The 108,968-nt window shown below is 55.2% G+C and overlaps 4 protein-coding genes and 1 long non-coding RNA gene across 5 annotated transcripts; 1 reads left to right on the top strand and 4 right to left on the bottom strand.

Moving 5' to 3' along the window:
- Positions 1-8,605: 8,605 nt before the first annotated feature.
- LOC116941757 (uncharacterized) lies at positions 8,606-37,061 on the top strand. The gene is made up of 2 exons (XR_004402718.2): positions 8,606-9,111; positions 34,939-37,061. It is a non-coding gene; the product is annotated as an uncharacterized LOC116941757 (long non-coding RNA).
- Positions 16,254-32,401, bottom strand: LOC116941745 (retinol dehydrogenase 10-A-like). Its single transcript, XM_032953120.2, has 5 exons — positions 31,632-32,401; positions 25,068-25,166; positions 21,886-22,031; positions 21,438-21,572; positions 16,254-19,789 (listed from the first exon to the last, which is right to left on the bottom strand). Exons 1-5 carry the CDS (start codon positions 32,085-32,087, stop codon positions 19,621-19,623), a joined length of 1,005 nt encoding a protein of 334 aa, XP_032809011.1. The 5' UTR covers positions 32,088-32,401; the 3' UTR covers positions 16,254-19,620.
- An 8,684-nt stretch (positions 37,062-45,745) lies between the features above and the next one.
- LOC116941743 (phospholipase ABHD3-like) lies at positions 45,746-66,627 on the bottom strand. Its single transcript, XM_032953119.2, has 9 exons — positions 66,316-66,627; positions 60,034-60,194; positions 59,281-59,463; positions 58,507-58,552; positions 57,624-57,736; positions 56,783-56,956; positions 56,003-56,051; positions 55,022-55,187; positions 45,746-54,233 (listed from the first exon to the last, which is right to left on the bottom strand). Exons 1-9 carry the CDS (start codon positions 66,511-66,513, stop codon positions 53,953-53,955), a joined length of 1,371 nt encoding a protein of 456 aa, XP_032809010.1. The 5' UTR covers positions 66,514-66,627; the 3' UTR covers positions 45,746-53,952.
- A 1,248-nt stretch (positions 66,628-67,875) lies between these two features.
- LOC116941749 (L-gulonolactone oxidase-like) lies at positions 67,876-83,232 on the bottom strand. Its single transcript, XM_076066488.1, is given in 15 exon segments — positions 67,876-68,923; positions 69,076-69,166; positions 69,496-69,660; positions 69,975-70,124; positions 71,985-72,047; positions 72,049-72,059; positions 72,853-72,960; positions 73,717-73,815; positions 73,817-73,903; positions 74,916-75,006; positions 75,649-75,731; positions 77,011-77,154; positions 78,567-78,662; positions 79,290-79,352; positions 82,897-83,232. Coding segments are annotated over 15 exon segments (1,449 nt in total). The 5' UTR covers positions 82,906-83,232; the 3' UTR covers positions 67,876-68,734.
- A 592-nt stretch (positions 83,233-83,824) lies between these two features.
- On the bottom strand, positions 83,825-105,910 carry SLC45A4 (solute carrier family 45 member 4). The gene is made up of 9 exons (XM_032953103.2): positions 105,796-105,910; positions 95,161-95,970; positions 91,566-91,754; positions 90,804-90,983; positions 88,025-89,042; positions 87,399-87,624; positions 86,365-86,464; positions 85,814-86,025; positions 83,825-85,437 (listed from the first exon to the last, which is right to left on the bottom strand). Exons 2-9 carry the CDS (start codon positions 95,612-95,614, stop codon positions 84,985-84,987), a joined length of 2,832 nt encoding a protein of 943 aa, XP_032808994.2. The 5' UTR covers positions 95,615-95,970; positions 105,796-105,910; the 3' UTR covers positions 83,825-84,984.
- Positions 105,911-108,968: the final 3,058 nt, after the last annotated feature.

Genomic DNA, 108,968 nt, shown 5'->3' with positions numbered 1-108,968 from the left:
TAGGGGGGTCCACGTTTCGCAAGCGTAGAGAAGGGAGGGAATGACCGTGGCCGAGAAGACCTGAAGCTTAGTGCGGAGCGACAGACCAGGTAGCTTCCACACAGCGTTACGCAACCGATGAAAAGATATTGCCGCTCGACTGATTCGGAGTGAGACCTCTCACACACACATCTTCACACACATCTTCACACACATCTTCACACACATCTTCACACACATCTTCACACACATCTTCACACACATCTTCACACACACACACCTTCACACACACACACCTTCACACACACACCTTCACACACACACCTTCACACACACACACCTTCACACACACACCTTCACACACACACCTTCACACTCACACACACTCACACACAAAGATAAAGATCCCCCGTATAGCCTTAACAGACTGTAGGGGCAAATGCTGTTAGCAAGCACCTATGAAGGCCGGAACGGTACACTCACACACACACTCACACACACCTTCACATACACACTCACACACACCTTCACACACTCACACACACCTTCACACACACACTCACACACACCTTCACACACACACTCACACACACCTTCACACACACACTCACACACACCTTCACACACACACTCACACACACCTTCACACACACACTCACACACACCTTCACACACACACTCACACACACCTTCACACACACACTCACACACACCTTCACACACACACTCACACACACACTCACACACACACTCACACACACACTCACACACACACTCACACACACACTCACACACACACTCACACACACACTCACACACACACTCACACACACACTCACACACACACTCACACACACACTCACACACACACTCACACACACACTCACACACACACTCACACACACACTCACACACACACTCACACACACCTTCACACACACACACTCACACACACCTTCACACACACACACTCACACACACCTTCACACACACACACTCACACACACCTTCACACACACACACCTTCACACACACACTCACACACACCTTCACACACACACTCATACACACCTTCACACTCACACACACCTTCACACTCACACACACCTTCACACTCACACACACCTTCACACTCACACACACCTTCACACTCACACACACCTTCACACACACCTTCACACACACACACACCTTCACACACTCACACACCTTCACACACTCACACACACCTTCACGGCCGGCACGGCACACGAAGGGGTGGGTGGCCAACACCACGCCCGGCCGCCTTTGTCTCCCTAGTGACGATGTTTACACACCGCACCAGGTACTCATTTGAGGCTGAGTCGACCTAGGGGAGGCCCTGGACCGGTTCAGATAATCGTCACTGGTGGTGTTGGCCCTGAGCGGGAATCGAACCCGGGTCGCCAGGTTCGTAGCGCAGCGCGCTAACCACTACACCAGCGCTCCCTAACATGCATACACACACACGCGCACACGCGCGCGCGCATGCGCGCGCACACACACGCGCACACACACGGACACGCACACACCTGTCTGTGCGTTTGTTCTGTAACCGCAGCTGCTTCTGTTGCTGGAGTTGCATCAGCTGCTGCTGCCGTTGTTGCTGTAGATACGGGTCCTGATGCTGTTCTTGCTGCTGCTGATGGTTCTGCTGACGGTGCTGAAGCTACTGCTGTTGCAGGGGCTGGTGCTGTTGCTACTACAGTTGCTGTGGCTGGTTCTGGTGAGGCTTCTGCTGATGGTGCTGACGCTGCTACCGGCGCTGCTGCTGCTGCAGTGACTGCTGCTGCTTCTGGATGTGCTGGTGCTGATGCTGTGCAGGTGCTGCTGTTGCAGGTGCTCCTGTTGCTGATCCTGTTACTGCTGGTGCTGCTGTTGATGCTGATCCTGGTGCTGCTGCTGCTGATGTTGATGATGTTGATGCTGCTGGTGCTGCTGGTGCTGCTGGTGCTGCTGCTGATGTTGATGCTGCTGATGTTGATGATGTTGATGCTGCTGGTGCTGCTGGTGCTGCTGCTGATGCTGCTGCTGCTGCTGCTGATGTTGATGATGTTGATGCTGCTGGTGCTGCTGCTGCTGCGGCTGCTCTGGCTCGCCGTGCAGCGCCAGCTGCAGCGCCGCGATGTGGTCGATCACGCGCCGCAGGAGCTCCGCCTCGCTCAGCAGCTGCTCCCGCGAGATGCCGGGGAGCAGCTGCCGCAGCCTGCTGTAGCAGCAGCCCACGCTGCTCAGCTGGGACAGAGGCAGCACGGGGCTCTCCTCATCGGGGGTCTCGGGGGCCTCCTCATCGGGGATCAAAGGGTTCCCTGCCGGACCCAGCGCCTCCCCAGCCGCTCGCATCGTTGCTTCCCCCGCAATGCCCGTCCCGCCGTGTTCCACCAACCCCTGGCTGGAGCGATGAAGAGAGGAGATACGGGGGAGAGAGTGGAACGCGCGTGTCTCTCTGTCTCGTGTCTCGTCCCGGTGTCTCCTCTCTCTCTTTCTCCTCTCTCTCTGTCTCGGTGTCTCCTCTCTCGGTGTCTCCTCTCTCTCTGTGTCTCCTCTCTCTGTGTATCTGTGTCTCCTCTCTCTCTCTGTCTCGGTGTCTCCTCTCTCGGTGTCTCTCTGTGTCTCTCTGTGTCTCCACTGTCTCGGTGTCTCCTCTCTCGGTGTCTCTTCTCTCTGTCTCCTCTCTCTCTGTCTCCTCTCTCTGTGTCTCTCTGTCTCCTCTCTCTGTGTCTCTCTGTCTCCTCTCTCTGTGTCTCTCTGTCTCCTCTCTCGGTGTCTCTCTGTCTCTGTCTCCTCTCTTGGTGTCTCCTCTCTCTGTCTCCAGGAGACTGACCGCCTCTGAGGGATGGAGCTTTTACAATGAGGGGGAGGGGGCTGACCGTGGGGGGCCAGGGACCCCCCCTCCCCCCGCCACCAGCTGTGGGTGGTGACGTCACGAGAAGGTGGGGGGAAGGAGGCGGCGGGGGTAGGGAGGAAGTACCGAGGGTGCGTGTGTTAGGAGTGGTGGCGCAGTGGTTAGCGCACTGCGCTACGAACCCCGGTGAGCCGAGTTCGATTCTCGACTCACGGCCAAAATTATAAAACAAATATCTGAACGAACCGGTCTTAATTGGACCCACGTCCCTAGGTTGACTCAGCCTTAAAATTAGCACCTGGTGCGGTGTAAAAAAAAACATGAGCACTGGGAAGACAAAAGCGGCCGTGCGTGGTTCTGACCACACCACGCACCCCCTCTTGCACCCTTCTGACATGAAGAGATGCTCCACGAACAACACTCGCGTGTGTAGGCTACAAGGGTGGGGGGGGGGGTACAACCCCCCATCTTAAGAGCGTGAGAGGGGTGAGTGGGCGAGACGCGTGGGTGAGCCAGCGTCCACCCAGGCAGGGTGGGTGGTGACCTCGTTAACCCCGCACGGTGCAGACCCCCCCGAAGGTCAGCCGGGACTGAAGGGGGGGGGGCGAGCCCCCCACCCTGCTGATTACAATCACAAACAGCAATGTTCTGCAACGGTTGGGGACAGATCATTCAAACGCAGATAAGCAGATCTCTTCCATTCCCACAGCTGTCCCTCCGCATACAAAGTAAGAATATTTATTTTATTTACACATCCCATCAGCCGACATTCTGGGAGTCGCATCGTGTCAGCAGTTGGCTCAACACAAGCCGAGAGAACTCTGGACCGGTTTCCACATTCAGAGTCTGACCAGCAGTCGGGCTATTATTTAAATCAATGGTGAACAGGCCGATATTCAGAATCAGAATCTTTATTTAGACCAGAGAAGGAATCCCCTGAGCTCTGGAGGTGTTTTCCACAGATGTCCAGTAGGGGCGGGTCAGCAAGTTACACCAACAACAACAACATACAATACAAACACACGAGAGGAAGTGCAACATCGAGAAAAGGTAAGCAATTCACTAAAAATAAATGAGTATAATCAGTATACATTGCGTCAGTACGTAGAGTCGATTTCTACACCGCTACACTAAATGTAAACTTGGGGGAGGCAGCAACACAACAAAAAGAGTCCCAGGCCACAGTAAGATAGCAACGCAGCAGTCCCTGGGCAGGGCAGGACCCCCCACCACCACCTCGCCGTCTCTCTTTGCCAGATTTCGTGATATTGTATTCACGCTGGAGGAATCCGATGAGCTACAAAGCTCTTCTTCACAGATGCTCAGTATGGGCGCGGAGTCAGAACGTTACCACAACAATGCAAACAACGCGATAGGAGTGCAAAGTGTAAGAAAGGTAAACAAATTACTTTAATAAATAGATACAAATAAAACTAAACAATGTGTTTAATCGTAGCAGGTAAAGCCAAAAGTTATTTAGCTTATTTTTGTGGGTCCTGATTCGACACGAAACCCAGCACGGTGATACAGAGCACAGAATAAGCACTCGCGTCGTGGTGGAGGACGCAATAAGATAATTAATAAGGAGAGAATATGCCTCCTTGACCGCCACGTGTGGCTATAACACGTGGTTGACATGAATGACCGAAACGAATGACTGACATGTCTGACTGACACGTGTGACTGATATGATTAATATGTGACAGATACGACTGACTTGACATGTCTGACTAATGTGTGACCGACATGACTGACAAAGACTGACAGCACAGAACCCTAAAAAACCAAGACGTGTCTGAGACGCTCACGTGACCCGGCGCTGCGTCACCTCACGTGCTGCTGTGTGACCCGTGCTGCTGTGTGACCCGTGCTGCTGCTGTTGTGTGACTACTGCTGCTGCGTGACCCGTGCTGCTGTGACCCGTGCTGCTGTGTGACCCGTGCTGCTGCTGCGTGACCCGTGCTGCTGTGTGACCCGTGCTGCTGCGTGACCCGTGCTGCTGCTGTCTGACCCGTGCTGCTGTGTGACCCGTGCTGCTGCTGTTGTGTGACCCGTGCTACTGTGTGACCCATGCTGCTGCGTGACCCGTGCTACTGCTGCTGTTGTGTGACCCGTGCTGCTGTTGTGTGACCCGTGCTGCTGCTGCTGTCTGACCCGTGCTACTGCTGTGTGACCCGTGCTGCTGTTGTGTGACCCGTGCTGCTGCTGCTGTGTGACCCGTGCTGCTGCTGTGTGACCCGTGCTGCGGTTGTGTGACCCGTGCTGCTGCTGTGTGACCCGTGCTACTGCTGCTGTGTGACCCGTGCTGCTGCTGATGTCTGACCCGTACTGCTGTTGTTGCTGTGTGACCCGTGCTACTGCTGTGTAACCCGTGCTGCTGCTGCTGCTGCTGTGTGACCCGTGCTGCTGCTGCTGCTGTGTGACCCGTGCTGTTTGCTTGCACTCCGAGGCGTGGCTCCAACAGCGACGCTCGTCAATGACCTCTCCCGCGACAGCGAGACGCAGGCGCAGTACCGCCTCGTGTCCGAGCGCGGGCCCGCACGTGCCAAGGATGGGCACGTGTACACACACACACAACAACTACAGCCGTCTTCCACGGCGCTTGTGCCAGGCTGAGTGCACGTTAAGGCCACGTGAAGCGTCGAAACGCCCCGCTGGCAGGAGGTGACGGGGCAGACCCAGCAAGTGCCATGGGACGACTGACTGAGACGAGTGGCCGATGCGCCACCTGTGCCCCCTACTTGGCCAAATCGCGTTTTAGCCGCCCGGCGCTCCGCTCGTTGTTGTGAGCGTCGCTCCTCTGCCCTCCGTTGTTGCCGGAGGGTGACTGCCTCCATCTGCCAAGTGGCGTCCTTCACGCGTACGCACTCACATACACACAACAAAGATCCCCCGTATAGCCTTAAGAGACTGTAGGAACGGTACACGTTCCTACACGAGGGGGTGGGTGGCCAGCACCACGTCAGACCGCCTTTGTCTCCCCAGTGGCGATGTTTACTACACACCGCACCAGGTACTCATTTGAGGCTGAGTCGGCCGACGGGAGGCCCAGGACCGGCTCAGACAGTCGTCACCGGTGTTGGCCGTGAGCGGGGGTTCGTAGTGCAGCACGCTAATGGCTACATTACCGCTCCCCACACACACAGTGGCACACTCACACACACAATGACACACACAGTGGCACACACACAACAACAACCGCCATTCGCCACTAAGTGGCGGTGACGTCACCACGACGCTTGTGCCAGGCGATGTGCACCTTGAGGCCACGTGAAGTGTCGAACGCCTGCTGGCAGGTCACAGGGCAGACCCAGGTGCCACGGGTCGACTGAGATGAGTGGCTGATGTACGACCTGTGCCCCCTACTGTGCCAACCTGCTGTGCTTTAGCCACCCGGCGCTCCGCTCGTTGTTGTGAGCGTCGCTCCTCCACCCTCCGTTGTTGTTGGGGGGCGACTGCCTCCAACTGCCCAGTAGCATCCTTCACGAGCCTCCTCCACAGAGGCCGATCTTGACACCGCTGATACCAGTCATCGGCAAGTCCACTCAGCTCCACGTCCTCCTGTACCACATCACTCCATCTCTTCTCTAGCCCGTGCCGTGCCCGTTTAGCCCCCTCAATCCGGCCGAACAAAAGCTGTTTCGGCATGCGTTGGCTGGGCATGCGTGCTACATGACCCAGCCAACGCAGCCTTGCCTGCCGGAGTAGCTCACCGATGGGACTTTGTCCAGATCTTTCGAGGATTTGTGAGCTCCTCACACAATCCAGCCTGGTTAAACCCAGGATGGATCGTAGGCAGGCCAGCCTAAATGTTTCTAACCGGCGAAGATGTTCCATTCGGGGGGTCCACGTTTCGCAAGCATAGAGAAGGGAGGGAATGACCGTGGCCGAGAAGACCTGAAGCTTAGTGCGGAGCGACAGACCAGGTAGCTTCCACACAGCGTTACGCAACCGATGAAAAGATATTGCCGCTCGACTGATTCGGAGTGAGACCTCTGCTGTTAAACTGGAGCCGGTCATAAGCACACTGCCCAGGTATGGGAAACTCTCCACTCTCTCCACAACTGCCCCATCACCGATTGGGAGTTGTGGGGGTGGAGTGTCCGATGGTACAAAATACCCAGGCAGGTGCTAAGTTTTGGTGGGGCTGATGGTAAGGCCCCATCTCTTAGTGGCACGCTCCAGTCTCAGCAGCAGCGCCTTCTACTCCTCCTCTGAGTGAGCAGCAATTACCAGGTCATCGGCATACATACAGTGGCACACACACAGTGACACACACAGTGACACACACGCAGTGGCACAAACACACACAGTGACACAGTGGCACACACACACACACAGTGGCACACACATACAGTGACACAAACAGTGGCACACACACAGTGACACACACAGTGGCACACACACACAGTGACACACAGTGACACACACGCAGTGGCACAAACACACACAGTGACACAGTGGCACACACACAGTGGCACACACATACAGTGACACAAACACAGTGGCACACACACAGTGACACACACAGTGGCACACACACACAGTGACACACAGTGACACACACGCAGTGGCACAAACACACACAGTGACACAGTGGCACACACACAGTGGCACACACATACAGTGACACAAACACAGTGGCACACACACAGTGACACACACAGTGGCACACACACACAGTGACACAAAGTGTCACACAGTGAGACAAACACAGTGGCACACACACAGTGACACAAACACACAATGGCACACACAGTGGCACACACACACAGTGACACAAACACACACAGTGACACACACAGTGACACAAACACACAGTGGCACACACACAGTGGCACACACACAGTGACACACAGTGGCACACACACACAGTGACACACAGTGACACACACGCAGTGGCACAAACACACACAGTGACACAGTGGCACACACACAGTGGCACACACATACAGTGACACAAACACAGTGGCACACACAGTGGCACACACACACAGTGACACACACAGTGGCACACACACACAGTGACACAAACAGTGGCACACACACAGTGAGACAAACACAGTGGCACACACACAGTGACACAAACACAATGGCACACACAGTGGCACACACACACAGTGACACAAACACACACAGTGAGACACAGTGACACACACACAGTGACACACAGTGACACACACACAGTGACACAAACACACAGTGGCACACAAACACACAGTGGCACACACACACAATGGCACACACAGTGGTACACACACAGTGACACAAACACACGACACAGTGACACACACACACAATGGCACACACAGTGGCACACACACACAGTGACACAAACACACACAGTGAGACACAGTGACACACACACAGTGACACACAGTGACACACACACAGTGACACAAACACACAGTGGCACGCACACACACACAGTGACACAAACACACAGTGACACACACACACAGTGACACACACACAGTGACACAAACACACACAGTGAGACACAGTGACACACACACAGTGACACAAACACACAGTGGCACACACACAGGCGCGTCCACTCCTCCGCACACAATCGCCACCGCTGTCATTGTTGCCAACTTGTCACGGCGTCACTAACCCAGCGACGACTCCGAGTTGGGTTCCCCGCTCAGGGCCAGCCCGGCGAGACGGGGGAACGTCGCCACTGGGGGGGAGACAAAGGCGGCCGGGCGTGGTGCCGGCCACCCACCCCCTCGTGTGCCGTGCCGGCCTTCGTAGGCCCCTACAGCCTGTCAAGGCTTACACCACGGGGCGTCTTTGTCGTTTCCTATCAAATTGCTCGGCGAACTATTTGAGGCCCCGTGTCGTTCCATGCCGTCAATTGGAGGTCCGTGCGTGGTGCTGGCCACCCACCCGCCCCCGGTGTGCCACGCACAGCGCCGGCCCACGAAGGCGCTGCTCGCTCACAGCAACTTGCCCCCACACTCTGGCGAGGCTACACGGTGGGTGGGGGCCCTTTGTCTTTGTGTGCGCGCCGAGTCGTTCGCGGTGGAGCTGCCTCGGGGCGACGGCCGCGGGGAGGCCGCGGGGAGCGGCGTCGTCCAGGGGAGGCAGCAGCAGCAGGAGGCCGGCGTCGCTGGCTCTGCAGGGCCCGGGCCGGCCTGCAGGGCCCGGGCCGGCCTTCGTCGCCACCCCAACAACGACGCCGCCGGTGAGAGGAAGCCGTGGCCATGGCACACTGGCGCAACTCCACGTTCCCGTGGCAGCGCCCTGCCCGAGGCCCGGCTAAGGTGAAGGCGCAGCACTGTGATTTGTCGCTCTGCTGCTGCTGGTGGAGAGACCTCCACCAGAGGGAGCTCTTCACTCAAGTCTGTGTGTGTGTCTGTGTGTGTGTGTTTGTGTCTGTGTGTGTCTGTGTGTGTGTGTCTGTGTGTGTGTGTCTGTGTGTGTGTGTCTGTGTGTGTGTGTCCTGGCAAGGATTATTCAGCATCGCCTTGCCAGGCACGTTGAGGAGAGGCTTGCGGAACCCCAATGCGGTTTCAGGATAGGGCGGTCCTGCACAGATGCCATATTTTCTGTCCGTCTGCTACAGCAGAGGTGTAGGGAATTCCAACAAGACCTACATCTCTGCTTTATTGACCTGGTCAAGGCCTATGATACCATCAGTAGGCCTGGGCTCTGAGTTATTCTTCGTGCTTTTGGAGTCCCTGACCCCCTGCTCACGATCATTAAGGACCTTCATGATGGTGAGCGGGCCCGGGTAAAACTACGTGGCCGGGAGTCAGAGCCATTCCCTGTACACCTTGGGGTGCGACAGGGATGTCCTCTGGCTCCCACATTATTTAACATCTATTTTGACCACGTAGTTCGTGAAGCCTTCAATAGCTGTACTGGGGGAATCTCCATATGGTACAGATATAATGGGAGGCTGATCGATGCTCGGGTGCGGTCAAGGGATGACTCCCTATTGCTCAACCACGTTATGTATGCCGATGATTTGGTAATAGCTGCTCAGTCAGAGGAGGAGTTGGAGACGCTGCTGCTGAGACTGGAGCGTGCTACTAAGAGGTGGGGCCTTACCATCAGCCCCACCAAAACTAAGCACCTGCCTGGGTATTTTGTAGCATCGGACACTCCACCCCCACAACTCCCAATCGGTGATGGGGCAGTTGTGGAGAGAGTGGAGAGTTTCCCATACCTGGGCAGTGTGCTTATGACTGGCTCCAGTTTAACGGCAGAGGTCTCACTCCGAATCAGTCGAGCGGCAATATCTTTTATCGGTTGCGTAACGCTGTGTGGAAGCTACCTGGTCTGTCGCTCCGCACTAAGCTTCAGGTCTTCTCGGCCACGGTCATTCCCTCCCTTCTCTACGCTTGCGAAACGTGGACCCCCCTAATGGAACATCTTCGCCGGTTAGAAACATTTAGGCTGGCCTGCCTACGATCCATCCTGGGTTTAACCAGATTGGATTGTGTGAGGAGCTCACAAATCCTTGAAAGATCTGGGCAAGGTCCCATCGGTGAGCTCCTCCGGCAGGCAAGGCTGCGTTGGCTGGGTCATGTAGCCCGCATGCCGAAACAGCTTTTGTTTGGCCGGATTGAGGGGGCTAAGCGGGCGCAGCACGGGCTAGAGAAGAGATGGAGTGATGTGGTACAGGAGGACGTGGAGCTGAGTGGACTTGCCGATGACTGGTACCAGCGGTGTCAAGATCGGCCTCTGTGGAGGAGGCTCGTGAAGGATGCTACTGGGCAGTTGGAGGTAGTCGCCCTCCAACAACAACGGAGGGCGGAGGAGCGACGCTCAGAACAACGAGCGGAGCGCCGGGTGGCTAAAGCACAGCAGGTTGGCACAGTAGGGGGCACAGGTGGTGCATCAGCCAGTCATCTCAGTCAGTCGACCCGTGGCACCTGGGTCTGCCCCGTGACCTCCTGCCAACGGGCGTTCGACACTTCACGTGGCGTCAGGGTGCACATAGCCTGGCACAAGCGTCGTGGTGACGTCACCGCCACTTAGTGGCGAATGGCGGTTGTTGTTGTTGTGTGTCTGTGGGTACGTGTGTCTGTGTGTGTGTGTCTGTGTGTGTGTCTGTGTGTGTGAGTCTCTGGGTACGTGTGTGTGTGGGTCTATGGGTCTCTCTATGTGAGCCTGGGTCTCTGTCTGAGTCTATGGGATCTCTGTGTCTATGGGTCTCTGTGTGTGTCTATGGGTCTCTGTGTGTGTCTATGGGTCTCTCTGTCTGTCCATGGGTCTCTGTGTGTCTATGGGTCTCTGTGTCTATGGGTCTCTCTGTGTCTCTGGGTCTCTGTGTGTGTCTCTGGGTCTCTGTGTGTGTCTATGGGTCTCTCTGTGTCTCTGGGTCTCTGTGTCTCTATGTGAGCCTGGGTCTCTGTGTGTGTCTATGGGACTCTCTGTCTGTGTCTATGGGTCTCTATGTGAGCCTGGGTCTCTGTGTGTGTCTATGGGTTTCTCTGTCTGTGTCTATGGGTCTCTATGTGAGCCTGGGTCTCTGTGTGTGTCTATGGGTCTCTGTGTGTGTCTATGGGTCTCTGTGTGTGTCTATGGGTTTCTCTGTGTCTCTGTGTGTGTCTCTCTGTGTCTCTGGGTCTCTGTGTGTGTCTATGGGTCTCTCTGTGTCTCTGGGTCTCTGTGTGTGTCTATGGGTCTCTGTGTCTGTCTCTGGGTCTCTGTGTGTGTCTCTGGGTCTCTGTGTGTGTCTATGGGTCTCTGTGTGTGTCTATGGGTCTCTCTGTCTCTGGGTCTCTGTGTGTGTCTATGGGTCTCTCTGTGTCTCTGTGTGTGTCTCTCTGTGTCTCTGGGTCTCTGTGTGTGTCTATGGGTCTCTGTGTGTGTCTCTGGGTCTCTGTGTGTGTCTATGGGTCTCTCTGTCTTTGGGTCTCTCTGTGTGTCTATGGGTCTCTGTGTCTGTCTCTGAGTCTCTGTGTGTGTCTATGGGTCTCTGTGTGTGTCTCTGGGTCTCTGTGTGTGTCTATGGGTTTCTCTGTGTCTCTGTGTGTCTCTCTGTGTCTCTGGGTCTCTGTGTGTGTCTATGGGTCTCTCTGTGTCTCTGGGTCTCTGTGTGTGTCTATGGGTCTCTGTGTCTGTCTCTGGGTCTCTGTGTGTGTCTATGGGTCTTTGTGTGTGTCTATGGGTCTCTCTGTGTCTCTGGGTCTCTGTGTGTGTCTATGGGTCTCTCTGTGTCTCTGGGTCTCTGTGTGTGTCTATGGGTCTCTCTATCTCTGGGTCTCTGTGTGTGTCTATGGGTCTCTCTGTGTCTCTGGGTCTTTGTGTTTGTCTATGGGTCTCTGTGTGTGTCTCTCGGTCTTTGTGTGTGTCTATGGGTCTCTCTGTGTGAGTCTCTGTGTCTCTGTGTGTGTCTATGGGTCTCTGTGTGTGTCTCTGGGTCTCTGTGTGTGTCTATGGATCTCTCTGTGTCTCGGGGTCTCTGTCTGAGTCTGTGGATCTCTCTGTGTGTGTATATGGGCCATTCTGTGTGTGTATGGGTCTCTGTGTGTGTCTATGGGTCTCTCTGTGTGTGTATGGGTCTCTCTGTGTCTCTGGGTCTCTGTGTCTGTCTCTGGGTCTCTGTGTGTGTCTATGGGTCTTTGTGTGTGTCTATGGGTCTCTCTGTGTCTCTGGGTCTCTGTGTGTGTCTATGGGTCTCTCTGTGTCTCTGGGTCTCTGTGTGTGTCTATGGGTCTCTCTATCTCTGGGTCTCTGTGTGTGTCTATGGGTCTCTCTGTGTCTCTGGGTCTTTGTGTTTGTCTATGGGTCTCTCTGTATGTGTCTCTGGGTCTCTGTGTGTGTCTATGGGTCTCTCTGTGTGAGTCTCTGTGTCTCTGTGTGTGTCTATGGGTCTCTGTGTGTGTCTCTGGGTCTCTGTGTGTGTCTATGGATCTCTCTGTGTCTCGGGGTCTCTGTCTGAGTCTGTGGATCTCTCTGTGTGTGTATATGGGCCATTCTGTGTGTGTATGGGTCTCTGTGTGTGTGTATGGGTCTCTCTGTGTGTGTATGGGTCTCTCTGTGTCTCTGGGTCTCTGTGTGTGTCTATGGGTCTCTCTGTGTCTCTGGGTCTCTGTGTGTGTCTATGGGTCTCTCTGTGTCTCTGGGTCTCTGTGTGTGTCTATGGGTCTCTCTGTGTCTCTGGGTCTCTGTGTGTGTCTATGGGTCTCTCTGTGTGTGTCTCTGGGTCTTTGTGTGTGTCTATGGGTCTCTCTGTGTGTGTCTCTGGGTCTTTGTGTGAGTCTATGGGTCTCTCTGTATGTGTCTCTGGGTCTCTGTGTGTGTCTATGGATCTCTCTGTGTCTCTGGGTCTCTGTCTGAGTCTGTGGATCTCTCTGTGTGTGTCTATGGGTCATTCTGTGTGTGTATGGGTCTCTGTGTGTGTCTATGGGTCTCTCTGTGTGTGTATGGGTCTCTGTGTGTTTCTGGGTCTCTGTGGGTGTCTATGGGTCTCTCTGTGTGTGTCTATGGGTCTCTGTGTGTGTCTATGGGTCTCTCTGTGTGTGTCTATGGGTGTCTGTTTGTGTCTATGGGTCTCTCTGTGTCTATGGGTCTTTGTGAGAGTCTATGGGTCTCTCTGTGTGTGTCTCTGGGTCTTTGAGTGAGTCTATGGGTCTCTCTGTGTGTGTCTCTGGGTCTTTGTGTGAGTCAATGGATCTCTCTTTATGTGTCTCTGGGTCTCTCTGTCTATGAGTCTCTCGTCTGCCCTGGTGGAGGTGATGCTGCTGCTGCTCTTGAAAGTGTCACGTGACCCTGGCTATGCACTGTGGGGGAGGTCGCGTGGGAATAGTGGGGGGGGGGGGCTGTTAGGGGGCCGGGGGGGGCAAAGCCGAGGACCCAGGAGGCCAGGACGAGCGTCGCGGGGTTTGTGGGATTCGTTTGGAGTCCGAGCCAGCGGTGGTCACGTTGTCTCTCCAGAGACACAGGGGTCAGGCCGCACATCGACTGCGGGCGGCAACCTCGCGAGCCGACGCGATTGTTCCCCTGGGCGAGACGCGGCTGTCTTACTTGGAGACGAGCATCTTGAAGGAACATTTCAACTTGGGGCCAAATAAACTCGTCCAAGGTGCCCCCCCCCTCACCCTCGTCCCACCCGCGGTAGCGCGTGGCAAACGCACGCGGGAAGGAATGCTGGGCACATGATCGCCGCACGTCGGCGTGGATGTCGTGGTCATTGCTGCTGTTGCTGCTGTTTGTTGTTGTTGTTTTATCGCGGGCGCTCGCTGCGTGCGGACCAGAAAATGTGAAAGAAGAAAAGTTAAAACGTGAAAGAAAAACAAAAAATCTCGCGACGTTTCTGCCGTCTGGGCCCAGGGCGCAACGCGGGCGGCCCGCCACGGGGGCACCAGCGCCTCGCACCAACAACCACCGTCGTGGGTTCGATTCCCGACTGGGGCGCCTTAGCCGCTTGCCGTTTGTGTGTCCCGCCTGTTGTTCAGAGTGTGAGGAAACGAGGGTGCGCGCGCGCGTCTCTGCGTGGGGAGCGGTGGTGCAGCGGTTAGCGCGCTGCGCTACGAATTTTGTTTATCTACCTAGCCACGTGACTTTACCGAAAGAACCAAAGAGTATGGATTCCTGCAGTCACGAAAGCTTCAAATCATTCTCTGTGTCTTTTGGTGAAGTCACATAGATAGGTTTCAAAGAAAATAACAAAAAAACCACGACGTTTTGATCGCAACACAAGCGTGCGTCATCAGGAAGAGGGGATTAGCTTCTAAAGGTAAACTGTTGTTAAAGGTTTGAAATGGGCGTAGACCAAATGTCAGCAGCCAATGAGAGTGTCAGTGGTGGGCAGCGACCGCGACGGTGGTGGGTTTCCCACCAATCAGAGGGCTGCCAGGTAAAAAATTGCATGTTAATGTGAGATTAGCGTGTTAATGCGAGAGATTAGCATGTTAATGTGAAAGATTAGCATGTCGATGTGAGGTATTAGCATGTTAATGTGAGAGGTTAGCATGTTAATGTGAGGGATTAGCATATTAATGTGAAAGATTAGCATGTTAATGTGAGGTATTAGCATGTTAATGTGAGAGGTTAGCATGTTAATGTGAGGGATAGGCATTTTAATGTGAAAGATCAGCATGTTAATGTGAGAGATTAGCATGTTAATGTGAGAGATCAGCATGTAAATGTGAGAGATTAGCATGTCAATGTGAGAGATCAGCATGTAAATGTGAGAGATTAGCATGTTTATGTGAGAGATTTGCATGATAACGAGAGATATTAGCATGTTGATGTGAATGATTAGCATGCAAATGTGAGAGATTAGAAGGCAAATGTGAGAGATTAGCATGTTACTGTGAGAGATTGGCATGTAAATGCGAGAGATTAGCATGTTACTGTGAGAGATTAGCATGTTACTGTGAGAGATTAGCATGTTACTGTGAGATGAGCATGATCCTGAGAGAGATCAGCATGTCAATGTGAGAGATGAGCATGTTAATGTGAGAGATTAGCATGTTAATGTGAGAGATGAGCATATTAGTGAGAGATTAGCATGTTAATGTGAGAGATTAGTATGTTAATGTGAGATATTAGCATGTTAATGTGGGAGATTAGCATGTTAATGGAAGATCTTAAAGCATAAAAAACCTCGAGCTTGGTGAGCGAGGTGGCTGTGTTAGGGTGAAAAATGTAACCTGTTATTGTAAAATCAGAGAGCCGAAAATAACAACTAACATCGGAAGGTGGTAAGATGGGAACATCACAGCCAGTTATAACGTCTTTCCAATGATTGCTCAGTTTGTACCCATCTTCTCGATTGAAATTGTGTCTGTGTATATATATGGATGGCTTCATGAACGAATCTTTGTTGATAGCCAGTGGGTTTGCAAAGTGCCTTCGTCTTAGAGAAATAATTTTCTTGTGAGCCCACCGCATTAAAATAATGATCAGCCACGGCAGAGGTATTTGTCCGACCGTGTTTCAGATCTGCCTCATGTTCACGAACACGGTCCGAGACGTGTCGCTTGGTTTCCTCAATTTAACTGCTGCCGCAGACAAAGCTTAGATTGTAGACGCCGGGGTATTGCATGCCAGGGATCACATCCTTCACAGATGGGATCAGATCACGAATTTTACGTGCTGTGTAAATTTGAACCTGGATCTTGTGTTTGCACATGATTTTGGAGATCTTTTTGGTGACCCCTGCTATATATGGCAAGGTGATGGTTTTGGTTGATTCCTCAGATGGTTCTTTGGTTGGGGTGATAGCTTTACGGATTGTGTAGTCTGAATTTCCATTCATCTTAAGAACCTGGTATACGTGTTCCAGTTTACTGCCTAGGTGATGATGGTCGGAAATACATGGAGCTCTATGGTGTAGAGTTTTGATGAGGGAATTCTTCTGGGAAGGATGGTGGCATCCAAGAATGGTAGCTTTGCCATCCTTTTCCACCTCCATAGTGAATATGATGGATGTACACAAAACCCATTCACGTAATACAGCATATATATTTTTTATTCAGAGAGCCACGCTACTGAGTCACAGGACTCACTGCCAGGAGGGTCCTGCCGCTGCTCCATTGAGGCGTTTGTTTGTAAGATGTTGTCAGCCGATTACCGACGAGTCGTGATTATTAATCACGTGGGGAGGAGGAAACCGGAGCACGCGGAGACAACCTACACTCTATCCCAACCTCCATAGATGAACACGGATGGAGATTAGTACACTTGCTGTACTGCCTTCTCCTGGCGAGCCAGGGTACGGCTCCTCCACGACACCTCCATCCAAGGGAAGGGAGTTTCGAAACAATCTTTAAGTGATTCACTAAAACCCTCGCTACTGCTGCTGCTGTCCCCACACGGCGCTGGGTCACATTAGGGTACACGTGGATCAGGTGTGGCGATCACGGGGGGGAGTGGGGGTGGAGGGGGGGCTGCGGTGGGGGAAGGGGAGGGGTGCAGGGGTGGTTGGAGGAGGAGGGGGGAGGGGTATGGGGTGGAGGAGGGGCAGGGGGTGGAGAGGGGGAGGGGCCAAAATGTTTTGAGCATCCACTAGGTAGTCTGAACATACATGAGTTTATTCGTAGTAATACTGAAGGGGTGTATCTGGTTCTCAAAGGCTTCTATCAGTGAAACTCCTCAGAAGGCAGTGTAACACGTAGTCGTCAGACAAGGCGTGTTTAATCTTTAACTCTCTCGTCAGCCCCCCCCCCCCATCAAGGTGCGTGCGAAGCACAGTCTCCAACTCCTCTCCGTCTCTCTCCCGGCCGCTCTACGTACGCGTCCTGAACAAGGGCCATCGCTCGAAACGTCACCTTTCACATCCTTCACCGTACAAGGCTACAAAGACAAAGATTCCCCCATATAGCCTCAACATTATGTTGGGGCAAGTGCTGTTCGCGAGTAGCACCTGCGAAGGCCGACACGGCACACGAGGGGGTGGGTGGCCAGCACCACGCCCGGCCGCCTTTGTCTCTCGAGTGGCGATGTTAACTACACACCGCACCAGCTACTCATTTGTCACAGACATACAGACACACACACAGACATACAGACACACATATACAGACACACACATACACAGACACAAACACACAGACACATACACAACCGCCATTCGCCACTAAGTGGCGGTGACGTCACCACGACGCTTGTGCCAGGCTATGTGCACCCTGAGGCCACGTGAAGTGTCGAACGCCCGCTGGCAGGAGGTCACGGGGCAGACCCAGGTGCCACGGGTCGACTGACTGAGATGACTGGCTGATGCACCACCTGTGCCCCTTACTGTGCCAACCTGCTGTGCTTTAGCCACCCGGCGCTCCGCTCGTTGTTGTGAGCGTCGCTCCTCCGCCCTCCGTTGTTGTTGGAGGGCGACTACCTCCAACTGCCCAGTAGCGTCCTTCATGAGCCTTCTCCACAGAGGCCGATCTTGACACCGCTGGTACCAGTTATCGGCAAGCCCACTCAGCTCCACATCCTCCTGTACCACATCACTCCATCTCTTCTCTAGCCCGTGCCGCGCCCGCTTAGCCCCCTCAATCCGGCCAAACAAAAGCTGTTTCGGCATGCGGTGGCTGGGCATGCCGGCTACATGACCCAGCCAACGCAGCCTTGCCTGCCGGAGGAGCTCACCGATGGGACCGTGCCCAGATCTTTCAAAGATTTGTGAACTCACACAATCCAGCCTGGTTAAACCCAGGATGGATCGTAGGCAGGCCAGCCTAAATGTTTCTAACCGGCGAAGATGTTCCATTAGGGGGGTCCACGTTTCGCAAGCGTAGAGAAGGGAGGGAATGACCGTGGCCGAGAAGACCTGAAGCTTAGTGCGGAGCGACAGACCAGGTAGCTTCCACACAGCGTTACGCAACCGATGAAAAGATATTGCCGCTCGACTGATTCGGAGTGAGACCTCTGCTGTTAAACTGGAGCCGGTCATAAGCACACTGCCCAAGTATGGGAAACTCTCCACAACTGCCCCATCACCGATTGGGAGTTGGGGGGGTGGAGACACAAACACACAGACAACAACAACCACCATTCGCCACTAAGTGGCGGTGACGTCACCACGACGCTTGTGCCAGGCTATGTGCACCCTGAGGCCACGTGAAGTGTCGAACGCCCGCTGGCAGGAGGTCACGGGGCAGACCCAGGTGCCACGGGTCGACTGACTGAGATGACTGGCTGATGCACCACCTGTGGCCCCTACTGTGCAAACCTGCTGTGCTTTAGCCACCCGGCGCTCCGCTCGTTGTTGTGAGCGTCGCTCCTCCGCCCTCCGTTGTTGTTGGAGGGCGACTACCTCCAACTGCCCAGTAGCGTCCGTCACGAGCCTCCTCCACAGTGGCCGATCTTGACACCGCTGGTACCAGTCATCGGCAAGTCCACTCAGCTCCACGTCCTCCTGTACCACACCACTCCATCTCTTCTCTAGCCTGTGCCGCGCCCGCTTAGCCCCCTCAATCCAGCCGAACAAAAGCTGTTTCGGCATGCGGTGGCTGGGCATGCGGGCTACATGACCCAGCCATCGCAGCCTTCTCCGCCGGAGGAGCTCACCGATGGGACCTTGCCCAGATCTTTTAAGGATTTGTGAGCTCCTCACACAATCCAGTCCTGGTTAAACCCAGGATGGATCGTAGGCAGGCCAGCCTAAATGTTTCTAACCGGCGAAGATGTTCCATTAGGGCGGTCCACGTTTCGCAACCGTAGAGAAGGGAGGGAATGACCGTGGCCGAGAAGACCTGAAATTTAGTGCGGAGCGACAGACCAGGTAGCTTCCACACAGCGTTACGCAACCGATGAAAAGATATTGCCGCTCGACTGATTCGGAGTGAGACCTCTGCTGTTAAACTGGAGCCGGTCATAAGCACACTGCCCAGGTATGGGAAACTCTCCACTCTCTCCACAACTGCCCCATCACCGATTGGGAGTTGTGGGGGTGGAGTGTCCGATGGTACAATTAATTCCCACTAAACCACGAGTTAAACACAGACGCACAGACACACACACGGACACACACACAGACACGCACACAGACACACACACAGACACACGGACACACACAGACATACACACAGACACACACACAGACACACGGACACACAGACACGCACACAGACGCACAGACACACACACACGTGCGGCGTCATTGGCGCGACGCGCTGGAGCTCGCTTGGCGTCAGTAAGACGCAGCGACTGAACCTGGCACTGGGGAGGGAGGCAGGAGGGTCTGGCCCAGCCTGGCAGGTGTGTTAGTGTTGGAGCTAGAGCTGTCCTCGCTCTCCGATTCGCCGTCACTCTCTAACGGCGACGGCGTTGTACAGCGCGCACGATCTCTTCACAGACGCGGTGGGGGGGGGTCACTTCTGCTCGCTCGCTGGCGCGAGATTTGCTCCGCCACCACCGGCGCTGTCGTTATCGCTTCTCTGGCTGCTCTGCAGCTGTTTCTGCGCCTCGAGGAAGGGGTACATGCAGCGGTCGGCGCCCAGGAAGTGGTAGAGCGACGAGAGGGCTTCCGAGGGCAGGAAGCTGGCGCGATGGTGCGTGGCGGGAGGGAGGGGGGCAGCGTAGTTATATTCTTCGTGGTCCACGGTTCGTGCTATCGGCATCATCGTGGTCACCGTCATCACGGCTACCCTCATCATGGTCATCATCATCGTGGTCATCAATATGGTCAGCATCATCATGGTCATCATCATCATGGTCAGCATCATGGCTATTATTATCATGTCATCATCTGGGTCATCATCGTGGTCATCATCTGGGCCATCATCGTGGTCATCATCATGGTCAGCATCATGGTCAGCATCATGATCATGGTCATCATCATCATGGTCATCATCATGGTCAGCATCGTGGTCATCATCATCATGGTCATCATCATCATGATCACCTCATTCCTGCTGACATCATCCTGACTGTGATAGATAAGTGGACAACGCGCCTGCTGCTGCTCATCTCCGTCTCTCCACACGAAGCTACAACAGCGTTCTCTACACAACCCATCGCCCCCACGTGTCTCTACACAACCCATAGGCCCCACACTTCTCTACACAACCCATCGGCCCCACGTGTCTCTACACAACCCATCGCCCCCACGTGTCTCTACACAACCCATCGCCCCCACGTGTCTCTACACAACCCATCGGCCCCACGTGTCTCTACACAACCCACAGGCCCCACGTGTCTCTACACAACCCATAGGCCCCACGCTTCTCTAGACAACCCATCGGCCCCACGCTTCTCTACACAACCCATAGGCCCCACGTGTCTCTACACAACCCATAGGCCCCACACTTCTCTACACAACCCATCGGCCCCACGTGTCTCTACACAACCCATCGCCCCCACGTTTCTCTACACAACCCATAGGCCCCACGTGTCTCTACACAACCCATAGGCCCCACGTGTCTCTACACAACCCACAGGCCCCACACTTCTCTACACAACCCAGCAGCCCCACGTGTCTCTACAATACCCATAGGCCCCACGTGTCTCTACACAACCCATAGGCCCCACACTTCTCTACACAACCGATAGGCCCCACGTGTCTCTACACAACCCATCGGCCCCACGCTTCTCTACACAACCCATAGGCCCCACGTTTCTCTACACAACCCATCGGCCCCACGGCCGTCTGGGAGTCTTTACCGTCAGCAGTATTGGTTCAGGACAAGCAAAGCTCTGGAGCGGTTTTGACATGCATTGCTTGCTTGAGTCAATGCTGGTGAACTGCCAAATGTTCATCAGCAAGAACCCGCTCTGTTGCATGTGGGTCCTAATGGACGACTAGCGTTACCATGGTGATCGCCATGATTGCGATCGGAATAAACTGTGTGTGCGGGGGGGGGGTGTTAAAGGTAACAAATGTTGCATTGGAGGCATGAAGTGGAGGTTACAAAGGGGTGGAGGGATGGTGGGATGGGTGTTGGGATCGTGGAGGGATGTACGGGTTAGGGATGGGAGGATGCGTTGTCTCGAAAAGATGAGCTGGGTGGAGGATGAGGACGGTGATGGAGGATGGGGAGGAGGGTGGAGGATGAGGTTGGTAGAGGATGGGGAGGGTGGAGGAGGAGGGTGGAGGATGACGTTAGTAGAGGATGGGGAGGAGGGTGGAGGATGAGGAGGGTGGAGGGTGAGTAGGAGGAGGGTGAGGAGGAGGGTGGAGGTGGCCCACCTCTTGAGGAACACCACGAGGTACATGAGACGAGGGATACACACGAGGGGCTGGTCCGTGAGGATGGCGCGCACCGCCTCGCTCACGCAGCGCTCCGGCCGCAGCGGCGGCAGCAGCAGAGACTCGATCTCACGGCTGAGTCGCACGGAGACACCGTGGGGACACGGGGAGACACGGGGGCACGGGGAGGCACACGGGGACACTGTGGGCATGGGGACGCGGGGACACCATGGGCCACAACCGCCTCTACCTGGACACCTCCTCCCTCTATTCAATCACCTCCACCTGGAGTCAAAAACCTCCTCCTGCCCGTAGCGCCGCACCCCACTCGCTCCTCGCCCCCCTCCCCCCCGCATTTGTGTGACCAGGTGGGCCCCAAGTGGGCCCCAAGTGGGTCCCAAGTGGGTCCCAAGTGGGCCCCACAGTGGCCGCTGCGTTGGCCCCTCACCGGATGTGACAGCCCCTGAACATGCCCGTGTCCACCAGGTATGGGCACACCAGCGTGGTCTTCACGCCGCCCTTGCCCATCGCCTTGATCTCGTGCGCCAGAGACTCGTGGAAGCCGACTGCCCCGAACTTACTGGCGCAGTAGTCCTGTTGGGAGCGGGCGGGACGCGTCAGTGCAACATCACGTGGTATCACGTCTTCATCATTGCCATCGCCATCATCACGATCATCATCACGATCATCATGATCATCATCACGGTCATGCTAACGCAAGACGCGTGCGCGTTCATTCGTGTTGATTCTGTGTAGGCGAGGTTGAGTACTCAAGAGGCCAGGATAGGGGGTTGCCATTGGCAAGAGCGACCTGGTTTCATTTAATAAGATTTTGTTTTGAAGTCGGTAAAAAAACACCTCAATATTTGAAGAGGCGCAATGCCACTGTGGTGAATACGAGACGGTGGGGTCACCAATAAGCGACGTCACGAAGCAGCAGTCCTTAAAGAGCCGCAGGTTGGCAACCCCCGATATAGTGGGTGAGTGAGTGGGTGAGTGGGTGAGTGGCTGAGTGAGTGGGTAAGTGAGTGAGTGGGTGAGTGAGTGAGTGAGTGGGTGAGTGAGTGGGTGAGTGGCTCAGTGAGTGGGTGAGTGAGTGAGTGGCTGAGTGAGTGGGTGAGTGAGTGGCTGAGTGAGTGGGTGAGTGAGTGAGTGGGTGAGTGAGTGGGTGAGTGAGTGAGTAGGTGAGTGAGTGAGTGGGTGGGTGAGTGAGTGGCTGAGTGAGTGGGTGAGTGAGTGAGGGGTGAGTGAGTGAGTGGGTAGGTGGGTGAGTGAGTGGGTGAGTGGGTGAGTGAGTGGGTGAGTGAATGAGTGAGTGAATGAGTGGGTGAGTGAGTGCGTGAGTGAGTGAGTGCGTGAGTGGGTGAGTGAGTGGGTGAGTGAGTGGGTGAGTGAGTGGGTGAGTGCGTGAATGAGTGGGTGAGTGGGTGAGTGAGTGAGTGGGTGAGTGAGTGGGTGAGTGAGTGAGTGGGTGGGTGAGTGAGTGAGTGAGTGGGTGGGTGAGTGGGTGGGTGAGTGGGTGAGTGAGTGAGTGAGTGGGTGAGTGAATGAGTGGGTGAGTGAGTGAGTGGGTGAGTGAGTGGGTGAGTGAGTGTGTGAGTGAATGAGTGGGTGAGTCAGTGGGTGAGTGGGTGAGTGAGTGGGTGAGTGGGTGAGTGAATGAGTGAGTGAATGGGTGAGTGAGTGAGTGAGTGCGTGAGTGAGTGAGTGGGTGAGTGAGTGAGTGAGTGCGTGAGTGAGTGGGTGAGTGGGTGAGTGAGTGGGTGAGTGAGTGGGTGAGTGCGTGAATGAGTGGGTGAGTGGGTGAGTGAGTGGGTGGGTGAGTGAGTGAGTGGGTGGGTGAGTGGGTGGGTGGGTGGGTGAGTGGGTGGGTGAGTGGGTGAGTGAGTGGGTGAGTGAGTGAGTGGGTGAGTGAGTGTGTGAGTGAATGAGTGAGTGGGTGAGTGAGTGAGTGAGTGGGTGAGTGAGTGGGTGGGTGGGTGAGTGAGTGAGTGGGTGAGTGGGTGAGTGAGTGGGTGAGTGAGTGAGTGGGTGAATAGGTGAGTGAATGAATGAGTGAATGGGTGAGTGAGTGCGTGAGTGAATGAGTGAGTGAGTGCGTGAGTGAGTGAGTGGGTGAGTGAGTGGGTGAGTGCGTGAATGAGTGGGTGAGTGGGTGAGTGAGTGAGTGGGTGAGTGAGTGGGTGAGTGAGTGGGTGGGTGAGTGAGTGAGTGAGTGGGTGGGTGGGTGGGTGAGTGAGTGAGTGGGTGAGTGAGTGAGTGGGTAGGTGGGTGAGTGAGTGGGTGAGTGGGTGAGTGAGTGGGTGAGTGAATGAATGAGTGAGTGAATGGGTGAGTGAGTGAGTTAGTGCGTGAGTGAGTGAGTGAGTGGGTGAGTGAGTGAGTGAGTGCGTGAGTGAGTGGGTGAGTGAGTGGGTGAGTGAGTGGGTGAGTGAGTGGGTGAGTGAGTGGGTGAGTGCGTGAATGAGTGGGTGAGTGGGTGAGTGAGTGGGTGGGTGAGTGAGTGAGTGGGTGGGTGGGTGAGTGGGTGGGTGGGTGAGTGGGTGGGTGAGTGGGTGAGTGAGTGGGTGAGTGAGTGAGTGAGTGGGTGAGTGAGTGTGTGAGTGAATGAGTGAGTGGGTGAGTGAGTGAGTGGGTGAGTGAGTGGGTGGGTGGGTGGGTGAGTGAGTGAGTGGGTGAGTGGGTGAGTGAGTGGGTGAGTGAGTGAGTGGGTGAATAGGTGAGTGAATGAGTGAGTGAATGGGTGAGTGAGTGCGTGAGTGAATGAGTGAGTGAGTGCGTGAGTGAGTGAGTGGGTGAGTGAGTGGGTGAGTGCGTGAATGAGTGGGTGAGTGGGTGAGTGGGTGAGTGAGTGAGTGGGTGAGTGAGTGGGTGAGTGAGTGGGTGGGTGAGTGAGTGGGTGGGTGGGTGGGTGAGTGGGTGGGTGGGTGGGTGAGTGGGTGAGTGAGTGGGTGAGTGAATGAGTGGGTGAGTGAATGAGTGGGTGAGTGAGTGTGTGAGTGAATGAGTGAGTGGGTGAGTCAGTGAGTGAGTGGGTGAGTGGGTGAGTGAGTGGGTGAGTGAATGAGTGAATGAGTGGGTGAGTGAGTGCATGAGTGAGTGAGTGGGTGAGTGAGTGAGTGGGTGAGTGGGTGAGTGGGTGAGTGAGTGAGTGAGTGGGTGAATGAGTGGGTGTATGAGTACGTGGGTGAGTGGGTGGGTGAGTAGGTGGGTGGGTGGGTGAGTGGGTGGGTGAGTGGGTGAGTGAGTGGGTGAGTGAGTGAGTGGGTGAGTGAGTGTGTGAGTGAATGAGTGAGTGAATGAGTGAGTGGGTGAGTGAGTGGGTGAGTGAGTGGGTGAGTGAGTGGGTGAGCGAGTGAGAAATGTTTAACCCGGTGAAAACTCAAGAGACCAGGATAGTCTCACCAATAGCTTCCATTGGCCTATACGGTAGATCTTTGTCTTTAATGAGTGTGGGGAGCGGTGGCGCAGTGCTTAGTGCGGTGTTGACCACACAACGCCCCCTCGTGCGCCGTGGCGGCCTTCCACAGGTGCCGCTACTTCTCCTGACAAACAGCACTTGCCCCAATGGCCTGCCGAGGCTATACGGGGGTGGGGGGGACCTTTGTCTGTGTGAGTGAGCTCGCTTGCCTCCACCCCCGCGGTGCTGAAGAGGCCCAGGGCGCTGGCGATGGTCACGATGTGTCCATGGTTCTTCTCCACCATGTCCGGCAGGAAGGCCTTGACCGTCTGAGGTCAACCGGTCAGAGAGAGCGAGAGAGGTCATTAGGTCAAGGAGAGGGGTAATTGTGTGATAGCGAGGTCATTCGGTCAAGGAGAGGGGTCATTTGTGTGAGAGCGAGCGAGGTCATTCGGTCACGGAGAGGGACAATCGTGAGAGAGGTCATTCGGTCAATGATAGGGGTCGTTGGGTGAGAGCGGGCGAGGTCATTCGGTCAAGGAGAGGGGTGATTGTGAGATAGGTCATTCGGTTAAGGAGAGGGTTCATTGTGAGAGAGGTAATTCGGTCAAGGAGAGGGGTGATTGCGAGAGAGGTAATTCGGTCAAGGAGAGGGTTCGTTGTGAGAGAAGTCATTCGGTCAAGGAGAGGGGTGATTGCGAGATGTCATTCGGTCAAGGAGAGGGTTTATTGCGAGATAGGTCATTCGGTCAAGGAGAGGGGTCATTTGTGAGAGAGGTCATTCGGTCAACGATAGGGGTCATTGTGAGAGAGAGCGAGGAGTTCACAGAGCCGCGTGATTTCGGGATCTTGCATCGTCGTCTCAACAGCCCCTCGCGGTCACGTGAGCGGTACCAATTCACTCTCTCGCGCGCGCACGCACGCACACTTAATTGGGCGACGAGGTGGAGGTAGTGGGGGTGGGTGGTGGGATGGCGGTGGGGGTGGTGGGGTGGTGGTGGGGTGGCGGTGGGGGTGGTGGGCCAATTAGCGAGCACCACGAGTTGGGGGATAAGCCGGACCCCGTCGATCCGAGTCACGATGCGGGCTGATCCCCGTCACGAGGCCGCGCTCAGGAGGAGGATTAGCGCCTCGCCTCCTCCACAACTTTGACTAAGAGCAACACAGCCCTCGTCGTGTTCCTTGCTAGTTGGAGTGTGTCCTTGATTCAACCCAGGAAGGCATCGCCGAGAAGTCTCACGAGTCCTTATCAGGAGGGTCCGGCTACGCTGGGATGATTGGCCATGGATTTTGTGATGAGTGGTGGGTTTTTGTGTGAGTTTGTACGACTGTGTGGGTCTATGGGTCTCTGTATGACTGTGTGGGTCTGTGGGTCTCTGTAAGACTGTGTGGGTCTGTGGGTCTCTGTGTGTCTGTAAGACTGTGTGGGTCTGTGGGTCTCTGTGTGAGTCTGTAAGACTGTGTGGGTCTGTGGGTCTCTATGTGAGTCTGTAAGACTGTGTGGGTCTCTATGTGGGTCTCTGTGTGAGTCTGTAAGACTGTGTGGGTCTGTGGGTCTCTATGTGAGTCTGTAAGACTGTGTGGGTCTGTGGGTCTCGATGTGGGTCTGTGGGTCTCTGTGTGAGTCTGTAAGACTGTGTGGGTGTGTGGGTCTCTATGTGAGTCTGTAAGACTATGTGGGTCTGTGGGTCTCTGTGTGAGTCGGTAAGACTATGTGGGTCTGTGGGTCTCTGTGTGAGTCTGTGGGTCTCTGTGTGAGTCTGTAAGACTGTGTGGGTCTGTGGGTCTCTGTGCGAGTCTGTAAGACTGTGTGGGTCTGTGGGTCTCTGTGCGAGTCTGTAAGACTGTGTGGGTCTGTGGGTCTCTGTGTGAGTCTGTAAGACTGTGTGAGTCTGTGGGTCTCTGTGTGAGTCTGTAAGACTGGGTGGGTCTGTGGGTCTCTGTGTGAGTCTGTAAGACTGGGTGGGTCTGTGGGTCTCTGTGTGAGTCTGTGGATCTCTGTGTGAGTCTGTGGATCTCTGTGTGAGTCTGTGGGTCTCTGTGTGGGTCTGTGGGTCTCTATGTGAGTCTGTAAGACTGTGTGGGTCTGTGGGTCTCTATGTGGGTCTGTGGGTCTCTGTGTGAGTCTGTAAGACTGTGTGGGTCTGTGGGTCTCTATGTGAGTCTGTAAGACTGTGTGGGTCTGTGGGTCTCTGTGAGTCTGTAAGGCTGTGTGGGTCTGTGGGTCTCTATGTGAGTCTGTAAGACTGTGTGGGTCTGTGGGTCTTGATGTGGGTCTGTGGGTCTCTGTGTGAGTCTGTAAGTCTGTGTGGGTCTGTGGGTCTCTATGTGAGTCCGTAAGACTGTGTGGGTCTGTGGGTCTCTATGTGAGTCTGTAAGACTATGTGGGTCTGTGGGTCTCTGTGTGAGTCGGTAAGACTGTGTGGGTCTGTGGGTCTCTATGTGAGTCTGTGGGTCTCTGTGTGAGTCTGTAAGACTGTGTGGGTCTGTGGGTCTCTGTGCGAGTCTGTAAGACTGTGTGGGTCTGTGGGTCTCTGTGCGAGTCTGTAAGACTGTGTGGGTCTGTGGGTCTCTGTGTGAGTCTGTAAGACTGTGTGAGTCTGTGGGTCTCTGTGTGAGTCTGTAAGACTGGGTGGGTCTGTGGGTCTCTGTGTGAGTCTGTAAGACTGGGTGGGTCTGTGGGTCTCTGTGTGAATCTGTGGATCTCTGTGTGAGTCTGTGGATCTCTGTGTGAGTCTGTGGGTCTCTGTGTGGGTCTGTGGGTCTCTATGTGAGTCTGTAAGACTGTGTGGGTCTGTGGGTCTCTATGTGAGTCTGTAAGACTGTGTGAGTCTGTGGGTCTCTGTGTGAGTCTGTAAGACTGGGTGGGTCTGTGGGTCTCTGTGTGAGTCTGTAAGACTGTGTGGGTCTGTGGGTCTCTGTGTGAGTCTGTAGACTGTGTGGGTCTGTGGGTCTCTGTGTGAGTCTGTAAGACTGTGTGGGTCTGTGGGTCTCTGCGTGAGTCTGTGGGTCTCTGTGTGGGTCTGTGGGTCTCTATGTGAGTCTGTGGGTCTCTGTGTGAGTCTGTAAGACTGTGGGTCTGTGGGTCTCTGTGTGAGTCTGTGGGCCTCTGTGTGAGTCTGTAAGACTGTGTGGGTCTGTGGGTCTCTATGTGAGTCTGTGGGTCTCTGTGTGAGTCTGTAAGACTGTGTGGGTCTGTGGGTCTCTGTGTGAGTCTGTGGGTCTCTGTGTGGGTCTGTGGGTCTCTATGTGAGTCTATAAGACTGTGTGGGTCTGTGGGTCTCTATGTGAGTCTGTGGGTCTCTGTGTGAGTCTGTAAGACTGTGTGGGTCTGTGGGTCTCTGTGTGAGTCTGTGGGTCTCTGTGTGGGTCTGTGGGTCTCTTCGTGAGTCTGTAAGACTGTGTGGGTCTGTGGGTCTCTATGTGAGTCTGTGGGTCTCTGTGTGAGTCTGTAAGACTGTGTGGGTCTGTGGGTCTCTGTGTGGGTCTGTAAGATTGTGTGGGTCTGTGGGTCCATGTGTGAGTCTGTAGACTGTGTGGGACTGTGGGTCTCTATGTGAGTGTGTAAGACTGTGTGGGTCTGTGGGTCTCTGTGAGTCTGTAAGGCTGTGTGGGTCTGTGGGTCTCTATGTGAGTCTGTAAGACTGTGTGGGTCTGTGGGTCTCGATGTGGGTCTGTGGGTCTCTGTGTGAGTCTGTAAGACTGTATGCGTCTGTGGGTCTCTATGTGAGTCTGTAAGACTGTGTGGGTCTGTGGGTCTCTATGTGAGTCTGTAAGACTATTTGGGTCTGTGGGTCTCTGTGTGAGTCGGTAAGACTGTGTGGGTCTGTGGGTCTCTATGTGAGTCTGTGGGTCTCTGTGTGAGTCTGTAAGACTGTGTGGGTCTGTGGGTCTCTGTGCGAGTCTGTAAGACTGTGTGGGTCTGTGGGTCTCTGTGCGAGTCTGTAAGACTGTGTGGGTCTGTGGGTCTCTGTGTGAGTCTGTAAGACTGTGTGAGTCTGTGGGTCTCTGTGTGAGTCTGTAAGACTGGGTGGGTCTGTGGGTCTCTGTGTGAGTCTGTAAGACTGGGTGGGTCTGTGGGTCTCTGTGTGAATCTGTGGATCTCTGTGTGAGTCTGTGGAGCTCTGTGTGAGTCTGTGGGTCTCTGTGTGGGTCTGTGGGTCTCTATGTGAGTCTGTAAGACTGTGTGGGTCTGTGGGTCTCTATGTGAGTCTGTAAGACTGTGTGAGTCTGTGGGTCTCTGTGTGAGTCTGTAAGACTGGGTGGGTCTGTGGGTCTCTGTGTGAGTCTGTAAGACTGTGTGGGTCTGTGGGTCTCTGTGTGAGTCTGTAGACTGTGTGGGTCTGTGGGTCTCTGTGTGAGTCTGTAAGACTGTGTGGGTCTGTGGGTCTCTGCGTGAGTCTGTGGGTCTCTGTGTGGGTCTGTGGGTCTCTATGTGAGTCTGTGGGTCTCTGTGTGAGTCTGTAAGACTGTGGGTCTGTGGGTCTCTGTGTGAGTCTGTGGGCCTCTGTGTGAGTCTGTAAGACTGTGTGGGTCTGTGGGTCTCTATGTGAGTCTGTGGGTCTTTGTGTGAGTCTGTAAGACTGTGTGGGTCTGTGGGTCTCTGTGTGAGTCTGTGGGTCTCTGTGTGGGTCTGTGGGTCTCTATGTGAGTCTATAAGACTGTGTGGGTCTCTATGTGAGTCTGTGGGTCTCTGTGTGAGTCTGTAAGACTGTGTGGGTCTGTGGGTCTCTGTGTGAGTCTGTGGGTCTCTGTGTGGGTCTGTGGGTCTCTTCGTGAGTCTGTAAGACTGTGTGGGTCTGTGGGTATCTATGTGAGTCTGTGGGTCTCTGTGTGAGTCTGTAAGACTGTGTGGGTCTGTGGGTCTCTGTGTGGGTCTGTAAGATTGTGTGGGTCTGTGGGTCCATGTGTGAGTCTGTAGACTGTGTGGGTCTGTGGGTCTCTATGTGAGTCTGTAAGACTGTGTGGGTCTGTGGGTCTCTGTGTGAGTCTGTGGGTCTCTGTGTGGGTCTGTGGGACTCTATGTGAGTCTGTAAGACTGTGTGTGTCTGTGGGTCTCTATGAGTCTGTAAGACTGGGTGGGTCTGTGGGTCTCTGTGCGAGTCTGTAAGACTGTGTGGGTCTGTGGATCTCTATGCGAGTCTGTAAGACTGTGTGGGTCTGTGGGTCTCTATGTGAATCTGTGGGTCTCTGTGTGAGTCTGTAAGACTGTGTGGGTCTGTGGGTCTCTGTGTGAGTCTGTGGGCCTCTGTGTGAGTCTGTAAGTCTGTGTGGGTCTGTGGGTCTCTGTGTGAGTCTGTGGGTCTCTGTGTGGGTCTGTGGGTCTCTATGTGAGTCTGTAAGACTGTGTGGGTCTGTGGGTCTCTGTGTGGGTCTGTAAGATTGTGTGGGTCTGTGGGTCCATGTGTGAGTCTGTAGACTGTGTGGGTCTGTGGGTCTCTGTGAGTCTGTAAGGCTGTGTGGGTCTGTGGGTCTCTGTGTGAGTCTGTGGGTCTCTGTGTGGGTCTGTGGGACTCTATGTGAGTCTGTAAGACTGTGTGGGTCTCTATGTGAGTCTGTGGGTCTCTGTGTGAGTCTGTAAGACTGTGTGGGTCTCTGTGTGAGTCTGTGGGTCTCTGTGGGTCTCTGTGTGAGTCTGTAAGACTATGCGAGTCTGTGGGTCTCTGAGTGAGTCTGTAAGACTGTGTGGGTCTGTGGGTCTCTATGAGTCTGTAAGACTGGGTGGGTCTGTGGGTCTCTGTGCGAGTCTGTTAGACTGTGTGGGTATATGGGTTTCTGTGTGAGTCTGTAAGACTGTGTGAGTCTGTGGGTCTCTGTGTGAGTCGATCGGTCTCTGTTCCATGGTCAGTGTCAGCGTGTCACTACGAGTGTGCCAGTGAATGTGCCTCTGTCGGTGTGTGCATGGCATTGCCACAGTGTGCCACTACGTGCGTGTCACTGTGAGTGTGTCACTGTGAGTGTGTCACTGCCCACCATGTGTCACTACGAGTGTGCCAGTGAGCACGTGCCACTGGCACGCACACTCTCTCTCTCACACGCACACTCTCTCTCTCACACACGCACACTCTCTCTCACACACACGCACACTCTCTCTCACACACACGCACAGTCCCTCACACACACAGTCTCTCACACACACACGCACACCCTCTCTCTCTCTCACACACGCACAGTCTCTCACACACACGCACACTCTCACACACACGCACACTCTCTCTCACACACACGCACAGTCTCTCTCACACACACGCACACTCTCTTTCACACACACGTACACTCTCTCTCACACACACGCACAGTCTCTCACACACAGTAGCTCACACACACACGCACACTCTCTCTCTCACACACACGCACAGTCTCTCTCACACACACGCACACTCTCTCTCTCTCACACACACGCACACTCTCTCTCTCACACACGCACAGTCTCTCACACACACGCACACTTTCTCTCACACACACACGCACAGTCTCTCACACACACACGCACACTCTCTCCCTCACACACACGCATAGTCTCTCTCACACACACGCACACTCTCTCTCTCTCTCACACACACTTTCACAGTCTCTCACACACACACGCACACTCTCTCACACACACACACACTTTCACAGTCTCTCTCACACGCACGCACAGTCTCTCACACACACAGTCTCTCACACACATACGCACACTCTCTCACACACACACGCACAGTCTCTCTCACACACACACCCACACTCTCTCTCTCTCACACACACACGCGCACGGACCCATCGTCCTCCACGCGCCATGCACCCCCACGCACCCAGAAGTGCGCGGTGCAGTTCACGGACAGAGTCCTCTCGATGAGGCGGTCGGGGCAGTCGAGGAGCGGTCTCCCCGACACCACCCCGGCGTTGTTGATGAGCATTGTCGGGTGTCGGCCCATCTCGCGCCGCACGCTCTCGGCCACGCGGTACACCTCGGCACTGCGGCTCACGTCGCACGTGAACGCCACGGCGCGGGCGCCCAGCGACTCGCGAAGCTCGCGCGCCGTCGCCTCAACCGCGGCGCCGTCGAGGTCCCAGAGGGCCACGCAGGCCCCCCGCGAGGCGAGCTCGCGCGCGAAGAGGCGTCCCAGGCCCCCCGCGGCGCCCGTGATAACGCAGAGGTCCTGCGCCACGCTCTTGGGACGAGGGCGCACGACCCAACGCGAGCCCGCGGCCAGGAGGGCGCGCAGCACGCGGCCCACGGTCAACACGAGGTCCAGTAACACGTGCATGGTGGGTGGAGTGGGCGGGTGGGTGAGAGTGAGTGTGGAAGTGTGGGCGAGTGAGTCTGAGTGAGTGTGGGGAGTGTTTTAAAGAGAGAGTGTGTGGGTGAGTGTAATAATAGGTGCTCGCTAAGAGCGGTGATCGGTCCAGCAGTGAGAGTACTGAATACGTGGTGAGGGACTCTGTCTATGGAGTCTGTTGGGTGAAACAGACCCTGAGTATGACGCCTCCTCTATCACCTCCTCTACCTCCTCCTCGATCTCCTCCTCACTGATCCTGGAGTCGCTCTGCGCTCGAGGCCCGCGTCCCTCCACATTTAAAGGATGGGGGGGGGGGTCACTCCCTCCCCCGCCCCCTCGCGCGCCCCCCCCCCCCTAAGGGGGGGGGATGAAAATCGCGAGTTTCACTTCGAGATGAGAGCCGCGAAGCCAGGCTCCATCTCATACTCCACCTCCTCCTCCTCCACCTCCTCCTCCCTCTCTCCTCCACCTCCTCCCTCTCTCCTCCACCTCCTCCCTCTCTTTTTTTACGATCAGAAGAAACAAGAAGATGCTCGGTGTAGTCGGCACTTTGCTCCGTTCATCATTTCGTTTTTTTTTGTTTTTTTTTAATGCTTTGCTTTATGTAACCCCCCCCCCCCCTTTTAAATGAAAGACCCAAAATATGTTTTTCTTTTTTCTTTCCCCTTCCCTCTCTCTCTACCCCCCTCTCTGCCTCTCCTCTCTCTCTACCCCCTCTCCGCCCCCCCCTCTCTCTGCCCCCTCTCTTCCTACTCCATTTCTCCTCCACCTCCCCCTCTCCTCCACCTCCTCCTCCCTCTCTACTCCACCTCCTCCTCCCCCTCTCCTCCACCTCCTCCTCCCTCTCTACTCCACCTCCCCCTCTCCTCCACCTCCTCCCTCTCTCCTCCTCCCCCTCTCCTCCACCTCCTCCTCTCTCTCTCCTCCTCCACCTCCTCCTCCCCCTCTCCTCCACCTACTCACTCTCCCCTCCTCCCTCTCTCCTCCACCTCCTCCTCCCTCTCTCCTCCACCTCCTCCCTCTCTCCTCCACCTCCTCCTCCCCCTCTTCCTCCACCTCCTCCTCCCCTTCTCCTCCTCCTCCCCCTCTTCCTCCACCTCCTCCCCCTCTCCTCCACCTCCCTCTCTACTCCACCTCCTCCCTACTGAACCTCCGCCACCCTCCTCCCCACCCCTCTTCATTCCGCGAGTTAGCCACCGTGTTAACTCGAGTTATCGAGTTATCAAGTTATCGAGTTATCGTGATCACATCCTCTGTGTTACCCCGGCAGTGGGGTAAGAGAGTCTATGAGGGGAGCGGTGGCGCAATGATTATCACACTGTGCTACGAACCTGGCGACCCGAGTTCGATTCGGGCTCACAGCCAACGTCAGTGACGTATATCTGAACAGGTTCCGGGCTTCCCCTGGGTTGACTCAGCCTTAACAATTAGTACCAGGTGCGATGGGGAGACAAAGGCAGCCGGGCCTGACGGCTCCCCCTCCTACCCACCCACCTCGTGTGCCGTGTCGGCCTTCACAGGTGCTGCTACTCGCTCACGGCACTTGCCCCAACACTCCGTTAAAGGCTGCACGGGAGATCTTCGTCTTCGAGACATTTGGAGCAGTGGCTAGCGCACCGCACTATAAAACAGGCGACACGAGTTCAATTTGCGGCCATGTCCACCGTTCTCACCCGCCGCCGTAGGAATGTGGAATTTCCACCGCTGGCTCTGACAGGGCTGTGAAAGCATGAGATGAGCAGCATAAGGGCCAGTGCTCACGAGGAGCAGCAGGGCAATCACTGTGAAAACGTGCGCGTGTGCTGCGATCCATCAGGGCCTGGACTTGACACTTTCATATCGCGTAGCGCCCTGCCTGACACTTGATTCGGTGTCAGCTGATACGGCCATCCAAGCTCTCGCAGAGAAAGGCCTTAATGTGTTTGTGCCTGTTACTCAATAGCTACTCAGGGCAACTTTGTACCCGCGGCTACAAAGACAAAGATCCCCCGTGTCGCCTTTAACATATTGTTGGGGGCAAGTGCTGTGAGTAGCGAGTAGCGCCTATGAAGGCCGGCACGGCACACGAGGGGGTGGGTGGCCGGCACCACGCCCGGCTAGAATCAGAATCTGTATTTATCCTGGAGAAATCCGATGAGCTATGAAGCTCTTTTTCAAGGGCACGCGAGCGCCACGGAGGCCACGTGGAGTCGTGAGACGGAACGCCGTCAATCGCGAGCCTCTCGCCCGCTCGCCGATGAACGTTGAGCGCGCTTGGACAAATTAACAAACTGGCAAGGCTGCTGGTCGAGACGATACGGACCCACCCCACCCTGGACTACCTCGGATCCCACGGAGCAGCACTCGCTCGCAACTTTCTTCGCACGAATTGCGTCAGAACGCCGGCTGCCACAAAATGCGGAGAACTCCCAGAGGCGGCGAAGGAGCTCAACGTAGCGGGGAGTCACGGGGATCCTCTTCTCTCCTGAGCAGTGCCGCATTAGCCTCGTGGCTACTATGTAGTAGCAGCTACTGTATATGTAGTAGCAGCTACTATATATGTAGTACATATGTAGTAGTACATATGTAGTACATTTGTAGTAGTAGCTACTTTCAAGGGCCCCACGCTAAATGCTTTCAAGCTACCAATTACGGTTCAGCGATTCTGCACTTGATCTATTACAGTAGCAATATATGAACGACTGGGTGTTTAAGGTTAGCGATCTGTCGTATTATCTGGCTGTATAGCAAACGAAACAATACAATGACTTTACTATGCAAGTTAAACATTTGTGTTTTAATATTTACGTGTTTTTTTGTTTTATTTTATTTAATGCCCCTTTATAACATCGTGCTACAGGCCCCGCTGCTTCTGCGTGCGTGCGCCGAAAACTCCCGGAGTGATCGGCGCCGGAAGGCATCTCACAGCGATCGCCAGCGACGGGTCCTGACCGTCGAACCCGCCTGGATGCCTCCACGGCGCTTGCGACCAGCCCCTGGCACTGACAACTTCCTTCGTGTGAGAAGGGCACCCGTTCGGCACCCGTTCTCACACGCGTCGCGTTCCTGGACCTCACGGCGGCGTTACCACCACGGCGGGGGTCTGTGGCGCCGGGCGCCGCACTTGCTGCCGAAGCTGTCACGAGGCCTGCCGCGTTGGCAAGTGAACAAGTCTCGAGCGTCTTCTCAAACATCGCTGCTTCCAGGACATCAACAACAACAACACGGCCAGCTCATTGGAGATGGACGGTGTCTGTTCTTACCCCCGACGATCATCTACGACATCTACATCGCACAGCTATCGACCCGTACGGTTTACCCCGTATTCTTGTACAGGGAGAGTGAGTGTTCAGGTCCAAGCGGCGTTACAGCCGTTTCAACAGGGGCATCACGCATGGCTGTGTCTATCTGTTTGTGTTTCTCCCTCGCGATGGGACTTTGTAGGATGAACGTTGAGATTTTTAAGGGTCCCCGGGTGACCATTAAGTTCTGAGTTGGTCTGTAACAAGGTAGGGCACCGATAAGGGGTTGACAGCTATGAAATCGACGACCTGCCGCGTGACCAGGTTGTGCACGTGGTGTTGGGGCGTGCGACTGCGTGGCAGGCCGCGGTGGCATGCCGGGAGCCGGGAGGCCGTGGTCGCAGGTCGCCTGCGGCTGTGAAGTCCGTCACTGGTGGTGGTGGTTGTTGTTGTTCTGCATGTGCTGGAGGAGGAGGTTGTCACGTGGCTCTGTGCTGACGTGGGCTGACGTCCACTCACACAGAACGTTGGCATGTTTATTTAATTCAAGTCTATTTTTCTTGTGTATCCGGTGCTCTGCGTGAAAGTCAAAAGCATGCGCTAAATAAATAAATCACCTCGGTTGGACACCTGAAGCAGCCGCCAACCCATCACCCCGACTAGAAATCCGCGGCAGCCGCCACCTCATCACTTCGCTTACAACCCTACAGCAGCCGCCAACCCATACCCCGGTGAGAAAACGCGGCAGCCGCCAAACTCATCACCTAGGCTAGACACCTGGAGGAGCCGCCAACCCCCCCCGCCCCCCAATTAGAAGTCCGCGGCAGCCGCCAACTAATCACCTCGGTTAGAAACCTTCAGCAGCCGCCAACCTACCGCCGAGATTAGAAATCCGCGGCAGCCGCCAACACACCGCGCGGTGCTGCCAGATCAGAGGGTAAAGGTCCTCCCCCCCGGCTTTGCAATCGGGGGAATGTGCAGTTAGGAACGGGGCGTAAATACAGGATCAGATTCGTCGAACAGGGAGATTTAGATTCGGTTTTAATCGGCACTGGAGCCGGCGACACCAAATACAATGGAGCAGAGGGCCCTTTGTTAATAAAAAAAACACAGAGCAATCGCCACACTGGAGTGCTCGGTGGCCTGGGCAAGGCAGTACACCAAGTAGGTTCCAGAATTCGTGCTCGGTGCGGTGAATGTTTTTGTTCCTCTCCGGGTTCGCCGGTTTCCTACAACGTGAAGGCAAACTCGTACACACAGACGGAGGGCAGTGGAGCGACGCTCACAACAACGACTGGAGCGCCGGGCGGGTAAAACGCAGCGAGGTGGCACAACAGGGGGTGGGGGGCACACAGTTCTGCCAGGCATCTCAGTCAACCCATGTCGCCTGGCTCTGTCCCGTGACTTCTTACAAACCGCGAGCCCTCGACACTTCACGTGGCCTCAATGTGCACCTACTCTGGCACAAGGCTGTGGTGGCAAACAGCGGTGGTTGTTGTGTTGTTACAGTATGCTGCGCAGAGGTTTAACCGTCATGTTGTTGAGTGTTCAAAGCTGCAACAATAACAACAGCAACATCAACAGATTCGTGTCTTTTAATTGCAAGAATACAAATATATAAATTTTAGATTTATATTCAGCAGCATCAGCAGTCGCCTTCTTTCTGCCCTTCATGTAAATATTTTTGCAATGTTAATGATTCATTGTTTTCCCCGATGATAATATTAAAATTGTTCTTGAACGCTGGCGAACATTGTTCTGTCCCTGTAAATAACAAAAACGTCACGAAACACGTTCGTAAACAATGGTCCGCCTCCTTTAAAGTAAATAAACAGAGAGGCCAGTCGAGAGAGAGAGATTATGTGAATACGAGTTAGACACCGCACTTTCTTTACACAACATATTTTTACGGCAATTTTTTGTTATATAAACGAATGATGTAATGAAATCACACGCATTACATTAACAGTGCAGTTGTGCACTGCATGCTTTTTGTCATCAATTTCAAAAAAGTTAAAAAAATTATAATCGTTCAATAATTCAACATTCACTTTTACAGATACTTAATAACTTCGAACAACGTTGCATAAGCACCAGCGTGCTTGGCGTAGCGGCAACACGCGCAAGCCTCTTGACGCACCGGTCCCAGGTTCAAATTCTGCTCTACTTTTATTTCTCTCCGCCTGATGACGACCGCTTTGTGTTGCAATAAAAAAAACAACGTCGTGGGTTTAAACATTTTTTCTTTATTTTCTATCTACGTGACTTTACCGAAAGAACCAAAGAATATGAATTCCTGCAGTCACGAAAGTTTTCAGTCAAAATTCGTACGTTACAATTTACGTGATGGCGTCATCACGCACACTAATTTCCCCAACCGCGGCATGCGCAGCGCGATCACTTAGAGCGCCTGCAAAGGAGAAGTTTGTGTGGAAGCAGCGGTGGCTCAGCGCGCTGGAACCAGCTGGAACCAGAGCCTAGCAGCACGAAGGTTGCTGGGTTCAAATCCAGCTCTGCCCCGGCTGAACGCGCGCAATAAATACGCACGGCAACCATAAGGTGAATGGACCTTACATTCATAGCGTCACGGTTACTGCGTGGATGTATTAACATGTATGCTGTGTGTCTCTGTACAGATGGCGAGAGAGAGAGTTGCTGTGGAGGAGGGCTGCACCAGGGACAGGAGGCCACCTCGAGGACCAAGGAAGAGGGGGCAGAAGGAGAGGGAGGAAGAAGAGACAGGGCAATTTTTTATAAATCATTTGCTTCAAAGCGTTTTGACCACTAGGGGGCGTTGTTCTACCACCACTAGGGGGCGCTGTCCGCTATGCGTTTTGCCATTAAGACGCTCGTCTTTAAGCGCATTTCTTGATTTACAACGCATTTGAGCCGCGGGGGCCACGTTTCGACGCAAAATCGCAGTGGAACTGCGCGTGGAGACCCTTAACCGCCCGCGGGAAGACGTAAATTGGTAATTTCGCGCTCCCAGAGGGGCTGTGGCTTCCCCAACTGACTCGCATGCGAACGATGACTGCGATACGACATCCACCAGTTGAGAGGTGGCCGCAAACATCAGCCCTTGGAGGTGGAAACAGCGGCCCCCTAATGGACAACGCGTTGTGTTAACAGCAAAGTCAGACTTCAATGTGGAACAAACAGCACACTCAGTCCTTCTTCGCACGTTCAGGGCTCACAAGTGAACCAATAATATGTTACCGCAAATTTGGCTACTGCCTGATGATGCCAGTTGTAATTACTGGCGAAACGTCGTACTCAGATTGTAAATGTTGTGGACTTTCTCTCCAACACACCGGTGTGCTGTGCTGCTCACGTGACAACCCCTTACTAATTGGCTGCGTCGGGTGGTGGCGAGTTTAACGACACATCTATATATTTACGCGATCTAACCCCCAAAAAACGGTATTATGGAGCATGCTAAGGCTTTGCACCCGTGCATGTAAATTACATTCTGACGTTGCTTTGTTGTGTAATTTGCAAACGCTTCCCAAGCAATGCAGCCGCCCTCCACGGAAATGATCCAGAACAAAGCCACTCGCGGAGATCACCGCGGCGGCCTCGCCAACGCGAGCACAGCTCCACTTGTCGCGACCCGCGCAGCGTGGAACAGGACGCTGGTGACGGCGGCTATGCTACGAATCTCTTCTCTGTGGAGCTCCGTCTCTCTGTGGAGCTCCATCTCTCTGTGTGGAGCTCCATCTCTGACTCTCTGTGAAGCTCCATCTCTCTCTGTGTGGAGCTCGTCTTTCTCTCTGTGTGGACCTCCGTCTCTCTGTGGAGCTCCGTCTCTCTGTCTGTGTGGAGCTCCGTCTCTCTGTGGAGCTCCGTTTCTCTGTGAAGCTCCATCTCTCTGTGGAGCTCCGTCTCTGTGTGGAGCTCCGTTTCTCTGTGTGGAGCTCCGTTTCTCTCTCTGTGAAGCTCCATCTCTATGTGGAGCTCCGTCTCTCTCTCTGTGTGGAGCTCCGTCTCTCTGTGTGAAGCTCTGTTTCTCTCTCTGTGAAGCTCCATCTCTCTGTGGAGCTCCGTCTCTCTCTGTGTGGAGCTCCGTCTCTCTATGTGGAGCTCCGTTTCTCTGTGAAGCTCCATCTCTCTGTGGAGCTCCGTTTCTCTCCCTGTGAAGCTCCGTCTCTCTGTGGAGCTCCGTTTCTCTCTGTGTGGAGCTCCGTCACTCTCTCTCTCTGTGTGGAGCTCCGTCTCTCTCTCTGTGGAGCTCCATCTCTCTGTGTAGCTCCGTCTCCCTCTGTGTGGAGCTCCGTCTCTCTGTGTGGAGCTCCGTCTCTCTGTGTGGAGCTCCGCTTCTCTCTCTGTGAAGCTCCATCTCTCTGTGGAGCTCCGTCTCTCTGTGTGGAGCTCCGCTTCTCTCTCTGTGAAGCTCCATCTCTCTGTGGAGCTCCGTCTCTCTCTGTCTGGAGCTCCGTTTCTCTCTCTGTGAAGCTCCATCTCTCTGTGAAGCTCCGTCTCTCTGTGGAGCTCCGTCTCTCTCTCTGTGGAGCTCTGTCTCTCTCTCTGTGAAGCTCCATCTCTCTGTGGAGCTCCGTCTCTCTCTCTGTGGAGCTCCGTCTCTCTCTCTGTGGAGCTCCGTCTCTCTCTGTGTGGAGCTCCGTCTCTCTCTGTGGAGCTCCGTTTCTCTCTCTGTGAAGCTCCATCTCTCTGTGGAGCTCCGTCTCTGTGTGGGGCTCCGTCTCTCTGTGTGGAGCTCCGTTTCTCTCTCTGTGAAGCTCCATCTCTATGTGGAGCTCCGTCTCTCTGTGTGGAGCTCCGTCTCTCTGTGTGAAGCTCTGTTTCTCTCTCTGTGAAGCTCCATCTCTCTGTGGAGCTCCGTCTCTCTCTGTGTGGAGCTCCGTCTCTCTGTGTGGAGCTCCGTTTCTCTGTGAAGCTCCATCTCTCTGTGGAGCTCCGTTTCTCTCCCTGTGAAGCTCCGTCTCTCTGTGGAGCTCCGTTTCTCTCTGTGTGGAGCTCCGTCACTCTCTCTCTGTGTGGAGCTCCGTCTCTCTCTCTGTGGAGCTCCATCTCTCTGTGTAGCTCCGTCTCCCTCTGTGTGGAGCTCCGTCTCTCTGTGTGGAGCTCCGTCTCTCTGTGTGGAGCTCCGCTTCTCTCTCTGTGAAGCTCCATCTCTCTGTGGAGCTCCGTCTCTCTGTGTGGAGCTCCGTCTCTCTGTGTGGAGCTCCGTTTCTCTGTGAAGCTCCATCTCTCTGTGGAGCTCCGTCTCTCTCTGTCTGGAGCTCCGTTTCTCTCTCTGTGAAGCTCCATCTCTCTGTGCAGCTCCGTCTCTCTGTGGAGCTCCGTCTCTCTCTCTGTGGAGCTCCGTCTCTCTCTCTGTGAAGCTCCATCTCTCTGTGGAGCTCCGTCTCTCTCTCTGTGGAGCTCCGTCTCTCTCTGTGTGGAGCTCCGTCTCTCTGTGTGGAGCTCCGTCACTCTCTCGGCCAGGTGACCTCCAACCCCCCTCTGCCATTTCAATGGTGAACACAAACAGCGCACAGGAATCCACTGTTGTCCTCTCCCTCTGCCGCCCGCCCTCTTTGCGGGCACAAGCTCTCGAGCTCACACGGAAGAGTTCGAACCCAGGCGCAGTTGCAACGCTCGCAGCAGAGTGGCGTGTGGCTATCGCGAGCCGCTCGTGCGCAATGCAGTCCAGCCGCAGCGCTTGTTCCAGCCGAGGACTGTATGAGCTAGTCGCCGCCACCACCACCACCTGCAGAAGCTTCGCTCTCCCTGTGACTCGTAACGGGGACGTTAAAGACCCATTTGCAACATCGCCACAAAGCCCGGCCACGCTCCACAGCCGTGATATTTTAACAACTAAAACCGCCATTTGACGCGGTGGTTTTTTCGCTGTTTGCTATGGGGGCGCCACGGTGGCTGGGAGATGTTAACTCCCTCGCCTGGTATACAGGAGGTCGTGAGTTCGATCCCGACCCTGACGCCTGCTGCTGTAGATTTGGAGGTTGCGTGTCTCTCTCCCCGTGGTCGCGTGGATTTTTCTCCGGGTTCTCCGGTTTTTGCCTCCACATTTAGAATCAACATCACGCGTTTAGATTATCTGGCTGCAACGTGATGATAAGCCAATTCGTTGAGCTATAATTTGTGATATCCAGGTCGCTACTGAAAAAGAGATTTAATTCAGTAGGCCTTACCTGGAAAAATAAAATAATAGTTTATTTTTTATTTGTCTCATGGCTGCTGTACTGCACATTATTTAATTGGTTTTGGTTATAGTTGTGGTGACCCTGCTTCCTCTCGTGAATGAGACTCCCATCGTGGCCTCGTGAGTTCTCGCCCCGGTCATAGAAAATCAACTCGAATAATTTGACACAAACGGGAGGCAAATCACTTGGGGGAGTGCCGAGCACGCGATGGGACGCAGCACGAATGGTCGCTCTCACCTCGCGGTCCCTCCACCAGGCGAGGGCCCTCCACCAGGCGAGGGCCCTCCACCAGGCGAGGGCCCTCCACCAGGCAAGGGCTCCACCAGGCGAGGGCCCTCCACCAGGCGAGGGCCCTCCACCAGGCGAGGGCCATCCACCAGGCGAGGGCCCTCCACCAGGCGAGGGTCCTCCTCCAGGCGAGGGCCCTCCACCAGGCGAGGGCCCTCCACCAGGCGAGGGCCCTCCATCAGGCGAGGGCCCTCCTCCAGGCGAGGGCCCTCCAGGCGAGGGCCCTCCACCAGGCGAGGGCCCTCCACCAGGCGAGGGCTCTCCATTAGGCGAGGGCCATCCACCAGGCGAGGGCCCTCCTCCAGGTGAGGGCCCTCCACCAGGCGAGGGCTCTCCACTAGGCGAGGGCCCTCCTCCAGGCGAGGGCCCTCCTCCAGGCGAGGGCCCTCCACCAGGCGAGGGCCCTCCACCAGGCGAGGGCTCTCCACCAGGCGAGGGCCATCCACCAGGCGAGGGCCCTCCACCAGGCGAGGGCCCTCCACCAGGCGAGGGCCCTCCATCAGGCTAGGGCCCTCCACCAAGCGAGGGCCCTCCATCAGGCTAGGGCCCTCCACCAAGCGAGGGCCCTCCATCAGTCTAGGGCCCTGCTCCAGGCGAGGGCCCTCCTCCAGGCGAGGGCCCTCCTCCAGGCGAGGGCCCTCAAGGCGAGGGCCCTCCACCAGGCAAGGGCCCTCCACCAGGCGAGGGCCCTCCTCCAGGCGAGAGCTCTCCACCAGGCGAGGGCCCTCCTCCAGGCGAGGGCCTTCCACCAGGCGAGGGCCCTCCACCAGGCGAGGGCCCTCCACCAGGCGAGGGCCCTCCACCAGGTGAGGGCCCTCCATCAGGCGAGGGCCCTCCTCCAGGCGAGGGCCCTCCAGGCGAGGGCCCTCCACCAGGCAAGGGCCCTCCACCAGGCGAGGGCTCCACCAGGCGAGGGCCATTCACCAGGCGAAGGCCCTCCTCCAGGCGAGGGCCCTCCACCAGGCGAGGGCCCTCCACCAGGCGAGGGCCCTCCATCAGGTTAGGGCCCTCCTCCAGGCGAGGGCCCTCCACCAGGCGAGGGCCCTCCTCCAGGCGAGGGCCCTCCAGGCGAGGGCCCTCCTCCAGGCGAGGGCCCTCAAGGCGAGGGCCCTCCACCAGGCAAGGGCCCTCCACCAAGCGAGGGCCCTCCACCAGGCGAGGGCCCTCCACCAGGCGAGGGCCCTCCACCAGGCGAGGGCCCTCCAGGCGAGGGCCCTCCACCAGGCGAGGGCTCCACCAGGCGAGGGCCCTCCACCAGGCGAGGGCTCCACCAGGCGAGGGCCCTCCACCAGGCGAGGGCCATTCACCAGGCGAGGGCCCTCCATCAGGTTAGGGCCCTCCTCCAGGCGAGGGCCCTCCACCAGGCGAGGGCCCTCCTCCAGGCGAGGGCCCTCCAGGCGAGGGCCCTCCTCCAGGCGAGGGCCCTCAAGGCGAGGGCCCTCCACCAGGCAAGGGCCCTCCACCAAGCGAGGGCCCTCCACCAGGCGAGGGCCCTCCACCAGGCGAGGGCCCTCCACCAGGCGAGGGCCCTCCAGGCGAGGGCCCTCCACCAGGCGAGGGCTCCACCAGGCGAGGGCCCTCCACCAGGCGAGGGCTCCACCAGGCGAGGGCCCTCCACCAGGCGAGGGCCATTCACCAGGCGAGGGCCCTCCATCAGGCTAGGGCCCTGCTCCAGGCGAGGGCCCTCCTCCAGGCGAGGGCCCTCCTCCAGGCGAGGGCCCTCCTCCAGGCGAGGGCCCTCAAGGCGAGGGCCCTCCACCAGGCGAGGGCTCCACCAGGCGAGGGCCCTCTACCAGGTGAGGGCCCTCCTCCAGGCGAGAGCTCTCCACCAGGCGAGGGCCCTCCACCAGGCGAGGGCTCTCCACCAGGCGCGGGGTTTCCAAACCCCCGAGTCGCCCGCCCCTCTGGCTCCACTGAGTGGCCGAGGTCAGCACCTGCCCCTCATGTCGCTGAAACCCGGAGTCGAACCGGGTGTTCGGAGGAGACTCGGTGGTCTGGGCAACTTACCCAGAATCCTTCAGGAACCCTTCACCGCAGCCCGGAGTCGAAGCGTCTTCACCGCTTTAGAGTCGGCGCTGCCCGGTGTAGGGTGTAGGGATGTGTCTCTGTGTATGCTGTGGGTATCGCTGTTAATGAGGTGGCCGGTGATGAGGGCCGGTGAGGTGGTGGTTGGGGGGTGTGAGGGAGTGTGAGGAAGGTGGGGGTGAGGGAGTGAGGGGGAGTGTGAGGAAGGTGGGGGAGTGTGGGGGGAGAGAGGGAGTGTGTGGGGAGAGAGGGAGTGTGATAGGGAGTGTGAGAGGGAGTGTGTGGGGAGAGAGGGAGTGTGATAAAGAGTGTGAGAGGGAGTGTGCTAGGGAGTGTGAGAGGGAGTGTGATAGGGAGTGTGTGGGGAGAGAGGGAGTGTGATAGAGAGTGTGAGAGGGAGTGTGTGGGGAGAGAGGGAGTGAGAGTGCGTGGGGTGTGCATGGATGTTGTACAGGGAGCGGTGGCGCAGTGGTTGACGCACTCCGCTACGAACCCTGCCCCCCCCCCCCCCCCCCAGTTCGATTCCCGCTCACGGTTAACATCAGTGACAATTATCTGAACTGGTCTTGGGCATCCCCTAGGTAGACTGGGCCTCACAGGAGTACGCTACGTACCATATGTACGATACGTATCGTCGTACCGTGAAGGCCTCCTCGATAGCGACCACTGCCCTGAACAGTGCGCTGCGATGCCCTCGTTTCAGAATCAGAATTTTGTATTCACACTCCCAAATCTGCAGCAGCAGCAGGCGTCAGGGTCGGTATCGAACCGACGCCCTCCTGTCGACCAGGCGAGGTCGTTAACATCTCCGAGCCACCGCACGTGACGGGGAGTGGGGCAGGGTTTGAACACTTACCCACATCGTCTCAACTGAATGTCACGGGGGGAGATGGAATCAAACCGGCGACCTCTTCTGGGTCCCAGGTTCCAGTACGCAATAAGCATTCACACATCCCGAATTATTACAACTGCGGTATAATATCATCACTGCTATCACCATCATGATGCATTATGGCAGTGGTCTTCGTTGCAAGCCCACGGCCCATTGGCGGCCCCCAGAGAATACAGAACGAGTGAGGAGGACACTCCCACCCCCATCATCATTGTGCTGCTGTCAAACCCCAATGGTTTCAAATGTGTGGCGGCCATCACACTGACGATGTCTTATTGGGGAAAGTGGCCCCGCCCTCTATAAATGAGTGAAGAACACTGAACTACAGACTCACCTGGTCTACAGACTCACCTGGGGCCCATAGACTCACCTGGTCTACAGACTCACCTGGGGCCCACAGACTGACCTGGTCTACAGTGAAGAACACTGGTCTACAGACTCACCTGGTCTACAGTGAATAACACTGGTCTACAAACTCACCTGGGGCCCATAGACTCACCTGGTCTACACTCACCTAGGACCCATAGACTCACCTGGTCTACAGTGAATAACACTGGTCAACAAACCCACCTGGGGCCCATAGACTCACCTGGTCTACAGACTCACCTGGGACCCATAGACTCACCTGGTCTACAGTGAAGAACACTGGTCTACAGACTCACCTGGGACCCACAGACCCACCTGGTCTATAGTGAAGAACACTGATCTACAGACTCACCTGGTCTACAGTGAAGAACACTGGTCTCCAGACTCACCTGGTCTACAGACTCACCTGGGGCCCACAGACTCACCTGGTCTACAGTGAAGAACACTGGTCTACAGACTCACCTGGGGCCCACAGACTCACCTGGGCTACAGTGACGAACACTGGTCTACAGACTCACCTGGGGCCATAGACTCACCTGGTCTACAGTGCAGGCGAGTGAAGAACACTAAGTCACTGAGACGAGGTTAGGCGTGCTGGGAGGATTTACACTTTGGGATGTGTTCCACAACTACATGCGGTGTGTGGTGGGGTTGGTACCCTGCGTAACAAGAACAAGGCAGTACAGAAACTAGCTCCACCCTCGTAAATTTATGCTCATCTTCTCTAAAAGACAAAAACACACACATACACCTTAAATTAAAACATGTTCCTATGTGCTCGTATAAAACCGCATGTCGAACACAGCTTACTTCTCAGGCGCATACGCAATGTAAAGGTCAATCGGCTGCTACATGGAGGGCGTGACTACTTGTGATTTGACCATACTTCATCACGCAGGTTGCTGGGGAGCATAAGCTGTAAGGAAGCAAGCATGAGTACAGAACAATTGCTTATACTGCCATGCCTTCTGATAACAACCTACAGTCCCCGGAACAGCCCATCACACCCGTTGTGCGTGTGTGGTGGTCGCCTCTCCGGCCCTAGTAATGTCCAGGCTTAAAAGCCTGCTTCGCTTGGGAGGCGCGAAGCGTGATTTGTGGTCGCAGACTTTAAGAATCTATCGAGGGCTCGGTCTAGCAAACAGTTTCATCTCCTCTGTGCTGTTGTTAGATCACTACACTGCAGGTGGCAAGCACACTCACCCACTCGCTCAACCACCAAGCCACTCACCCACTCGCTCACCACACTGCAGGTGACAACACTCACCCACTCGCTCAACCACCCGGCCACTCATCCACTCACTCACTCACCATACTGCAGGTGACAACACTCACCCACTCGCTCAACCACCCGGCCACTCATCCACTCGCTCACTCACTCACTCACCACACTGCAGGTGACAACACTCACTCACCCGCTCACTCACCACACTGCAGGTGACAACACTCACTCACCCACTCACCACACTGCAGGTGACAACACTCACCCACTCGCTCACTCACTCACCACACTGCAGGTGACAACACTCACCCACTCGCTCAACCACTCACCCACTCGCTCGCTCACTCACTCACCACACTGCAGGTGGCAACACTCACCCACTCGCTCAACCACCCGGCCACTCATCCACTCGCTCACTCACTCACTCACCATACTGCAGGTGACAACACTCACCCACTCGCTCAACCACCCGGCCACTCATCCACTCGCTCACTCACTCACCACACTGCAGGTGACAACACTCACTCACCCGCTCACTCACTCACTCACCACACTGCAGGTGACAACACTCACTCACCCACTCACTCACCACACTGCAGGTGACAACACTCACCCACTCGCTCACTCACTCACCACACTGCAGGTGACACTCACCCACTCGCTCAACCACTCACCCACTCGCTCGCTCACTCACCACACTGCAGGTGGCAACACTCACTCACCCACTCACTCACTCACCACACTGCAGGTGACAACACTCACCCACTCACTCACCCACCACACTGCAGGTGACAATACTCACCCACTCACTCACCCACCCACCACACTGCAGGTGACAACACTCACCCACTCACTCATCCACCACACTGCAGGTGACAACACTCACCCACTCACTCACTCACCCACCACACTGCAGGTGAAAACACTCACCCACTCACTCACTCACCACACTGCAGGTGACAACACTCACCCACCCACTCACTCACCCACCACACTGCAGGTGACAACACTCACCCACTCACTCACCCACTCACCACACTGCAGGTGACAACACTCACCCACTCACTCACTCACCACACTGCAGGTGACAACACTCACCCACTCGCTCACTCACTCACCCACCACACTGCAGGTGACAACACTCACCCACTCACTCACCCACTCACCACACTGCAGGTGACAACACTCACCCACCCACTCACCCACCACACTGCAGGTGACAACACCCACTCGCTCACTCACTCATCCACCACACTGCAGGTGACAACACTCACCCACCCACTCACTCACCCACCACACTGCAGGTGACAACACTCACCCACTCACTCACTCACCACACTGCAGGTCACCTCGCTGCTCTTTCGGCTTATTCCTCGCACTGCCCCACTCTGGACTCCCCTCCCCCTCCCATCGTCGTCGTCTTTTTAGTCTCCAACCTCTTAACAACAAGCTCAGCCAAGAGAGTGCGACACGCTCTTGTCGGGCACATCTGCGATAGGTGCTGTTTGTTGCTGGCCGCTTGGCTTTCTGGGCCTTTTGGACCTAAACACACGATCTATATAACGTTCAGCCTTCACTATCAGGGCACCACATTTTATAGCGACGATGCTACTACTGCTGCTGCGGCTGCTACGTTGGCAACGGTACAAAATCACAAAGAAATAAAAAAACTAAAACAATCAATCAACAACACCGTGTGGCCTTACACACACACATAAATCAGTTGACGTTCGGGCAATGGCCCTTCTTAATAGCACGCTAAGTATGGTCAAACCACGCTAATGACTCCCAACACGTTGGTGAAGGGTGGGTTTCATCCAGCAATGGAATGACAAAAGCGTTGATCATTCTTAGAAACGGTTATGTGGTCTATAAACGGGTCCACACGTACATAACAGTACTGTGTGCGTGTAGGGTTACCGATACAAACGAAGGTTAACTCGCCGATTCCGAGCGCTCCTGCCAGCGGGGGCCTGTGCGTGATTGGTGATTAAAAGGACACGGCGAGCGATAACGCACACACGTGTTGTCATGAACACGTGTTGTCATGATCACGTGTTGTCATGATCACGTGTTGTCATGATCACGGAGGTAACACGTGTAGACAAAGCTGTGCCTCCTCCCATTTCACTTTGAGTGTGCAGGCACACACGAAGACAAAGATCCCCCGTGTCACCTGTAACAGACTGCTCGGGGCAATTGCTCGTTATAAAGCGAGTAGCAGCACCTACGAAGGCCGGCACGGTACACGAGGGGGCGGGTGGCCAGCACCACGCCCGGGCGCCTTCGTCTCCCGAGTGGCGATGTATTACACACCGCACCAGGTACTCATTTGAGGCCGAGTCGACCTAGGAGAGGCCCAGGACCGGTTCAGATATTCGTCACTGGGTGTTTGCCGTGAGCGGAAATCGAACTCGGGTCGCTGGGTTCGTAGCGCAGCGCGCTAACCACTGCGCCACCGCTCACACACAAAACACGCAGACACATATCCCCCTGTTGGGGCAAGTGCCGTTAGCAAGCACCTATTAAGCGCCATAACATCTCATCGCCCAGTAAATGTAACTTTCTTTTGATCTCACAGTGCTGGGTTTTTTTCACAGCTGCACCACGTGTTTGCTTAAGGCTGAGTCGATCTAAGGAAGTACCAGAACCCGTTCAGATATTAGTCCGTGGGCCCAGGTGAGCATATATTTCGTGCAGTCAGTAACCGCCTGAGCTGGCGTTACTTGAGCCGTTTCCAATGTCTCAAAGTGGTAAACGACAGTGAATCATGCGAAACCCACTGGATGAGTCGGGCTATCAACGAATTCACTCTCATTGGCCATGTGAAGAAGTCTGTACGACTCACGTCTTGCCCCGGGCGGGTACCAGTTTCCATGAACGATATCAACTCGCCAGCGATACGTCGTTAGCCGCGGCCGGGAATCGAACCCAGGTTGGTCGGGTCCGGAGCGCCGTGCGCCAACCGCTGCAGCTCCACTCAACGCACATTTCCACGTTCACTCGCTCACTCGCATCCTCGAAAACGCCAGGCTCATTAGCGATATTGCGTTCGTCGTTTCCGTGGAAGCCCAAACTCGTGCCGCTTTGCAGCTTATTTGTAAAAGGAAATGCGACAAGCAATGGCGGAACCGCGGCCGAAAGAGGGAATCGTAGTCCCGGCGCGCTGAGTGCGGAATCCTGCACCACAGTCGATGATGTACAGTACGGTACTGCGTGAGTACCGCACGAACACAGGGCTGGACCGGGAAACGCAGCTGGAATGGACTCACGAATCCGCTTGCTGCCAATGTCGTCCCCATGGCCAACTCGCAGCGACTGTGCGGGCCAAAACCGGGACAGGTGGCAAGCCCCGTCACAACGACATGACTGCACACACGCAAACGCACACGGGCGCAGGCACACGTGCGTCAAGCGTGATACATGGAATCAAAGCTCTCCTCTCCCTCTTTCCGGCACTGCCGTCGGGAAGGCCGACGTAGAACAGAAAGACATTTACAGCAGTAAGGCCAAAGATTCAGTAGGCATAGGGTGGTATTCGCGTAAAAAGGCTTGAAATGGTAGTCCTCTGCCCAATGGCAAGTTCTTGGCTCCAACTTCCTCTCGATCCGTACAGCTCCAAGCCACCTCCCCCACCCCCCTTCCTTCCTTAAAGTCGTGCAAGCAGCTGATCCCTCTTTGTCCGTCCCTTGGCCACATTTTGCCAACATCCTGACCGTCGGGATCCTCTCGTGATTTAAGCCGTCAACCTCTCCGTTGTCCTTCCCCCGCACCTCCGATTAGCACGGTTGCCTACGTACGGTGGCGAAAGAAGTTCAACGTACACACGTACGTTGAAGGCCAATTTCTACCGATTGTTATCTCTGTTGTTAAGGGAGATTTGTGTCGCGTGTGTGTGCGTGTGCGTGCAAACGGCTGGACAGCAGCAATAGTCTAGTGGTATCGGAGAGCTGACGGATGGAGTAGCACCGATGGAAGTATTGGGGAGCGGGCGTGGGTTCAGTGCGATAATGCGGTACAAGGGGCATGTAAGACCGTCAAGAGTGTGAGCAAGGATGCGAGTGACCTTCTAAGCGAGGGTGTGCGTGTGTGTGTTGGTGTGTGTTGGTGTGTGTTGGTGTGTGTGTGTGTGTGTTGGTGTGTGCCAAACAACAGGGTGTGGCTCTTCTTTTGAACAAAAGAATGAAGGGGGCGTGGGAGCGTGGCGGTGAGGTGTGGGAAGCTGTAAGTCCCAGGCTACTTTGGGCTCGCCTTCCCATCAACCGGAGGCGAGGAATGGTGGTCGTGGTTACTTATGCCCCCACCGAAGATGAACATCCGTGGAGGAATGCAGGCAAAGCCGATGAGTCAGATGCCTTCTATGACCTCCTGTCACAGGTGCTGGCTAAAGTGGCCCCTCGGGATAGAGTCATCATGTTGGGTGACTTCAATGCCCGAGTTGGTCATGATACTGGCACCTGGTCTGGAGTGATTGGAGGGCATGGGCCAGATCAGCTCAATAACGGTAGGAGGCTGCTAGATTTTTGTGCAGCCCATGGGCTTGTAATTACCAACACGCTGTTCCGGCATCGGCGCATCCACACAACATCATGGATGCATGCCGGGTCCAAGCAAGAACATCTGCTGGACTACATAGTGACGGACCAGCCTGATGCGAGCCCATGTCCTTGACACCAGGACCTACCGTGGAGCTGATCTGCCCTCTGACCATCGACTAGTCATCTGTAAGATGCACCTGCCATTCTTCCACTCCGGTGGTGGGTGTACACCCAGGACCCCATTCCAACCTAAAGTGGCCTGGTCTCAGTTATCTGATGAAAGTTGCAAGCGAGAATTTCATCATCGCTTGCGGCTGGGATTGGCATCGTCCCCGACTCCTCCTGATGTCGAGGGTAAATGGGCGAGGTTTAGGACTGACTCATGCAGCTGCAATGGCTGCTTTGGGTACGCGGTCCAGACTTCCCCAGAGACCCTGGCTGACAGAGGTGTTCAGGATGGTTGAGAAAAAGCGACAGGCCCACTGTCATCGGCTACAGAATCCCACGTCAGAGAATGAGGAGGCTTACCGCAGCCTTCGCTCGGAGATTCGGAGAGCCGTGAGGCGCTGCAAGGATGGGTGGTGGTCGCAGGTTGCTGAGGAGATGGAGTCTGCCTCAGTGGCCCGTGATCACAAATCTCTATTTAACTCCATCAAAAAAGTAACCTGCAGCGCCACACCTATTACCATCATTAAGGGAAAAAATGGTGACCCAATCTCCGACCCCCAGGAACAGGTTTGCAGATTTGCTGAGCATTTATGTGAGGTCCTGGGGGAGGGAAAATCCCTCAGCCAGGAAAACATCGTGGCACAAAGTGAGGATGACCCTGCTGAGGCTGCGGTGCCTCAAATATTGGAAGAAGTCACCCCCTGTGAGTGGCTGGCTGAGGTGCCATCTCTTGAGGAAGTACTGAAGGCGATCCGGAGTCTAAGACCAGGAAAGGCAGCGGGCAGAGATGATCTCCCAAGCGAAATGCTGAGGGAGGGCGGTGTTTGTGCACAGACTGCCCTATATGACATCATAACAACAGTCTGGACCACTGGATGGGTTCCGCAGGATTGGAAGGATGCCCTGGTGGTCCCCCTTTTTTAAGAAGGGGGACCGCACAGACTGTAACAACTACAGGGGCATCTCACTCCTCAGTGTGCCGGGAAAGGTCCTGGCAAGGATTATTCAACATCGCCTTGCCAGGCACGCTGAGGAGAGGCTTGCGGAGCCCCAATGCGGTTTCAGGAAAGGGCGGTCCTGCACAGATGCCATATTTTATGTCCGTCTGCTACAGCAGAGGTGTAGGGAATTCCAACAAGACCTACATCTCTGCTTTATTGACCTGGTCAAGGCCTATGATACCATCAGTAGGCCTGGGCTCTGGGTTGTTCTTCGTGCTTTTGGAGTACCTGACCCTCTGCTCACGATCATTAAGGACCTTCATGATGGTGAGCGGGCCCGGGTAAAACTACGTGGCCGGGAGTCAGAGCCATTCCCTGGTAACCTTGGGGTGCGACAGGGATGTCCTCTGGCTCCCACATTATTTAACATCTATTTTGACCACGTAGTTCGTGAAGCCTTCAATAGCTGTACCGGGGGAATCTCCATGTGGTACAGATATAATGGGAGGCTGATCGACGCCCGGGTGCGGTCAAGGGATGGCTCCCTATTGCTCAACCACGCTATGTATGCTGATGATTTGGTAATAGCTGCTCATTCAGAGGAGGAGTTGGAGACGCTGCTGCTGAGACTGGAGCGTGCCACTAAGAGGTGGGGCCTTACCATCAGCCCCACCAAAACTAAGCACCTGCCTAGGTATTTTGTACCATCGGACACTCCACCCCCACAACTCCCAATCGGTGATGGGGCAGTTGTGGAGAGAGTGCAGAGTTTCCCATACCTGGGCAGTGTGCTTATGACTGGCTCCAGTTTAACAGCAGAGGTCTCACTCCGAATCAGTCGAGCGGCAATATCTTTTCATCGGTTGCGTAACGCTGTGTGGAAGCTACCTGGTCTGTCGCTCCGCACTAAGCTTCAGGTCTTCTCGGCCACGGTCATTCCCTCCCTTCTCTACGCTTGCGAAACGTGGACCCCCCTAATGGAACATCTTCGCCGGTTAGAAACATTTAGGCTGGCCTGCCTACGATCCATCCTGGGTTTAACCAGACTGGATTGTGTGAGGAGCTCACAAATCCTTGAAAGATCTGGGCAGGGTCCCATCGGTGAGCTCCTCCGGCAGGCAAGGCTGCGATGGCTGGGTCATGTAGCCCGCATGCCCAGCCACCGCATGCCGAAACAGCTTTTGTTTGGCCGGATTGAGGGGGCTAAGCGGGCACGGCACGGGCTAGAGAAGAGATGGAGTGATGTGGTACAGGAGGACGTGGAGCTGAGTGGACTTGCCGATGACTGGTACCAGCGGTGTCAAGATCGGCCTCTGTGGAGGAGGCTCGTGAAGGATGCTACTGGGCAGTTGGAGGCAGTCGCCCTCCAACAACAACGGAGGGCGGAGGAGCGACGCTCAGAACAACGAGCGGAGCGCCGGGTGGCTAAAGCACAGCAGGTTGGCACAGTAGGGGGCCACAGGTGGTGCATCAGCCAGTCATCTCAGTCAGTCGACCCGTGGCACCTGGGTCTGCCCAGTGACCTCCTGCCAGCGGGCGTTCGACACTTCACGTGGCCTCATGGTGCACATAGCCTGGCACAAGCGTCGTGGTGACGTCACCGCCACTTAGTGGCGAATGACGGTTGTTGTTTGTGTGTGTCTGTTGGTGTGTGTGTGTTGGTATGTTGGTGTGTGGGTGTGCGTGCGAGCGTCTGCATTGTGAACGAGTCTGCGAGTGTGCAAGCTAGGGCGAGCTGGCGGGTGTGCAAGAGGCCGTGCGTGTGTGTACGAGTGAGAGCGTGTGCATGGGTGTGAAAATCAAGGCGTGAGCGTGCGAGCGTCTGTCAGCAAGGCAGCGTGCGAGCGTCCCCGACCGAGCGTGCCAGCTTGTGTGCGACCGAGCGAGTGCGTGGGTGCGGGGAGTCTGTGCGAGCGAGTGGGCGAGCGCGGGAGTGTGCGCGTGCGAGCGAGATCTGCGCGAGGGTCTGTAAGCGTGAGCGAGTACGTGCGTGTCGCATGCGTCCGAGCGGGCGAGACTGCGAGCGACTTAGTGGACGAGGCTCCTTCGCCGTTGCCATACGTCGTCTTCAACGCCTTCACATCCTCCTTCAACTCCTTCAACTCCTTCACATCCTGCTCCCCCTTCGCCCGTGAGCTCTTCCAGCTCGCGGGCGTGCTCCAGGGCGGCGCGCGTGAACTCGGCGAACACGCGGTCCATGTAGCTGCGCCCGCGCGGCACCAGCCCCTCCAGGAATCCGATGTGGCCGCCGCACGACGTCACCAACAGCGCCACGCGCGGGTTTGACCGCGCCGCCTCCACGGGGATCGCTGCAAGCCCGCGGGTCGGGAGGACACAAGCGGCCAGGAGCCAGCATCGTTAAGAGCGAAGCTCGCCACGGTTCACTTTGTTTCAGGGCGCCGCGGCGGTGATACGTTAACCGCCTCTTGCCTGGTTTACAGGGGGTCGCGGGTTCGATCCCGAGTATGCGTGTCTCTCTCTCTCCCCGTGGTCGTGCGGATTTTTCTCCGGTTTTTCCCCCCCCACATTTAGAAACATGCGTTTAAGGGTATTTGGCTGCTATAAATGTCCACGTGATAAACCACTACGTGAAGCTATCGTTTGTGGCCAGGTCGCTTCTGAAAAGGAGCTATATTGCTCAGTGGGCCTTACCTAGTAAAGTTTAGTTTAGTTTTAATAACCAGGTGCAGCTCGAGAGGCTAGGCAGGAGTCATTTTGCAAGAGTGATCTGACTGGATGTGTGGGTGGGCGAGTGAGTGAATGAGTGAGCGAGTGGGCGAGTGAGTGAATGAGTGAATGAGTGAGTGAGTGGGTGAGTGAGTCGGTGAGTTTGTTTAAGCAGGTCAACACCAGTGATGATTATCCGAACTACTCTTGGTCAAAACTTGTTACGATTATTGTAACCGGTCCTGGGCCGTAGGGCGACTCGGCCTCAAATAGTACCTGGTGCAGTGCGCTGTGCCGGCCTTCATAGGTGCTACTACTCGCTAACAGCACTTGCCCCAGCAGTCTGTTGAGGCCATACTGGGGGATCTTTGTCTATGTAGGTGCACGCGTGTGCGTGCGTGCGTGTGCGTGCGTGTTCGCGAGCGGTCACCGTGCATGGGGGAGAAGGGGTCGTCGGCGGCGTTGAGGCACAGCACGGGGACGCGGATGGTCGCCACGGCGTGCGCCGGGCTCGCCGCGTGGTAGTAGTCGTCTATGGTCGCGAAGCCGAACATGGGAGCGGTGAAGCGCTGGTCGAACTCGCGGATCGTGCGCGCCTGGGGGGGGGGGGGGGGCACGCGGGGGTTGAGCGACGGCCAGGGTCAGGACAGAGCCAGGTGATCAAATAAAAGCCGACAAAGATTCCCTACCGCTGCCTGGTCGGAGGCGTGCAATAGAATGCACTCGCGAGCGCGGTGCGTCGTACTGAGATTGCATTCACATTTTCTGCATCTGGAATATCGTGGTGATTATTGTGGGGGCTGCTATACATTCTACATTCTGCTATACATTTCCACGTGATAAGCCACTTTGGTCATTTGTGGCCAGGTCGCTTCTACAAAATAAGTTAATAGGTCAGTGTGCTTTAGCTGATATGATAAAAAAACAATAGTAGTTTTATAAGTATATATTTTTAAGATATTTGTTTACCTTTCTTGAACTTTGCACTCCTATTGTGTTTGTATTGTTTGTTGTTGTAACTTTCTGACCCGCCGCCTACTGGACATGTGTGATAAAGAGCTTTATAGCTCATCAGATTCCACCAGTATACATAAATATTGATTCTGACAGTACATATTTACTGATGTTATTATAATACATTATTTGTATTCATGAAATTACGTTCACCATCTGTGTTATTATTGTTTGCACTATTACCGATACCCCCAATGAAGCCCTCATACATTGCTCATACGAAATAAATAACGCCGTCGGGAACGCATCCCCCACATATACAATGGTACAAGGACCCCTTTTGCAGGAACGCATCAACGGCCGCGTTAAACGAGGACTCGCAGCCTCAGCAGAGGGAAGCGCGAGTGACAGCATTCATTACAGCAACGGTTACCGCATTCGGGTTTTAAACTCTCACCTTCATTATGTGCTCAATGTCAAACTTGGAGGCCAGCACATCCCGGTGCCTGGACACAGGGGGAGATGCGGTCTCAACGAAGGCACCACACGCACGCTCCTGCTGTGCTCGGGCAAACACATGGGGGGCTGTGTGTGTGTGCGAGCGAGCGAGCCTGGGAAGCGGTGGCACCGTGGTTGATGCACCGCGCTACGAGCCCGGCAACCCGGGTTCCGTTCCCGCTCGCGACCAATATCAGCGTCGAACATCTGAACCGGTCCTGGGCCTCCACGAGGTCGACTCGGCCTTAAATGAATAGCTGGTGCGGTGCGTGTAAACATCAGCACCAGGGAGACAAAGGCGGCTGGGCCTAGCCCGAGCCTCCCACTCCTCCCTCTCGTGTGACCTGTCGGCATGCAGCGGTGCATGCAAACAGCACTTGCCCCAACAGTCTGTTAAAGGCTATGGGAGGTGGGTTGGGGGTAACTCTCTCTTTGTTTGTGCTGTGTGTAGACGTGCAGGTTTGGAATTAAGGAGAAAGAGACGGGGAGGAGAGGTCACATGCACTTTAAAATCATCTAGATTAGTTTGTTGTCCTTCCCCCTCACCTCCGATTAGCAAGTTCGGCAACGTACGGTGCGAAAGAAGTTCAACACGCACACACACATACATGCGATCGTATGTGAATGGAGTGGGGAGGGGCACCGCTCGTCACTTGTGTCGACCCGGTTAAACAACCACCTCACCGCCTCACTCATCTCACTCACGGAGTTCGTGGGTGGGCGGGCGGTCAGCGCTCACCTGTGCACGGTCCTGCGCAGGTTGCTGGTGAGGAAGCGGTTGAAGAGGAGCCAGTGGAGCGGGCGCTCGAGCGAGTCGCAGCTGGCGAAGGTGTCCCACGCCGCCGACAGCGTGAGCACGGCACTCAGCCGGCACTCGCTGCCCGAGCGCGAAACGTAGTTCAGCAGCAGCATTCTGTCGGTCGGGGGGGGGGGGGGGGGGGGGAGGGCACGGGGGGTGGGGGGAGGGTAAGAGAGCGGAGATAGGATGGGAAGAGATGGGATAAGGACAGGGGATTGGAGAGAGAGAGAGATGGGAAGGGAGGAGGAGGGATAGGAGGAAAGGGAAGGATACGAGGAGGAGGGGGGGGGGATTGGAGGGAGAGAGGGATTGGGAGCTTAATGAGACTGCGAACCTTCCACACTTCACGCGAGAGCCTCAAGGTGCACATAGCTTGAGGCGAATGCCGTGGAGACGTCACCGCCGCATCGTGGCGAGTGGCGGCTGTTGGTCGCGTCGTTTGTGTGTGCGCGTGTCTCATCCCCCAGTAGGGAGCGGTAGTGCAGCGGTTAGCACGCTGCGATATGAACCCGGCGACCCGAGTTCGATTCCCACTCACAGCCAACACCGATGACGATTATCTAAAATGTTCCTGTGCCTCCCCTAGGTCGACTCGGTCTCAAATAAGTACCTGGTGCAATGTGTAAACATCGCCACCAGGGGGACAAAGGCGGCCGGGCATGGCCCTGGCCACCCACCCCCTCGTGTGCCGTGCCGGCCTTCATAGGTGCGAACTGCACTTTCCCCAAAAGTCTTTTAAGGCTGTACGGGAGATCTTTGTATTTGTCTTTGTTTGTCTCACCCTCCCAGGGAGACCCCGGTGCCAACGAGGGGGGCGTCGGGCAGGAGGGAGCGCACGTGGTCCAGCACCGCTTCGAGGTCCTCCGTGTCAGCAGCGCAGAACGTACGCGGGGTCTGGGTGGTGGGGGGGGGGGGGACAGCGACAGCCTCGCTGCAACGTGGCCACAGCCCACCAGGTGGACAGCCCCAGGATGCGCAATCTCGTCGGGGACGGCTCGCGCACGCACGCACGCCCAATAAACACAGCGCACACTGCACCACGCGTACAGCCAATACTCCCATCACACCGCACATACTCGCAACACACCACACCAGAAATACACTGCGTGCTCATCTCCATACACACGCGCGCACGCCAAGTAAACACATAAGAGCTCATATTCGTCAATAACGCCCTCCCCTGAAGGAAAAATGTACAATAGGCGACGCTTCGGGCAATGGTCCAAATCCACAACAAAGACACAGATCCCCATATCGTCTTAACAGACTTTTGGGGCAAGTGCTGTTAGCGAGGAGCACTTATGAAGGCTGGTGAGGAGGCACACACGAGGGGTGGGTGGCCAGCACCACACCTGGCCACCTTTGTCTCCCTAGTGGCGATGTTTACACACTGCACCAGGTACTCATTTGAGGTTCAGGCGACCAAGGGGAGGCCCAGGACCACTTCAGATAATCGTCACCGGTGTTGGTGGTGAGCGGGAATCAAACTCGGGTTGCCGGGTTCATAGCGCAGCGCACGAATCCACAACACACACATCATCCAACACACACACCATGTACACACATACACACACACAAACACCAAATTACACACACCTAACACACACCACATGCACACAAACTAGCCTCTCATCACACACAAACCGCTCATCTTGCTCACTCACCAGAAGCGTCTCCCCGCCGAAGCCTCTGTTGTTAAAGACGACGCACCTGCACACACACACACAGGGGGAGCGGCCACACGTACAATCTCACACAAACACCAACAACACCCAACAACTGCACTGCGATACGGGGCGTGAATGAAAATAACAACGGCAACGCAGTACGTTTGGCACGTGTGCCATCGTTACAGCGCAAGGATTATTGCAGGAACAAGTCTGCCGTAGTTATGCAGCAGAAGGGGTGGCGATATTGCCGTGTGTAATTCCCCATGAGAGAAATTTGAGCAAGTTTTTGAAATTTGAACCACGACACCAGCACACAAAAGGATCTTTCACAACGATTAGGAGTCTATTTGGTGTTCGAACATCTTAACGCCTCCTGTATTACTGCCGGAAAAGTCACGAGGCCATTTCTTTTCACATCATCTTAATACCGGCAAAAAAGGGGTCCCATAGATGTGAATCGAGAAGTAGAAGCAGTCGCTAGGCCATCGACGGGGCCCTCTGGATTGCTAGGCCAGGTGTCGCCGTGATCCGGCCCGCACCGTCGTGCCGCCCCCACCCCGGGTCGCCGGAGGTCACGACCGCTCGGCTGTCGTTCCGGATCTATCGTCGGCGAGCCGGACCGCCGGCTCTGTTCAACGACGAGCCACGCGCCCCCCGCACGGTGGCGTCGGACGAGGGGGAAGTCCTCTTCGTCGGGGGCAGACCGGCACGGCGACGTCTTGGGGGGGGCTCCCCCCCACCCGCCCGTCCCCCGCCCCTCCCCCTCACCTGTATCCCATGGAGAGGACGGTGCGCACCATGTAGAGCATGTAGCTCTCCCTGCTGCTGCCCGTGAGGCCCGGCAGCAGCAGCAGCGTGGGCCGCGTGGCCCCGTCCGGGTGCCGCTCGCTCGTGTCGTTGTCCGCCCAGTCGAGGGAGATGTGGCCGCCGTCAGCCGTGCGGATCAGCTCACTGGTGCCGTGGGGAAGGTGGTGGGGGGGGGGGGGGCGAGGGAGGTAGAGATGCGGGGGGGGGGGAGCAGCAGCAGTGGGTGATGCTGATAATCAAACTAAACTATTTTTTTTATTTTACCACGGAAGGCCCCACTGAGCTGAACAGCTCTTTTTCTAGTTGTTTATTTATTTATTTCCACCTTTATTTAACCAGGTAAAACACCCTTGAGGTTAAAAACCTCTTGGACCTGGCAATAAGTCCGCAAAAAGAAATCACCACACACACACACACAACACGAAATAGTACAAAACAAAACATTAAAAACAATTACAATGTTCAACGACATTTGATACCCTCTTCTCCAGTTTTAAAATCGTTTGTAATTCATCCCAGGACCAAGGTAGGGATGGAAGCCACGACATCCTGCATACCTGGCAAGGTAGTTAGCATCTCGCCAGGCCCTCCCACCCCATCTGTGTGTGGGGGTGGCGAGTTTAGCTTCAGGAATGAATGAGTGAAGTTCACCAGCACGGCGCGGTGCGAACGGTCGGCGTGCTGCCGGCACGAGCGTCGCGAGCGGCGCCTCACTTGCGGTAGTGCACGGGGACCGGCGTCTTGAGCAGGACGCGCACGAGCGTCTGGGCGCGCCCGTCGGTGCACCAGAAGGTGGGGTAGAACTTCTCGCGAACCATGGGGCAGTGGTCGTCCAGGAAGCGGCGGAACCCGGCGCTCGCCACCAGCATGGGGCGCTGGCAACGGCACAGCGGGCACACGCGCAGGGCGGTGAGCACGCGCACAGAGATAAAGATCCCCCCGTGTAGCCTTAACAAACTGCTGGGGTAAGCGGCGTTGAGTCGGCACCCACGAAAGGCGACACGGCACGCGAGGATGTGGGCGTCCAGCACCACACCCGGCCGCAGCCTTTGTCTCCCGAGTGGCGATGTTTACGCCAAGTATTCACTTGGGGCTGTGCGAAGCTCGCGGAGTCCCAGGAGTGCTGCAGATAATCGTCACTGGCATTGGCCGTGAGCGGGAATGGATCTCGGGTCACCAGGGCTCGTAGCGTAGCGAGCTAACCGCTGCGCCACCGCTCCCCACAAAGACTTCCCTCGCTCACATACTCTCGCTCGCTCGCTCGACTTGCTGTCACGGTCGCCAAGGGAAGTGTATTTTGTCACAGAGAGAGAGAGAGAGGAGAGAAACCAGAGGGAACACAAGGCGTGGCAGAGATGGAGCGGAGGGCAAAAAAGAGCAAAGAAGATGCCATGCGGCATCTTCTTCAACTTCATGGGACCCTGCCACACGGGTGTGATGGTCAGCTCAATGGATTTGCAATCCAGGAGGTACACCCCCACGCCCCCTCCTCCACCCCCCCCCCCTCAACACCTTTGTCCACCCAGCAGCACGAACGGGTTAAACACCACAGTTATAGTTGATCGGCAGGGACGCGTGTGGTGGCGTACATACGTATGTATCTAGGATTTATTTCGCACCTTACGTAGCCGACCGTGCTAATCGGGAGGTGCAGGTAAAGTGTGGGTGCTCCCAAATCGACCGACGCGGCTGTCTGGTTAACATTCAAGAGCAGACCAAGAACGCCACCCTCGAGTTTCCACCCACGAGTCGAAGGGCCCCCGGCTCCCCCATCCGCCAGCAGTGGCCCGAGTGGGCACTTGCAGGGCGACGGAGCCGCCGGTGTAAGGGAAATGGAACGTCAGATTTCCCTGAAGGTTCGTTCCCCTGGAAACAAACGCCACACTCGGCAGGCATTTCATTAATTCATTACGTCCCCTATTTAGCTGCAACCCCAGGGGAAATCGTGTCCGTTTCCGTCAGCCTACATTTTTGCAAGTGTTAGGGTTGGTTATATTCGGGTTATATTTCGCGTTAGGTTAGGTTTATGGTTTTGTTACCATTAAGGCGAGGATTATAATAAGATAAGGGTTAGTTTAAGTTTAGCGTTATATTAGGCTTAGATTATAGGTTAGGTTAGGATTAGGGTTGTATAAGGGTTGGGTTAGGTTATGGTTTAGTGTAAGATTTTAGGCTTAGTTTATGGAAGGATTAAGATAAGGTTAGGTTGGTGTTTGGCTATGGTTAGTTAGGGTTAAGCTAGAGTAAGGTTCGTCTCAGGTGACGTTACTCTTTGTCGTAAAGTACATGCGAGTTAAGCAACTGTCCCGGAGATACGTTTCAAAAGTGGTTTCAAGTTCAGGTTTTAATTGAAAATGCGCAGATGTACAGTGGACTCGTGCGCAAAGTAACATTACATCGTGGCCTCCCCCATGTGCCTCTGTCCGTGATATCACCCAAATAACTTTCCATCTCGCACAATTAACTGCGCAATTATTCTACCGTGATCCGATTAATCGAGTGATATAACCCATAAGTTTTGATTTGAAGCTTTAGTGACTGCAGGAATCCATACTCTTTGGTTCTTTCGGTAAAGTCACGTAGATAGAAAATACAAAAATAAAAATAAATTTATTTATTTTTAAACCCACGACGTTTGTTTATTGCAACACAAAGCGGTCGTCATCAGGCTGAGAGAAATAAAAGTAGAGCAGAATTTGAACCTGGAACCCGTGCGTCAAGAGGCTTGCGCGTGTTGCCGCTACGCCAAGCACGCTGGTGCTTATGTAACGTTGTTCGAAGTTATTAAGTATCTGTAAAAGTGAATGTTGAATTATTGAATGATTATAATTTTATTTTTATTTTTTGCAATTGTTGACAAAAAAAATGCAGTGCACAACTGCACTGTTAATGTAATGCGTGTGATTTCATTACATCATTCGTTTATATAAACAAAAATTGCCATAAAAATGTTGTGTAAAGAAAGTACGGTATCCAACTCGTATTCACACAATCTCTCTCTCTCGACTGGCCTCTCTGTTTATTTACTTTAAAGGAGGCGGACCATTGTTTACGAACGTGTTTCGTGACGTTTTTGTTATTTACAGGGACAGAACAATGTTCGCCAGCCTTCAAGAACAATTTTAATATTATCATCGGGGAAAACAATGAATCATTAACATTACGTAGGTAAAAAATAAAACAACAAAAATCACGACGTTTCGGCCACAACACAAGTGGCCTTCATCAGGTGAAGGGGACCGTACTGTCACGAGGACAGCGTTGGAGTGAAGACAGTCCAGCCCAGGTCGCGTCCTTTTAAGCTGTGTGGGAGGAAACAAAACGCTTTGACAAAGGAATTAGCATAAAGTGACCGTAAAGCACAAGAGGACCGGCACGGGGGGGGGGGGGGGTGTGAAGTGGAACACAGAGGACCGGCACGGGGGGGGGTGGGAGTTTACAAATGTAGGTGTGAAGTGAAATAAGCTTCTATGAAAGTTTGGTATATCACTACTTGGATAAATACCATTGAAAATTAGTTTAATGTTTGGTATGATTTAGAACATCTTTCCAATGGTTGCTTAATTTGGTTTCAAATTAATTTGGTTTCAAATTAAGCAACCATTGGAAAGATGTTCTAAATCATACCTAACATTAAACTAATTTTCAATGGTATTTATCCAAGTAGTGATATACCAAACTTTAATTAGAAGCTTATTTCACTTCACACCTAGATTTGTAAACCCTCCCCCCCGTGCCGGTCCTCTGCGTTCCACTTCACACTCCCCCCCTCCCCGCCGGTCCTCTTGTGCTTTACGGTCACTTTATGCTAATTCCTTTGTCAAAGCGTTTTGTTTCCTCCCACACAGCTTAAAAGGACGCGGACCTGGGCTGGACTGTCTTCACTCCAACGCTGTCCTCGTGACAGTACGGTCCCCTACACCTGAATAAGGCCACTTGTGTTGGAGCCGAAACGTCGTGATTTTTGTTGTTTTATTTTTTACCTATGTGACTTTACCGAATAGAACCAAAGAGTATGCATTCTTGCAGTCACGAAAGCTTCAAATATAGAATCATTAACATTGCAAAAATATTTACATGAAGGGCAGAAAGAAGGCGACTGCTGATGCTGATGAATATAAATCTAGAATTTATATATTTGTATTCTTGCAATTAAAGGACACGAATCTGTTGATGTTGCTGTTGTTATTGTTGCAGCTTTGAACACTCAACAACATGACGGTTAAACCCCTGCGCAGCATACTGTATATAACACAACCACCGCTGTTTGCCACCACAGCCTTGTGCCAGAGTAGGTGCACATTGAGGCCACGTGAAGTGTCGAGGGCTCGCGGTTTGTAAGAAGTCACGGGACAGAGCCAGGCGACATGGGTTGACTGAGATGCCTGGCAGAACTGTGTGCCCCCCACCCCCTGTTGTGCCACCTCGCTGCGTTTTACCCACCCGGCGCTCCAGTTGTTGTTGTGAGCGTCGCTCCACTGCCCTCCGTCTGTGTGTACGAGTTTGCCTTCACGTTGTAGGAAACCGGCGAACCCGGAGAGGAACAAAAACATTCACCGCGCCGAGCACGAATTCTGGAACCTACTTGGTGTACTGCCTTGCCCAGGCCACCGAGCACTCCAGTGTGGCGATTGCTCTGTGTTTTTTTTTATTAACAAAGGGCCCTCTGCTCCATTGTATTTGGTGTCGTGGGTATTTTATTTCTAATTACGTGACTTTACCGAAAGAATCAAAGAGTATGGAACCCATAAGTGGTCGATTACTTTATCTAAATAACCTATGGCCACGCCATTCAGAAATGATGTACGATGTATAAGCACAAATGAATCGCTGATGTGAGATACAGTCACGCTAACGGTTGTAAAAAAGCTAAAAAAAAATACGTCATGAAAAAATGTATTTTAAAATCCCACAAACAATGCAGGAACCGCACAAAGGAGAACATACCACCAACAGCAATAAAAAATGACACAATATCGATCCCCACGTGGCATCGTGACCTCACAAACACCTTGGAACCCGTCTTTGACAATCTCTGGGCAAGGGTCCAGAGTGACCACGGAGACGCGGGGGCGGTGCTGAAGGTCGCAGCGAGCTGCCACGACGCGGAACACAGCAAGGACACAGCACACACAGCGGGGACAGCACGCGACACGGCACAGCACACACAGCGGGGACAGCACGCGACAGGGCACGGCACGCGACACGACACGGCACGCGGCACGGCACGCGACACAGCTTCCACGGCACAGCACGCGGCACGGCACAGCACGCGGCACCTCACAGCACGCGGCACGGCACGCGACACAGCTTCCACGGCACAGCACGCGACACGGCACAGCACGCGTCACGGCACGCGGCGCGGGGAATGCGTGACAAACGGCCCGGCTGCTCCCGGCCAATGACACAGCGCACCACGAGTCAGTGAGGCAGCCTCTTCTGTGAACGTCAATGCGTGCACGGCCTCCCTCGCCGACGTCAATGACTGACGACGCAGCGGCTTCCTCTGTCTCGGATACAGCCTCCATCTACCACGACATGGCACAGCCTGCTGCTGCCAGTATTTCAGTGACACAGTCTCCCCTATGTCAGTGATGCAGTCAGTGACACAGTCAGTGACACAGTCTCCCCTATGTCAGTGATGCAGTCAGTGACACATCAGTGACACAGTCTCCCCTATGTCAGTGATGCAGTCAGTGACACAGTCAGTGACACAGTCTCCCCTATGTCAGTGATGCAGTCAGTGACACAGTCAGTGACACAGTCTCCCCTATGTCAGTGATGCAGTCAGTGACACAGTCTCCCCTATGTCAGTGATGCAGTCAGTGACACAGTCTCCCCTATGTCAGTGATACAGTCAGTGGCACAGTCTTCCCTATGTCAATGGCACAGTCAATGGCAGTCTCCCCTATATGTCAGTGAATCAGTGACACAGTCAGTGACACAGTCAGTGACACAGTCAGTGACACAGTCAGTGACAGTCGCCCCTATATCAGTGACACAGTCAGTGACAGGCTCCACCTAGCCAGTAACAGTCACCGCTCTGTGACACAGCTTCCCGCATGTTAGAGACAGTGTGCCCCATGTTAGTGACACAGTCACTTTAATGTCAGTGACAGCCTCCCTTACGTCTGTGACACAGCCTCCCCTATGTCAGTGACACGATCTGCACCATGTCAGTGACACAGTCACCCCTCCACCCCCCAGGTGAGTGACACAGTGAGACAGCGGCCCTTGTGAATCAGTGGCACTCGCAGAAGGATTGCTTCACGCTCTCGTCACTGGGTCAAAGGTGACGCCGGCCGGGCCCAGTGGAGTCCCGAACAGCCCCCAAGACAAAGGTCCCCCGGGTAGCCTTAACATATTGTTGGGGCAAGTGCTGTTAGCGAGCACCTATGAAGGCTGGCACGACACACGAGGGGGTGGGTGGCCAGCACCACGCCCGGCCGCCTTTGTCTCCCTAGTGGCAATGTTCACACACCGCACCAGGTACTTGAGGCTGAGTCGACCTAGGAGAGGCCCAGGAACGGTTCAGGCAATTGTCACCGATTAATCTTTGTTTTTTTCGGTAAAGTCACCAAATCTAATCATCACCGATGTTGGTCGTGAGCGGGAATGGAACTCGCGTGGCCGGGATCGTAGCGCGGCGCGCTAACCACTGCGCCACCGCTCCCTGGACAACATCCACCACGCACACCCCTCACAGCCCCAACCACTCACACTCCTCACAGCCCCAAACACCACCCTCACCACCACCACCTCACAGACCGTAGGGGCAAGTGCTGTAAGCACTCTCCACACTCATTCACACCGCCCCACGACACCGCTGCACCCCCCCCCCCCCGGCTCACCACCACCCTCACCACCCTCACCACCACCACCCTCACCACCACCACCACCCTCATCACCCTCACCACCACCACCCTCACCACCACCACCCTCACCACCCCCCTCACCACCACCCTCACCACCACCACCCTGGCACCCGCCGCTCACCTGGGCCGCGCGCCGCAGGTAAAACCCCGCGAACGCCGCCGCCGCCGCCGCGGCCCCCAGCACCAGCAGCGGCAGAAGCGGCGCCGCCGCCGCCGCGGGCTTCTCCTCGCCGGGACCCGCGCGGGCCTCGCTCGGCAGCAGCAGCAGCAGCTCCCCCGCGCGCCTCAGCAGCCCGTGGGCACACGCGTCGCTCGCCATGGCGAGACACGGACACGACGACGAGGAGGATGATGAGGATGGTGGCGGTGGTGGTGGCTGAGAAGCCGTCACCGCTTTAGCCGGTCTCCACCTCCCCCACACTGCCCCCCACGCCAGGCATAGCCCCGCCCCCCCAGCCCCCAAAGCTTCCTCTCGTCCCATAGCCCCGCCCCCAGCCCCATCACCACAGTCCCATAGCCCCACCTTCAGTCAAACCCCCCCCCCTAGTACCTTAGCCCCGCCCCCAAACTCATAGCCCCGCCCCCAGCCCCATCACCACAGTCCCATAGCCCCACCTTCAGTCAACCCCCCCCTAGTACCTTAGCCCCGCCCCCAAACTCATAGCCCCGCCCCCAGCCCCATCACCACAGTCCCATAGCCCCACCTTCAGTCAACCCCCCCCCCTATACCTTAGCCCCGCCCCCAAACTCATAGCCCCGCCCCCAGCCCCATCACCAGTCCCATAGCCCCACCTTCAGTCAAACCCCCCCCCCCCTAGTACCTTAGCCCCGCCCCCAAACTCATAGCCCCGCCCCCAGCCCCATCACCACAGTCCCATAGCCCCACCTTCAGTCAAACACCCCCCCTAGTACCTTAGCCCCGCCCCCAAACTCATAGCCCCGCCCCCAGCCCCATCACCACAGTCCCATAGCCCCACCTTCAGTCAAACCCCCCCCTAGTACCTTAGCCCCGCCCCCAAACTCATAGCCCCGCCCCCAGCCCCATCACCCCAGTCCCATAGTCCCACCTCCAGTCAACCCCCCCCAGTACCATAGCCCCGCCCCCAGTCTCATAGCCCCTCCTTCCCCCCGCCCCTCCAGTCCCATAGCCCCTCCCTCCCCGCCCCCTCGTGTTCACCACACACACAGTGCATTGAACAAAAATGTCTCTTCGTTATGAGACCTCCTTTGCCAGTAACAAGATATAGTAATAGGTTTTACCCTTTTAACTGGCACAAAAAACTGACACTTTTATTCAAGGCATCATGTCTGCAATAACCACAACACAAGCAGTCAAAATGCTTGTGTTGTGGTTATTGCAGACATGATGCCTTGAATAAAGGTGTCAGTTTTTTGCGCCAGTTAAAAGGGTAAAACCTATTACTATGTCTCTTCGTGTTTGTTTGGTTGACGACCCATGGCACGTGTAGGTGGTTGTGAGGGCATCGTCCCTCCTGCGGGCAGCTCGCTCCGTGCAGGTCGTAGGCATCACAACTCAACACGCCGTCTTCGCATTCGACCCATTCTCAATCCACAGCTGGATGAAGGCTTCCCAACGAATGCCCGTGTCAAGTGCGGTAACGTATGGGCATGGCGCTGCGATAAGAAACAACAACAAGAAACGACAAACAAACAGGGCGGATGAAATATTTATTTTTTTATTGAGGGAAGCCAGGGCCTTAATCAGATCAGTGTGAGCGTGGGACCATTGTCCATAGGTCAATGGATTTAATTCTCGATTTGGATCAGCAGGATATATATCTTTAACAAAACACCACCGCTGTTCACATCTCTCACATCTTCCTCTGACAAAAAAAAAACGTGAGTGAAAGTGTCATCGTCTCTACTTCTCGTTTCGTCCCATATCTGAACTGGACCTACTGCATAAGCTCGCATCAATGGAGACATCGTCGTCTGCGAGAGGAGACGAGCTGCTTGCGTTTCCACTTGTAGATGTGGCAGATCTCGTCTATAAACCCCTCGCCCTCATTTTCAATCTCTCACTTACCGAAGGTACATGAACTACAAATCTGGCTGTCGCTTGATGAAGCTAGTTGTAATTACTGGCGAAACGTCGTACTCAGATTGTAAATGTTGTGGCTTGGCTCTCCAACACACCGGTGGTGCTGTACTAGTGACGAATTGGCCACGTTCTCTTTACGCGACAACCCTTACTAGTTGGCTGTGTCGGGTGGTGGCGGGTTTTAACGACACAACATTTATATATTTACGCGATCTAACCCAACAAAACCACTACTATGTCTCTTCAGTGACCTGGAGAAAAGTCATCTACTGCTGTGCACTATTCCTCGACTCATTGTCATTTTATCACTCGTACCTACTGGACATCTGTGAAAAAGAGCTTTATAGTTTGTCGGATTCCTCCAGTCTCAATGAAGATTCCGATTCTGATCCGTGTGCGGGTGGCATCCGTGTGAGGGTGGGATCAGTGGGAGGGTTGGATCAGAGAGAGTGATCGCTGGGTTACTATGAGACTGGGATCAGTGGGCAGGTTGCCTTCCTTCCCGCGCGTCCCCCTGCTCGCCCTCTTCCTCCCCCGCCCCCGTGAACACGCGCTGCAGGTACGGGTTGAGGAAGAGGCCGTGGGGATCCAGGCGAGAGCGGAGTCGAGCGAATTCCTCTAGGCCCGGGTACATGCGTGACAGATCCTCTGCGGTGCATCCATGCGCCTGGGGGCGCGGTGGGGCAGAGAGGGGGGCCCTGTTACCCCCCCAGTACGCCACTCACAAGGGACCTCACTCGCATGAGACCCCGTTACATTACACTCAGGGGACCCCACTCACAGGGGACCCCACTCACAGGGGGGAGGGGAGTCCTGTACCTTAGCCCAGTGGGGGCGCCCCCCTGCTCGGCGCATGATGTCCTCGTAGGCCGCCCAGTACGCATCACGCTCGGCCTCGCGGTTATAGGGCCTGGGTTCACACGCAGGTACACACGCAGAGAACCCTCATGTAGCCCTAACAGGCTGTTGGGGCAAGTGCTGTTAGCGAGTAACACCTAATGAAGGCCGGCACGACACACGAGGGGGTGGGTGGTCTGCACCACGCCCAGCCACCTTCGTCTCCCTAGTGGCGATGTTCACACACCACACCAGGTACTCGTTTGAGGCTGAGTCGACTTAGAGGAGGCCCCCACAGCATCGCTGAAGATAATCGTCGCCGGTGTTGATAGCCGTGAGCGGGGGTCTCTGCCGGCACCGCTCGCTCGCAGGCGCTCCCACCCGCGCACGAAACGCACACACCTGTAGGTGATGATGTTGATGTAGCACGAGTCTCGCCCGCTACAGGGGCTCATCAGGATGTCATCGGCGCGCGCGAAGCGGACCTCGACGGGGACGTGGGCGGGGACGCTCGGCGTCGCCTGCACCCAACGCGACAGCTGGGTGAGCGCCCAGCCGGCTCGCTCGCTGGGTCGCGGGGACACGGGGGAACACGGAGGAACACGGGGACACGGGGGATCACGGAGGAACACGGGGACACGGGGTTACGGGGGGAACACGTGGACATGGGGACACAGAGACAACGGAACGTGGGGAGACAGGGAAAAGCGTTACAGGGACAGGAGGACATGGGGATACAGGGGTAGGTAGATACGGGAAGGCAGGGACAAACAGAAACACGGGGTCATCGGGGCATGGGGTCATCGGGGCACGGGGTCATCGGGGCACAGATTTTTTGTCTTTGTGTGTGGGGGGGGGGGAGCGCCTTGGGGGCACCTCACCGGGGCAGGGCCCAGTCCTGCACGTGCTGCAGGAAGAGGCAGTCGAAGTTGAAAATGCGGTCGCTGCGGTCCACGCACTCCGTGCGCCCCGAGAAGAGCGCACGGAACGCCACGCGGTTGATCCACGGCACGAGGCGCGGCACGAGGACGCTGCCGTGAGACACGGGGGGGGGGGGGGAGGCACGGGGGTGCAGGGGAGAGGAGGTAGGGGGGTTGGCAGTAGCGGCAGCCATCGAAATTCACCGCAACATCCTCACCGATCAGAACACTTTCGCCAGAAAACTAACCAGCACAACGACTCCTGCGGGGAGGTGGCATCTCGTCTTGTTCAATATTCACAGCGCACCTTTCATCAAGGGAGGGGGCTTCACGGAGTTGAATAATTACAATAGGCGGGCACGATGCGAGGATGGTTTGGATGGCAGGGGCTTGCAAGAGATGATGAATGGGTGATGACGATAGAGGGGTGCGTGGGGGTTAGGGAAGGGTAGCGGAGGGACGGGAAGGAGTGGAGGGGCGAGGGGAAGGAAATGGTAGGGGAATGGGCGATGGAGAAGAGACGTGGCTTTAAGGGAGGATTTTGAGTGTATGGGCAGTGCTGAGTGTATGGGCAGTGTTGAGTCTATGGGCAGTGTTGAGTCTATGGGCAGTGTTGAATCTATGGGTATTGTTGAGTCTATGGGCAGTGTTGAGCCTATGGGCAGTATTGAGTCTATGTATGTGTATAATGTATGTGTTGAACTTCTTTCGCGTCGTGCGTAGCCAACCGTGTACAGTATATGGGATTTGGTCATCTCCATACATATAAAAGGCAAAGTTGTGATTATGTGTGTCTGTTCAAAATGTTTAGCGTACTTCCCGACATGCAACAAACTGGAAATTTGCCATGTGGGTACTTTCCAGACTGTACACCATGCAAAAATTATAAAAATACACTTTAGTTTTTTTACGGGGGGGGGGGGGGGGAGCTCAATGCATATATTTTTTGCATGGCCAGTGAGCTGTGACGTCAATCTGTCACGTGACCCGCACATGTGGAAGCGTAACGCATTGTAGTGTAGTAGTTAGTGCGTCGCGCTACGAACCCGGCGACCCGAGTTCGATTTCCGCTCACGGCCACCACTGGTGACGATTATTTTAACCGGTCCTGGGTCTCCCCTAGGTCGACTCAGCTTAAAACGAGGAACTGTTGTGGTGTGAACATCGCCACTGGGGAGACAAAGGCGGCCGGGTGTGGTGAATCCAAGTCCTGGGCGAAGCCGGGTAGTACAGCTAGTTATATATAATTCATGAACAGCGGTTGTGTCAGCATGAATGGCGAGATGTAAAAAGAAAATATATTTTTTATGATAATTACTCTGAACGATCTTCATCTCGTGTCCATGAGCCGGGCGGCGGCGGTGGTGGTGGCGACGCTGCACGTGGCTGTATGTGTGTATGTTGAACTTCTTTCGCACCGTACGTAGCCAACCGTGCTAACGGAGGTGCGGCTGCCTGTACCCCAGCGCGTGTGGAGGCAGCAGCAGCAGCGAGGATTGGTGGATCACACACAGATGGCTGTGGAACTCCTTTCCAAACCCAAGGGTGGGCGACGAGGGGGAGCCGGACCCTTTGCTCGCCAGGAGATGGCGCTATGTGGACTCCACCTGGACTCCACCTGTTCTGTCTGCAATGGGATAAAGTGTTGCCCCCTCGCACGCGGGGGGTTTCTCCGGGTGCTCCGGTTTCCTCCCACGTGTAAACACTCCCGACTTGGCCGAGAACACTTTAAGCGATAGAGCACCGCAGAGCTTGGGCAATTGATGGTACTGGCTTATCGCATGGCTGCTGCTGCTGCCTTCCCGCTCCTGGTCTGTGATTCCTCCTCCTGTCACCTCTGAGTCTTTCCCTCTCTCTCACTACGAGAGCGATGAGCGGACACTGCAGCGACACAGCGTTACAAGTTTTCCATGAAACATATCGTATTTGATGATCTGGCAAGGCGCGTGGTGGTGAGTACCACACAAGTACCTGAGCCACAGCAGGAACTCGAACAGGTAGTAGCCGACCAAACGGTCCCAGAACCAGCTGCGGATTCTTGATGGGCTGAGGGTCACGGGGGCAGCGTGAACACCACACTCACAGGTACAAGATCATGTATAGAGCTCTCCCGCAGGGGACCATATTTCTGCTATGCACATGTCACTTTCATCATCTGCAGAGCAATTTTACTTATTTTTTAATTCATTTTTACGTATTTTAAAATATTGTTGCCGCTGTTTACATTTTTGTTGTTAATTTGCACAAGCTGAGAGAGAGCGACACGGGAACAAAGAATCTCACTGCCATGTACCTCATGTGTGCATGGGTATGTGATCAATAAAGCTGACTTACTTACTTACCTTACCCACACTTAGCCACACCTCAACGCTCACAAATGTCTGGAAGGGCTCAACCGGGACACAATCTGAACCGGCCGCACCTCCCTCCATCAACCCCCTCCCCCACACTAATTTATCATAACCCCGCCCACTGTTTAGGTAGCTCCCCACTGTTCCCGATAGCCCGCCCACCACCAGGTAGCCCCGCCCACTCCGCAGGTAACGCTGTGACATCCTCGCTGGCCTTACGGGAACTGTCCTAACCTAACGGGGACGCTTGGTGGCCTCACCTGCCCTGTCCTCACCTGCCCTGTCCTCACCTGCCCTGTCCTCACCTGCCCTGTCCTCACCTGCCCTGGCCTCACCTGCCCTGTCCTAACCTGCCCTGGCCTAACCTGCCCTGGCCTCACCTGCCCTGTCCTCACCTGCCCTGTCCTCACCTGCCCTGTCCTCACCTGCCCTGGCCTCACCTGCCCTGGCCTCACCTGCCCTGGCCTCGCTCACTCGGCTGCCCTCACCTGGTCGGTGCGGTCGATGTAGAACACGGTCACGTGGTCGGTGTAGGGGAACCAGAAGAACTTGAAGAACTCGGAGCGCGACAGGTGAGTGTCCAGCTCACCCAGCACCTGGTGAGCAGGGAGACAGGGGCTTTACTCTTTGGTTCTATTCGGTAGTCACGTAGGTAAAAATAAAACAACAAAAATCACGACGTTTCGGCCACAAAACAAGCGGCCTTCAGGTGAAGGGACCAGCCTGTCTGGAAGACTGCGCTGGAGTGAAACAGACCTTTAAGCTGTGTGAGAGGGATTAAGGTGCCTTGACAAAGGAATCAGCATAAAAAATAGCATTTGATTGGCGGACGTAGCATGATGAAAGGTGTAGCACAGTGATCGGCAACGCCAGTGCACCTTTAAGCTGTGTGAGAGGGATTAAGGTGCCTTGACAACGGAATTAGCGTAAATATTCTAATGGGTTTCTTAGCATTCTTAAGAATAGTGGCTATTTCAGCTCTCGCGACGTCTGCTTGGATGTGTCCTATACCTTTGAGGGCTACATCGACCTGAGAAATGATATCATCTATCAATGATATCATCTATCGGTATAGGCCGCTTGTGTTGTGGCCGAAACGTCGTGATTTTTGTTGTTTTATTTTTTACCTACGTGACTTTACCGAATAGAACCAAAGAGTATGGATCCTTGCAGTCACGAAAGCTTCAAATCTAGAATAGACAGGGGGCTACTCGCTCACTCACCCGCGCGACACCGCGCCCGTGTGACGCTCACCTGTGCACCTATGTTGAACTTCTTTCGCACCGTACGTAGCCAACCGTGCAAGTCGGAGGGCGTCGCACGCCATGCCGCGGTGTGTGCGTGACGCTCACCTCGGCCAGCGTGCTGGGGAAGGTGCGCTGGGCGAGGCGGAACGCGGCCACGCACTGCAGCGAGACGGTGAGCACCACGCCGAGCGCGCCCAGGTGCACGCCGCACCGCACTCAGCAGGTCCCGGTTCGACTCCGCGCTCACGCTCACCACCTCGCCCGACGCCAGCATCAGAGACAGCGCACAGACCTGCACGGCGGGGCCACGCCACACGCCGTGAGCGCGGCCGTGAGCGGGCCGTGAGCGGACACTAGGCTGCCCCTCACCGCTATAGGTGAGTGAGAGGGTGAGGAGAGGGAGGGTGAGGAGAGAGAGAGTGAGGAGAGGGGAGGGTGAGGAGTGAGAGGGTGAGGAGAGGGAGGGTGAGGAGAGTGAGGGTGAGGGAGAGGGAGGGTGAGGAGAGGGAGGGTGAGGAGTGAGAGGGTGAGGAGAGGGAGGGTGAGGAGTGAGAGGGTGAGGAGTGAGAGGGTGAGGAGAGGGAGGGTGAGGAGTGAGAGGGTGAGGAGAGGGAGGGTGAGGAGTGAGAGGGTGAGGAGTGAGAGGGTGAGGAGAGGGAGGGTGAGGAGTGAGAGGGTGAGGAGTGAGAGGGTGAGGAGTGAGAGGGCGAGTAGTTAGAGGGTGAGGAGTGAGAGGGTGAGGAGTGAAAGGGTGAGGAGTGAGAGGGTGAGGAGAGAGAGGGTGAGGAGAGGGAGAGTGAGGAGTGAGAGGGTGAGGAGTGGGAGGCTGAGGAGTGAGAGGGTGAGAAGGTGAGGAGTGAGAGGGTGAGGTGTGAGAGGGTGAGGAGAGGAGGGTGAAGAGAGAGAGGGTGAGGAGAGGGAGGGTGAGGAGAGAGAGGGTGAGGAGAGAGAGGGTGAGGAGTGAGAGGGTGAGAAGTGAGAGGGTGAGTAGTGAGAGGGTGAGGAGTGAGAGGCGAGTAGTGAGAGGGTGAGGAGTGAGAGGGTGAGGAGTGAAAGGGTGGGAGGTGAGAGAGGGTGAGGAGAGAGAGGTGAGGAGTGAGAGGGTGAGGAGAGAGAGGGTGAGGAGAGGGAGGGTTGAAGAGAGAGGGTGAGGAGAGGGAGAGGGAGGGTGAGGAGTGAGGGGTGAGGAGTGAGAGGGTGAGGAGTGAGAGGGTGAGGAGTGAGAGGGTTGAGGAGTGAGAGGGTGAAGGAGTGAGAGGGTGAGGAGTGAGAGGGTGAGGAGTGAGAGGGTGAGGTGCCCTCACCTGAGTGGGGAGGATGCCGTGCGCTGCCCCCGTGTTGTGGGTCCCGGTGCCCATCACCCCGCCCACCGTGACGTCAGACACCGCCCCGATACTGGGAGGTGTGGGGGTCATGGGGGAAGGGGGTGGGGGGTGATTGGGGGGAGGGTGTGGGGGTCATTGGGGAAGGGGGTGTGGGGGTCATTGGGGAAGGGGTGTGGGGGTCATTGGGGAAGGGGGTGTGGGGGTCATTGGGGAAGGGGGTGTGGGGGTCATGGCGGGAGGGGGTGTGGGGTCATGGGGGGTGGGGGTAAAGGTGGGGGGTTGATGGGGGGGGGGGGCAAGGAGGAGGAGGAGGGGGTTGGGCTACCTGGCCTGTCACTCCACACGAAGCTCCCGGTGTCTTCCCGACCACACGCGTGATGAGCACGATTTGGCGACGTACGGTGCTGAAGAAGTTGACACACATGTAGCCCTACGTTCTCTCAGCTTGCGAAACGTGGACCCCTCTGAAGGAGGATGAACACCTGCGCCGGTTTGAGAACGTTCAGGCTGGCCCTGCCTACGATCCATCTTGGGTTTAACCTGGCTGGGTTTTGTGCGCAGCTCACAGATCCTTGAAAATATATCCACTGTGTGGGGTGTATGGTGTGATGTAGTTTGGTGGTCGTGTGTGTATGGTGTGGTGTGAGTGGTGTGTGTGGCGCGGTGTGTATGGTGTGGTGTGTGAGGGGTGTTGTGGCGTGGTTGTGCTTACTTGGAGAGGGCTAGTCCGTGTTTGGCGAGTTCCTCGTTCAGATCACTCAGCATCGCACCGGCCTGGACGGTGACGCGCCGAGACTCTGGTCCACCTGCGATCCATCCACCACACCACACCACCACACACACACCAACCCACCAAACCACATCAAACACACCAACCACGCCAACCAAACACACCACACCAACCACATCAAATACACCAACCCACACACAAAACATACACACCACACCAACCACATCAAACACACCAACCACGCCAACCACACACACCACCCAACCACATCAAATACACCAACCACACACCAAACACACACACCACACCAACCACACATACCACACCAACCACATCAAATACACCAACCACACACACCACACACACCACATCAACCACACCAACCCCACACACCACACCATCCACACCAACCACACACCAAACACACACAACACCAACCACATCAAATACACCAACACAACAACACCAACCACACACACCACACACACCACATCAAATACACCAACCACACCAACCACACACACCACACCAACCACATCAAATGCACCAACCACACACACCACATCAACCACAACAACCCCACACACCACACTATCCACACCAACCACAACAACACCAACCACACACACCACACCAACCACAACAACACCAACCACACACACCAAACCAACCACATCAAATACACCAACCACACCAACCACACACACCACATCAACCACATCAAATACACCAACCACACCAACCACACACCAAACACACACACCACACCAACCACAACAACACCAACCACACACACCACACACACCACATCAACCACACCAACCACACCAACCACACACACCACACCAACCACATCAAATGCACCAACCACACCAACCACACACACCACATCAACCACACCAACCCCACACACCACACTATCCACACCAACCACACACCAAACACACACCACACCAACCACATACAGCAACCACATACACCACACCATACACACCACACACACCACGCATTGATACTGGAGCATCGGTCACAAGGCTTAAGTGTCCCCCTGCTGGAAGGGGTTACCTGCAGCACCCTGCTGGAAGGGGTTACCTGCAGCACCCTGCTGGAAGGGGTTACCTGCAGCACCCTGCTGGAAGGGGTTACCTGCAGCACCCTGCTGGAAGGGGTTACCTGCAGCACCCTGCTGGAAGGGGTTACCTGCAGCACCCTGCTGGAAGGGGTTACCTGCAGCACCCTGCTGGAAGGGGTTACCTGCAGCACCCTGCTGGAAGGGGTTACCTGCAGCACCCTGCTGGAAGGGGTTACCTGCAGCACCCTGCTGGAAGGGGTTACCTGCAGCACCCTGCTGGAAGGGGTTACCTGCAGCACCCTGTTGAAGCGCTCCAGGCTGACCATGAAGTCCTCGGTGCAGGCGATGTCAGAGGGGGAGTGCCCAGCCCCAACCACCTTCACGTGGCGCCCGGCACCACGCGCCTGGGCCAGCACCTACAACCACCATAACCACCACAACCACAATCACCACAACCACAATCACCACAACCACAATCACCACAACCACAATCACCACAACCACACTCACCACAACCACCACAACCACACTCACCACAACCACCACAACCACACTCACCACAACCACACTCACCACAACCACACTCACCACAACCACAACCACCACAACCACACTCACCACACTCACCACAACCACACTCACCACAACCACACTCACCACAACCACCACACTCACCACAACCACCACACTCACCACAACCACACTCACCACAACCACACTCACCACAACCACACTCACCACAACCACAACAACCACACTCACCACAATCACCACAACCACACTCACCACAACCACAATCACCACTGCCATAACAACTACTACCACACTCACCACAACCACAAACACCACAACCACACTCACCACAACCACAATCACCACAACCACAACCACCACAACCACACTCACCACAACCACAATCACCACAACCACCACACTCACCACAACCACACTCACCACAACCACAATCACCACCGCCATAACAACTACTACCACTCACCACAACCACACTCACCACAACCACACTCACCACAACCACAATCACCACCGCCATAACAACTACTACCACGACAACACGAAACAGCCGCCATTCGCCACCAAGTGGCGGTGACGTCACCACGGCGCTTGTGCCAGGCTAGGTGCACGTTAAGACCACGTGAAGTGTCAGAACGCTCCGCTGGTAGAGATCACGGGGCAGACCCAGCAGGTGCCACGGGTCGACTGACTGAGATGACTGGCTGATGCACCATCTGTGCCCACTACTGTGGCAACTTACTGTGTTTTATCCACCCGGCGCCCCGCTCGTTGTTGTGAGCGTCGCTCTACCACCAAAACTATCACAACCACTACCATTGCAATTACAACCACCACTGACTGACATTACAACCACAATCACCACAACAGCCATTACAACCACCACTTCCACAACAATTACAACCACGCCCATTACCATCACAACAATCATTACAGTCACAACCGCTGCCGTGACAACCACCACCGTGACAACCACCACATAACAACGTTGTTGTTGCTGTGTGTGTGTGTTCATGCGTGTGTCCACGTGTCTGCTATATGTGTATGCGTGATGTGTCTGCTGCATGCGTGTCTGCTGCATGCGTGCTGCATGCGTGCTGCATGCGTGCTGTATATCCGTGCTGTATATCCGTGCTGCATGCGTGCTGTATATGCGTGCTGCATGCGTGCTGTATATGCGTGCTGCATGCGTGCTGTATATGCGTGCTGCATGCGTGCTGTATATGCGTGCTGCATGCGTGCTGTATATGCGTGCTGCACGCGTGCGGCACGCGTGCTGCATGCGTGCTGTTCACACGTCTCGGATCTCGGCCTCGCTGCTGGGCGTGAAGAAGAGCTCTGGGCGACACGTGAAGGTTCGCGCCCAGTTGCTGAAGCGGTGGCCGCGTTCACCCTGCGCACAAAGACAAAGGTGTTCCCCCCCCCGTGTAGCCTTCGTACGCTAGTGGGGCAAGTGCTGTTAGCGAGTAGCACGTATGAAGGCCGCAACGGCTCAACGATGGCGTGGTTAGGTAGCCAACAACCACGGCCGGACCGCCGCCTTTGTCTCCCCAGTGCACGCAGAAACGTGTACTGTGCTGTACTCACTTAAGGCCGAGTCGACCTAGGGGAGGTCCGGAACCGGGTTCAAATATTCGCTGCGGAATGTTGGCCGTGAGAGGGAATTGAACTCGGGCTGGCCCGGTTCGTAGCCACCGCTCACCAATGCATTGGCTCTAATGTGTGTTGTACACCCCTCCTCCACCCGACGACACAGTCCAGTAAACAAGCGCGATTGTTCGTCGAGTGACAACTTTATTCGGGTGCGTCGGGTGGTGCTCGAACAAAACGAACATCTGCGTATGAATCGGCAGCATAGTTTAAAAAGCTTATCTTATCTCATATTTATACAACGCCTTTATCCAAGGCGCTTTACAAGCAAGGTATGAGTGGTACAATGAGGGGAGCTGAAAGTGATACGGTGAACAGGGATTGGGGTATGGGGAGGAAGGTTCGTGGGTACGGGAATTACGGTGGGTACCTGGGGATGGAGGGATGGAGGATGGGGCCAGGGAGGAGCGGAAGGTGGACAGGGTGCTCGCTGCTTCATGTGGAGGGGAAGTTTGTGCCAGTGCCAGGGGGCAAGGGGGGAAAAGGAGCGGAATCGGTGGATTGTGTACAAGAGAGGGGGGGAGTTAGGGGAGAGATTGCGAGTGGAGAGGGCGGGCGGAGACAATGTGATGAGACAGGGCAAGCGAGGCATGGTGTATCGCTGTGCCAGATTGATTATTTGGAAGCACAGGTGCTGACCAACACCCAAAACCCGCACCCAAGTCCTCGTCGAATCATGCAAAACATCTCTCTCTCTCTTTAAACCACCACAAGCCTCCTGTACGTCACGTGACTTTAGTGGGGTCACCCCCACTGACCCCTCTCATCTATACATCTGTCTCGAGGTCAGCTAAAGCCTCCCGTAAACCACGTGACTCCCGTGTGGCCACTCCCACTCTAAACCCCTCCCTTCTCCCCGCCCACTGTGAAAACAGACGCCGCTCCTCTTCCATGCAGCTCCCTGCTGCTCGCTCCTTCTTTCTCTCCTCTCCCTCTTTCCCCTCCCTACTCTCATCGTCATCACCACCCTATCTTCATCCCCGAAATGTTGGCCCGGTGTGACAACCTGAACTCCTGCTCGGTGGGAGTAGGGCTGGTGGAAATTAAACAAAAAAACTAAAGTTTTTATTTACCAGATGATGCCAACTGAGCTGTGTAGATGTTTTTCAGAAGCGACTTGGCCACAAACGATAGCTCAACGAAGTGGCTCATCACGTGGAAATGCGTAGCAGCCAAATGAGCGGAACGCGTGACGTCTCTATGCTAAATGTGGAGGGAAAAACCGGAGGACGCGGAGAAAAATCCACGCGACCACGGGGAGAAACAGAGAGATGAAAAGTCCAAATATACAGCCGACGTCAGATTCGCGATCGAACCCTCGACCTCCTGCATACCAGGCGAGGTAGTTAACATCTCTCCGTCGCAGTGCCTCAAATGATGCATGGAATGAAGACAGCAGTTGAAGAATCCACGGCTGTCAGGGAAGTCCCAGGCAGGACGAGTTGGTAGAGGTTGGGGAGGGGGTCGGTGGTTGGATGGAACTGACGGTGGGGGGGGAGATACAAAATCCCGGAGCGTGGGGACAGCTTGCAGTGCCTGGTCGGGGTTCTGGGTCGTGGGTGGCTGTAGTGGGTAGCTGTAGTGGGTGGCTGTAGTGGGTGGCTGAAGTGGGTGGCTGTAGTGGGTGGGCAGCAGACACGAGGGAGACTTTGAGGACTTATCGGAATATTTATTTATCTTGGAGAAATCCGATGAGCCTTGAAGCTCTTTTTTTTACAGATGTCCAGGAGACTCTTGGGGGGGTAGGCGTCTCGTCGGATCGCGTCAACAACAACAACCGCCGTTCACGGCTAAGTGGCGGTGACGTCACCACAGCGCTTGTGCCAGGCTAGGTGCACTTTGAGGTGGCTCAAGCGTGGTTCAAGCGCCGTGGCGACGTCACCGCCACTCCGTGGTGAACGGCGGCGGTTGTTGTTGTTGCATTTTGAGACCGTCACACGTGAAGTGTTGAAGACTCGCTGTTGGCAGCAGCGAGTCACGGGGCAGACCCCAGGTGGGACGACCGACTGAGACGACGGGCAGAGCCCCCCCCTGTGCCAGGCTAGGTGCAGGAGGAGCTCACGGAACAGACCCTGGGTGTGCCATGGGACGACCGACTGAGACGACGGGAGATGCCCCACCTGAGCCCCCCCACTGCGCCGTCTCTGTGGGTCGCCACTGCAGGCTCGCGTTGCCACGCCACGTGGGGTCGCGTCGGACCCCAACGTTGCCCGGCTAAGTGTAGGAGGTTTCACGCGGAGGCTTTCGCGACCAATGTGCCGTGGCTTGGCTCCCCAACACACCACCTGTGTGCTGTGCTAGTGACGAATTGGCACGTTCCGTTTACGTGACAAACCTTACGAGTTGGTCGCGTCGGGTGCTGGCGGGTTTAACGACACATTTATATTTTTACGTGATCCAACCCCCCCCCCCCCCCTAAAAAAACACCTGTATTAAAAGTGTAGGAATGCGCCTATTTCGATTAAATACTTAAAACCGACGCTGTGTGTGCGTGTCGTGCTGCAGTGCAGCGGGTAGCAACGCTGCCGCTCCGGACCCAGTCGCCCGAGTTCGATCCCCGCTCAGGGTCACCCAACAGCGGTGACGGTCACAGTGAATCCCCGGTTTACGTAGGGGATGCGTTCCGACGAAAAGTTCCGACGACGAATGTCGAAGCGACGTCAAATCAAAGCAATTTACAGCGCAGGTGGAGGCGAAGCCCGAGGCGACAGAGCTGCGAGAAATGACGGATTACGGTGTCCGCGACGTTCGTGCGGGTTGAGACGACGCTAATCAGGTAGCGGTCTTAATTCAGTGACGACGTATTTGCGAAACAACTTAAACGGGGGGGGGGGGCGACGTTTATGATTATCTGAACCACTCTCGGTATAATCCATTTTGCAAGCGTAATCTGCCTGAATGAGTGGGTGGGCGACTGAGTGAATGAATGAGTGGGCGTGGGAGTCGGTGAGTTAATTTAACCAGGTCAACACCAGTGATGATTATCTGCACCACTCACGGTCAAGGCTTGTTACGATTATCTGAAGCGGTCCTGGGACTCCTCTAGGTCCACTCAGCCTCCAATGAGTACCTAGTGCGGTGTATAAACATCGCAACTGAGGAGACAAAGGCGGCCGGGCGTGGCCACCCACCCCCTCGTGCGCCGTGCCGGGCTTCATAGGTGCTGCTCGCTATCAGCACTTGCCCCAGCAGTCTGTGAGTGGTGTCACGGGTAACGACGAACTAACAAACCCTCGACATTGAAACAAATCTCGTGTTTGACTAAATGTAAAGTACACGTACGTACATTTATAAACACGCATATTTTATAGTCGAGATTCTCGAGTGCACAAAATCCATATATTCTGTGCTCTGTTAAAGTTATGTCTTGCATTTTGTACTGAACTCGTTACATTCCTGAGAAGACTCGATCACCGTGCAGCTTGCAGTGAGTTGCAGGCCGATGGACTGCTGAGTAGGTGGGTGAGTTGACTAGGTGAGGTGGGCGAGTGGGTGGGTAGGTGAGTGGGTGAGTTGACTATTTGAGGTGGGTGAGTGGGTGAGTAGGTAGATGGGCGAGTTGTGCACCCTTTTCTCTATTTTGCACCGTCGTGTTGTTGTTGACGTCTGTGAACAAGAGCTTCATAGCTCACCGGATTCCTCCTCCAGTCTAAAGAAATATTCCGATTGCGATGCTGTAAAAGTTGCCTAAAGTAAACGATTCAACACCCCTGCCTGCAACTTGTCATCGGGGTGATGTTCAAAGCGCGACAGTGGCAGATGAAAGCGAATCCAAGCAGACATCAGAGAAATCATTCAGAAGCACAGGCGGAGCCAGAAGACGTGACATTGAGCGATCGTCAACCACAGCTGCCATTCTCGCGTTCCCCATTGCCGGGTCCATACGTCTTCGGGATCAGAATCAAGACACCCGAGACCTCTGGATACAGATCACGGATCGCTGGTCCCATGTCCCAGTACCAGCTCAGTCGACTCACCTGCACCATGGCTCCGAGCTGACAGACGAGGCGAGGAGCAGGAGACTGGGTTCCTGGAGGAGACTGCCTGGATGGGGAGATGGATGGAGATGGCTGGATAGATGGAGAGAGAGAGATCGGGGTCCTAGAGTGATATTTGAGACAGATGGGTGGAGAGATGAAGCGATGGATGGATGGGACGCTGGCGAAATGGATGGAGATGGATGGAGAGACCGGCTAGAGAGATGACTCGAGAGAGATTGCTTGGGAGGGCGCAGTGATGGACTCTGTACCTGCGCGTTATTAATTGACCAGGATTCTTTTAAAACAAAATTAATTTCCAATTACCAATTAGGGCGCCCGTAATGGCCCCTGACCCCGGATTGCCCCCTGACCCCGGATTCTCAGAGCAGGGTGAAGGGAGCCAGGATCCCTTAGGGTCCCCAAAAACAACCAAGACCTTTGACTCGTAGTCGGTTCCTCGTGGCCGTGCGATTTGCGACAATCGTGGTGAGACAAAGCCGCGGTTCACAAAGACTCCATGCATACAGCACAGCACTCGCATACACTACAGCCAAGACATTCACACTTCCACCACTCACTATACAACCGCTCTCACTACAAGCACTCGCCACCTGTCGTCACTACAACCGCTCACATTAACCACTCTAAATGAGCAAACTACACTCACTAAAACAACAATCACATTACACCCTCTGGAACAGTACTCTCACGGCGTCCATTCTCAACACCCGCAATCGCAACACCCGTTTCTCTTTAACGAGAAAAAAGTTTAGAATGGGTGACGTTTCGGGCAATGGAGCTTCTTCATAGGACATACACAGAAAGGCCAGAGAGGTAGTTATCATGACACCCCCACCTCACACCCCCCCGCTCTCGCACTGCACCGCCCCTCTCTCCGAGTGACAAACAGAGGCACACGCGGAGCGATTGGCCCACGCTTTAATTGCACCGTGACCACAGCCACCCACGCGGACGTCCGGAAACGACGTCGGCTTCGGGCACCCGCGGTCAGAGTTCCACGGAATGACGCGGAGATTCGGTTTTCAAAAATCACGATCAAGAGTACAAATAAAATCACACAGACCAGACGGGGGCCTTCAACGGGGGAATGCTCAGCCCCCTCCGGAGGCTCGGGGCCTCGCAGAGGGGGGCCTCAGTAGGGCCCCGGCACAGCCATCGACTGACACGCGCACAAAGACAAAGCAGCCTTCACAGACTGTTGGGGCAAGTGCTGTTAGCGAATAGCAACTATGAAGGCCGGCACTGTGGCACACGAGGGGGCGAGTGGCCAACGCCACGCCCGGCCGCCTTTGTCTCCCCCAGTGGCAATGTTTACTACACACCGCACCAGGTACTCATTTGAAGCCGGGTCGACCTAGGGGAAGTCCAGGACCGGTTCAAATAATTGCCACTGGTGTTGGCCGTGAGCGGGTGTCGAACTCTGGTCGCTGGGTTCGTAGTGCAGAGCGCTAACCAACACACCCCCGCTCTCCCCACACACACACACACGTACAAAGATAAAAGTCTCCCTTTAGCCTACACGGGCTGTTGGGGGCAAGTTCTGTTCGTGACCTCCTATAAAAAGGTGTATACACACACGGTTATTACACACACACACACACGTGTTAGGCATGTAACGAGCATGAAATCAGTAATTAAAATCGATACGAGCATCGAATCACTGGTGAGAGACCCAAGGGATCAATTATGCAACGTGTACGCAACTTACAGCATCATGCAAATTATACACGAGAGCTACACGTCGGCGATAACTGTGCAAACAGAGAAGGACAAACCTATCGGGACACAAAGCATGGCCGACACAAGCGGCGCGGTAGAAACGAGACCGAGAGAGGCTTCTATTGGAAGCCCTTCACCCCCAGTCAACCGTCACTCAGTGGCAGGGTCGCTCATTCTCCTCTGCAGGCCGCCAGTCTGGAAGTCACTCTCAACACAGTCACAGTCAAGCACTCTCGCACTCTCGCACTCACACTATCTCACACACACACACTTTCACTCTCTCTCTCACACACACACACACTCTATCACACACACACACACACACACACGCACTCTCTCACTATTTCACACACACGTCTCCAGCTGCAGCGCCGCCGCCGATGGTGTCGGCGCCACCACCGCCGCCGCCTCCTCCACCTCCACCCCCTTGCCAGGCTTGCGCCGCAGCTGCAGCGTGGCCGGCGCCCTCTCGCGCCGCTCTTCCTGCGCACAGCCGCCGCCGCCTCCCTTCCCTCCTCCCGTGCCGTCCTGGGCCCTCCCTTCCTTCCCCTCCTCCTTCTCCTTCTCCTCCTCCTCGTCGTCGTCGTCCGGGTAGATGAGGATGAAGGTGGCGGCGAGGAAGGCGAGGAAGGCGGCGGCGGAGGCGACGACGGGCACGGAGCGCACGGTGTCGAACGCGTCGATCACCACGCTGATGCCGGCCGCCACCAGGATCTGGGAGATGTACACCTGGCACGACAGGATGGCGCAGTCGATGCCCAGCCCGCGCCGCGTGCCGCCGGGGCTGTGCCGTACGTACTGGGGGGGGGGGGGGGGGGGCGAACGGGCAGAGAGGTGTGCGGAGGTAAATATATAGGGGGAGAGAGAAAGACGTGTGCCAGGTGTAGTGTGAATGGGGATCGAATTCGGGTCACCGGGTTTGTAGCCGCAGTGTGCTAATCACTGCGTCACACACACACACACAAAGACACACGCACAATGAACAGAGGCACAACGACACACGCGCGTGTTGTTGCGTCTCATAGCGGGTCGAGGCATCATGTAGCAGTTAGACCGCAGCGTGCAAGAGTGCGTTGTGGCGTTGTTGTTGTTGTTGCAGCATTGTTGTTGTTGTTGTTGCAGCATTGTTGTTGCGGCGCTGTTGCAGGGGGGTGAGGGCGGGTGTTGCACGCACCTCATCGTCCTCGTGGTAGAATCCCAGCATGGCGTAGGGGCAGTAGGACAGCACCACGTAGAGCAGCCCCATGGTGCCGATCATCGTCATGGACACGGCCAGGTTGGGCACTGCAGCCATCACGGCCATGCCGAGCGAGAAGCCCAGCGTGCCGACGCTGTACAGCAGCTTGAGGCTCACGTCCCGGTGGACTGTGTAGCGCTGCAGCAGGCCTGCACACACGCACGAGCGCACGGGTCACTCTCACAGACGGTAACCATGGAGACGGTATAGGAGGATACGGTGACCGTGGAGATGGTGACCATGGAGACTGTAACGGAGGATACGGTCGCTCATTCCTCGGCCCTTGCACTGGGCCCCCCCCCCCCCCCCCTGCCATCTAATCCACTCTTATATTTGTTTCCGCTTTTGAAGTTCCGTGAGAGAGAGCGCCTTGGAGCTCGGGCGCTTCTCTCTATAAGCAAATATAATCTGAGATAAGACGCGTCCGCCGGAAGTGGAGTCGTCGAGAGAGACAGAGTGACCGCGCGCGAGCGAGAGGGCGGCCTCACCGGAGAGCAGGGCGGCCGTGGCGGCGTAGATGACGAGGCCCCAGCAGCCATACTGCACCCCCTTGTTGTAGTTCTCCAGCTCCGTCGAGTTGTGGGGGGCCTGCACGGACAAAAATCCCCCACCCCCCACCCGCCGTGTAGCATTAACAGACTGTTCGGGTGCCCCGGTGGCTAGGAGATGTTCACTACCTCGCCTGGTATGCAGGAGTTCATGGGTTCGATCCCGAACCTGACTCCTGCTGTATATTTGGAGTTTGCGCGTCTCTCTCCCCGTGGTCGTGCAGATTTTTTTTCTCCGGGTCCTCTGGTTTTTCTCCCCACATTTAGAATCAACATCATCACGCGTTTAGAATCAACATCACCACGCGTTTAGGGTAGCTGGGTGCTCTACATTTTAATACGATGAGCCACTTCGCTGGGCTATCATTCATGGCCAAGTCGCTTCTGAAAAAGAGCTATAAAAATAATTTAGTTTCGTTTTTAGTTTGGGGCAAGCGCTGTTTCGGAGTAGCGCCTACGAAGGCCGGTACTGTGGCACAAGAGGGCGGAGGGCTTCGTGGCCAGCACCACGACCCTCGGCGTCAATAGTGGCGATGTTGACATGCCACGCCAGCGGAGGCCTAGGACCGGTTCAGGTGAGAAGAGACCAGGATAAGAGTCTCATCTGCCAGTGACCTGGGGGTAACCACAATTATTTGTTCATCTTTCCTATACTTTGCACTCCTATCGTGATTGTGCATTGTTTGTTGATTTCACGTTCTGACTTGCCCTCTACTGGACATCTGTGAAAAAAAAGAGCTTTATAGCTCATCGGATTCCTCCTGCAATATAAATATTCCGATTTGGACAACGTGCAACACAAACACAGCACAGCAATGAAGCAAATAGAAATCGGCGTAACAGTGACAACAAAAACTGCATCACGTGATAAATCTAAAACATCCGACAGAGGCACATAGATAAGTATTACGTTCCTTGCCCCGTTGTACCGTACGCGTGTGCGTTGCCATGCGTGCGTGCATTGCCACGCGTACCGTAGGCTCGCCTTGGAAGACCACCTGGCCCATGAAGTCGGTGTAGAAGACAGACATGGCGATGATGGACACCCACGTGATGAGGTGGCACAGGCAGAGGCGCAGGAGCTGCCGCGGCATCTTGAACATGGAGAGCCACAGTAGGCGCACGGACATCTCCATCTCCACCTCGTCGCTCGACTCGCTGCCCTCGCTCTCCTCCGTCGCGCTGCTCGCGTGCCGCAGCCTGGCGCAGCGGTCACGGGGGGAGATCGGAGTTCGGGGGGGGATCAGTGGTCAGGTGACGATGATGTGTGCCATGCCGGCCTTCATAGGTGCTCGCTAACAGCACTTGTCTCAAAAACCTGTTGAGGTTACATGGGGGATTTTTGCCTTTGTGCTTGCAACAGGGGTGGGGGGGCGGGGGAGCATGATGATGAGGGGATCAGGAGGACACCGGGATTAACCATTACGAGTTTTGACCCCAGGGTCAAACCAGCGGAGGGGAAACATTTTAATTAGGGCTGGAAATGTGGGAGATAATTGGGGATGCGTTTTTCACTTGGCTGGGCGGTGTGCATGTTCACGGTGCGTGTTCACGGTGCGAGCGTTCACGGTGCGAGCGTTCACGGTGCTTGTGCAGTCACCTCGTGCGCTGCTGCATCCTCATGCGCTGTCGCCGCTGCAGCTCGTAGAGGTCGTTGAGGCTGCGCGACGCCTTGATGAGCAGGAAGGCGTTGGCGCGCCGGTGCCGGTAGCGGTGCGACCCCAGCCGCCCCGAGTAGGCGTAGAAGTCGTACGTCGCCTGCCGCTGGTAGAACTGCTGGTGCCGCCGGCGCATGGACGCCGAGCGGGGCCTCAGCCCCACGCCGTGCTGCTGCTGCGGCCTTCCCTTCGCCTTGGTCCCGTTGGCCAGGCGGCGCCCGTCCCCCACTCCTCCGTCCGCCGCGACACCCAGGAGCTCGCCACCGGCGCCCGCGTCGTCCAGCGGCGGCAGCAGGAACGGGGCGTCGCTTCCCTCCCGGTCTTCCGCGGCGCCGGCCAGGCTGTCGTTGCTGCGGGCGGCCTCGGCCGTGGCGTGCGCCGGCGTCATGAAGGGGCCGTCGAACTCGGAGGGCTCCATGCAGCCGAGGTAGAGCAGCTCGGAGCCGACGTCGCCCATGTGCAGCACCGAGTCGCTCTGCGATCGTAGCAGCTCGGCCTCGTGGACGTCGTCGTCGTCGTCGCGGCCCATGTACACCTCGTGGTTCGAGCGCACCTCGTCGGCGAACAGGCACGACAGCGCCTGCGAGCGCCCGCCGTCGCCCGCCGGCCCGCCCGACTCGTCGTCCAGGTCGCGGTCGTCGAGGCCGCACTCCGGGTCGCGCGACGACGACGCCGCCGCCGCGTCGGCGGCGTCGGTAGCCGCCCCCTCCCCCTCTTCGAGGTTCGGCTGCAGCGAGGAGTTGGCGCGGGCCGAGTTGATGGCGCGCGACGAGCCCTCGTCGCTGACGGGCCCCGTGTACACCTCCTCGGGGATGCTGAAGAGGTGCAGCAGCAGCGAGGCGGTGAACACGAGCGACGTGAAGAAGAAGAGCACCTGCTGCTGCGAGCGGAAGGCGAGGCCCAGCGGCGTGTGCGTCCAGTCGATGCCACCCATCATGTAGCCCAGCGCGCCGCCCAGGCCTGTGGCGGGGCACATGCGCGGTGTCACCGTGGGACTGGCTCTCTCTCCCTGCGAGCCCGTGGCTCTCTCCCCCTGCGAGCCCGTGGCTCTCTCCCCCTGCGAGCCCGTGGCTCTCTCCCCCTGCGAGCCCGTGGCTCTCTCCCCCTGCGAGCCCGTGGCTCTCTCCCCCTGCGAGCCCGTGGCTCTCTCCCCCTGTGAGCCCGTGGCTCTCTCTCCCTGCGAGCCCGTGGCTCTCTCTCCCTGCGAGCCCTTGGCTCTCTCCCCCTGCGAGCCCGTGGCTCTCTCCCCCTGCGAGCCCGTGGCTCTCTCCCCCTGCGAGCCCGTGGCTCTCTCTCCCTGCGAGCCCGTGGCTTTCTCTCCCTGCGAGCCCGTGGCGTTCTTTCTCTGCGAGCCCGTGGCTCTCTCCCTGCGAGCCCGTGGCTCTCTCCCCTTGTGAGCCCGTGGCTCTCTCCCCCTGTGAGCCCGTGGCTCTCTCCCTGCGAGCCCGTGGCTCTCTCCCCCTGTGAGCCCGTGGCTCTCTCCCCCTGTGAGCCCGTGGCTCTCTCTCCCTGCGAGCCCGTGGCTTTCCCTCCCTGCGAGCCCGTGGCGTTCTTTCTCTGCGAGCCCGTGGCTCTCTCTCCCTGTGAGCCCGTGGCTTTCCCTGCGACCCCGTGGCTTTCCCTCCCTGCGAGCCCGTGGCTTTCCCTCCCTGCGAGCCCGTGGCGTTCTTTCTCTGCGAGCCCGTGGCTCTCTCCCCCTGCGAGCCCGTGGCTCTCTCCCCCTGCGAGCCCGTGGCTCTCTCTCCCTGTGAGCCCGTGGCTTTCCCTGCGAGCCCGTGGCGTTCTTTCCCTGCGAGCCCGTGGCTCTCTCTCCCTGCGAGCCCGTGGCTTTCCCTGCGAGCCTGTGGCGTTCTTTCCCTGCGAGCCCGTGGCTCTCTCTCCCTGTGAGCCCGTGGCTCTCTCCCTGCGAGCCCGTGGCTCTCCCTGCGAGCCCGTGGCTTTCCCTGTGAGCCCGTGGCTTTCTTTCCCTGCGAGCCCGTGGCTCTCCCTGCGAGCCCGTGGCTCTCTCCCTGTGAGCCCGTGGCTCTTTCCCTGCGAGCCCGTGGCGTTCTTTCCCTGCGAGCCCGTGGCTCTCTCTCCCTGCGAGCCCATGGCTTTCCCTGCGAGCCTGTGGCGTTCTTTCCCTGCGAGCCCGTGGCTCTCTCTCCCTGTGAGCCCGTGGCTCTCTCCCTGCGAGCCCGTGGCTCTCTCCCTGCGAGCCCGTGGCTCTCTTCCTGCGAGCCCGTGGCTCTCTATGGGAAGGGAGGCCCGGAATGGAAGATAGATTTGTGAAGCGAGTCAGTGTCTGCTATTTGGTTACTTACGGCCCATACCTAAGAGAGGGCCCGCTTGGCACGGTTGGCTACGTATGGTGCAAAAGAAGTTCAACATGCATACATACTTTAAAATATCTGGCAGTTCATCAGCATTGGTTCAAGAAATGCCTTACTCTGCTGCATGTGTGTTGAACTTCCTTTGCACCGTACATAGCCAACCGTGCTAATCGGAGGTGCTGATGCCTCTGAATATCAACACCGGTACAAAGGGTGAGTACTTGTTTTTGAGCCAACTTTACTAAAATCACGCACTCCCAGAAGGCCGTGTGGCTGATGGGATGTGTCATTTTTTTTATTACGCGAAAGGCGAATTATCGTCCGCTCATCAATAAAGTTTGGCTTCAATAATGGCGGGTGGTGGGAGGGATGTTTGTCTCTGTGCCGTCGTCTCTGTGCGTGCACATACTGCCGGCAAGCGAGTGGATGCTGAGCGCGCGGTCCTGCTCCTCCGTGTCGGCGTTGTCCAGGAGGTACGCGTGCACCGGGCCGTCTGCCGCGTCCGCACAGAAGTCCAGGAGCACCACCCCGAGCACCGTCACCACGATCCCCACGAGCTGCTCGCCCGGCACGTCGCCCACCGCCAGCCCTGCAACAAGCGTCACCGTGGCGGCGAGTCGGAAGCAAATCATCACCACCAGGGGGTGGTGTGCGTTTACGTGTGTGTGTGTGCGCGGGGAGCGGCAGTGTAGCGGTTAGCGCTACGAACCCGGCGACCCCAATTCGATTCCCGCTCACGGCCACCAGCACCAGTGATAACTATGTTACCTGGTCCTGGGCCTCACCTAGGTCGACTCAGTCTCAAGGGAGTACCTGGTACGGTGTGTAAATATCGCCACGAGGGACACAAAGGTGGCTATACGGCGGGGGATCTTTGTCTGTGTGTGCAGGGCAGTGCCCGCGCGGGGAGGGCGGTGCACGTGCGTGCGTGCGTAAAGCGTGATGCGCGCACGTGTGTGCAGGGCAGCGTGTGTGTGCAGGGCAATGCATGCGTGTGCGTGCAGGGTGGCGTGTGTGTGTGTGCGGGGCTGTGCATGCACGCGCGTGCAGGGCGGCGTGTGTGTGTGTGCGGGGCTGTGCATGCGCGCGTGTGTGTGTAGGGTGGCGTGTGTGTGTGTGCGGGGCTGTGCATGCGCGCGCGTGTGTAGGGTGGCGCGCGACGGGTGGGCACCGATGTTGGCGCCGTTGAGGAAGAGCATGATGCCGATGAGCGTGCCGATGCTGAGCACGAGGATGAACGGGCGGCGCCGGCCCCAGCGCAGGGTACAGCGGTCGCTCGCCGAGCCGATGAGCGGCGTGAAGATGAGACCCAGCACGGGGCTGAGGAACCAAGTGAGCGAGTAGTACTGCTCAGGCAGGCCTGTTCCAAACAAACACACACCAAAAGACAACGATCCCCCGTATAGCCTTTAACAGATTGTTGGGGCAAGTGCTGTTAGCGAGTAGCATCTGTGAAGGCCGGCACAGCACACGAGGGGGTGGGTGGCCAGCACCATGCCCGACCGCCTTAGTCTCCCCAGTGCTGATGTTTACACACCATGACCTCGGGGAGGCCCAGGTCCGGTGCAGATATTCACCACTGATGAAGGCCGTGAGTGGGAAATGAGCCCAGAGCACCAGGTGCAGCGAGCAGCACGCTAACCACAACACTACTGTTTCCAACCGTAACGTTGCGCCGGTCTCACACTTTGAGGCCACGTGAGGTTTCGAAGGCTCGCCGGCAGAAGGTTACGGAATTAGGCCCAGGTGTTATGGGTTTACTGAGATGACTGGCAGATGCACCACTTGTGCTCCCCACTGTGCCACCTGGCTGCATTTTAGCTGCCCAGTGCTCAAGTCGTTGTTGTGATTCAGAGCGAGACCTCCGCTGCCAAACCGGAGCTGATCATAAGAACACTGCCCAGGCAAGGAAACTTCTCCACTCTCCCCACAACTGCCCCATCTCTCATGGAGAACAGAGCCAGAGGACCAGGGAACATTTTACGACGTAAAATACCCAGACAGGTGGTCTATTTTTGTGGTGCTGATGGTAAGGCACCATCTCTTAGTAGCACTTTGCAGATTGAGCAGCGGTGCCCCCCCCCGCCCTCACAACAACCGCCATTCGCCACTAAGTGGCGGTAACGTCACCACGACGCTTGCGCCAGGCTATGTGCACGTCGAGGCCACGTGAAGTGTCGAACGCCCACTGGCAGGAGGTCACGGGAAGACCCAGATGCCACGGGTCGACAAAAAAAAGAGACTACTGGCTGATGCACCACCTGTGCCCCCATCTGTGCTAACTTGCTGTGCTTTAGCCACCCGGCGCTCCGCTCGTTGTTGTGAGCGTCGCTCCTCCCCCCGCCGTTTTAGTTGGAGGGTGACTGCCTCCAATTGTCCAGTAGCGTCTTTCACGAGCCACCTCCACAGAAACCAATCTTGACCCCGCTGGGACCAGTCATCGGCTAGTCCACTCAGCTCCACATCCTCCAGTACCACATCACTCCATCTCTTCTCCAGCCCGTGCCGCGCCCGTTTAGCCCCCTCGATCCAGCCGAACAAAAGCTGTTTAGGCATGCAGTGGCTGGGCATGTGGTCTACATGATCCAGCCAACGCAGCCTTGCCTGCCAGAGGAGCTCACCGATGGGACTTTGTCCAGATCTTTCAAGGGTATGTGAGCTCCTCACACAATCCAGCCTGGTTAAACACAGGATGGATCGTAGGTAGGCCAGCCTAAATGTTTCTAACCGGCGAAGATGTTCCATTAGGGGGGTCCACGCTTCGCAAGTGTAGAGAAGGGAGGGAATGACCGTGGCCGAGAAGACCTGAAGCTTAGTGCGGAGTGACAGACCAGGTAGCTTCCACACAGCGTTACGCAACCGATGAAAATATGCCGCTCGACTGTTTCGGAGTGAGACCTCTGCTGTCAAACCGGAGCTGGTCATAAGCACACTGCCCAGGTATGGGAAACTCTCGACTCTCTCCACAACTGCCCTATCACCAATTGGGAGTTGTGGGGATGGAGTGTCCGATGGTACAAAATACCCAGGCAGGTGCTTAGTTTTGCTGGGACTGATGGTAAGTCCCCACCTCTAAGTGGCAAGCTCCAGGTTCAGCAGCAGCGCCTCCAACTCCTCCTTTGAGTGAGCAGCTATTACCAGATCATTGGAATACATAACATGGTTGATCAATAGGGAGCCATCCCTTGACCGCACCCGGGCATCGATCAGCCTCCCATTGTATCTGTACCAGATGGATATTCCTCCGGTACAGCTATTGAAGGCTTCATGAACTACGTGGTCGAAAAAGATGTTAAATAATGTGGGAGCCAGAGGACATCCCTGGCGCACCCCAGGGAATGGCTCCGACTCCCGGCCACGTAGTTTTACCCAGGCCCACTCACCATCATGAAGGTCCTTAATGATCGAGAGCAGCGGGTCAGGGACTCCGAAAGCACGAAGAACAACCCAGAGCCCAGGCCTACTGATGGTATCATAGACCTTGACCAGGTCAATAAAGCAGAGAGGTAGGTCTTGTTGGAATTCCCTACACCTCTGGTGTAACAGACGGACAGAAAATATGGCATCTGTGCAGGACCGCCCTTTCCTGAAACCACATTGGGGCTCCGCAAGCCTCTCATCAGCATGGCTGGCAAGGCTATGTTGAATAATCCTTGCCAGGACCTTTCTCGGCATAATGAGGAGTGAGATGCCCCTGTAGTTGTTACAGTCTGTGCGGTCCTCTTTCTTAAAGAAGGGGACCACCAGTGCATCCTTCCAATCCTGCGGAACCCATCCAGTGGTCCAGACTGTTGTTATGATGTCATGTAGGGCAGTCTGTGGACAAACGCCACCCTCCCTCAGCATTTCGCTTGGGAGATCATCTCTGCCTGGTGCCTTTCCTGGTCTCAGGCTCTGGATCGCCTTCAGTACTTCCTCAACAGATGGCACCTCAGTCAACCACTCACAGGGGGTGACTTCTTCCGATATTTGAGGCACCGCAGCCTCAGCAGGGTCATCCTCACTTTGTGCCACGATGTTTTCCAGGTTGAGGAATTTCTCCTCCCCCAGAACCTCACAGAAATGCTCAGCAAATCTGCAAACCTGTTCCTGGGGGTCAGAGATTGGATCACCGTTGTTTCCCCTAATTATGGTAATAGGTGTGGCGCTGCAGGTTACTTTTTCGATGGAATTAAAGAGCGATTTGTGATTGCGGGCCATTCAGGCAGACTCCAATTCCTCATCAACTCGTGACCACCAACCATCCTTGCAGTGCCTCACGGCTCTCCGAACCTCCGAGCGAAGGCTGCGGTAAGCCTCCTCATTCTCTGACGTGGGATGCTGTAGACGATGAGAGTCGGTCTGTCGCTTTTTCTCAGCCAGCCTGAACACCTCCTCTGTCAGCCAGGGTCTCTGAGGAGGTCTAGACCATGTACCCAAAGCAGCCATTGCAGCTGCATGAACCACAGTCCTAAACCTCGCCCATTTCCCCTCGACATCAAGAGGAGTGGGGGACGATGCCAACCCCAGTCGCAAGCTCAAACACACTCACACACACACACGCAGGTATGTAATGGCAAGGGGTGGTGCCTCAATCTGGTATGTGTTTGTATACATGCCAGTGTGTGTGTGTGTGTGCGCCAGTGTGCCTTTGCCAATGTGTGTGTGTGTATGCCCCGCTATGTGTGTGTGTGCACGTGTTGGCACACACATAGCGTGTAGCCTTAACAAGCGGTTGGGTCGTGTTGTTAGCACACGCGCGCATACGCGCACGCACGCGCACGCACCGATGGTGAGCAGCACGGGCGTGACGAGCGCAGTGTCCACCGCGTAGCAGAACTCCCGCCCGAAGGTGATGGCGCCGTTCATCACCCACTGGCGCAGGGGCAGCTCCTCCACCGAGCTGTCGCTGTCGCTCTCAGACTCATCCCCATCCCCGCCGGGCACGGCGGCCACGCCGCTGCCGCTCTCCTTGCCGGGCCAGGGCTCCACCGCTTTCTCCGCCTCGTCCCCACCACCTCCTCCTCCTCTTCCCAACAACGCCATCGTCGCGTCTCCTTCAGATGGCGAGCGGGCGGCGCCGTCCTGCACGCGACCGTTGCCTCTGGCTTCATCGCCGCCGCCGCCGCCGCCGCCGCCGCCGTGGTTGTTATTGCGGCTGTTGCGGTTGACGCCCGCGGGCGGCTCCGGGTTCCGCCGATGCTTGCGGTTGGACGCCCCATCCAGGAGGGCTTCTTCCATCTTGTCGCCCCCCCCCTGCCCCCCCCTTCCACCAAACTCCGCTTTCCTCGTGCTTTCTTCCGAGCAAACCCGGCGGATCCCTCCGCCGCTCGCCCTAGCGACGTACGATTCTCGCTCTCGGCGAACGAGCGTTTTAATAAGAATGCTAAGCTTGGCTTGGTGCAGAAGCTTAAAGGATTAACTCGAATTAAAATTACTTCTCTTAGTGTTTATTAAAAATCCATATACATAACCATTCAGTCAATTCCAGTATGAGGATCTTGTTGGAGGCGATGTCGGGCTGGTTGCTGAACTTGGCGCAGGAAGGCACGGGGAGCGGCACAAGCGTGACTCGCCCCATCGAGGGAGCCTGGCTTCTGCAGGCCCCACATGCGGCGCCACACGCAGCATCGCACACACGGAGAAACACGCGCACAGCGTCACGCACACACAGAGACACGTGTGGAGACACACGCACAGCGTCACGCACACACAGAGACACGTGTGGAGACACACGCACAGAGACACGCGCACAGCGTCACGCACACACAGAGACACGTGCGGAGACACACGCACAGCGTCACACGCGCAGAGACACGCGCACAGCGTCACGCACACACAGAGACACGTGTGGAGACACACGCACAGCGTCAAGCACACACAGAGACACGTGTGGAGACACACGCACAGCGTCACGCACACACAGAGACACGTGTGGAGACACACGCACAGAGACACGCGCACAGCGTCACGCACACACAGAGACACGTGCGGAGACACACGCACAGCGTCACACGCGCAGAGACACGCGCACAGCGTCACGCACACACAGAGACACGTGTGGAGACACACGCACAGCGTCACGCACACACAGAGACACGTGTGGAGACACACGCACAGCGTCACGCACACACAGAGACACGTGTGGAGACACACGCACAGCGTCACGCACACACAGAGACACGTGTGGAGACACACGCACAGAGACACGCACACACAGAGACACGTGTGGAGACACACGCACAGAGACACGCGCACAGCATCACGCACACACAGAGACACGTGCGGAGACACACGCACAGCGTCACACGCGCAGAGACACGCGCACAGCGTCACGCACACACAGAGACACGTGTGGAGACACACGCACAGCGTCACGCACACACAGAGACACGTGTGGAGACACGCACAGAGACACGCGCACAGCGTCACGCACACACAGAGACACGTGCGGAGACACACGCACAGCGTCACACGCGCAGAGACACGCGCACAGCGTCACGCACACACAGAGACACGTGTGGAGACACACGCACAGCGTCACGCACACACAGAGACACGTGTGGAGACACACGCACAGCGTCACACGCGCAGAGACACGCGCACAGCGTCACGCACACACAGAGACACGTGTGGAGACACACGCGCAGAGACACGCGCACAGCTTCACGCACACAGACACGCGCAGAGACACGCGCAGAGACACGCGCAGAGACACGAGCAGAGACACGAGCAGAGACACGAGCAGAGACACGAGCAGAGACACGAGCAGAGACACGCGCACAGCGTCGCACACACAGAGAAACGCGGAGACACACGCACTGCGTCGCACACACAGAGACACGGCGCACAGCGTCATGCACACAGAGACATGCGCGCACAGCGTCGCACGTATACAGAAACATGCATAGTGTCATGCACGCACAGACACGCGCAGCATCGGACACGCCGAGATACGTTCGCACAGCGTCAAACACACGCAACAAGACAAAGCATCACAGAGGTGCGATGAGAGCAACACACTATAAGGCACCCGGCATCATCGCACACAGGCGTCACGTACGGCTCGCGGATCAAGGCGCGCGGCGCACAGCCAGAAACGTCATCTCTCACGGGTGACGGAAAGACACACAAACACAGGATTGCCTCCCAAGAGACCCCGAGAGCCTCGCTGTACACACAACACTCGCGGGGAGCCACAGGCAGACTTGGCACTCCCACGCGCACGGCCTCACCTACACAAACACACGTAGCCTCATACTTGCACAAAGGCAGAGATCCCCTTCCAATGCTCACCAATGAGCCCACCCATTAGATCACCAATGAGCTCAACCATCAACATTTAAGGCAGAGTCGACTTAGGAGAGCATCAGGAAGCAGTTATGATATCCCTCACCGCTGACATTAGCCATGGCAGGGAATTGAACTCAGGTGCGCCGGCGTTTAAGCGCAGTTTGTTAAGCAAAGTGCCACCGCTCCCCATAACACATGCACCCACACACACACACACACCTCGCACACTACCCCATATAGCGTTAACAGACTGTTGGGGCAAGTGCTGTTAGAGAGCACCTATGAAGGCTGGCACGGCACAAGAGGGGGTGGGCGGTCAGCACCACGCCCGGCCGCTTGTCTCCATAGCGGCGATCTTTACACACCGCACCAGGTACTCATTTGAGGCCGAGTCGGCCTAGGGGAGGCCCAGGACCGGTTCAGATATTCGATACTGGTGTTTGTCGTGAGCAGAAATCGAACTCTGGTCGCTGAATTTGTAGCACAGTGCGCCAACCACTGCGCCACCGCTCCCCACACACACTCACCAGCACCCACAGACCAACACACACACACACCAACACTCACCCACACTCACCCACACACACACCAGCACCAACACACCAACACCCACACACCAACACCAACACTCACCAACACCAACACTCACCCACACACCAGCACCAACACACACCCACACACCAGCACCAACACACACACACCCACACACCAGCACCAACACACACACCCCCACTGGGGTGCCTTACACCATAACCTGGACTCTGCTAAGGGAAAGCGGCGGCAGCTTTCACGGCGATGGGATCGATAGCCAGGTACTGTGCGGTCACATTTATCTACTCTAGAGCAAGCATTCTGGTGTGGCGGTCTTGAGCATGAGACTTTGGAAGCAATAAAATGCCGAGTGCTGGTCCGTGTGAACATGTTTACGTAAGTGTACATGTACGTGCGTGCGTGGGTGTGTTGGTGGTGAGCGGTAGTGCAGCGGTTAGTACGCTGTGCTGTGAACCCGGCGACCAGATATCGATTCCTGCTCACGGCCAGCACCAGTGATGGTTATCTGAACGGGTCCCAGGCTTCCTCTAGGTCGATTCAGCCTCAAATAAGCACCCGGTGCAGTGTGCAAACATCGCTTCTAGTGAGACAAAGGTGGCCGGGCGTGGTACTGCAGGCCTTTATGAGGCGCTCGCTAACAACACTTGCCTCAACAGTCTCTTCAAGCTACAAGGGGCATCTGTCTTTGTGTGTGTGCATGCCTGTAGGAGCAGCGATGTGGGAAGAGGCATTCATGCGTGAAGCTAACAAACATGGCCGCTTGCCACTACAAAAAAATAGATATTTACATCCAACACTCACTCCGTGGCCTCCTCTTTAGACCAGCAATATTTATTTATTATCCTTGTGTACCGAGGGAAGCCTCACCGCGTCTCAAGACTCTTGTTCAAGAGAGTCCTGCCAGGATTTCAAAGCGAAAGGGGGGGGGGTGATATTGGTGTTGCTGCTGCTGCCGCTGCTGTGTGTAGTATCAATTGAATAATTTTTCAGCATTGGGGTATTTGCCCAGAAACATTTAGTGGTGTTTTGTTTGTTGTTTAGCCATGTTTTCCAGCAGCATTTGGTACATCAGGGTGGAACGGTGGCACGGAGGTTAGCGCACTGCGCGATGAACCCCGAGTCCCGAGTTCGATTCCTGGCCACGACTAACACCAATGGTACCGAGTGATATCTGAACCAGTACTGGGGCCTCTCCTCCTCCCCCCCTTCCACAAACTTAAACGAAAGCTAAACTATTTTTTATTCTACCAGGTAAGGCCCACTGAGCTATAAAGCTCTATTTCAGAACCGACTGACCTAGCCACAAATGATAGCTCAACGAAGTGGCTTATCACGTGGACATTTATAGCAGACAAATTCTCTAAAAGCATGTTTCTAAACTTGCACTGGCCAGCGTGGTGACTTATGGTCAAACAACCTCCTCCCCTGCATGGAGATTCCTTTCACCAACGCTGTGCAGAGGTCTGTGGTTTGAATCCTGCCACCCTGGTTAAGGCCGCAGGTGTAATGACCACAAAAGTACCTCGTGCAGTCTGCTTCAAAGTGGCCGTTAAAGATCCCGTGAGGTCGTCCGCGAGGGTAGGGCCTCATCGTGTGCCAGCGTCACGGTCCGATTTAGCCAAATAAAAAAAGTTACTTGCAAATTGCCTTACTTGGAATCTGCACAACGATCGTCACCCCCTCCCTCCTACTCTGAAAAACTTTGCCAGGGCCCTTCTGAAAAAGCTTCACGAGATTCAAACAAGCATCATGATGAACAAAAAATATTATAACACGCGATGCAAATGGATAACCGTTTTAACCAGTTGTCTCTCCCGCGGTTACCCAAGTGGCGATGTGTACACACCACGAGATATACAGTGCATGTATTTTAACTGCCATGCGATTATCCCTGCCGCTAAGATGCATGCTTATTGGGTGCCGAGTTACCGCACATTCTGTTGCACAACCCAGCGGAACATTCCAGAGCTGCTCACCACACACTTGCATAACAAAGCCATCGCCCAGGTCTCAAACCCTAAAAACCACACAAACACCACCTTCCGCTGGCATTGGACACCATCCCAAAACAGCGAGCCCCAAGCAGGCCTCCTCCCTTCCCCAAACCTGAACCACACAAAGAAAATGATTTACGCGGAAGTTCACCGTGCGGACTCGGGTGTTAAAGCGCCGCTGACAAGCTAGGTTTTTTGAGGCCAGGTCCTCGACGGCCCGCGATTTAAACAGTGCACTCAAGTGTGGCGGTGTTTTTTTGACGGTCAGCGAGTTACATTATTTAGTATCAAATGGGACAATTTTTTTCCCAGTATCAAAATGATGAAAAAAATAATAGGCTTTACCCTTTCCTGCAACAATACAGGAGGCGTTCAGATGTTTGAACACCAAAGAGACACCAATCGCTTTTTTTGGTGTTCCCTGGTCAAACACCGGTGAGACACAACCAGAAAGGAGGATGTCTCTGGTGCAGGCCAAATCAGTATGAAAAACAATGCACACATTATTATCAAAGCAGTTCGTTTGCTTGCTTTACCACAAGCGTGTGTGGTTGACACAGATTTGATGCCTTACAATAGGTGTCTCTTTGATTTTTAAACATCTTAAGACATGTCATTGCCAGACAGGGTAAAGCCTATTCTAATTATTTAGTGTTATTATTGGTATTAATAACACGAAGCTATTTAACTCCGGGAAGCCTGAGTCTCAAGACTTGTTTTCAAGAGGGTCGTGCCATATGTTTGCAGTAGGGGGCGATGTTGCTGTTGAGATCCAAAAGTTTGAGTATCGAGATGCTTGGTTTGTACCAGTTGCAGTGTGCGTACTTTTTGTTCACTATGGCAAAAAACTGGAGAATTCGGGAGAACAGGGAGAGAACTAAAAAAGACTCCACACACTCACACCATCATACTGACAAGACAAAGATTCCCCGTATAGCCTGTAGCAGACTGCTGGGGCAAGTGCTGTTGGTGATCACCTAAGAAGGCTGGCACGGTATACGAGGGGGTGGGTGGCCAGCACGACACCTGACTGCCCCTCGTCTCCCTGGTGGCGATGTTTACACATTGCATGAGGTACTTATTTGAGGCTAAGTCGACCTTGGGGAAGCCCACGACCGGGTCAGATGATCGTCACTGGTGTTGGCCGTGAGCGGTTTTTGAACTCGGGTCGCCGGGTTCGTAGCGCGCTAACTGCTACACCGCCGCCCCCGTCATCACACACTGGCTCTCACGCACTGCAGAACGGGACGGAGAGCATACAAACTTCACAGAGAAGCAATGATTCACAAAGAAACCCACACTGTTTTTACACTGAACTGTGTGTGGTTAAACCGGGTTCTCAAGTGCAGTGAGTTCATGGTCAACCCAGGTCACCAGTGAATTACACAGAGACCCGTGGGCTCACACCGAGAGAGACCCGTGGGCTCACACAGACACCCGTGGGATCCAACAGAGACCCGTGGGCTCACACAGAGACCCGTGGGATCACACATAGACCCGTGGGATCACACAGAGACCCGTGGGATCACACAGAGCCCCGTGGGATCCCACAGAGATCCGTGGGGTCACACAGAGACCCGTGGTATCACACAGATACCTAGATACAGTAATGATTTAGACTGGGCTGTAATTAAACCGGGTTTTCAAGTATAGCGAGTTGATGGTGCTAGCCCAGTCACAAATGATTGCACGCAAAAAAACACCATCAAATTAGATTTCACGTTTTACTTCCTGTGCCTAAATTCTGGCTTTCCAGTTCTGAGAATCAAAACTGTTTTCAGTTTGACTGTCATGCTTCGAACATCTCAAGAGCAGATCACAGGAGATGCAGTACTTCCACCTCTCTGGCCTCGCTACGAGCGGTGAATAAGCCGCATTGCCCGAAACGTCGCCTACTACAGTAATATACCTTTTCTTTTTAGGGTCCCAAGCAGTGTTGCTATTGACGAGGGTGTCGAGGTGTTGTTAATTGTCCTTAGTGTACCACTGCCAAAGCTGTTAATAACGTATTAATAACCTATTACAGGACTACTACACTTGTTTATGCAGGAAAGTATTGGCTAGTCACAGGAGGACCCTGCTAAATTTTCGCAGGAGGGGATGATGTTGCTCCCATGTGTCAGTCCGATTGAGTCATCTGCATATAATTATATTTCAGCAACGGGGTGTTTGGCTAATACCAGTTAAAACCTCACAGTCTCAAAGAGTTTTGATCAGGAGGGCCCTGTAGCTCCAGTGGGATGTCTGACCACTTCCACGTTTGCCGAGCTTCATGTGGGAAGACAACCAGAGAACCCAGAAAAAACCCCACCATGTATACTGGAGGAAAACACTCAACATCCTGCATTCACATTCATATTCCTGAATCCACTTACGTTAAACCCTCTCTTGACCACCTTTCATCCCAAGCCTACAACACCTGGTATTCCCAGATAACCTCCTCTCCACGTACTAACCAGGCTGAGCCCTGCTTAGCTGCCGAGATCTGATGAGATCAGGCACCTCTCCGACTGATCCCGAGACACTGCTAAAGCACAACTCCACGGAGCTGCTGCCCACCAGCTCGTATGACTGGGAAGCCTGACGGTTTAATGGCCCTGAACAGGGAAACTTTATTGAGCTGAATAGACACGACTAGGCACATGATGGCGAGCAGGTGGGGACAGCAAGGACCTCCATGCTCATCAATGGGCTCACCCATACACACTAAGACTCACCAACGGGCTCACCCACTCACCAACGGGCTCACCAACGGGCTCACCAACGGCCTCACCCACTCACCAACGGGCTCACCAATGGGCTCACCCACACACACCAAGACTCACCAATGGGCTCACCCACACACACCAAGACTCACCAATGGGCTCACCCACACACACCAAGACTCACCAATGGGCTCACCCACACACACCAAGACTCACCAATGGGCTCACCCACACACACCAAGACTCACCAATGGGCTCACCCACACACACCAAGACTCACCAATGGGCTCACCCACACACACCAAGACTCACCAATGGGCTCACCCACACACACCAAGACTCACCAATGGGCTCACCCACACACACCAAGACTCACCAATGGGCTCACCCACACACACCAAAACTCACCAATGGGCTCACCCATACACACCAAAGCTCACCAATGGGCTCACCCATACACACCAAGACTCACCAATGGGCTCACCCACTCACCAACGGGCTCATCCACTCACCAACGGGCTCACCCACTCACCAATGGGCTCATCCACTCACCAATGGGCTCACTCACTCACCAATGGGCTCATCCACTCACCAACGGACTCACCCACACACACCAATGGGCTCACCCATACACATCAAGACTCACCAATGGGCTCACCCACTCACCAATGGGCTCACCCATACACATCAAGACTCACCAATGGGCTCACCCACTCACCAATGGGCTCACCCATGCACACCAAGACTCACCAATGGGCTCACCCACTCACCAATGGGCTCACCCATACACACCAAGACTCACCAATGGGCTCAACCACTCACCAATGGGCTCACACACTCACCAATGGGCTCACCCATACACACCAATGGGCTCACACACTCACCAATGGGCTCACCCATACACACCAATGGGCTCACCCATACACACCAATGGGCTCACCCATACACACCAATGGGCTCACCCATACACACAAATGGGCTCACCCATACACACCAATGGGCTCACCCATACACACCAATGGGCTCACCCATACACACCAATGGGCTCACCCATGCACACCAAGACTCACCAATGGGCTCACCCATACACACCAAGACTCACCAATGGGCTCACCCATACACACCAAGACTCACCAATGGGCTCACCCACACACACCAATGGGCTCACCCACTCACCAATGGGCTCACCCACACACACCAATGGCTCACACACTCACCAATGGGCTCACCCATACACACCAATGGGCTCACCCACTCACCAATGGGCTCACCTATACACACCAATGGGCTCACACACTCACCAATGGGCTCACCCATACACACCAATGGGCTAACCCATACACACCAATGGGCTCACCCATACACACCAATGGGCTCACCCATACACACCAATGGGCTCACCCATACACCCCAATGGGCTCACCCATACACACCAATGGGCTCACCCATACACACCAATGGGCTCACCCATACATACCAATGGGCTCACCCATACACACCAATGGGCTCACCCATACACACCAATGGGCTCACCCATACACACCAATGGGCTCACCCATACACACCAATGGGCTCACCCATACACACCAATGGGCTCACCCATACACACCAATGGGCTCACCCATACACACCAATGGGCTCACCCATACACACCAATGGGCTCACCCACTGACCAATGAACTTCTGTATACTGCAATGTATACTGTATATTGTAGTGAATAATGTATGCAGTGTATAGTCTAATGTGTACCGTATGTAGCACATTCTGTATGTCTAGTACGTGTAGATGCAGTACATTGTAGGCAGCGTATACTGTACGCAGTGTGTACTGTATCCCTATATACTGTTCGCGGTGTGTACTGTATGCCATGTATACTGTACGCATTATATACTGTATCCTGTATATACTGTACGCGATGTACACTAGTCTAGTGTACACTGTACACTATATTATACTGTTTATACCGTACCTTCTGTATACTATATATTAACTGAATAATAGTTTTTAATATATTTAGTGTATACTGCCGTGTATACTACATCTACTGTGTATACTGCATTACAGTATATTGTATACGGTGTATAATACAGTATACACAATGTATACCACATATAGAGTGTGCCAGTGTATGTTGTATTATACCGAACACTGCATGTGGCGTACACACCATGTGTAGTATGTGCCATGTACATGTGTAGTATGTGCCGTGTACATGTGTAATATGTGCCGTGTACATGTGTAGTATGTGCCGTGTACATGTGTAGTATGTGCCGTGTACATGTGTAGTATGTGCCGTGTACATGTGTAGTATGTGCTGTGTACATGTGTAGTATGTGCCGTGTACATGTGTAGTATGTGCCGTGTACATGTGTAGTGTGTATACGTGTACATGTGTAATATGTGCTGTGTACATGTGTAGTGTGTATACCGTGTACATGTGTAGTATGTGTACTATGTGCTGTGTACATGTGTAGTGTGTATACCGTGTACATGTGTAATATGTGCTGTGTACATGTGTAGTGTGTATACCGTGTACATGTGTAGTGTGTATACCGTGTACATGTGTACTATGTGCCGTGTACATGTGTAGTGTGTATACCGTGTACATGTGTACTATGTGCCGTGTACATGTGTAGTGTGTATACCATGTACATGCGTAGTGTGTATACCGTGTACATGTGTAGTGTGTATACCGTGTACATGTGTAGTATGTGCCGTGTACATGTGTAATATGTGCTGTGTACATGTGTAATATGTGCCGTGTACATGTGCAATATGTGCCGTGTACATGTGTAGTATGTATACCGTGTACATGTGTAGTATGTGCTGTGTACATGTGTAGTGTGTACACGCGGGCCGTGCGTGCAGGACACCTACCGCATGCGGCCTCCCGTGTCCTGTGGTCGCCGCACGCAGAGCCCTGGGCAGCGAGTCGAGGGGGGCCCCGCTCCGGGGTCTCTTAATGGTGGGGGGGGGGGGGCAGAGACAACGAGGGGAGCCACGGGGGAGGGGCTGGGGAGCCACGGGGGAGGGGCTGGGGGTGGGGGGAGGCGCTGGGCCGGATTCAACGTCACGGGCCCCGCCCCGGCGACTCCGCGCACAACAACAGCGGTGACGCCCTCGTCAGTCATCATCATCATCATCGCGGGGTCGGTCCCCCTGGCAGGGACCCCCGTCACACGGGATGCAGGGTCCCTCGGGACACAGAGACCCATAGACTCACACAGAGACCCATAGACCCATAGACCCACACATAAATCCATAGACATACAGAGACCCACAGACTAACACAGAGACTCATAGACTCACACATAGACCCATAGACTCACACAGAGACCCATAGATCCACACATAAATCCATAGACATACAGAAACCCACAGACTAACACAGAGACTCATAGACTCACACATAGACCCATAGACTCACACAGAGACCCATAGACCCACACATAAATCCATAGACATACAGAGACCCACAGACTAACACAGAGACTCATAGACTCACACATAGACCCATAGACTCACACAGAGACCCATAGACCCACACATAAATCCATAGACATACAAAGACCCACAGACTAACACAGAGACTCATAGACCCACACATAGACCCATAGACTCACACATAGACCCATAGACTCACACAGAGACCCATAGACCCACACATAAATCCATAGACATACAAAGACCCACAGACTAACACAGAGACTCATAGACCCACACATAGACCCATAGACTCACACAGAGACCCATAGACTCACACAGAGACCCATAGACTCACACAGAGACCCATAAACCCACACATAAATCCATAGACATACAGAGACCCACAGACTAACACAGAGACTCATAGACCCACACATAGACCCATAGACTCACACAGAGACCCATAGACCCACACATAAATCCATGGACATACAGAGACCCACAGACTAACACAGAGACCCATAGACTCACACATAGGCCCATAGACTCACACAGAGACCCATAGACTCACACAGAGATCCATAGACCCACACATGAATCCATGGGCATACAGAGACCCAAAGACTAACACAGAGAGAGACCCATAGACCCACACATAGACCCATAGACTCACACAGAGAGAGGCCCATAGACTCACACAGAGACCCATAGACTCACACAGAGATCCATAGACCCACACATAAATCCATGGACATACAGAGACCCACAGACTAACACAGAGAGAGACCCATAGACCCACACAGAGACCCATAGACTCACACAGAGACCCATAGACGCACACATAAATCCATAGACATACAGAGACCCACAGACTAACACAGACTCATAGACCCACACATAGACCCATAGACTCACACAGAGACCCATAGACTCACACAGAGACTCATAGACTCACACATAGACCCATTGACTCACACAGAGACCCATAGACTCACACATAGACCCATAGACTCACACAGAGAGAGACCCATAGACTCACACAGAGACCCATAGACTCACACAGAGACCCATAGACTCACACAGAGACCCATAGACTCACACATATACCCATAGACTCACACAGAGAGAGACCCATAGACTCACACATAGACCCACAGACTCACACAGAGACCCATAGACTCGCACAGAGACCCGGAGACTTATGCTGAGTTGTTATTAAACTGGGTTCTAAGGTTTAGTGAGTTCACGGTCTCAGCCCAATGACCGCACATCGTAATAAAAGCACGTAAAATAACTAAATGTTTTTTTCTATTACTGTAATCTTTGGATAAATTCCAACTCTGAGAATTACAAAAAAACATTGCAGTATCAGCTTGATTGTCACGCGTCAAACTCATACTTTATAGCGGAGTGTGGGAAAGCGTGCCGCCTTCTGGAGAAAGAATACAAATGCCACGTAAAGGATTTTGGGGGGGGATCCTCTTGCTCAGCTATTCCCAGACACATGGAGATGATTTATCAGTAAACACGGAACTTTGGACCAACGTTGATCCAACATTGGTCCAACGTTGATCCAGCAGTTCCATCTCCATGCCAATGTTGGCCCTTCAGCGTTGACACGTTTGCCAGAGATAGCTAGCCCCTCCCAATGGATTCTTCATTTCGTAATGAAAATGCTGCCGATGGCACAATTGGAATGAACTGTGTTGAAAAAAATAAACACAGAGAAAACTCATTTAAAAATAAAAAAATAAACCCAAGAGATTAAATGTGTGATTTAAAAGAAGGTAAAAAGGTCGAGAAACTTGCTCGGCATCGGCAGGCTGGGGTCACAGTGAGGAGAGCGGTAGGCGGGTCTCACTAAGTCACGATCACAAGGTGAGCACACCAGCCATGACGCATTGGCACGATGGAGTACGGTAAATATAGCACAACACATCTTGACTTGAAGCTTTCGTGACTGCAGGGATTCATATTCTTTGGGTCTTTCGGTAAAGTCACGTAGATAGTTTCAAAGAAAATAACACCCCCCCCCCCCCTCTTCCTGATGACGAACGCTTGTGTTGCGATCGAAACGTCGTAGTTTTTTGTTTATTTTCTGTTATTTTCTTTGAACCTATCTACGTGACTTTACCGAAAGACCCAAAGAATATCAAATATCAAGCACAACAACTATAGAATATAAACATTTTGTGACACGCCGCTTTGTCTGCACGAAACACATTAAGTTCAGTAAAAAAAATTCAGCCCGTTGGTCTCCCAATACCAGGGAACCCTCCATGTAGTATTTAACAATGACATTCGTGTCCATAGTGACACCGCTCAGCTGCTTGGCACAGCAATCCCCTGTGAGCTGGCATGATGGAATGGCTGTGTTGCTGATCTGGCCAAGAAGGCATCGAAGAGGTTTGGGTTTCTATTGCCGTGCCAAAGCCTTTAAAGACTTTAGGCAATTATCACTGCTCCTGTGGTAATCAAAAGTCTGACCCAGGTTGGAATCCTGCTCCTCCTGCTGCTGCTACTTTCACATCTGGGATTGAGGCTTCAGTTCTTTACCTCACTGCGCGTCAATCAAAGTGATTGATGTGCATATCCAGTACTGGCTAAATCACTCCGGTCACTCG

Source organism: Petromyzon marinus, chromosome 12 (assembly GCF_048934315.1).
Source record: "Petromyzon marinus isolate PM22_M1 ecotype Great Lakes invasive population chromosome 12, UKy_Petmar_22M1.pri1.0, whole genome shotgun sequence".
NCBI lineage: Eukaryota > Metazoa > Chordata > Hyperoartia > Petromyzontiformes > Petromyzontidae > Petromyzon > Petromyzon marinus.
This window is presented reverse-complemented; position numbering and strand designations above follow the sequence as displayed.

What these genes read in the sequence shown, in the direction of transcription:
- LOC116941745 (XM_032953120.2), bottom strand. Translation starts at nt 32,087, where the DNA reads ATGCACGTGTTACTGGACCTCGTGTTGACCGTGGGCCGCGTGCTGCGC. An exon ending in TTCAGGGGCTGTCACATCCG is followed by an intron (nt 21,573 to 21,885) that starts GTGAGGGGCCAA and finishes CGTGCGACTCAG; the next exon opens with CCGTGAGATCGAGTCTCTGC. An exon ending in CTCGTGGTGTTCCTCAAGAG is followed by an intron (nt 19,790 to 21,437) that starts GTGGGCCACCTC and finishes CCATCGCGCCAG; the next exon opens with CTTCCTGCCCTCGGAAGCCC.
- LOC116941743 (XM_032953119.2), bottom strand. Translation starts at nt 66,513, where the DNA reads ATGGCGAGCGACGCGTGTGCCCACGGGCTGCTGAGGCGCGCGGGGGAG. An exon ending in GTCCCCGTGCACTACCGCAA is followed by an intron (nt 59,464 to 60,033) that starts GTGAGGCGCCGC and finishes CCACGGCACCAG; the next exon opens with TGAGCTGATCCGCACGGCTG. An exon ending in ACATTGAGCACATAATGAAG is followed by an intron (nt 55,188 to 56,002) that starts GTGAGAGTTTAA and finishes CCCCCCCCCCAG; the next exon opens with GCGCGCACGATCCGCGAGTT.
- SLC45A4 (XM_032953103.2), bottom strand. Translation starts at nt 95,614, where the DNA reads ATGGAAGAAGCCCTCCTGGATGGGGCGTCCAACCGCAAGCATCGGCGG. An exon ending in CCTCAACGGCGCCAACATCG is followed by an intron (nt 90,984 to 91,565) that starts GTGCCCACCCGT and finishes CGCTTGTTGCAG; the next exon opens with GGCTGGCGGTGGGCGACGTG. An exon ending in CACGGCCGCCCTGCTCTCCG is followed by an intron (nt 86,026 to 86,364) that starts GTGAGGCCGCCC and finishes GCGTGTGTGCAG; the next exon opens with GCCTGCTGCAGCGCTACACA.